At 40.0% G+C, this 141,366-nt stretch overlaps 15 protein-coding genes across 24 annotated transcripts in view; 7 read left to right on the top strand and 8 right to left on the bottom strand.

The window, feature by feature from the left end:
* The window catches only part of LOC106655995 (facilitated trehalose transporter Tret1-like), a 2,353-nt gene extending 1,261 nt beyond the window's left edge, over positions 1 to 1,092 (bottom strand). Inside the window, exons 1-2 of the mRNA XM_014376605.2 lie at positions 230 to 1,092; positions 1 to 155 (exon numbers count right to left, since the gene is read on the bottom strand). The exon at positions 1 to 155 is cut by the window's left edge and continues 1,261 nt beyond it. Of these exons, the coding sequence (XP_014232091.2) occupies positions 1 to 155; positions 230 to 308 (234 nt within the window). The 5' untranslated portion in view covers positions 309 to 1,092. The remainder of the gene's footprint in view (positions 156 to 229) is intronic.
* A 54-nt stretch (positions 1,093 to 1,146) lies between these two features.
* LOC106656086 (facilitated trehalose transporter Tret1-like) lies at positions 1,147 to 4,539 on the bottom strand. Of its 2 annotated transcripts, none has more exons than XM_014376749.2 (3): positions 3,920 to 4,539; positions 2,776 to 2,942; positions 1,147 to 2,700 (listed from the first exon to the last, which is right to left on the bottom strand). In XM_014376749.2, exons 2-3 carry the CDS (start codon positions 2,870 to 2,872, stop codon positions 1,364 to 1,366), a joined length of 1,434 nt encoding a protein of 477 aa, XP_014232235.1. In that variant the 5' UTR covers positions 2,873 to 2,942; positions 3,920 to 4,539; the 3' UTR covers positions 1,147 to 1,363. The 2 variants fall into 2 exon arrangements, with proteins under 2 accessions (XP_014232235.1, XP_014232236.1); XM_014376750.2 differs by having other exon boundaries at positions 2,776 to 2,876.
* A 2,941-nt stretch (positions 4,540 to 7,480) lies between these two features.
* LOC106655994 lies at positions 7,481 to 10,759 on the top strand. The gene is made up of 11 exons (XM_023461599.1): positions 7,481 to 8,174; positions 8,237 to 8,460; positions 8,545 to 8,736; positions 8,806 to 8,886; positions 8,943 to 9,011; positions 9,097 to 9,171; positions 9,653 to 9,775; positions 9,838 to 9,900; positions 9,976 to 10,038; positions 10,116 to 10,481; positions 10,577 to 10,759. The coding sequence occupies exons 1-11, from the start codon at positions 7,481 to 7,483 to the stop codon at positions 10,757 to 10,759; spliced, it is 2,133 nt and encodes a 710-aa protein (XP_023317367.1).
* A 9,869-nt stretch (positions 10,760 to 20,628) lies between these two features.
* On the bottom strand, positions 20,629 to 23,434 carry LOC106656078 (brahma-associated protein of 60 kDa). Of its 3 annotated transcripts, none has more exons than XM_014376728.2 (7): positions 23,249 to 23,434; positions 22,963 to 23,155; positions 22,679 to 22,851; positions 22,168 to 22,513; positions 21,901 to 22,098; positions 21,555 to 21,813; positions 21,067 to 21,473 (listed from the first exon to the last, which is right to left on the bottom strand). In XM_014376728.2, the coding sequence occupies exons 2-7, from the start codon at positions 23,074 to 23,076 to the stop codon at positions 21,067 to 21,069; spliced, it is 1,497 nt and encodes a 498-aa protein (XP_014232214.1). In that variant the 5' UTR covers positions 23,077 to 23,155; positions 23,249 to 23,434. The 3 variants fall into 3 exon arrangements, with proteins under 3 accessions (XP_014232213.1, XP_014232214.1, XP_014232212.1); XM_014376726.2 differs by having other exon boundaries at positions 22,963 to 23,129; XM_014376727.1 differs by lacking the exon at positions 23,249 to 23,434 and having other exon boundaries at positions 20,629 to 21,473; positions 22,963 to 23,242.
* Positions 23,435 to 24,431: 997 nt separating this feature from the next.
* LOC106656313 (polycomb protein Scm) lies at positions 24,432 to 28,811 on the bottom strand. Its single transcript, XM_014377221.2, has one exon. It carries the CDS (start codon positions 27,917 to 27,919, stop codon positions 25,649 to 25,651), a length of 2,271 nt encoding a protein of 756 aa, XP_014232707.1. The 5' UTR covers positions 27,920 to 28,811; the 3' UTR covers positions 24,432 to 25,648.
* Positions 28,812 to 30,192: 1,381 nt separating this feature from the next.
* On the top strand, positions 30,193 to 33,567 carry LOC106656312 (pre-rRNA processing protein FTSJ3). Of its 2 annotated transcripts, none has more exons than XM_014377220.1 (5): positions 30,193 to 30,394; positions 30,557 to 31,020; positions 31,127 to 32,546; positions 32,630 to 33,014; positions 33,089 to 33,567. In XM_014377220.1, the coding sequence occupies exons 1-5, from the start codon at positions 30,328 to 30,330 to the stop codon at positions 33,441 to 33,443; spliced, it is 2,691 nt and encodes an 896-aa protein (XP_014232706.1). In that variant the 5' UTR covers positions 30,193 to 30,327; the 3' UTR covers positions 33,444 to 33,567. The 2 variants fall into 2 exon arrangements, with proteins under 2 accessions (XP_014232706.1, XP_014232705.1); XM_014377219.2 differs by having other exon boundaries at positions 30,194 to 30,394; positions 32,627 to 33,014.
* Positions 33,568 to 34,235: 668 nt separating this feature from the next.
* On the top strand, positions 34,236 to 36,331 carry LOC106656114 (splicing factor 3B subunit 4). The gene is made up of 3 exons (XM_014376792.2): positions 34,236 to 34,340; positions 34,639 to 34,997; positions 35,396 to 36,331. Exons 1-3 carry the CDS (start codon positions 34,307 to 34,309, stop codon positions 36,140 to 36,142), a joined length of 1,140 nt encoding a protein of 379 aa, XP_014232278.1. The 5' UTR covers positions 34,236 to 34,306; the 3' UTR covers positions 36,143 to 36,331.
* Positions 36,332 to 36,636: 305 nt separating this feature from the next.
* On the top strand, positions 36,637 to 39,368 carry LOC106656138. Of its 3 annotated transcripts, XR_002763583.1 has the most exons (4): positions 36,637 to 37,226; positions 37,461 to 37,725; positions 37,822 to 37,961; positions 38,031 to 39,368. XR_002763583.1 is itself a non-coding variant. In XM_014376828.2 (3 exons), exons 1-3 carry the CDS (start codon positions 36,924 to 36,926, stop codon positions 37,836 to 37,838), a joined length of 516 nt encoding a protein of 171 aa, XP_014232314.1. In that variant the 5' UTR covers positions 36,637 to 36,923; the 3' UTR covers positions 37,839 to 38,012. The 3 variants fall into 3 exon arrangements, 2 of the variants coding, with proteins under 2 accessions (XP_014232314.1, XP_023317363.1); XM_014376828.2 differs by lacking the exon at positions 38,031 to 39,368 and having other exon boundaries at positions 36,637 to 37,157; positions 37,822 to 38,012; XM_023461595.1 differs by lacking the exon at positions 38,031 to 39,368 and having other exon boundaries at positions 37,822 to 38,012.
* A 7,321-nt stretch (positions 39,369 to 46,689) lies between these two features.
* On the bottom strand, positions 46,690 to 48,953 carry LOC106656148 (zinc finger protein 112). The gene is made up of 3 exons (XM_014376841.2): positions 48,832 to 48,953; positions 48,643 to 48,754; positions 46,690 to 48,558 (listed from the first exon to the last, which is right to left on the bottom strand). Exons 1-3 carry the CDS (start codon positions 48,864 to 48,866, stop codon positions 47,284 to 47,286), a joined length of 1,422 nt encoding a protein of 473 aa, XP_014232327.1. The 5' UTR covers positions 48,867 to 48,953; the 3' UTR covers positions 46,690 to 47,283.
* Positions 48,954 to 62,956: 14,003 nt separating this feature from the next.
* On the top strand, positions 62,957 to 100,138 carry LOC106656092 (BMP and activin membrane-bound inhibitor homolog). The gene is made up of 3 exons (XM_014376758.1): positions 62,957 to 63,764; positions 97,419 to 97,790; positions 98,460 to 100,138. Exons 1-3 carry the CDS (start codon positions 63,593 to 63,595, stop codon positions 98,786 to 98,788), a joined length of 873 nt encoding a protein of 290 aa, XP_014232244.1. The 5' UTR covers positions 62,957 to 63,592; the 3' UTR covers positions 98,789 to 100,138.
* Positions 100,139 to 100,205: 67 nt separating this feature from the next.
* LOC106656056 (mRNA-decapping enzyme 1A) lies at positions 100,206 to 104,370 on the bottom strand. The gene is made up of 4 exons (XM_014376693.2): positions 103,250 to 104,370; positions 102,554 to 103,132; positions 102,158 to 102,479; positions 100,206 to 102,082 (listed from the first exon to the last, which is right to left on the bottom strand). The coding sequence occupies exons 1-4, from the start codon at positions 103,498 to 103,500 to the stop codon at positions 101,816 to 101,818; spliced, it is 1,419 nt and encodes a 472-aa protein (XP_014232179.1). The 5' UTR covers positions 103,501 to 104,370; the 3' UTR covers positions 100,206 to 101,815.
* A 2,213-nt stretch (positions 104,371 to 106,583) lies between these two features.
* On the top strand, positions 106,584 to 125,157 carry LOC106656226 (protein dopey-1 homolog). Of its 2 annotated transcripts, XM_014377035.2 has the most exons (25): positions 106,584 to 106,829; positions 107,762 to 107,973; positions 108,580 to 108,857; positions 109,446 to 109,801; positions 110,531 to 110,706; positions 110,821 to 111,084; positions 111,469 to 111,816; positions 112,190 to 112,561; positions 113,007 to 113,509; positions 113,580 to 114,243; positions 114,317 to 115,541; positions 115,797 to 116,249; positions 116,329 to 116,639; positions 116,906 to 117,122; positions 117,209 to 117,610; positions 117,698 to 117,834; positions 117,915 to 118,071; positions 118,147 to 118,823; positions 118,898 to 119,109; positions 119,188 to 119,340; positions 119,628 to 119,823; positions 120,270 to 120,281; positions 120,480 to 120,647; positions 120,744 to 120,852; positions 123,023 to 125,157. In XM_014377035.2, the coding sequence occupies exons 2-25, from the start codon at positions 107,891 to 107,893 to the stop codon at positions 123,230 to 123,232; spliced, it is 7,683 nt and encodes a 2,560-aa protein (XP_014232521.1). In that variant the 5' UTR covers positions 106,584 to 106,829; positions 107,762 to 107,890; the 3' UTR covers positions 123,233 to 125,157. The 2 variants fall into 2 exon arrangements, with proteins under 2 accessions (XP_014232521.1, XP_014232524.1); XM_014377038.2 differs by lacking the exon at positions 120,270 to 120,281.
* Positions 120,600 to 123,003, bottom strand: LOC106656228. 2 transcript variants are annotated; one of them, XM_014377041.2, is made up of 4 exons: positions 122,315 to 123,003; positions 121,507 to 121,772; positions 121,070 to 121,386; positions 120,600 to 120,679 (listed from the first exon to the last, which is right to left on the bottom strand). In XM_014377041.2, exons 1-4 carry the CDS (start codon positions 122,391 to 122,393, stop codon positions 120,664 to 120,666), a joined length of 678 nt encoding a protein of 225 aa, XP_014232527.1. In that variant the 5' UTR covers positions 122,394 to 123,003; the 3' UTR covers positions 120,600 to 120,663. The 2 variants fall into 2 exon arrangements, with proteins under 2 accessions (XP_014232527.1, XP_014232528.1); XM_014377042.2 differs by having other exon boundaries at positions 121,657 to 121,772; positions 122,315 to 123,002.
* A 593-nt stretch (positions 125,158 to 125,750) lies between the features above and the next one.
* Positions 125,751 to 128,775, bottom strand: LOC106656227 (zinc finger protein 28-like). Of its 2 annotated transcripts, none has more exons than XM_014377039.2 (4): positions 128,268 to 128,775; positions 127,342 to 127,772; positions 127,161 to 127,271; positions 125,751 to 127,092 (listed from the first exon to the last, which is right to left on the bottom strand). In XM_014377039.2, the coding sequence occupies exons 2-4, from the start codon at positions 127,762 to 127,764 to the stop codon at positions 126,265 to 126,267; spliced, it is 1,362 nt and encodes a 453-aa protein (XP_014232525.1). In that variant the 5' UTR covers positions 127,765 to 127,772; positions 128,268 to 128,775; the 3' UTR covers positions 125,751 to 126,264. The 2 variants fall into 2 exon arrangements, with proteins under 2 accessions (XP_014232525.1, XP_014232526.1); XM_014377040.2 differs by lacking the exon at positions 128,268 to 128,775 and adding an exon at positions 127,859 to 128,140.
* Positions 128,776 to 130,261: 1,486 nt separating this feature from the next.
* On the top strand, positions 130,262 to 140,163 carry LOC106656309. The gene is made up of 5 exons (XM_014377208.2): positions 130,262 to 130,855; positions 131,741 to 134,921; positions 135,039 to 136,566; positions 136,643 to 137,709; positions 137,884 to 140,163. The coding sequence occupies exons 2-5, from the start codon at positions 131,817 to 131,819 to the stop codon at positions 139,051 to 139,053; spliced, it is 6,870 nt and encodes a 2,289-aa protein (XP_014232694.1). The 5' UTR covers positions 130,262 to 130,855; positions 131,741 to 131,816; the 3' UTR covers positions 139,054 to 140,163.
* Positions 140,164 to 141,366: the final 1,203 nt, after the last annotated feature.

Here is a 141,366-nt window from a genome sequence, read left to right as displayed (position 1 = left end):
GAAGGCACCGACGACGCCTGCGAGACCGGTTACCGATACTATCCACGATAATTCATCGTCCGTGGCACTTAGCGTGTAGTTACCGGACTCCAGGCGAGGTATGTTGGGCGATGGCCAACCGATCGATATACCGATTTGAGCCAGTAACGAAAAAACTAGGAAGAATAATTTTTTCATAATTTTTGTTTCTCATTGAATCTATCATAAAATGAATGAATGAAAAGCAAACCTCCAAGCGCCAATGTCCATTCGATCCAATGCTTGGGTAGCGTCCGATGAGAAACCACTTCTTCTTTAGTCAGTGACATGTCGGAAGCTATATATTTCACGCGCTACGTTGAACTCGCTGCCAATAACTGAACAGCCGATCGGGTCGAAAACGCGAATGAAGAATTTTATTACCCGTCAAAATTAATCTACATCGAAAGCTTTTATCAAGGCGGTATTTTCATTAATATATTTCCGATTGGCTCGATTACCATCTGACAGATTGAAATCTATAGTTCGGATTACTCCCTTAACTTTAATATTTTCACTTTCAATCAAAAATTTTGCATAGAAAATGAGATTTTAGATTAGTATTAACGCAAAATTTAGAAATCAGATCCGTTCATTTCAACAGTGTTACTACTAATATTATTTTGTGCGGTCGCTCGCGCTCATTACTTCACTGGTTTTTGCGTTTCCCATTACAATTAAAGTTTATAATAATTTTGAAGTACCATTTGATTAGATAAGGACGTATAACTTTTCAAGTTCAAGCCGCTTATCATTTTAACACAAGTGAGAAACGCGCGAATAGATTGTCTTTCATTTTTTCCAAAAATAGTAAGTGTAATCAGTATTAAAATTAAATTTATTCAAAACTATTAAAAAGTTGTATAAATTACATTGCATACTTAAACTATATTTGGGAAGGTCTATTGCACGCATATTCACAATCATGAAAAACATTATAAAAAACTTTTTCAAAAAAACCCTTTTTACAAAAATAGTCGCTAACTTAAACTTAGAATCGAATTTCATTTTTAAGGCACATTCAAGGATATAAAAATATTTGGCAAATGAAAAATTCAATTTGTTAATCGAATCATTTAAAATTTTAGCGAGGCACTTGAGGACGGGTCAAATTAAAAAAGGGCAATCCTCAGTTTCGTTAAAAATTTTCGAAGATTTGAAAAAGTCACCAATCATGTCGTTTGAATAAAAAATATGTTACTCATGACAAAACGTCATTTTGACATGATGACATGATTTGAACAATTTCAATATCTCAAGAGCATACCATTACAGGCGTACATAAACATTAAAAATAACATGATTGACATTTTTATGACGTTCAGCATCAACAAAGAATAGAAAATTATTGATTCCTCCGGAGATCAGATTGAATCTGTAGAAACGATTTGCCGGTCGTGTCTGGCAGCAGAAACAGAGCAACAGGTGTCGCCAGAAACGAGAGGAATCCGTACCACCAGAACGCGTACATCATGCCGAACGTATTGATGATGTTCTGGTAGGTCTTGGACGTGACGAAAGCGAACAGCGACGTCGAGAGGCTCGCTATGCACGAGGCGACGCTCTTGACGTTGCTGGGGAACAGCTCGCTCAGTACCGCGGCTGGCACCGGGGTGTAGCCGACGTTGTAGCTCATCACGTAGAGCGGGATACATATGATCGGTAGCCACTGCAGATAGGCGGCGTTGACTTTTTGATCGACCAGGTAGAACTGCACGCCGAGACCGATCATGGCTACGGTTGTGCCGATGCTCGAGGCCACGTACAGGGCCCTGCGACCGAATCGATCGATCAGTCGGACGATCAGAGCCGAGAACACGATCGCCAGGACGTTTACGACGATCACCGAGTCGCTGGGATCGAGCAGGGTCGACTTTGAGTCCTCGAAGATGGTTGCCATATAGTAGGAAACTACGAGGGCTCCGCTGGCGTGTGGTATGCCGTACAGCAGCACGATCAGCAGCATCGATTTTCTCTCGGTCGGCTTCCACAGATCCGCAAGCTTTTCCCTGAATACCTTGCTTGTGCTAGCCTGGACGTATTCCTGCACCTCGGCCAGCTTTTCCTCGACCTGCAGTTGCGGCAGGTACGCGGCGATCGACGCCCGGGCACGATCGATCTTGCCGACCTTGACGTCGTGATAGGGAGTACTTCGCAGCCAGATGAACAGGCCCACGGTCAGGGCGCAGGGCACCAGATAGATCGGCGTGGTGATCTGCGTGGACATATAGGTCTCGAGGGTGATGCCGAAAAATATGCCGAACGAGAAGCCCGCAGCCGCTATGGACACGAGGGTGCCGCGGATTTTCGGCATCGACACCTCGCCGAGGTACAGCGAGTGACAACAGAAGGCCATGGAGTTGGTGACGCCGCCCAATATGCGAAACAGATAGATCGACTCGACGGACGAGGCGAACACCCACGTGAACCATTTGACGCACATGAGGCTGAGCGTGACGAGGATCGTGTTCTTGCTGCCGAGGTAGGCGACGCAGGTGGCGCCGATCGGCGCACCGGCCATGCCACCGAGCCCGGTGAGCGACGCCACCCACGATATCTGCTCGAGTGTTATGGGGAACGTGTAATGCAGAGGCGTGGTGGTCTCATTGTTGTGTCGCATGCGTTGAATGTTGGGCGATCCCCAGCCGATCTGTATGCCGACCTGGATCATCAACGATAGCGCTGCAATCGTTAAAATTATTTTAGCTTTGCTCGGAGTTTATTCGGCGGAGAGTCAATTTTTTTTCGAATACGTACTTCCTATCGTTGCGATCCATTGGATGTAATTTTTCGAGTTGTCACGCCTTTGATTTTCGGGAATCGGAGCGCTATCAATTTCTTCGCTGTGATCCATGGCACTTCAAAAACAAGCGAAAAAGTGCTGATTAAGCTTGTAATTTGTTCACGTGAGCGTTTCGAAAGAGCTATAAAGATTAGATGGATTTGAAAAATAAGAAAAATTCATCGTGAGTTTTATAAAAAAAATCTTATGCTTCGTAATATTATTAGTAATCGCAATAATAAAGATGTGTATCAGCGACTAATTCGTTTAGTTATCGAACGTGTTATAATGCGAGCTTATGTGACAAATTTATCATTAAAATTCAATGAGTTACAACTTTATAATAGAAAGACATTAATGCGATAACTTCGCTTGGCAAGCCTCTATTTTGGTACTTAGATCGGTAAGCTTCCTTCGATACCAACGTAGCGTTACATCATTATTATCGCGACAGCAAAAAATTTTTCACTGCTTATCGAATTCTAACTAAACTTTTATTTTTGTTGACTCGAGTCATTCGAGCTCCTTGCGCACACATCGACCAGATAAACTGCAAAAGTAGCGCGAGTAATAATGTAATGTATTAGCGTGTATCGTATTGCAGTTTAGTGGAAGAATTTCATTCGCGAAAAATAATTTTTTTTTCAATTATTATTCATGAATTTTAGACAAAAACAATTTTATCAGATACGAGGACTTTGACCGTTGTTTGCATTAAGAAATTTTCAAAGAATTATTCAAGATTGCTTCATAACGCGTAAATCCTATCGGCCGCCGGCCATATATCACGACAGTCCACGAAAATTATCATTTGAAATCAAAATTTAATCATAATATTGATATAAAATTTGAACGCCCAATCAATTTCCGAGAATTTTGAAATATAAAAAATAATTTCTAAATCAAATTTCTTCTGTTCGTGTAAATAATTTTTTTTTTCATAGTTAGAATATTGTTTATCAAAAATTAACATGTTTACATGAATGAAGCGATTCAATTTCATGAGATCATTCGACTTTACAATCAAAAAAATACTCAAATTTAAAATTAAAAAAAAAAGATAAAATTTTTTACAATTATAAATAACAATAAAAATAAAAAATGTTAAATGATAATTACCTTCAAATCTTTCGCAAAAAAAAACGTGATAAAATTTCTCTTCGGTCACTTATTCATACTTTACATATCGATTTTGAAGGTTATATTACTTAATAAAAGCGACGAATCTCGACAATGTTAAAACACATCGGTCGACCTCATCGCGCTCGGCTCTATGTCAATGTAGTTCAAATTCCAAAAACACACGGTCAAAAATCGCGTGGATCCACTTGACTAGACACCAACGTCGAATCACGCGAGTCTATGTGGGTACACATAATCTTTTAGTGTTAAAACACACGCTAAACAGTCACGCACACGGAAAGCGCGCAGACGATATAGTTATAGTGTCTGCGCAGTGTTACAATTTCTACAATTGCTATGACTCGGGCACGAGACAAGATAAGCCATGCAAGAGGCGCGTAAATTCGAATTTTGATGGGACTCGAGCCGCGTGTTGATGAGCTACGCGTCAAAACATTCGAGGGCGGCGGAAATAGCAAAGTTGAACAGTGATGATAAAAATAGAATGTTTCACGACACTAGCAATTGTTTCGATAAACTCGTGAAACAAAAGAACAACAAACTAAAAACGATTGCAATACGGTTCAACAAGTCTTTACGAACTATACGTTAATGAATTCAAGTTCACTCTGCCGAGACTCCGACAAAAGAGTCTTTTAAGCCGAAAAAAATCATTAATCAATTATATTTCCAAAAAATATTAAAAATATTAAGATTATCTTTAAAAAATTGAAGAAACTGCAATGATAAACACGTACAGTGTATCGTCATTGATAACATTTTTTTTCTCGACCTCATGACTTGTGTGACGTTACACGCAGATATTCATAGATTACATGCACACGCGCTGCAGCGATCGCACATCATACATTTATTGTGTGTATGTGTATGTGCGAGCCGTCTGTGTATACACATTGGAGCGCGCAAGGAGATGTTATATAGATCCCTCTGCTCGGAGTCGGAGCAGCGGCTGGCGCTCACGCACATGCATGCACAGACACGCACACACACCAGTGCACAATAGCTTTTGGTGTCACGACCTACTTATTCACCAAGAGACGCGCCCTATAGCCGCGATCAAGTACACTTACCGACCGTGACACGTATGTGTGACTGTAGCATTGTAGTGTGTATATAAGCGCGAGATATGTATACACATGTGCGTTTTCATATAACAGACAGCATGAGCGTCGGTTACTCGTTGCAAGAGTAGATATATAATATCGCGAGGATTGTGCGTAGTATATAGATTGTATGAATGCGTTTATGGACTACTATGATGATGAGCCATGGCTATTTTTGCGCTAATAATGGAAGAGGAGGCATCATGTTGTGATAATTATTCTTCTACGAGCAATTGAAAATGAAGTACGAACGAACGATATGGGACACAGTAATTGAATGGTATAAGCGTGCAAACCTTGGAGCAATTATGATATTCTTTCTGTAATGAATGGAAAGGCCAATACCGACTTTTTACGTTTCAATAAATTGAATCATTTGTCGTGTGATGCTTTACATCTTGTAATATAAATAATAAATGTAATGTCATGTGTAATATGTCTAATAAAAATATAAATAGCTCCTGTGTACGATTGAAAAGTATACAGCGAGACACGTTGGAATTTCAAAGTTTACATGGAGAAACCTTACACTTATAACAGTTTGAAGATCGAGTTATGGATTCCTGGACTGCGTGGCGACCGTGAAAAAGAAAGGGCACGCAACCTTGCAAACTTGCAAAATTCAAGTTAAATTTTGCGCACATGTATCGGTAGTATTGGCGCTTCTATACGCGAACTCGTTGTCATTGAAATAATTAATTTAAAACACAGGCTCGCACAAAACTACCTGTGACTAATATCAAGGATACTTTTTGAAAAAAAAAAAAAATGAAAAGTCAAACCCGATTTCAAAATCAACGGATTGAAGAGAATGAATTTTCAATGCTTCCAATTAATCTACGTAATGGTTGTACATAAGCAATCGAGTATTGAAAAATTGTCAAAGGACACTACATTGACTCTTCAATTACAAATGAATTAATGATTGTAAAGTGAACAGCCTTCCGAGCGTCATAAATTGATCTTCTACAATTAACAGATTATAAGAATAGCCGTGTTTTTTGCCACAATTGTTATGCACTTGCGATTTTTAACTTTTAATTTGGCCTGAAAAGATCTCGGGAAAAGTAAGAGATTGATTTGAAACGATTGTTATGAAAAAAATTATTCTCAAAGTTTTGTGGATTTAATTTGAAGTAAACTAATTTTGTCTTATCTCGTCAAGTTGAAAAAGTTGAAAACTCGTAAGGAAAATAGTTGAAAGAAAATTGCTGCCCTCGAACTCACCCTTGACTCAATTTTCTCGTTTGTTTTCGTTTTAATGCACGGGTTGATCATTTGCGGCGTTTTAAGCTGCATAAAGGAATCCGTGTTTCAATTATATTAAATTACACATTTTTCACTGATTCGCATATGAATGAAATTCAAGATAACATTTAGTATCATCGAGTATTTTATAGATTATTAACAAAGCCAAATAAACTGATTCGTGCAGTAAAATGAATTGGAAAAATTCGAAATAATCTTTTCAGCGAATTACAGTATAATCGCAGAGGTGCCGTAATCAAGATATAAAGGAAAGCCATCGCGACCGATTTAACGATTAACGTCATAAGCGCTGGCATATGTACATGAAATTTCGCGAATATCATTTTCCAAAGATTTCGTTTGTCGTGCGTACATGCTGGATTTCCACTTATGAAAACGAGGAAGTTAATAATCGTCCTCGGCGGGGTAGGCAACCGTGTATGATGGATCGATCGATCGGTTACGCAAAGATGAGAAACGATCGTGCGTGGGCGTATGTTGCTTGGTGGGCTACCCATCGTAGAATCGTTTATGCATTAGAGTGCCTTTCTATTGTGCAGTTGAAAAGAAAAAGATAGCGCATAATGCAACGTACACATACGTATGGCATTTCCGAGGATACCCATAGGCGTATAATAAATGCATACGCTTCCGTGATTTTGCCTTCATTCGTTCGCTGTCGTTTGAAAAATAAAAGTGAACGCGAGTATGTGGTGAATTTAAAAATTAGTTCGTCAGCATAATACGTCAAAAGATAAATGCAAAAAGTGAATTTGTGCTGAATATGGTTTAAGATTCGTGGGAGATTTCGAAGCTATTAAAAATGCCAATCAATATTAGTGAATGGATACGAAAGAAAATGATGGACTTTGTTTGGAATATGATAAAAAAAGTCTTACATCTAGAATCACGATAAAAGTGCAAGTGCGTAGTTCGATCATCGGCGGCTGCAGCTACATCTGAGAAGGTAAAAATTAATTACGTCATTATAAGTGTAATTAAAACGAGTGCGGTTATGCAAATTGTGATTGCACTGAATACTGTACAAAAAATGGTACGGAATTAAACATTACTTCCATTCTATATTATTAAAGTGCACGTCGTTGCTGACATTTTTGTATTTTGCGTAACATACATTGTTACATCAATACTTAATTGTTATTACATTGTTTCCAGTACACAAACAATGAAGATACCATTGATGTGCTTCGTACTGATAGGAGTTGTTTTTTCCGTACCGGTGAAGAAACAGCTATCGACGGAAGAAAAAATTGCTGGTCTCTTAGAACTTCCTTCGCTTTTAAACTTTAAAATCAGTAAAGTAGAATTAATTACGTTTATTTCTATCATGATTAAATTATTAGTTTACGAAATGAATTTAACCATTAAAAATGCCAACCACGATAATACTAATTCTCAAGATATAGAGAAACTACAGAATGCGATTGATATTCTCAATCACGCTATGAAAGAACTAAAAAGAGAAAAGAATCGATTTAAAAATACAATTATGCATAAAAAAAGGGACACGTCCACGCAAAATTTTCAAAAAAATATCTTAACGACGCCAAGTTATAGACATTCACCTTATAACAAAAACAAACTAGAACCTATAGCGATTTTGAATGAAAGCGGTGAATTGGATCACAATCTCGACCAATTGTATACAGATGTGGTAAATTGGTTGAAAAATGATCCAAAACTTTACGCAGTAGCAAGTGCGAAAAATCAAAATCATTCCGGTGAAGTTACCATTCCAATAGAAGCTACAGTTGTATTTAAGCAAGAGGATACTTTATCGCGCCAGAAAAGATCGAAAAATCAACAGCAAAAATACCAGCAACGCGAAGGATCAAATATTATTAGAAAAAGAAAGGAAGGTAACGGTTCATCTTAATATTGTTATTGTCTAGTTGATTTATCATACCATTTTGACTCGTAGATTTCGACTTGGCAACTATGAGCGATGAAGAGGTAACAACGCGGCGACCGGCAAAAATGAAAGTTTCCAAGACGAAGAATAAGAAAAGTGAAAAGTCTCCACCTTCGCTCATAAATACTCTTGTTAAAACGTTTCTTTTACCCGATAAAAATAACGTGATGCCAGATATTGCAAATATAATTACACAAGTTGGTAAAAAGTATTTGAAATCGAATTTTACACAGGTGATTCAAAACTTTAATTTATTTAGACTTAGAAAATATAATTAAAAATTATCCATTTAAAAATTGTAATTTGGCCAAATTTAGTTAACTGTTGATGAGAATGTAGGTAAAGATATATCAGAGCCCGTTTTAAATGAAGAAGAGAATGAAGAAGACGAAGACATTTCTAATAAGCCTAAGCCCAATAAAAAAAGAAAGAAAAACGAAAAACCTCAAAAGCAGTCAGACTTTGATGACATTTTCGACGACGATGGTTTTGGCTTTGATCAAGATTATGTAATATAATTTAATAAAAACATGTCTAAAAAGCAACGTAATATTGATTAAAGTCGATTTTTATTATAGGATGACAGAAACCAGGGTTCATTAGGTTCATTAGCAGATTTGATACCATTGCTTATTCCAATTCTTGAGGATATCAGTGATGTGAGTACTCGTAAAATTTGATTAAACATATATTTTTAACTTTTTTTCAATTTCAGCCCGAGTCAGACACCGATTTGGGGGAAATTTTATCAGCAGCTGTTCCTTTAATTCAAGGACTTTTGGAAGTAATCTTATACATTAAATCTAATACTCTAGAAAATAACATATGGTCTAATTTGAATATAGGAAAAATTTTAATGTATTTTGTAGCCAGACCCAGAGAGTGGAGTTGCGGGACCAGATATCGTTGGAATAGCGTTACCTCTTTTACAAACTTTATTACTAGTATGTATTTATTTTATACTCTTGGTTGAATTGCTTAACGTTAATAATGGCCTCATGATTAAAAAATCACCATTTAAAATATTCTTAACATACATTAATATTAATTGGCTTTTTGCGATTTATTGGTACAGTTAAGTTAAAAATATTGATGTAATTTAAAATAATTTAAAAATAACAATGCGACTGTTTAAAAAAATTTAGACCAATTTTCAACTACTTCAGATACGGAAATAATACTTTAAGCTTCTAGCACTAAATGGCGAGACTCTTTACTTCAGTAAACCTGCAAGTGGTAAAGTTAAAATAATTGTATATAAGTCAAATCGTGGTTTAGAGAAATGAAATAAGATTTAATTGTTGAGGCCTTTTCTTTTCATTGGTCGAAACTAGCGATAAAATGTTGAACAATTCTACCAAAGACGAAATATGAATTTATTTTTACACAGAAACACGTCAAAATCATATAAAAATTCAAATTTAGGGTAAAGACGGAATGGGCAGTGATAGTGGGGCTTTTTTAGGACCTTTAGTTCAGATTATAGGACCTATAATTGGACCTGTTCTGGGGCCTCTTGTTGGACCTTTATCGTCGGCTTACAGTGGAGTATGTAAAACAATTCATTGAAAAATTTACAAATGAAATATTTAAAAAAATGTATTCACTAGGATGGACCAAGGGCTTTTCCACTGGGGAAAATTCTCGCCTCTTTTTTAGGATATTTTAGCGAGGTAATAACGGGCTAAATCCTGGAGCGCACGTTAATTTCGTTACTCAAAAATTCATTCTTAAAATATTTTTCACAGGAAAGAGATGGAATGTCGATTATAGCATCGCTAACATCGTCCACCGTTGCGATACTCAGTAAAGTACGTATTATACATTTATCGATTCGCGTCTGTCCTTAAACTACTCATGCTTTCTATCTTTCGAAAACCGATTCAAGGAGCTCAGTGGACCGGACTCGGAAATAGACGTCGGCAAATTGGTGAGTCAGGTGATCACTGGCGCCTCGAGTGGATTCAGCGCTGGGGCCAGTGGCGAATCTAGCGCCGGCTTGAGCAACGGCCCCGGAGGTGGATATCCCCCGGCTGCTTACGGGCCACCGTCGACTGCCCAAATCGCCCTGATCGAGCCGCCGAAAAAGAATCAACCCGCACCCGCGACGTTCAACAATTCCAATAAAAAACGCACGAGTAAAAGAAAGTCGATCAATGCGTTCCGACCGCAATCACCGAGGCCGAAGCCGACTCCACGGCCGAGCCTCGACGACTATGATTCGGCCGAGGCGCAAAACTACGGAGCTTACGGAGTAATTATATTGCAGACACTATTGCATTATTTATAATTATGTATGCGCATCTATGCCGAATGAAATTTACTTTTTTTTAAATTTTTGTAATGAAGCCTCCAGCGGGTGGAGGATCGGGCGAGGGATTTACCAAGGCATTTCAAAAGATCATAGCCAGCGGAGTGAATTTGCTCTCGGCCTTCTTGGGTCTTTCGTCGACGTCGTCCGGTACATCGGCCGATACAACGGGCTCGTACGGTCAGGCCATGTACGGTCCACCGGCACCTTACCAAGGATAAATTGAATATATTTCACGAATTTTAGATAAATAAGATATTTCATAAATAATTTCATTTCGCATGTACATCCATTTGAAAATTCTTTATCGTACTTATAGTATTTAATGCATTTTTATACTTTGAATGCTTGATGTAAAGATTCACGTTATAATAAAAAAAAAAACACAGTCTATACACGTCCACACAGCGACAAATTGGAATTCCAGAATAAAAGAATCTTTCTTCAAATTTCCGTGTATCGGAAATATCGAAGATTTTATCCTTGAAGTTATTCGCGTAATTGATTACATAAAAAAAAATTAATTCACAGCAGCAGCATCGATACTCATCTCATGAATTACATTATAATGAAGCAGCAAATCAAAGGACATCGCTTCCAGTTATATCAAAGTCGCACGCGCAGGAATATTAACGCGATGAATATTGGCTTATTAAAGGGGAGAAGCGATCAGTCTCCGGTCGACCTCGGGGGCGCTACTACTACTACCACTACCGCAGAAATTAGGCAGATGTTTCGGTGGCGGATCAGGATCGTTGGTGCGAGGCTACCGTGGTGCTCGGTCCTTACGAAATATACATAGTCTCTGACGCGTTAAAACATCAACGCATTCATTCATTGTTAGTCATTGGCCACATCAATATAACATAAATACATTCGGGCCTTCTAGACAAAGAGAATAGCCGAAAAAATGTTTTCTCTCTCTCGCTCTTCATTTTGCGTGCCGCGCGACCTTCGAAGTTCTCGGCATCGGGAATGAGTCAAATTTTGTGTTTTCAATGAATGCTTTTATTGGCTGTATTAGCATACGCCGAGAACGAATTAGACGCTCAAGCGTGTGTGTGCAATTTTTTTTTCGTCAGCGACATTTAGGTCAAAGTTTGGTTTTTAAGCAACGACGTTTTTTTCGTCGTCGTCGTCGTCTCAGTCGTCTTGGTCGTTTCGAGCCAAGGCCTTATGCTGATTGCTTAGAACCTCTGCAGCAGCAGCAGCAGCTGCTGCTCGTTATTGTTTATACAATATTACGCTTACGTATGTGAATAATGACGCGCTGAAGTTCATCCAATACATCCAAGACACAGCTCGTAAATTACGAGATGTTCAACCTTGTCGAAATTATCGAGTTTCTTATCGTCGCAGCAGCCATAACAACAACAACGACGATGAAAACGACTATGACGATAACGACAACAGTAACAACACAAGTGCTTCGATCGAATTGCGACCGATATCCAAAGAGAAAACCCCGATCGTTGTCGCGTTCGTTTGTATATGATACGTGTGGAGAGCCTTGTACCCGCGGGGCCTCTCACTCTCCTATCTTTATTAGCGAACGTATGCATATAATGTGCAAGTACACGAGCATATCTGCCAAGAATCAGCCGAGCGTCGAGGTGGCCTCGAACAAAAGTGAAAGCTCGCGACGACGAGGATCGAAGCTCTTCCCGCGGCTGGCCGGTCGTATGCATCGGCTGTATATATATCAACTCTTTCACCGCACCGTCGTCGTCGACACCGCCACCACTCGCCAATATATAGAAAGCGAAAGCGACCCGGTAATCCGATTTTCGCCTACGCTGCGCGAGCGCGAAAGTAAGTTGGGTATGTAGCATGTCTGCGCAGCGCACCGCGAAGAGGAGCAGCGCCGGAGCTCTGCCAGCGAGGAGAAATAGTGAAAGCTGCTGCGGTGCAGCTGCCTGTTTCCGGGATACTGCAGCAGCAGCACCGATCGAATGCGCGTATACATGTGTACACACAAATGCAACAGTGAAATCTCTTGCATGTATGCGGGTAATTATACGTCTGGATTTCTATACCAAATATTGCCGATGATCGTTGATTTGGTAAAAAGTGACGAAACTAGCTGTATATAGTACAGAATCAACGGATAAACGTGATTCGGGTGGCAGGTGAGCGCGGTCCCCGATACGTCGCGTATATTATTAATTATTGCAATCGGTATCAGGATACGTGCGGGGCTCGTCGAGCAAACACACACATTCACACGAACAAGCAAACGTGCAAATTATTCCGGCTCGTGTTGATCTTTTTTTACCATAAGTTCTTACTTTTTTTTCTCACTAACCATGGGTGACAATTTACAAAAATAACTCGAGCGCAACTGCATTCTTCACAAAATTGAAAGGTTCAGTTGTAATTCAATGATAACCTTTTGTAGTTTTTTTTATTTATGACGGCGAATTCGGCTGAAATTAAAAGTACGCGATACCTCATCGTGGATGTAAAACTACAAAATAAGGTGTAAATATAGAAGAGATAATCCACTAGTTTGAGTATAATTACAAATCCTCGAGTATCTGAATTTAAAAAAAACGCCAACAACCGCGCATCCTTTGCTATGTATCCTCTCGACGCAGCAACTTTAGCATACACTGCCGAGAGCGGCCAGAGCAACAGCAGTGCAACGAGTGCGTTATATGTATACATCAATACATATATCGCACAATGAAGCGCTCCTCGAAGCGAAAGGAAGGCTTGAGAGTGCTATATAACAAAGTAGAACGGGGCCAACGTCCCGTTGACCCGCTGACCCAATTGTCTCGCGTCTCGCGCGCGCTCCGACACATATAGCCACGCGCGAGCGGAGCAGCCCGAACGAAAGTGAAAAGAGAGGTCTATAATATCGACCGCTCTCGAGTACCGCCTCATGCTGCTGCTGCTGCAGCAACGCGTTAAAGTCTATATATCGTGTATATGATATATAAAGTGAAGCATCGAGCCTTGGCCTGCCCTTGTCTCTTTGTCGCTCTCTTTCTTTATCCTTGCTCTTCTCAGCCGCGATGATTGTGTTTTTTTTCGTCCGCGAGGGTGAATGGGTTCAATGGAGGTTACGGATATACATTCTTTACAGCTAATAAGTAGCGCGAGCCCTGCTGTATACGCGGATTCTTCTTTGTTTACATCGGTACGAGCTTTTGATTTTCGTAATTAACGAGCTACTTATAGAGATTACTCGCGCAGACAAGTTGAAAATTGATTAAGAAGGCCAAGCTATATGATTTATCTCCGAAATCTACATGTGCCGCGTGTAAATCCTCTCGTATGATGCCGTCAAAACATAAATAAATAAATGTGTCAAGTTCGTGACGTTTATGGGTGTCGCTCGTGTATTACTTCATTTTTCGACCGACCCTTCAAACACGTCTGGGTGGCTTTAAAATCGAATGTATTGACGAAAAATTGCGACCTTACCGACGCGAAGAGTTCGATCATCGTTAAACCTCACAATATTTTTTTCCTCCTGATCATTCATTGATGGCATTGAAAGGTGACAGAAAAACGTGTCTCATCCTTGTTGTTGCTCGATATTTTAAGAACAATTTCGAGGTCTGCTTGCCATATATCGATTACCGTAATCGACATCAATGATACCGTTGACGCCCTCTTTAATGGTGTATACCGCGAGATTGACCTCCAAACTAGATAAATGGGTCAACTTATTGTACAAACGAAGTAAATATGTTTGTATACGCATATACGGACATACGTCTAAAATCAGTGGATACAAGATTTTAAAGTGGTGTACAGCGGAAACTACACGAACTGATACTACTCTTTTGATGCTTTTCTGATTGACATGTTTTTTAGGTAAAATATTTCAAGATCAGTCTAGACGCTACTAAATTAGATTTTATTGGTTGACACATCTCAACAAAAGCTTACAAAACAATGTGTACATGAAAAACCTCAAACGAACGTAATGTATGTGAGACGTAATCGACTAATGAAAAATGAAAAAAAAATGAAAAAAAAAACACGAATTGATCTGAAAAATTGTATCAATGTTACGCACATATAATCCCTTTGCGAAAATTTTTTAAACGCCCCATCGAGCCTTGACTCGATTGTTTTTCATTCCGTCGTTCGACCTTTAAATATGCGAGCAAAAACTCGCGCACATGTTAAATGCATAAAAATATGATGCGCTGGGAGGACGCCACGCTTGATAATATGGCTCTTTGCACGAGCGCGCATGGCTCGCGGTTCGCTTGTTTTCAAGTGGATACAATATATGTCGTGGTCATTGAGATATAATTTTTGACTCGGGACTCCGAGGGCAGCGTAAATTTTTCAATGCTCCTTTTTTGGGATTAGTTTATAGCCTTTTTTGCGTCAAAGAATCTCCTCTAGTCTCATTGTCACAGTACAGCTGCATTTACATCTTGTAAATGAAGTATTGAAAATGTGAAGTAAACTTTTTGTTCTCATACGTTGTACACGTGTTGACGCGAAACATAACTCATAACGAATGTTAAAGACATATATCGTTTGTTCATTATTGAAAAACACATAATTTACATTATTGTTTATATGGACATATTTAAACTTACTCAAAGTCGCCTTGGTCCCAATAATCTCATGGTAATTTGAAATTTTACTATACCCACTTGCATTTGTTAACTGTAGAAAACGTTTTGTTTCAATAAATATTTTTAATCTGAAAATAATTATGATAATTATTTTTTTTTATTTATAACAGTTTTTGGGTCATTATTATTATTTTACAAAAAAAAAGATAACAAATTACTGATCATTTTAAAATATAGAGTTGGAGCGCTATGAATTCTGCATAGGGGGCAGCAGCGTGCAGCTTTTTTTACGTCGAAGATTTTAATAAGCTTTTGCCAGAACAATAAACATAAAATAATGCTGTAAGGTCGAAGACATATAAAAAAAAAGTTTTTCTGTCTCTCAAAATTGAAAGAAAATAAGGCAATAAATTAGATTTGCATTACATGTAAATAAATTGAAGTAATTCAAAAAACAAGATTTTGAATACAACTGATTAAACAAATACGAAGTTTTATTGATTGCGTTTTGCTTTTTTGTACGTAACAATGCAACGAAAATTATGTAACCATGAAGAGATAAAAAATTTTTTGACAAATGCATCAGGTTATTAAAATGAGTCTATTGCCGCATAGGTATGCTAATCGTGAACGATAAATCTTGTATCTTGATTATTTTTCAAATCGACAAAATTGATTAAAAATCGAAGCTAATTTGGCAGCGTCGATGAATTCCACAAAAATTAACCAATGCATTGTGTAAACTTGAAACTGTACGTATCTGCAAGTTTCGAAAGCTGTCCATTTTTCAATAATTAGAACACACGATCACTGTTCTACAAATTACCCTCTTGAGTCGCGGAAGTGGCTGATACATTAGAATGGCACTTATGCTACAGCGACTGACGACTTTTTGCCAAAAATCTAATTCCAATTACACTTATGTTCTAAATATCGTTCATATGGGTTTCTTTACCATATTTGTTAAGCTTGTCGCAGTAACAGAACGCAGCAAGCATGTCACCAGCGACGCTCAATATTATATACGTCTACGCATAAACCATTTATTTTTTTTCGTGCTTCTAACAAAGCCGCCGAGATGTGCTTTGAAAATCAAGGCCACGCACACGCGTTGCTTATTATATATTTATACGTACTTGTGCACATTCGTATCGTCTGGGAAAATGTATACAAGCGCATAATAATCGACTCGCGCAGCTCTCAAGGAGATCGTGTAGCTTCGCGCGATCGCGTTATATTAGTCGAAATAATAAAGCACGCATCCATCAATTGTAGTTTTTATTTGCTTTGTTACACATGTGTGCCGCGATGCCTATTATGTATTATCAGCGAGCGTTGAAGTTGTATCGAATTAAAAGTTTAATTTAATGTAAATCGTCGATCGGTATTAAGCTTCCGCAAACGTCAAATTGAGCGCGGGACTCGCGCATGACATATCGCGCGCCGATTAAGAATTCATCGCGTCGCCTCGCATTGCTATTATATTTAATCATCCATCTAGTTGCTGTCAATGCTGCGCCGAGTTGGAAGGTTTTGCTCAATTTTTATTGTTCTCACGGCACGAGACTCGCTCGCTCGCGCTTGCGATAGTCGAGAGCTACCGCGGCAGGTATTCGAACAAGCGGCGCCATCTAGCAAAAAACAGAAGATGGACAAGCTTGCAAGTGAGATGAGGCAAGTTTCGCTCAACCTCCACGATTAGTTTTGACTCTGCGCGGCGAATCTGCGATGATTTATAAGAGCTATTTGCATCATATTCGTCCAAATGGACCAAGTCCGAATAAACATTGTTGCTTCGTGGCACGAGAGCGAGAGACGAATAGAGATCAAATTTAGCAGCGAGTTAAACGAATCGTAAAGACATTGAAAATTTTGCTCTCGAGGCGCCGCGTCGTTCGTGAACGCAAAAAAGCTCCACCTTGCTCGAAACGCATTTTACTTTTCCGGTATACATATTAGTCTTCACATAGACGAAGACCTTGAAAGTAATTTGATAGAGTCAATTTATTGACGCATGAAGTACAAAATTGTCTTCCAAGTGCAAGTTGAGGTAAGAAAAGAAATAAAAATATCACGATCCTTTTTCCGGGATTTTTATTGGACAATTTTTCTAAAAAAAACTCCAGCTGTGTACTGCTACGGATCCGGAAATAAAAGCAGCTGCCGGGTGACAAATGAATGGAATCAATATCTGCGTATGCCCTCATACGTGACCCTCGCGCCCACGAATAAAGTCTTTCAGCGCAGATTTCAACTGATAAATAGTGTTACGATACACAACAATGAATATAATCTATATATAGAATCAGTACTTCTAACTTTGCTAATACAGAAGTAACGATCGAGTCGACAGATATAGATGCGAGTGCAAGGAAGTAAGCTTGCAAGCTCCCGGCGCGTCGATTACGTAGTAAAGTAGCTCCGGTAGTTCGCGCATATCGATCCGCGATGACGTCGTCGCACGTTTCATACATATACGACAATCGTATAGACACGGATAAATGTATATAATAAAGCATATAAACGTTCACCGGCTCTCGTATGTATATACCGCCTGCAGCCACCGCTGCCGCCTCTATGCAGTCTTGCCTACATAAAGCGAGGCGATATACGTACAATATGTTTTCAAAGTTCAAGGATACAACCCACGCCGCCGCTCGCGTATATCGTCGGCGTTGGCTGCTGCGCGTTTGACCCGCGCGCCTTCGATTCACCTTCTCTCGCTGATTACGCGAGTTTGCCCTTTGGCTGGAAATAGACTGCGACATTTAACGGACACGCGTGCACGAATCCATATATTGTACAGGACGTGCAATCGCACGCGCGCTTGCGGGGGCAGCCGGCCGGCGATAATGATAATATATACGCACATGAGTATTTTTAAAATGAATAATCGACACGCGAGACTGCGAAATTGTTTTCTTTCGAATTGTATGGAAAATTTTATGGATGCTTGATTGTGGAAAATACTGCAAGCTCGCGATATGCTGAAACGAAAACCCGATGAATTATACCGTATTTTCAACATAACTGCATTTACAGCATATTATTTATACAATTATTTTTACTTGGCTACTTACGGATTTACAGAAAAAGGGTACTCGTCATCTAGTGGTGGAGACTTAAAATAGTATTTCCGTATTTAAGTGGTTGAAAACTAGTCTAAATTTTATGGATTATTATTATGTACACTTGTCATTTCCACGTCATTTTTCAAATATACTAATTATTTGTAAAAGAAAAATCATCAAGAACCGGTTGATTAATAGTAAAATATATTTTAACAATTTTTGAATGGTCATTGTTTTGTCGTGAACGAAAAACACCGTAATTTTTCCTTAGAGTTTAACACGATTCACTAGAAAACGAACAAAAAAACAAGAAAAAGATTCATACGCCTCGCATAGGAATAAAACTCAAAAAAGTGCTCAATTAAAATTCACAGCTTCCAAATTTAAAAATTGCTTCGCAAAGGGGATGACGAGTATTTCCGAAAATGGAATAAAAATTCTTTCGAATTTAAGGTACATTTGAGTCCGTGCCTTCATATTACCAGGTATTTTAATGACAAATAGGAATTAGATTCATATATTGTTACAATTACTCATTTTATTTGAGCAATAACATTTTTTTACAAAAAATGAATAATGCGTCGACGCGAGTTCCATTTTTTCTACTTCTCTTTTTATTCATTAAAATCAACGTCAAAGAACAATTACACTAATCGATTTTCAAGATCGATTTAAGGCTAATGGATTCATGTCATTGGTCAGCGCGCAAATTACCGCTGCGCCGCGACTCGTGTCACTGTCAATGTCAATGTAACGCGATGAAAAATGTCGGTTCTAGCATTCTTGATCACTTTTTGCTACGCTTCGTTCGCGTCATGATGAATAAGAAAATGGAAAAATCTAACGTGACATCGAAGTTATACGAATTCGCCTCCAAGAGTTTTATCCTGCACCGTGCCACGCACATGTGATACAAAAAAATCGTTCAAGTTCACGTATGCAGCTCCTGTATAACGCGCGCGCCTTGCAAAGGTTGTATGACGTGACAGCCTCTCCCTCGCTCTCATCGTGGGTCAAGTTCAAGGCCGACTCGGGGGCACCTCGCCGGAGTATATAGTTTATATTTTTTTTCCTGCGAAAGGGAATGCGCATGGAAGAAAATGAACGTTATTGAATTTCAGAAAGCTTTTAGAGTAGCTAAAAGCCCATATGGAAATTGCGTTGCTCAGCTGCTGCTGCGTAGCGGAATTAAAATTAATGTATAAAAATGTAATAGCAATTGGCAAGCCACGTGCCTCTCTGTACCTTAAAGTACAATCAATTTTCACGTGAAAGCAAAAACAACAGCCACAGCGGAAAACAAGAGCGAAACTCGTGGCGAGCCTTGAGCACACACACGCCGTACTTATTATACGTTCCATCTCTCGCATCCGCGTGTATCTTTGTTTATCGGATGCTATACACGTATATATAAAAGTGGTAGATATATCGTACGAAACGCCAACGCGGAATCAACCTCGCTTCGCGGCGTGTGAAGTGCAGTGCACACTTGCACACACACGCTCGCACACAGACGCAGACAGAAAACACTGGATAAGTTGCCCGTGACCGTGTCGAGCCTTGGCCATGGCCCTGACGCTCTCTATTGGCGCGTCCGCGCCGAGGGACGCTCGAGACCGAGTCACGGGCACTTCGGCCAGTGGCAAGGATAAAATATCGTATAGATATATCACACACGCTCGGAGTGCGATATAGCATACGATCGGCACAGCAACAGCTCGTTATTCTGTATATAGCACGCCGCGTCTTTGACTTTATACACGAATACGATCGCGTGCGTAATTTCATTTGCTTCGCTCTTCTTCTCTTGAGCACGTCGAATGACCTGTAAAGCTCCTTCTTTCTTACTCGTAGAGCTTTTTCGAATGTGCTCTGTGTCTCTCATTGAATTGCGAGAAAAAAATATCTATTATTCAAACGATAAAAGCTTGAAATCGAAAAATTGCGTAACACGTGTTCGAATTTTCCCATAATAACGCTCCGAAATCCTTCTAAAAAGTTGTGCTTGATAATCTAATAATACGCGTGAATCAGGTCAAATGCAGTTTAGAAAGTACATATTAGTACCAACCGATCATCTTCTGAGTCAGCTAGTCTAAAAGTCGATTGCATTACCACCTACGTGCAGCGTTGAACTTGCCAACAAAATTAAATGACTTTCGGAAATTCTTATTGGCCGATTTGTTGGCGTCGACTGTATGCATAAAGACGGACACGCGACTCTTCCGTGCCGATACGGCACTTTTTGGCTTAATTATACGCGCTCGTAAACGCCACTTCCTTGTTTCATGAGACATGCGTTGCAACGAATAATTTTCAAAGTTTTTTAACTACTACTTATGAAGTGACATAGGTATGATCTTTATAGCTTGGTAATCACAGTAACGAATGATTTTCATTTTTTTTTTTTTTTAGATTCTTCTGTTTAAATGAAAAAGTATAGAAATAACTGTAATTATTGACAGCAAATTATTCGCAATTGGAGAAGTTTTATTTTACTTAATACAATACGTACATATAAAGAATAGAAAAATTAAAATCAAGCTGTTTTTACACTGCTCTTCTGTACAATTTTTTTGAATGCAACATCATGATCATATTTTTAAAGGCGTGAATGAAGCTTGACAATTTACTTATTTCTATAATAACTTTCCCACTATGAGCTTCTAGATTCAAAACTTTTCTTTCGTCATTTTTACGTCGGCTGTGAAATTAAAACCGAAAATTTAACAAAAAATGTATATTTGAAGTAATAGATTTTTAAAAATTTGTCAAAAAACAAATACAAGTTGACATTTCAAAAAAGAAATTCCAAAACTAGTACAAGTAGTGTTGAAGATTGATAGAAGCAAATATTTGCGTTCAACAATCAAAATTGACCAAAACTGATTACGACCACGGCAATTATTAAGAATTCCTAATTCCAAGGGCTTGCTCCAGTTCGGCTCGTTTCTGTTGCACTTTGGTGTAAAAGTAACGGCACACAGCCTCTTGTGCCCATGGTTGGTAATAAAACTCGGCTCTGCGTTCCTCTTCAGGATTACCAACAACGTCAGTCATTGTCTTCAGATCTCTAGTCTGAGATATGATCCATTTGTTAATAAACTGTTGAGGATCTTTAGCAAAGCTGAGGAAAAATTCCCGATTAGTTTTCAATTGATTGATCGTTTCTACGGTTTCATGAATTTTATTATCAAGAGTCTGGATTTCTTGTTGACTTGCTGTAGAAAGTAGGAAATTGTTCATTTGCGTTTTTAACGTATCGTCCACCTCCACATCAATATCATAACAAGCAGTTTGTTTTGTTTCAGTGCCTAAAATAATTTTTACAGATAATTTAAGTTTACTAAATTGAAATAATGATTAGTAAATTATTTTTTTCTTCTAAGAATTACCTTCAACACTTATAACGTGATTAATGACTATCGGATCTGGAGGGTGTAAGAGCGGATTTAATCGTTGAGGGATTTCAGCAAACTTCATTCTTTGAGTACCAAAGATTTGTTCCAAGTACTTGTCACAGTTAATAAATTCACGTTCGTGACCATCTTGAAGCTTGTGAGTTTTAATGTACTGCCATAGGGCTGATATAATAACTGGCCTGGTTTGAGTATGAACACCTAGCAATCGCGCTAATCTTGGATCAAGTTTGAACTGCAAAAATTGTTTTTATAAATATTTTAACACTCAATGCTCACTTTTTAAATGTATATTTTATTTTATTGCTAATATTTAAATTACCTGCAGTGGCTGATAATCCAGAAGTAAAAGTATTGTGCAACGAACATTTTTATCTCCCGGTCTTTTTACTTGAAAGCCATCTGTTTCTTGAGTAGTAAGAGTACGATGCCATTCTACTAAATGATTGTCTGGTCCGTACAAGTCTTTATCCAACTCAATGACTAAACTCTTAAAAAATGATGAAAACTTCCTCTTAACCTGTATGATTGCAAAATTTTAGAAATTGATCAAGTTGTTGTTATCAGTAGTAAATTTTTTTATATTTACTTTGTTAGGATCATTTTTGTTGTCGTCCAAAAGTCTACCCTCAACTCTCAATTCCCAAGAAGCTACAGAGCCCTCTTCAGTTTCCGTAGCTTCTTTAGCAGGATAAAAAGTATTTGAAATAAATATTCTAAGTTTGCGCTTTTGCTTCATAGGACGCTTTAGAGCCTCTTGAATATCAAGGCGCTTGCGCATAATTGTTGCATCTAGTTTTCGCTCAAAAGAAAGTAAGTCCATATAAGCTTGAGATTCTGGCACCAAATCACGTACTTTCTGAGGTAGAATTTTATCAGCCAGTTTCTTCTTTTTCTTGGATGAAGAGTGAGAAAAATCTCTGTTCACAAAAGGCCTAGATGAAATTTTTGACAACAACAATGTTAAATAAAAAAGAAAAAATAATAAAAATTTGAGTTTTTATGGTGTGGATGAATATGAGTCATTGTGAAAATAAGAAAATAATGAAAAAATGTTTACAAATGATAGTTGTGTATATATGCAAAAGCAAAGTACGTACGGTTTTTGTTGAGACATAGGCATTCTGTTATCTGCAGCTCGTTTGCCAGGAGGAGCATTTGTCATTGGTCCTGTTCGCATACTAGGATAAGGTTGATTAGGTCTCATCATGTTAGTTGGTGGACCACCTGGGGTCATCTGTGGAGGTGGTGTAAATCCTGTTCGCTGTTGCATCTACAAGTGATTACATTATAAATGAGAAGAATGAAAATAATAAATTGCATATTGCAATACATAAGAAAAATTTTATAAGTATTTTGCAATACAATTATTTATTATACTTACCGGAAAATTAGGACTATAGTTTTGTCTCATATTTGGTGGTACCGATGGAGTGGTATATCTTTGTGGCGGTGGACCATTGCTGGCTGCATTAGGCACAGGAAATCTTTGTGCCATCTTTAGAGAGTTTTCCAAAATTATTAGAGTATTCACTTAAACATTTAATATCACTGTAAGAAATCAGCAGTTGATCAATCTAACAAACACAGCAATACGTTTAAGTACGCCAATACGTATGCCTTGCGACACCTGAAGGTTATGCTCCGAAAAATAAAACTCATCAATTTACCTCGGACAACTAGACAGACGGTTTGCGAGTAATTGGAAAAGATGCAAGTACCCACGTACTCACAGCGAGCCAAGACGCCGCTTGACTTAACGCTACAATGATGGAACAATTGTTTACTTCTGGCGTCTAAGTAAAATAATGTCGTAGAGAGATTGTCACTGTGTACCGCTTGCTATTTGCGGCGTCGTCCTCAACGGCAACAATGGCGCTACGGTCAATTCTCTTTGGACTTTATTGACTTGATTATGACAGAGTTTGGAGTCTAAAAGACAAGCGCGACTAAATGCTCCATAAAATCAATATGTAATTGCTCTAGATATTTTAAAAGCTCGTATTTTTGTCCGTGTATTTGTCAAATTAAACTGCAGTATTCTTTTAATGGATCATAATGTTCAGAATAGGGAATAATAAAATGTAAAAGAACCTTAAAAGAAACTGAACAAGAGGATAAGTTTATAAATAATTCAACCACTTTTTTCAAAACATTAAGAAGGCTGTCTACGGTTAAATTATCATAAAATTATGATAAAATAAATATTTTGTTAAGGGAAAAGTAGGAATTCGTAAATGCATATCAAATGAATGCCTAGAGTAAATAGGACGTGTCGAAAGCAGGATAACGGAGTTTCGCTCATAATTTTACTTTCTCGTAATTTATCCCCGATGCACTACCTGTAATGAGTTCTTGAATTTTACATAGGCCGGCTGCAGTTATGCCAACCGAATGCACTCCGAAAGTATACGACCAACAAATGATGCACGGTGTGCAATGCACACCGCGGCACAAGGCATACAACAATGTGATGTCCTCTCGTCGAATGCAGCATTTTAAATTGCGCGTATAAAGAAGTGTGCACGTCCACACAAACTTATACACAATGCGTACGGGGAAATAAAAGTATACGGATGTGTGCACATCTTATAAAATGCCTTTTATTCATGGAATGCAATCTTGTGGGCACTGGGCAGGAGCCAGCGAAATGGCCGCGAGGCCCGCGAAGACGCCGCGCGGCTTTTTACCCTTCCACTTCTTGCGAGGAGTGCCAATTGAAAATTTTTTCATTGAGTAGAGGACGAAATTTTAAAAACAATTGATGTTTGAGAAAATTGTAGAAAAATAATTAATTTGCTTCATTTCATTTTACTTTTTTTATTGTATTTTTTTCTAACATTGTTGAATAATTTTTACAAACAAGTAAATTACATAAATGTATACATTAGATTTATACAGATTTGATTAATTTTTCTTTTCATATCATCAGGCATGACAATGATCTTCATCTATTTCTCCTATTTCTTTGTGAAAGGCCCATAGAGAAAGCAGATTAAGATAATTATTTAATGATGAGATTTATTCTTATATATTGTAAACTAATTGCTTACATACTAAACAAAAAAAATAGTGTTTGTTTTTTTCAATTTTTATGTTATTTTCACAAATCTAATCAATTCATGATTTATTTCATATTCACTCATACACTTAAGCTATTTAACTTTACAATAATTACAGCGTTACATTTTATTTACGTTTTCATCAGTCACTACTCAAAGTTTCCTTAAATTTAAAAAATCACAGTCCATGATTTTACACTTGAAAAAAAAATCTGTATAGTTTTTTGTAAGTGTTGAAACTGTATTGTACTACTTAAAGTATTCAAAATCAGGAAAAGACTTCTTTGGAACTTTAACTACAAGATCAGAATTAATTCTCTTTTTAGTTCAAAATGTATAAATTCATTCAAGAATTTATCTTTTGCAAATCTGTAAATAACTTGCATGATAAATGAATCAAATTCATTTTTTTTAAGTAAATTAAACAATACAAATTTGAGAATAATTATGATACATTACTTGTAAAGTATAAAGTTAATTCATAAAAGCACAATTATAAGAAATGCATATAAGTGTTGTCAATTCATAAAATATCAAATTTCATACTAAGTTCATCCATTCTATTCATTAATATCTATATCTATGAATTTAAGAAAAAGAAAGAAAAAAAAGTGTGACTAGTTAACATTCACATTTCAAAAGTGTGAATATTCACAATTTTTGAATAATAAAATAAATTATAGAAAATTTTTTCACTTTTCAGTTGAAAACTTTTGATAGTAACATGTGTAAAATCTACATGTAAATGTATCCAATTATTCACAAAACAATGAATTAATTGATATGCAACCGCTTGATACCAATATAATTAAGTTTATATTTAGTTCTTAATTTTTTCAAACTAACTATTTGTTTTAATAAAGTTTCAACAAGCAGATAGTTTAAAAAAATATTTGTGTTTAAAGATCATTTTAAACTGGACTTGAAACAGTTTTAAACAAAATCATATATAACAATTGAATAACACAGGCTTTAAATGATTTACAAGTTAATGTGCATGCAAGTTAATCACAGTAAAATATGTCTTCTGCCCTTAATTCGATTAACTAAATTACAAATCTTCAAAGCTGGTCCAAGTTTTAATCCCATATATTTCATCATCATATCTGAATTCAAAAGAAGCAAGGCTTTGCCATCAATTTCATGCTTTCTGAACAAATCTGCATGATGTTCTAAAGCTGGATCAGTTATAGCTATAAATTGAATAACATCTTCAATGGTCCATTCACCTGGTTCAATTGTTTGAATTCTTTGAAGTGGATTTTCATTTTGAGTAGTAGAAGTAGCTGCTTCCAATTCAGGAACAGATTTTTTAACTTGTTTTGGTGGTGATGGTGCTTGATTTGTTGTTACATGATTAGATGTTGGTATAGGATTTGGTGTTACAAGATTAACTGATGTCTCTGAATCCCTCTTTTGCACATGAGATGGCTGAGGCATTGCAAGATTTTCTTTTGAATCTGACCATTTTCTTTTCATTGTACCATTAGTCAATTCTTCTTTCTTGGCAGAATCTTGTAGTTTATTCTGACACTTGATGCAGCCTTCATTTCTTTTAGTAAACATATTTTCACAAACACGCATATCTTCTAATTGTTGTTTCATATACACATATACATCATCTTCTTCCATAAACACAGGTAATACAACAGTAGTTGATTTATTATCAATTGTCAAAGTAATACTTTCGCCTTCTCCACGTCTGAATAAGCTTAATATTTGACGAGGACTAATCGCTGCTGTCAAAAATCCTTGAAGTATATTTTTAATGACTGATGTGGCTTGATCAGTGAATTGATCTAAAAAAGCCTTCATTTTATGTGGAAAAAAGTAGGGCCCAAAAGAACAGCTATGATTAGAATAAAATGTAACTTTTTCAGTAGATATCGTTTTAGTACTAGTTGTGCTTGTATCGGGCTCAGTGGCTATTTGAGATGGTACATTAGAACTTGCAGAGCTTACTAATGCTGACACTGGTTCTTGTCCAGTTCCAGTAGCAGATGTACCTGGAGGCGTCGATTGAATATTACTTGTTCGATTTTTAAATCTATTTGGTCCAGGTGGTTTTTGTCTTGGAGGCTGTAATGGGTGTCCACTTTTTTGACACCAGCCAGGTGGAAATATATCTCTGGAATCATATCTGCACCAGTAATCAAATGCTCCTCTCCATCCATCGAAAGATACATGAATTGATTGGTCTTTAACTGCTCCAACAGTTGCTGTACAAATTAATTGAGGATTCTTTTTATCAATTGCCTCTAACTTTTGACCAACTTTAAACATATTTTTTCTTGGAGTTGGTGGTTCTGGTTTAAACACATTAGCTGGAGCCATTTCTGCTCCATTCAAAGTTTTTAGAAGAAACATAGGCCAACTAGAAGCATTCATTCTAAAACCAAGTGGAGGTTGTAACATTCCACCGCCTTTTTCACAAGTACCAATTGGATGAATTTCATTGCTATCAACTAAACGCCAAAAATCATTTTTGTTGTCAGAACCATCCAATCTCAACTTGAGTCTAGGTCCATGCGTTCCTACTACAGTGGCAATACAAGTTGAAGTAACATTACGAGGATCTAATGCCTCCACTTTCATATTTATTTGAAATTCATTAGTCGGTGGATCTGCATGCTGTTTGAAGCATTCAGGAGGGGCTGCTTCACTGTTTGTTTCTTTCAAATAGGATTCCCAGTCGAATGGTATAGGTTGTTGAATAGCACCAGTGGTACTTGGCGATGATAATTGATTAGGAGAATTGGCAGATGGACTAACCAAATGATTGTTGGATAACGCTGGAACTGTCGTTGGAGTTGAGGTATTGTTTGATACTGTTGTTGTGCTGTTGTTGCTCTTCTGATTGGGCATCGATGATGAGGAAGCCAATTGTACTTGTTCATCTGAGTTTTTCTTACTATCACCAGCAGGAGTTGCCACAGCAGCTGCAGCAGCCGCAGCCGAGGCTGCTGCTTTGGCCAAAGCTTTCTTTTGATGTTTGTTAAGACACATTGTCGAACAAAATAGTTTGGCTGGTTCGTTTTTCAGCTCCAATTTAACAGGAGTACCACGAATAACATTGTCACATTGCACGCAAGCCCCGTGCACGTAAGCCTTGCGAAACTCAGCTAGACAAGTTGGACAGCAGAACTCTTTTTTGCCATGCTGAGTAGGTAGGACGTACTTGAGAATGAGCTTGTTCTCGCCGCACCAGGTACAAACCGTGCGCAGCTTTGGAGGTCTCCCTCGACCTCTTGGCTCACCTTGAGGCCCTGGATTCGGCATATTTGTCGGCTCTGGGCTTTTTAACAGCTATTAAACTTTTCACTATGCACCTATATTAGGCGTGCTCGAGATATTTCATAGTAGCGAATATCGCGCGCGCATCCACGTTTTTTTTATTCACGAGTAATCGCACACTCCACAGTCACCAGCACTCGATAAGTGAGTTATGCACTGCTCATGGCTACACGAATTGATTATACGCTTTTGAGCGTGTAATGTATAATTGAAACACTCGTTGCAATGGCAGGGGTTTAGTCTTTGCACTTGCTCAGCTGCTCACACGCAGTACATTAAAGTCACATATATAATACAAGTCTGTATTGTAACAGCCAGGCATGCATTAGCGCATCAGCACGATGAATATGGGTAGTTCGGAGTTTCTGACTGTCTATATATCACGAGTGTCGCGACGCAGCCTACATGTATTTACCGAAGTGAGTGAGAGAGAGACAGATAGAGAGAGACCGATGCGCATCGAGTCTCTTTTTTATTAAACTTTGATCACTGAAAAACTGTCTCAGTGCTTAGTTCGACTCTATTTCGTCGCACTGGCTCCTACCATCGTTCGCTCATTGAGCGATGATTTATTGCAGGCTTAATAGTTCAGCGTGTTTCACACATCGGCGAATTATTAACCCACGCACACGCACGTCGCAGACGTATATGAACGTGTATGTGTAGCTTCGCGCACTGAAGAACCGGAGTCGCAGCGCAGACGTCGACGCACGCACGCACGCAGCGTTCTAAATATATCTATATGTATACTTTGAGGCCTAATATACAACGTTGCATGCAGTATAACACGCTTTTACTGTGTAGCCTATCGCCAATATGGTTATATTATCGTGAGAGTGTGAGTATGCGAGCGACACGGTTTTATATATAATATATCGGGCGCTGCTGCTGCTGCTGCTGCTGCTGCTGCTGCTGAAGCGCTCCGGAGAAGCAACGCGGCGGCGGGCAGTTTTGAAGGGGGACTCCAATCACGCCATTTTAAATTTTTCCTGCTGTTGCTGCTGCTCGCGCGTTGTTATTATATAGGTACCCTTATAATGTCGCGCAGTTGCGAGTTTTTGCAGTGGAATATATATAAGACAGTCGGTGGCCTGCAACTGGCAAACTGAATTCAGAACTCTTTTTGCCTTCGGCCTTATAATAATAATTTCTGCATGCTGCACAGTGTGCGCGACGCGCGCGCAGCATAAATGTCTCGTGTATATAATACGAGTGCAGGAGCACATCCCCAAGCTGCTCTAAATATGTAGGACAAGCTGTGGCGATGTTATCTCTAATATAGCTTCGCGTTCACGGCTGTTAACATTATTCATATTTGAATTTCGCGACTCTGATATGCCTAGGCACGCGCGGGACGATTTTGGGCGAGGTTGTTTACCTCTCTATTACAAGGCTCGACTCCTTTTTTCCCAATGTTTACATTATGATGATACAGCATATCGTAAAAGATGAGTCGCGGATTCTCTTTTCGAATGCGACCCGTGAGATTTTATTGATTTTCAAGAATTTACAATGCGATGCCTGCCACTAAGTGAAAAGATGGCGCCATTAAGATAAGACAATGCGCACGTATGCTATTTTTATGTCCAAATCACATCACACATGTATTATATACTCACACAAATGGGCTTGTCTACTACTCGCCGACACCGTTGCGTGTATTACCACGAAATGCAAAAAAAAAGTATGGCAGTTGGCGGTACGGACGATTATTGGTTTTGAATAAAAAAAAACCAGTGAATTCGAATGTTCTCCCCTCTCGAATGAATAATTCATTTCCAATGTAAATTTGAATACAACGGTCTTGAAGCGACTTGAATTTAAAAATAAAAGTAATTCTAATTCGATGATTCGACCGATGCATCATTAAATGGTTAAAAATGCTATTGTTAAAAAATGTTGTAAAAGGGTTTTAAATGAAGATTAGAAAATTAAAAAAAAACAAGACAAAATTTACATTGAAACAAAGGGCATGATATTTTTGACCAAGTATTTAAAAAAAATGTTTTCTACTGGAGCGATTAAAAAAGTTCCGGTCATTGAAATCTCTGGACGAACTACTTTATTTTAGTCTCGAATGGCGTAAAATGGTCGATTAGCAAAATCAACTCGTGCGTGCTGCAGTAGTCACAGTTCACACAAATGAAAATGTAATTGTGAAACGCTTCGTAAAAGCAATATGTTATATGACACGTAATATGTTATATGACGATCTTTTTAAAACCTTCTGCTAGTTGCACTTTGCGCCATCAGGCCCGGAAAATTTCAACTAACCTCGCAAGTCGCACATGTGCGTTGTGCTCCCTGTTATACTCGTGGATCCAGCACGTTCGTGTGCTTGGGATAGAAGGAGTTACAATTTTATACAGTTTTAAATAAAATAATTTATAACAATGGGTAAAAAGGCTAAAATTGGAAAGCAGCGTCGTGATAAATATTATCACTTAGCTAAAGAGACAGGTAAGTTTCTTTATATTTTGATATACCGGTCTGAGAGATTATCTTAATTTTCATCACATGGACTGAACCTTTATAAATGATGTCAACAAAATGACAACAAAATTGTTCAGTCAAGAAGTCTTCAATATTTGATAATAACTTTAATTTCTTTTTCAATCTCAGGTTACAGATCTCGTGCTGCATTCAAGTTGATTCAGCTGGAAAGAAAATTTGAGTTCTTGAAAAGAGCTAAAGTATGCATAGATTTGTGCGCTGCCCCAGGAGGATGGATGCAAGTAGCTCATGAACATATGCCAATGTCAAGTATTGTTGTTGGAGTAGATTTATTCCCAATCAAACCTGTACCAGGATGTATCTCAATAGTAGGGGATATCACTGTTGATAAAACCAGAGTAGAAATATCTAGAGAACTTAAAACCTGGAAGGCTGATGTTGTGCTTAACGATGGTGCACCAAATGTTGGTCAAAATTGGTTGCATGATGCTTATCAACAATCTACTTTAACCCTTTCTGCTTTGAAATTGGCCACTAGTTTTTTGAGAAAGGGAGGATGGTTTGTCACAAAGGTTTTCAGGTCTAAAGATTACTTAGCTCTTGTGCACAATTTCAAGCAACTCTTTCAAAAGGTAAATTACACTAGTATAATAAATAAATTAATAACTTTTTAGCTAAAAATATTTTCACTATATATGAATGGGTCCATAATAATTTATTTTATAATTTAATGTTTAGGTTCATGCCACAAAGCCCTCAGCATCACGTAATGAATCTGCTGAAATTTTTGTTGTTTGCCAAGGTTATATTGGTACACCCAAAGTTGATCCCAAATTGCTGGATCCAAAATATGTATTTGCAGAAGCTGAAGAAGACCTTAGGCATAAATATAACATTTATGCACCAGAAAAGCAAAAGAAAGCCAAAGCAATTGGTTATGAAGATGGAGATTATACTCAGTTTCACAAAGTTTCTGTTAAAGATTATATTGCTGGGTCAAGTGCAGTCGAAACACTTCAGTATGCTTCACAAATTGCCATTGACGATGAAAGAATCTTGAACCATCCAAAAACAACAACAGAAATCAAAGAATGTTGTAAAGACATTAAAGTTTTGGGTAAAAAAGATATGAAAAATCTTATGGCTTGGTGGAAAGCAATGAAAGCTGAGTTTGGAGAAAAAAAAGTTATAGCTGAACCAGATACAGTTGAAGAAATAGAGCCCAAAACTCAAGAAGAATTGGAAGATGAGGAAGATGAACAAATTACACAAGAAATAGAAAAAATCAAAAAAGAAAAAGCCAAGGAACTGAAAAAAAAGAAAAAGAAAGAGCGCGAAGAAAGAGTCAAGCTCAATAAAGCTATGAATTTAGAAATGGTTCACAAAGGAGATCCAGGAATTGTAATGGAAGCTGATGATATGTTTTCACTGGAACAAATTAAATCTGCTACCCAGTTGGCTCAAGTGACTGATCAAGCTCCTGATATGTTAGCAGTAAGTGATGAAGAGAGTGAGGACGATGAAAAAGTTTTACCAAAATATGTTAAGTATGAAAAAGATTCAGGACACTTGGATAGCAAAGGATTATTTTATAAAGATGATGAAAGTGATTTGGAATTTGATGAAAATGATGATGACAGTGATAAAGAAGACGATGATGATGGTTTTGGTACTGATACTGAAAATGATGTAAAAGAAGAAGAAGACGAAGAAGAAGAAGAGGAAGATATTGAAATGGAAGTGGATGATGATGAAGAAGAAGAAGAAGATAATAAAGAGGAAGAACACCCTCTAATTACAGATTTGGATTACAGAGATCTGAGCACTAAAAAATTAGCAAAAATTAACATGTTTTTTGAAAGAGATAATTTTAAAGATTCTAGTGACGAAGAATTAGTGGAAGATATGGACATTGATAGAATGGTCGATGTATACAAAAAAAAAGGAGGAAAAATTATTGGTGATGACAAAGATTCCTCCCAAAAAAATAAAAAATCTGGAAAGTCGAAATATCAGAGTGATGATGAAGTATCTGATAATGATTCTGATTATAATGTCGATGAAGAAGTAGGTAGAGATATCAAATCTTCCAAAAACAAAGCAAAGAACAAGAAAGTTGGTGGCAAAGATGGATTTGAGATAGTGTCCAAAGAATCAGGTAAGCTTAAAATAATTCATCATGAAATATTATATCACAAAAAAAGATTATAAAAATACTTATAAATATTTTTGTCACAGCAGCAAAATCACAAGTTAAAAAACGAAAACTGACGCCAGAGGACTTGGCACTAGGAACTATGATTGCTCAGGGCAAGAAAGCTCGCAGAGACATCACTGATGCTGCTTGGAATAGATATGCTTTCAATGATGATCACTTACCAGATTGGTTTGTGGAAGATGAGCAAAAGCATATGAAAAAGGAAATAGAGATCCCAGAAGAAATACTTGAGGATTGCAAGTCGCGAACGAAAGGTATCAATGTGAGGACCTCTAAAAAAGTCATGGAAGCAAAGGCTCGTAAGAAGAAGCGAGCATTGATGAAAATGAATAGCGCAAAGAAGAGGGTTGAAAATGTTATGGAGAATGTAGAATTAAGCGAACGCGAAAAAGCTAGACAAGTGAAAAAGTAAGTTTTTCTAGTGTTGAAAATTGAAAACATGGGTCTGTATTATTTACTAATCCAATTTTTTTTTCTTTCAGTATCTACAAAAAAGCTACGCAAGAACCGAAGAAGAAAGTCACTTACGTCGTCTCTAAAAAGCACAGTGCACAAAAACGCGTTTCTCGACCTCGCGGTGTTAAAGGACCTTACAAAGTCGTTGATCCTAGGATGAAAAAGGATCTGCGTGCTGCAAAAAATAAAGAAAAGACAAAAGGTCGCGGGAAGAGAGCGCCGCCACCAGGTCGTGGCAGAAAAAATGCGTCCGGAGGTCGGGACAAAAACAGCCGAAATGAAAGGAGATCACAGGCAGAAACTGGTGGTAGCCATTCAAAGGGTACCAGAGTCAGAGGTGGCAAGGGTAAAGGTGGTGGCAAAGCCCCAAAAAGGCGCTAAACTTAGACCACAATTAATTATGTTAAAAATGCTTAGCTAATAAAATTATTTTTACTATTTGTTTATACTACATTGGTATTATTACCAATCATCTGTAAATAAAATTTAAAAAGTTAAAACTTGACGGATTTTAATATAAATGAATGGTGTTTTTATTTCCTATCTATAATATCACAAATGAACAGTAAAATTAGTTTTATGGTTTTATATCTTTGAGCCTCAACTCTGAATTGCAGCTGTGGTCGTTTTAAGCATATCGCACCCACTCCAATTTATAGCTCAAAATACTATTAGAGCGCTTGGGCGTGAAATTCAGAATCTGCCACGTGAGCCTGTGTACTACATGCTCAAAGCAAAAAAGTAAAGTGTTTTTTAAAAATTTAAATGAAAATCTAAACATAAATAAAATTTATATGGGCATTATGAAACTTCTATGGACGTTTAATACTATATTTTTTGATATTATTAATCATCAATTATTTAAATCCGTGTTTACGTAAAAACTTATTGCGCAAACTTTTTAAACTCGCCGGATGCCTGAATTCGACTAAATGAGTGTTGATAGACAGTGTCATGATGCTTGATTTTTCAAGTTTGTCGTCACAATATTAGAATAACAATGATATTTTTATTCTAACAAAAAAAGCGAAAAAGAATTACAATTGACATTCACTTTTATACGAATTTAAATTTCGCGCTTACTCTGAGTGCTGCTTTTTGGAGCGCTGCCAAGTGCGGCGCTGTTGTAGTCTTCGAGTTTCTGACGCTAGCTGTCGCATTCGCGTCTTCGAGTCAAATCAGAAGCGAGCTTGCATTGCAGATGCACGCCGGCCGCTTACAAATCACTCGAATCGTTACAAATCATGGCTGCTGGACCGATAGCCGAGCGGAATCAAGGTAAATTATTAATTAAAATTACTATTTTGTAACTAACTAATTGAAAAAGATTCTACTGGATTAATTTCTCTGGAGATTTCAAATGTTTTCATCGATTCCCATGGCTAACTTTTTCAACGCTACAATTTTATATATTTTTAACCTCTAAAATATCTATTAATAACAGTATTCGTCAACATTAATGTGACGTTTGTATGTGCTTTATGCGCATTGCCTAAAATCCAATAATTATTCATCAATTTGAGTGTTGATTTGTCTATATGAGCATGATTTTTAATTATCCTAATGTTTATTATAGATGCCACAATATATGTGGGTGGTCTTGACGACAAAGTATCGGAAACTTTGTTGTGGGAGCTATTTGTCCAATCAGGACCAGTCGTAAATGTACATATGCCCAAGGATAGAGTTACCCAAATGCATCAAGGTTATGGATTTGTAGAATTCATGGGTGAAGAAGATGCTGATTATGCAATAAAAATCATGAACATGATCAAGTTATATGGAAAGCCTATTCGTGTAAACAAAGCTAGCGCCCACCAAAAGAATCTTGACGTTGGAGCAAATATTTTCATTGGAAATCTTGATCCAGAAGTGGATGAAAAATTATTGTATGATACATTCAGTGCTTTCGGAGTTATATTACAGACGCCAAAGGTATTTATTGACAAACATCTTATTTTTCTATCTAGAAATGATCATTTAAGGGTTCCTTACACCCACTCAGTCAATAACTGATACATGGTTATTTTGTACACATTTTTGAAATGATGCTAATTAAAATTATAAAAGTATGCCTGTTTTTTTAGTTTTCAATTATAAAAGAGAGTTAATTGAAAATCAAGTTTTTTCAAAATTTCGATCATGTAACAGAAAACCAATGACATGGGCACAAGTTTGATAATTTCTTTTACAAAATTTCAAGTTTAATGGTTGTCTGTAGAATAAAAAAAAATGTGTACAAAATAATCGTTATGAACTACAAAGAAATCTAATTCAAATAGTACAAATTAAAATTATATCCAATTGTTAATCATTAAATTTTCAATTTACAGATAATGAGAGATCCGGATACAGGAAACTCCAAAGGATTTGCTTTTATCAACTTTGCTTCTTTCGATGCTAGTGATGCTAGCATAGAAGCCATGAATGGACAGTATCTTTGCAACAGGCCAATTTCAGTATCATATGCTTTCAAACGTGACTCCAAAGGCGAGCGTCATGGTAGTGCTGCTGAGCGTCTTTTAGCTGCACAGAATCCATTGAGCCAGGCTGATCGGCCGCATCAACTGTTCGCCGATGCTCCTCCAATCATGCCTATGCCAGCCATGCCAATGGGTATGCCACCACCGCATCCGGGAATGATGCATCCAGGCATGGTGATGGCCCCTCCTCCTCCACCATCAGCGGTGCCTCCGATGGGTCATCCACCTCCTCCACCGGTGCCACCACCACCAGCGGGTTTCCCTGGCAGTATACCGCCACCACCGATGCCGCCGATGCCGAACATGCCGGCGCATCCTCCACTACCGCCAGGCATGCCACCACCGCTACCCCCGATGCCCTCTCAAAATCGACCCATGATGCAGTGGCCGGCTGTGCCTCCGCCACCGCCACCGACTGGCGCTGCTCCGCCACCACCTCCACCGACAAATCCACCTCCGCCTCCACCTCAGTTTGGACAGTTCCAACCGCCACTGCCGAGAACCCCTGGACCGTTGCCTGGTGCAACGTGGAGGGCTCCCCATCCACCACCGCCATTCCCGCCTAGGGGTCCACCGCCACCTCCGCCACCACAATAAAAAGCATATATCTTTTGTATGCGGATTGTACAGTATCTAGATAATGTAAAATACTCCATAGAATTTCATAGAAATTTTGGACTTTACTCCATAAGGAATGTAAATAGTAAACGTTTATATTTTTAAGTACAAAAACTGATTCGCCTGTCGTGAATATATGTTTTTTAAAATAAATAATCGAAAAAGAAATGAAAAAAAATTTCTTGTTTTCTTCCTATACTTATTGATGTACATCACGGAAATACGTTCGACCTCGCGCCTTCTTATAACGATATCAATGTAATTTCTTGAATTTTCTCACACAAGCATGAAGTGAAGTAAAAAAGAAAATAGGTGAACTCGCTGCGTAATCGCGACGAAGCATCGACAACACACGCGGCAGCAGGACAGAGCGCGTATAGTCGTATATTTATAGTCAACGTATCGATCGACGACCGAATGTGTCCCGCTTGCTAACGAATCGATCGTCCCGAAGTTGTACCCAGCAGCAAGTGGTGAATATATATAATGCATAATATACAGCTAGCCACGTCCAGTAGAGACTCGACCTCTGCGTAGTCAGTGCACATATAGAATCGAAAACTTCGTTACCTTCTATACGCAATCCAGCGAGCTTTTTTCATTTGAAGATACCTGTGAAGCTGCGCGTAAAATCGGTATAAACGTGGTTCCGTTGAACTACTCATAAATGCATTCGACCATAAGACATCATCCTCGCTACGCGATACCGGATTGCAAATCGGATAGATAGTACGACGCGAAAGTATAAACGGAACATAATATGTCAACGCGCATATCGTGGGAGTGCGACAACGCGACCAAGTCCACGGCGGAGGAGTCACTCCAGGGCGGCCCGGCCAAGCCATTCCCGTGCGCGCCCGACAAGTTTTGCTTCTACTGCTGCTGCAATCCCCAGTGCTGCTTCGTCATTCAGCGCAAGCCGCCCAAGCACTTCTGGGAGGCCTGGTACGTCTGGCTCAGCATCGCTCTGCTCCTCGTCATCGTCCTCTCGGCGGTAAATGAAATTCATTTATATACACGTTATATCGGAAGGATCGAACCTCGCACGAAATTATTATATAGCGTAAGTATACGGATTTATCGATTTTCGCGGCGCGCGCGCTTATATATATCATGGCTCGTGTGCAGCAATGACGATGAATATTTAACGAGGGAAAAATTCGTTTTATCGCGCGTCGATCGCGTTTTCGCGCGCGCAAACTGTATACTGTTATTATTGTATCATCGACGAAATCGGTTGCGATCGAGCTCGCACACGTGATAATAGTTTTTTTCTTGTCACCTTTTCTGCACGCAGATAGGCACCTACATCGTAACCAACTGCAAGCAGAATCTCGCGTCCATCGGTTTCTACGGCAGAGGCATCGGCGCGGCCGCGGCGGCGACGACAACGAGTCTCGTTGGCAGTGCGGCGTCGAGAAACCGGGCGCTGCAGCAGCAGCAAGCCATCGTCGACAACAGGAACGAGATTTCCATAAATGTTATACCCACGTCGGCCGCGACGCTCTCGAGTCATCGGAAAATCATGCTCATTCCGCCTCAGCCGGCTTGTACTCATCTGAGTGAGTACATTAATGAAATCATAATATGATTGTTTTGCGCATGGAAGTGATTTCTTATATCCCCTTTCAATACTTTTTTTCTCTATCTATTTCCAGCCCCAATAGTTGCTTGAATGGATACAATACTGCGAGCATTGGACGTAAATGTGTCACGAATTTTGCATTTTGCTTCATTAAGAAACAAGTTCAAACAAGAAGTTGAAAAAGTATGAGAACGTGTCGATTTAATCTTCAATGTATGAGATATTTATACGATAATTGTAATAAATATCTTGGACGATCGTAAATGTCGATTTTTTGTACAGTTGCGGAATCCGAGTTATGACGTAATTTTGAATATAGCGAAAAAGGCGCTTTTAAGAACGCATATTCAAAGTACCATCATCGAAGGCCTCCTTCTGAGTAAAGCTAGATCGTTAATTTTCGATATTGCTCGTTACGTCGATTAATTATATTATTTCGTTAATTGATATTTATCCATTAAAATAATACCAATATTTTATGGCTTAATAATTGAAAATATTCTACGAGCTAAGTGGACAATTTATTCCAAAGCACTTTATTTTATCGTCTATAAAAAATTTTGACTGAACGATCTACGACTTTTTTCAACTTGTATTATACCTCCCGAGCTAAGCGTTTCATTGAAAGTCGCAGTAGGTCTGTCAACGCGATCGCAACAAGTGCATAATTTTATTCAAAATCGTACAGAATGAAAAAAACAGTAAGCGAATGCCTGGTGCAGAGTTTGAAGCCACTGAGCTCGTCGAAGTTCCTCAAGATCGTTTATATTGCGACGATTAAAGGAATGTCAAGAGCCGAGCTTGCATTGTAAACCACCCAGTGGCTTCTGCGGTGCAGTGAATGCAAGGCAGAAAAAAAAGAAAAATGGAACTATCATTTACGAAGAAAGCCGTGTGCGCGCCGGTGTGTGGAGGATATTACAGCATCGCGCAGGGCCAGTATTACCGCGAGAGAGAGAGAGAGAGAGCGAGTGCACGGTGCAGTACGCGCGTGGAGCAAGGAGGAGCGCCGCTTTGGATGTATATGAGCGCATATATAGGTACGGCGAGAGGCAAAAAGTGCTGCTGCTGCTGCTGCCCTTGAACAATGAAGGTACATAACGCAGCTAAGAAGCGGCGCATTATAAGCTGTAGGATTTATGGCATGGCGCAGCGGACCCGCGCGGATCGTGAGTTACATTACGGACATTTTTTCGCGGTCTATTGACCTCTCGGGGCTTTCATGTAATGAAAGAAGAAAAAAAAATTAAATAAAAAAAAGCTGCGCCGAGTACTACGTTGGTATATGATTATACCACTGCACTGTTGCGCTATTATTGTATTATGAATATACTTTTGAAGCTTGTCTTTGGTTACTTTTTCGATTCATTTTCTATATTAGCTGTGTATTTTTGAAAAAGATCTCTTTTGAATAAATTGACGATTTTTCTGTGGAAACATCAAACATTAATAAACACTTTGATAAATAAAAATGATTTTTCCTTTCATTTTAAAATTAGTCGTAGATGAAATAAAACTTAGCTACTTTAAAGCTAGATTTGTTCTAGATGCTAGTCTAGTTTGGAAAAAAGATTTGTATATTCACATAATTTAATTATATTAAAAACATTCTCATTCTCCTAACAATTTGGTCTACCGAGCTTTTCTTTTTTTCCTTTTTTTTTTTCAATTGGTCATTGTTAAAAACATTATACAGTCATTGGACAGATAAAAATGGATTCATTTCTTAGCAACAAGTAAGCGATTCATGCAGTATCACGATACAGTTTTAATTGCTGCCCCCATTACACTGCTTGTTCGCTGATTAAATGCTTCTCGTTTTTTTCGTGTTTTTTTTTTGTTGCGTACAGATGTTGACTGTATAAATTTTGAGAAGGCCTCCCTGCTGGAGATTCACAGAATTAATCATCCCTGGATCTTAATTGAATGAGTCGATTCTTAATGTTACATCGAGTCAATACGTTTCCCCGGCTCTTATCGAGGCTTAATGAACGGGCGACACATGATCGATTATCTCGGTAAATTTTATAATCAAATACTCTCGGATGTTCTTATAAAGATACTCGATGAATCTAAGGTAGCCCCATTTGAGATATATCGAGCAGATGAAGATACAAAAAGACTATTTTTACGAAAAATGTATGCAAAAAAGTAACACGAAATTCAAAGCAAAAATATAGCCTAGCTGTAATTTAGCAAATATGCTAAAAATTTTCGTTTGTCAATTTTTGAATGATGATTACACAGCACTCAAGTTGCAACTAGTAGGGATTCAGCTCCAAAAAAGAATTTCAGTGGTCAGCACCGGAAAAATCCTGGTCCCAATATCACATTCATAATACCTTTAGGCACTACATAAACATGGGTTGAGAGAAATAATTCTTTGTTGTTTGGATGTTTCTCCATGTACATCGTACATAAGAAGTGTAATCTATTTGAGCGCCGAAATGTAACAAATTTCCATAACAATATCGACGTAATTTTAATGATGTACAAGTGCCTCTACTGTATCGCAGTATCGATCAGTCGCATGTATAGTGGGGAAATAAAAAGTATGGTCAAGGAGCTACCACAATCATACGGACGCCTCGCTAATATACGAATTGTGCGTTTAAAAGAGTCTGATGATAGTTGGGCGAATGCAGGCGACGATAACATCTTCGATCCGGTGGATTCTTGTAAAATCGAAAACCTTGAAACACTCACGTTTTATAAATCACCAGTGAGTTACATGACTAGAATTATGTTCTAATTTTTCACTATCAAAAGGTTTTACATAATTTTAATTTGAAGCAAATCGAATGAATGAGATTATGGCATTACAGGAAAAGTTAGAAGAAAAAATATTCATCGATTTTGAGTGCAAAAATGTTAAATCTGAACTGCCATCTCTATCGCCAATTGTCTGCAAAACTGAGTACCAAAGTTATCCACCTCTTGTGAAAATAAAAAACAAAGTTCGGACCAGTTATTTGATCGAAAGAGAACTAACAATTTTGATAAAAAAAGAATTTGATTATGAGAAAAAGTGTTATTTTCAAGTAAATTCCCGAAGGCAGTTTGGAGAAAACAAGGATGTGAAATCTTACATAAATTCAGTGCATGATCTTCTCAAAACCTTCGAATGTGAAATTTGTCACAAATCATTTTCATTCAAGAGCCATCTCAATACACACGTCAATACAGTACATTATCGTAGCAGAACCTTCGAGTGTGAAATTTGCCACAAATCATTTGGACAAAAATTTCATCTCGATCGACACATCAATGCAGTACACGATCGAAACAAACCCTTCGAATGTGATATTTGTCAGAAATCATTTGGAAAAAATAGTACTCTCAAATCGCACATAAATTCAGTACATATTCGTAGCAAACCCTTTTAGTCTGAGATTTGTCAAAAATGATTTGTCAAAAAAGGATAAACTCAACAGGTACGTAATAACAGTACATAATCAGAGCAAACTCTTCGAATGTGAGATTTGTCACAAATCATTTAGATACAAGTGTGATCTCAAGAAACACATTAATTCAGTACATGATCAAAGCAAACTCTTCGAATGAAAGATCTGATTTCCTTACAACACCAATCATCCAATGCGCTCCAATTAATGATGTCCAAAAAAATTTAAATATCTACTCATATTTTTTGGATGAACTTGAATTCGTTTTATTCTATTATATTTTTCGAGTAATTTCTACACTCTCAAACCCGACAGTATAGCTATATTTTCAGAGAAGGCGCGACTTTCAAATCTCTGTAATGCAAAAATGGCTATGATTAAAATAAAAATAAAATTTTTTATTGTTGTCTCCCATTTTTTCTTGATTCTTAAACCTCAATTCTGAAGATTTTTTAGAGAATAAATCAAATACGCTCATGGTCCGGAGCCGTTCACGGACTTGATCGAAACGAGGCCTCGCGAGCACGATGTTTATTTACGAAAAGAAATCGTCAAAAACATTGAGTATTCCGATATGAAAGTGCGAGACAAAAAAATTTTAAAAGCTACCCAGGACGTGCGAAACTCTTCTGCGAGACTCTCGCAACATGTCAACTTACAAGCCTCGATGCGCATTTCATCGCATCGAAATTGGCCGAAATCCATTTATATTATACGCGCTTGATAATACATAAAAATACAAAATCGTGTGGTTGTAACATACTGCAACTCTGCGCGCGGTTAGCAGATTTTATCGAATGTTGTTTTTCATTTTTTAATGCAAAAGTTATAACCGATGGCATCGGTCGTTCGAACGACGCGCTTGTTTGCTTGTACACATACGTGTGAGTGTGTGGTGGACTTTGAACCCGCGCCCAGAAAAATAAGAGGGACATGAAACGCCGCAGAGAGGCAATTTGCAAAAGGTGATCCGCGCGTGAAGATGATAATCGCTCGAGACGTTAAACGTTTCGATTGGGTTTTGGTGATGGGGTATATAAAACGCGCATCTCACTCATATATATTCATTATTATGAATAAAAGTGAATATGTGAGCAAGGCTCAAAGTGGGAGAGAACTTAAAATTAGCGAGAATAAGCGACGACGAAAGAGCTGCACGTACTCGGCACTCGGAGCTCGCTGTCATTTCTGAGAAGTCCTCCCTGCGGATAATATATACACGCGCGAAATCGCGAGATTTTTCTTTCTCGATACACCTAACGCTCGCACGAATCATCAGCACAAAGTCATACGACTAGACGTCATGACGAGTTTAACAAGAAGCAGTGGTTTCGTGGCCGGGCTGATGATTTTTGCCGTTTTAACAATCGTTGCACGCGACGTTTCGGGTAAGTGTCCTCAACAAGCGTTAAAGGGAATAATAAAACGTGCGATAGGCGATAAAAATTAATGCTGAAAATTGTGTTTGCCCCCTGCACGCAGCACGCAAGTGTGTGTGCACGAGCAAGGCCTGTCGAGAAAGTGGCGCCAAAATCTGCAGAACTCGCTACTCGTGCTACACCGAGCACATTTATTACAACAATGGGGATGTGAACGAGGAGGAGCGAGGAGTAGGAGGGCCAACCGTCAAAACGACGCGTGGTTGCACCGAGTACGTATCAAAAATCTTTTTTCCTCTCGTTCTTATTATGTGTTTCGCTTTATTTTTATCGTTAAAAAATAAAAGAAAATGAAATCGTGAGCAATCAAAGAGACAATTAGTCAACGTTTATAAATACGAAATTTAAGAAAATTGGTAAACATTATTCCGGCACCCGACGACGATATGGCATCAGCGTCATCATCATCGACCCACCGAGCGCCGGGCAGAGAGCGATAAATTACTTACCGGCGTGGCAGTCGATTCATTAGCGCATCCCAGCTTCATCGATGATTTTTATATAATAGAAGTCGCGTGTGCGTTCGCGCCGCTCGCTGATGGATTGTCGTCGATCGCTTTTAGTTATAACGGTTTTCTCGATATTCAACTCTTTATCGAGTTCGACACACACGCGTGCCGAGATAAAAAAAGACGAGAATTCGCGAGAGCGCTATATTAGCGCGTATTTTCGGCCACTGATTGTTTACATTCGGTTGGGGACATTATACAAAATTTAATTCGTTCGTAAAGAAAGAATGGGGAAAAAAACAAAAACCGCTTTCGGAGCTCGTTACGAGGCAAATTTGTTCGGCTCCCGATTATAAAGTTGTCGCAAGATTGATGTTGTTTTCTTTTAACGAAAGCGCGAAAACGTATAAATCATTCGAAATTTTCGAAGAGAACGATAAAAAAACCGTTCGAGCTTGGAATGCACACCGCCGTTCTCGAGCGACGTTAAAAAAAGTTTTTGTACTACAAGTAATATTTTGGCGATTTATGCATACAATTATTTAATCTTTTATCAATTATCAACTGCATGCGTGCGCGTTGAGGAGCCTTACTGTAAAATGTACGTTCGAAAGTTCACTCGAGACTCGCGTTGAAGAAATTAATTTTAGTTATATTTTCTCATTCTGTCTTTATTTTCTCAAAAATCTCTCAAACGTCTTACCTTGAGTAGTTATCTTTCAAGTTGGTAAAATATAAATGATAATTCACGTCGAATTTGCAACGGCTGAAGCCTGAACGTTAAGGACGTATAAGTTTGAATTAACCCTATTCCGACTAACGGCTAACGTGGCAAACGGTTACCACATTCTAAATGCACCTTATCTGTATCGTTCGAGGTATTCGAATAATTGATGATTCTTGCCGTAAAGGGATGAGGCTCATCGTATCATATCATATGAAATATCTCATGATTTATTCGAAATAGCTTCAATGCGACATAATTTCATTTTTATTTATAATCGCTATTCGTTAAATACGAAACGACAAAAAAACTCTTACTTTGCGTAGAGGAGCGAGTCCGTTGCTGTGCGAGGCGAGATCCTGGAACTCGGCCTCCAGTTTCAACGGTCATCCACGCACTACTGACGATTCGGAATCATCCTCGCTGCTCTCGGCCAAGGACAACCGCCGCCGGGCGCTCGCGGCCAGTTGGCCAAAATTGATTTGCTGCGACACTCGCGACTACTGTAACAACGACACCGACAACGAAGCCAGACACGGTCATAATTACGACACTCGGCGCGATTCACTAAATCTGCAGGAGGATGATGACGATGATAAGCGCGCGGATCCGACTGCAACTCATGGCCAAATGCAGCCGGCAAGTGGCGCCGCTCGACTTCCGAACGTCGCGAGCTCGTCCAACGCATTTAAACTCGACGATGTTCGACAACGGCTTTTCGTGGCTGCACTGATTCTGTCGATTGCTGCTCTCTTCTCCGTTTGCGCGGCTTACTACGTTGTAACGAGGTGAGAACTGTTGTAATACCTATTATATGACGATATGCTTTTGAAGTCTTGATATTGCGTAACCTCAAAATAACATAATGTTCGTGAACTATACTGCCCATGCCGGGAACTTTTGCATTTGTAAGATACTTTTTACAAAAATAGAGGTTGATTGCGTGCGAAGATTGAATCAACACACGACTTATTCTGTTGATTCGAATTTTAGTATAGTCAGTGTATTATATGTGTTCACAATGAATTTCTTGCTTCGAAGTTTCACACGAAGTGTATACGAGTGACCTCTTAGCTTCGATTTCGTGATGAAGAAACGATGTTTTATATTTTACCAAATTACTCGTATTGGAATCTCCCTTATAGATTCGCGTTCTCTCTCTCTCTCTCTCACTTTTTCTCTGCCTTGAAAAAACGTTATCCCGAGACGAGCAAGTATTCGAATTGCGTTTTTTTTTTCAAATTCTGAATTTATGAAAACTAAACAAAAGTAAAATATTAATTGTGTCAAGGTATACTTCGTGCTGCATTTTAACAGCATCAGTGCGGCTTTTGAATATTTCCGTTATAATATATACAAACACGCTTACACACACATACCCACAATTCTGAAACCGGTTTCGAAAATTATAAATTTATTCCAACGAATTATCAAACGAATTCCTCCACCTCCATATCTTTCTCAAATTAACTTTTCTTTTTTCCCCATTTATTTACACTTTTTTGCGAGAAATAATCAAACATCAACTTTCTCGATACCACCGAGTTTTTAAATGTGTCTACGCACGAAGGATACCGGACGATAAATTTTGATTACGATTGTCTTTTTCATTTTAAAAAACAACGACGTCGACGAAGACGACGACGCATGTCAAAAAGCAGCGCAACGCGCGGCGGTTAATTAACGCTCGTTTTTGCGCACATTGCGTAAAGTGCGTTATGATTGCACGCACACACGGACACATGTTAATACCATTTGCACGAGCTGTAAGAAGCGCCGGGGCGCACATGCGGAATCTTCCCTCTCCCCCTCGTGGCAACTTCTTTTTTTTTTCGTCGTTGTCTCTAATTAGCGCCGTAGCCCGACGACTCGCGCGCGCGTCTCTCATCTTTTTACGTCCGTGCCGAAACTCAATGAAGTCCTACTTTAATTACACTTGAATGAGGCCCCTGGCCGCGTACAGTCAGGAAGGGGTTGTTGGAATTTCGCAGAGGCCCTTCTCCCTCTCCGTGGCTCGTCGAGACTATACATAACGTCGTTTAGCGCGCGGGTTAACAATTTGCTTTTTGTACTCGCGGTGCACTGGCACAGCTCCGATCGTCGCGAGTGGCATAATAAATATCCGAGATGAATTCGTTCGTATGGATGCCGCGCGCCATACGGATGCAACAACGTGCGCACTTCGTGCCGCGCGTGCTATTACGCATACTTATATATACAACTTTTGTCAATGGGCCGACAGATGCATGCGCCGAGAATCCGAGAGCCGAGATCCGTATAATACCTACACCACGAGTACTCAACTGCGAGGCAAGCACGTGTATATCGCGTCATAGGATTTATGGCAAGCAAATGCTCCTCTTCTTCTTCTTACTGTATACCTTCTGTTTCTTGTTCATAAAATAATCTGAATTTTTGACGTTGAATCACGTTGCGAAAGTAAGACCTTTCACAGAGTCATAGCTGAGGATTTTTCCCGACTGTATGGCAATTATTAGGCTTGGATTGAATAAAATATACGTTATACATTTTTTTACATTTTTCGATTTTTTAAATTATTTATTTTCTTTACTTTTTCTGAAAAAGGAGGACAACGGGACTCGCGGTCGGCTAACGGTTAACAATGTCGTTACGAAAAGTTCCTGATAAAATATTCTGATGTAAACCAACTTTTGCATTCAAATTTGGAGCCATTGGTGTTTATGAACATGAAAAAATGCTGGGGTTTATTACAAGTTGAGAATCTTCGTGAATATACAACATGTCGTGGAGCGTACGAGCGAAAAAGAAGGAGAGATACAAATTTCTGGCTTGTGAATTTGCGTCAAAACACACTTCTGTTGATGATCAAAAAATTCGTGCAAAAATTATTTTCTCTTATAGAAGAACTTTATTTTATTAGTTACAGTTTATTGATATTGGCGATGAGTATACATATTGTTGCATGAAATTTTAAATAACATTATGCGGGGTGAGATAATGTTATTTAAAATGAGATGGCATTTTTCTAATAACACTTTTATTTTTTTTAAATGGATTCACTTAATAGAATAAATAGTTTTGAAGCAATGAAATAGCGATACAGAAAGTTGCAAAATTACATACAATTAGATCCAAGAACTTACAGAAAACGCTCTGAAACGTGATTAGCATTATAAAATTGCCATCAACTTGAGAGGTTCAATATTTTATATACAGTTCAGAAGATGCTTAATTTTCCTCCAAAATTTTGTTAAATTTTTTGAAACTTGAGGATTGTATTCATTTAATAAAATACGATTGCAAAAACTCGTAATATTATTGGACATGAGCATTTTTAAATTAGTCTTCCGAACTTGTGTACTTGAAATTTTATATAATCATCAAGTTGTAATGTGTGATTGATGCACCGTACTGATGTGGATATTTCAAATTATATTTTCTTGAAAATGATTTTTCGTATTTATCTCAAGTATGTTTGGTACCATTATGCACCGAATTAATGTGCCTTGCGAGATTATATTTTTGAGTGAATGACTTTCAGCAAATATCGCATGCATATTTGATATCCTTGTGCACCGCATCAATGTGTTTTTTGAGATTAATTTTTCTTCCAAACTTTTTTCCGCATATATCACATTCGCATGTAACACCATTGTGCACCTCATCAATGTGGATTTTAAGATAACCCTTGCTTGAGAACTTTTTTCCGCATATATCACATTCGCGTGTAACGCCATTATGTACCGTATCAATGTGGATTTTGAGATAACCTTTGTTTGAGAACTTTTTTCCGCATATATCACATACGCGTGTAACACAATTATGTACCGTATCAATGTGGATTTTGAGATGACCTTTCATTGAGTATTTCTTACCGCAAATATCACATGCATGTGTGATACCATTATGCACCGAATCGACGTGTTTTTTGAGATTAATTTTTCTTCCAAACTTTTTTCCGCATATATCACATTCGCGTGCAACACCATTGTGCACCTCATCAATGTGGATTTTAAGATAACCCTTGCTTGAGAACTTTTTTCCGCATATATCACAATCGCGTGTAACACCATTATGTACCGAATCAACGTGGGATCTGAGATTACATTTCAATGAAAATGTCTTGGCGCATACATCACATGAGTGAGTGACGCCATTATGTACCGTATTAATGTGAATTTTGAGATAACCTTTCATAGAGTATTCCTTACCGCAAATATCACATGCATGTGTGATACCATTATGCACCGAATCAACGTGGGCTTTGAGATTTCTCTTGCTTGTCAATTTCTTTCCGCAATTGTCACATGCATGTGTGATACCATTATGCACCGAATCCATGTGAAATTTGAGATAACTTTTTAATGAAAACGTCTTGCCACAAATATCACATGAGTGAGTAATAAAATGATGCGGTGTTTTAACATGCCTATTTAGATTACACTTTTTTGAATATTTCTTTCCACATATTTCACATACGTGGGTTGTATCGATGTTGTTTTTCAGGTTGTGTTCGTTGTTACACTTTTTTTGAATTTCTCTTGTTTTATTGTTTTCGACGAGTGCACAGTCGAAATTGAAGTTCAATTGCTCTACAACGTCGTCAACAATTTCTCGTTTTACTTCCCCCGTGGCTTCTATGTTAATTTCGTTTTTAAATTCATGCTCGTTGCTATACTTCATCTCTTGTAAGTGATTTGCAGAATAATCATCAATTTTTTTAACTTCTAATAAATTCATATTGGACTTAACGTCTTCACATTCAAAAACTATTTCCATATCGTCATTGAGTTTATTTTCATGATTTTGGAACTGTTGAAAATTGAAAACTAAATGAGAATTTAAATGAAAAACAACCGAAGTATATATCAGTTATTATAAATTATCAGCACTTACTGAATTTTCTCGCTGAAATGGTAAGAGTTGGATGTTTTTGAAATCGGGTTTCTTGTCAATCGTTTCACAATCCTTTCCAATAAACGAAATATCAGTAGGTTCCTGTTTTACTCTGAAATAACCTCAATCAGATCAAGTATATTGTTGCAATATTTTTATAATTTTATTCTCATAAAATGAAGAAAATACCTGATGACACCATTTAGTACATTACTGGATTCCATCTTTCTTTTTTGGAATTTCACTAACAATTATAACCTCTCTTGGATGATCAAACTATCTACACGGGCTGACTGACAAAGAACATAGAGAGCTGTGCTTGTTCTGTTGTTTACGTCGTGCGTAGCATGCATGACCTCCGCGTCTCTCTCGGCACAGTGTTTTGCCATGATACGCTACACTGAGAGCTGTGCGAAACTGGTCGCGCACAAACTTAGGCTTTTTGCGTAGACACCAATTTCAAAATATAGCGATCAAATCCCATCGTTCTTCGTCAGCCTTTCCGTGTACTGTAGTTTAAAATTAATTTAAATATTTTAAAATCGTTTGGTAAAATTTCGAAATTATCAATCAAGTTATCAAGTTTTAAAAATTTATATTTTGTTTAATAATCCCACCGAAAAAGAGCTAGTACTTTTATATTCTCTATAATTACGAATAACTTTTTTTTCTTACATTTCACCGTTTTTTTTTTTTTTTTTTTTTTTTTTTAATTAATAATCTTCATGATAAAATTGAGAATCATTTAATTGGAAAATATTCAATTAAAATGCATTGTTTTTTATGTATACCAAAAAAATGAAAGACCACCTTTGGCGCACGCGACTCATCCGGAAAATAAAAGTACATGTGCGTTTCGCGCGACGCGTATCAACGGGGCGGCCAGTCGTCTGGGCACCGCAACAGTCTCGACTTTGTCGCGACTGCAACGAAAACAGTTTACATATAATATATATGTTCGTGCTTTATGTAGTCGCAAGCGCCGATATCTCAATCTCCCTTGTATTTTCTGAAAAATAATTTATTTAATCTCACCAAATGAAGTTAAGGAATAACTTAACTACTATAATAATTTTGCTTGATCAATCCATGCTTATTTTTACTGTTGTTGATTTTCGAGCTTGCTTTCCATTTCTATAATTTTATGATTCTTGTTTAGTTCTTGATCGTTCTTGATTTTTCGATCGTAGCAATTCACTTCATATAATTCTCATCAAAAATAAATAATCAAGTTTTTATAATTATGTGCTGTCATCAATTTAAAACGATGTGAACCTATATTCAAACAGGAACTACTCACTAATTCCTGTAGAATAGCGTCCAAAGCTAGCCCAGCTACTCGAAGGAAAAATCTAATTTCTAATTATAATCCGTTCATGAAAAGATTTAAAAGTAAAGAAGCAAAATAAACAATGACTTAGAGGAACTCTAATTTCGGTGCCCATCTGGAATATCTTTGTTTTTATAATGATCGTTCCGACTGCAAAATGCGTGAGAGACAAGGCTTCTATTTGTCCGAGTAATCATTTTCCATTTGTCGATTTAGCCTCGGCATTAGCAAATACAACCAATTTTAACGATCTAATTAGATAATTGTACCTTAGTGTTATTCGTAATTATGTTTAATTTACCACTGAAAAGACAATTTTTATCCTTCGGAAAAAAAATTTAAAAAATGATTTTTTTCCATCCTTCCGGCAAAAGTATTTACTTTCGCCGTACGCGTAGCCTAGAAAAAGAAGTACTTTTGCCCACTTCTGCGTGTCCGACAGATGCAGTGGTTGCTGTGGCCAGCTCAGCCTAGCAACGTAATATTTATAATTTTATCGCCCGTATTACTTAGCCTACAACTTGTCGAAGACACATCAATACGTACAGGCGTTATACTAATTACGTGGTAAAAATTATGCAAAGTCCTGAAATATCATTCGCGCATGATGGTATGTCTACGGACGAGAAAGAATGTTGTGTGTAACTTGTTGCACACAAATCAAAATGAAAAAATGTTTTTTATATTAATGTTATTGATGCTCGCCCCCCCCGACCAGCATCACTCGCTTCGCTCGTGATGCTAATGTCGGGGCGAGCATCAAAATTCGAAGCTTAATTACAGAGTCATATGTTAAAGTTTAGTATGACTTGTTAGGCTCACAATGCTAAAAGTAAAGGAAAAAAATTCGCAGCACATATAACTGATTTCATGTAAAAGTCAATAATAACCATAACCGCTTTGTTTTTTGCACAATCAGACGGCAAATCAAGACCTCGATGCGAAAGAAAAAACAAATGCAAGTCTTTATATGCATTGAGATCTTGAATTCAATTTATATTTTGAATTTATTAGGATAATTTTATGAAAACTTTTGCGCGGGGATGGAAAAAAATACTATTTCTTACACGGGTGAAAAATGAAACACCCTCATACACGTGATATGACGCCTCGGCTTCGCCTCGGCGCCATATCACGTGCATGCGGAAGTTTCATTTCTCCCCCTTGTAAGAAAATCTACTAGTTCAATAATGTTGCACGAAGAAAAAGCTGTCGCGACGTTATCACTCGCGGCGCGAAAAATAAGAGAATCGCAGAGAGCCGAAGAGCTTCTCTAATCTTTCCGGGAATGTCGGAGCATGTTCAATGCGTGCCGTATTTAAATATGTACCGCGTCGCCAAAGCCATCGCGCTGATACAGGTATATACACCCTTTCTACGTGTGCACTGCGAAGGTGCGAGAGAGGTCCAGTAAATTAGGGCCCTGAAATAAAGGAGAAAGAGCCCGAGATTTGCTTTAAGTGCGTCTCGATCCGCGCGTAGCGCACTCGAGATAAGACCCCGTATCCTTCCTTTCATTTTTGTCTCGATTTTCATGGCCTTTTTGTATTATGCCTCGATGTCGTCCGTGCACACTCGAGATGACTGTGCATCGCGCTGCTGTGGTCCTTCGCGCGCACAATTACAACAGACATAATCGCATTTTTAATTGCAAAACCACTCCAGGTTATACTGATCTGAAGTGATTGCAGTTTGGTTTTATAAATATTTTCAAATTAATGTTATTTTTGAAATATTGATATAATTTGTGAGATCTATAAAACACGAATGAGAGAAATGATGGTATTTTATACAGTTTTATACGTCAAATGAAACGAGTTATTCGTTATATCGTAATTATCGTTGTTTCGTGTTTTTTCCTATCACACATAACGATGTGTTACAGATTCTTGAGAGCCAGAGGCGACCGTAGCAGCGAAGCCGGCAAATGTCTGTGCAGGATACTCGGGCCTCAAGGCGACAACCGGATGGACTTTTGAGCCGCCCGATGGATAGAGCGAAATTTTCTCTCTCTACCGCTTCCCTCTTTCTACACATCGTTTGCACCAGGTAAGTGAAACGATGTTATTGCCGCATTTTTCTCAGACACTTGGACACGCGTATAATTAAACGCGGATAAACGAGCAGCATCTGTGTATTGTATGTTGCATAGAGTTTTTGCTGGTGTTTATCTTGTGTACATTTTTTCCACCGTATAATATTATGCAGACAAGCAAGAGATTTTACTTGATCGCGCGACGAGCGAGATGATTTCTCAATGAATCATTTTAGATGAAGTTGTTTGACAAAAGTTGAGTGGATAGCGGCGGCCTTTACGCGTTGATTAATGACAAGCAATTGGAAAATGAGAATCAGACTCTGAGAGAAGTCATTGCGTGATGGATATAGTAAGGAACTTGGGTTACTTTTTTATCGTTGATCTACTGTCTAATTTTTAAGCTCGCTTTTTCTTCAATCAAGACAATAGCGCATTGTTTTGCCATCCGAATGAAATCACAAATCCCCGTACGAAATTAATCACAGGTCAACAGCCAATATAATTTTTAAACTATATAATACAATTTATAATCGTGACATTGTCAAGACGATCGAGACAACATTAGAAATCTGCGTGACGCGATCGTTTGCGCTTGCATTGTATAAGCGTAAAAGCTCGCACGAGCTTACATATACACGCCGTAGTTTGCGGATGTTTGGCGCTCGTTGGGTATATATCGTGTCCATCGGTCCGAGAGAGCGCCAAACGGTCGCGACGTTCTTTCGTCGCCGGTGGCATCGCCGTCGTCGTCGTCGTCGTCGACGGCCTGACGGTCGCCGCCGCAGCGACTGTGTTTGCCTATACACGCGCGCAACGTTATATCCCCCATGCCCCGTGACGCGCGCGCCACGATGACGACGCGCCACTGGCTGGTGGTGTTTCCTCCTCTACGCGGTGGCGTCGTAGTCGTAGTCGTCGCCGCGTCGCAGTCGCCACGCCGTCGTCGGGGTATAGCTTGCTTTTCTCGACGCGCCACCCAAAGACGCCCTCGAGTCTATATAACCCCCCTGCGCGAGTGTGTATCTGTATGTATGCGCACCCCCGCTCGCGTGTGTATAAGGCTACCGAAACATTGCTAAAAACTCCGCGACTCGACGCCGCGACTACGACGACGACGACGACTGCCGAGATGATAAATACTTATAAAGAAGCCATGGGAAAGAGTCTCGACGCGTGCCAATTTTCTATTTGGGACCGGTATTGCGACATCGCTTTAGTGCGCCCGCGTGCAGCGCGACGCAACACTGCAGCCACGACGTCGACAGCGACGACGACGGCGACGACTAGTTGGCTCCTGGCCTCTTTCTCCTTCTTTTTTCCTTCCGATTAGGATATATCGATCAGCCAAGCGTACTTTACTACTGCTACGCGTAACGAACGTTCGAAATCGAAACGTATGTTCCACTGCGTACGATGCAAATTAATATTATCACTGATTAAATCAAGCTGCAACTCGTTTTCATAACAGGCACTGCTATATAGCTGCAGCAGCGGTGGCTTGTCAAGCGACCAATTAACTTCTTTCAGCAGGACGACGCTCATGAGTATAACACATCGCAAACGTGTATGTATAGGAATTTGTTTTGCATTTTGCAGTACTCGCTGGATACTATTTTTCGCGATGGCTCGCGTTTAATAATAATCGATCGACTATACCATCGAACGCGTCGAGGCAAATCGAGCGCGCGAACGAAACGAGACAAAAAAGAGAAAAGACGCGACCAAAAATAAAATAATAAAACAATGAGCAATGGGGAATCACAGACTCGCGAGCGCAGCTTATCTCTAGAATTTATTCGTATGTGTATCCGTATGGAAATGAGTAACCCAGACAAGTTGTTCAATAGATACATATATCGTCGTTGCAAATATTGCATTAGATCGCGGCCCGTATATAGGCAGACACGCATTGGTCGCGCGCGCGAGTGGCGCCAAGTGCAATAATATATAGATTTCTCGAACTGGGTGAAATAAAAAAAAATGATCATAATAATAACAATAATAACGCACACGATTGATTGGTATTGGCAATCTATATTTGTAAGACCATTTAATCGAGATCAGCGCGACTAGTTCGTTATAACTTTTTTTTTCTGTCTTTTTGTGTTCGCCTCGCTGTCATTCTTTTACCAGGAATATTAACATACATACATACAGCAGCGACGCGCGCAAGAAAAATGATTTTGTATATTATAAGTGTTCGCGGCGTTAACGGCAAGGTGTAGGTGGTCTCTTTCTCTCTCCTTGTGTACACCTCGCGCGTTAAGGCATCGTATTCGGAAACGAGTTCTGGGCTTGTATAACACACATACGGACACACTATTGCCTCAAGTGATTTGCATTTTTTTTTCCTCCTGTACACCACCGCAAGCTGACATTCGTACATATTAAATATAAATACACACACATACAAACTTCCGCTCACGATTTCATTTCGATTGGTGTTTTATATTATTATTAAAGGTCGCATTCGGTCGGTCGCGCGTACGAGGCGATGTGTTTTTTTTTCACCTTCTTTTCTATGAACCTGAAGCGTCGAGTACACTCGACTTACGATTTCATTTTCTGCCCGCGAGACGTCTTCGGTTTCGAGTGTACACCTTTTTCTTTTATCCATCGTGTGCTGCTGTAGCTCAATTAGTCATCGCGAGAATAATACTCGAATTGTGTTTATAAGAGCGTAGACCGAATGAAAAATTATCTTCAATGGTCAATAGAAAACATGGAAGTTTCTCGTGTAATGTTTGCCAACGCGGATATAATTAAGAAATTTAATTACGTCCATTGACAGCTGCGGTACTCGATATTTTATTATTCCATTTCAAAAAGACTCCGGCGGCAATAATGAAGTCGTTGGATATACAATCCAGTCCAGAGATCAGCTCTTATTATATACGAAAAACACACACAATGCCCGCGAGCTAATGAGCTTAACGAAAAAAAAAATCCTCCTTTCAAAGTCGTATAACCTATATGCCATTCGAGCCCATTAATCGGCCGCTGCAACTCGAAAGCTCTCAGCTCTCGCGCATTTTAACGCGCACGGAATTTTCAGCTCGTTGATTGCATATTACTCGCTAATAAAACAATCGGCAAATAACAATCGTATATCTTCGCGCTGTGCCCGCTGCGCGTATTTACGCACGCGTCCGTAGCACAAAAAGGCCACACGATGGTAAATCATCGTCGCGTTCTCGGTAATGCAGTTATACTGCGCTCCTATACCCACATACGCGATATTAGAGGTTGGTATACGTGTACGAGAGAAGCGGGCCAAGCCGAAAAGTAAAACATCGAGGAGATAAAAGTCATAAGTAGGCGTGTGTAAGAAGCGCATATAATACTCTGTGCGAGTGTGTGTGCGAGTGTGTGATGTTTGTATGTGAGCGCAGTCGAGCCAGCCCGAGAGCAGCTCATCTCTTCTTCTTTTCTTCCTTATACGTGTGTCTTATATATTACGAGAGAGTAGCCGAAAATAAATTACGAAACAAGTCGGACTCGCGTCTGTGCAGCACTGCAAAATGTAGCGTTAAAGTATTATACGCACACACACACACACAAACAAACACACGCAGATACAAGCTGCAGGTATCATCATCAGCTTGGAGGCTCGTTTTCGTTCTTTAATGCCGATTTTATGCCTGCTGCAATCGTACACCGCGTAGAAGGCCCCCGACTCGTTGCTGCTGCTGCACGTGCGCCTAATAATTACAGGTGTATATCATCCTGCTGCACAGGTCCCGCTCGCTCGAGCTTTTGATAATTTCAATTTTTACGATTTTGGAACGGATGCGTTCAGCGATTGTTGGATGGAGAACGAAATTAATTGTGTAACGAAACGGTATAATTTTAATTTTTCTTTTGAATATTTTTTAGTGAATAAACCTCTAATGATCGCCATATGAAAATTCACTACCGATCGCGCAGCGAATCAAGCTCACATTTTGTCTCGTTATCGCGAGCCAAAGTGAGATTTCATTTTCGTCGAAATTCACGACTCTCAATCTAAATCATAACGCAGACAAATCCATAAATTTTTATTCATATATATACACATCGCACACATGCATACATGGGTGTGTGTGTAAAATGCACAGCCGATGACACGATTGTAAATTTAACTTAAACACACAGCGGAGGATATGCGCGCGGCATTATTATGTATTATATACACCGCGCGTCAAGAAGCTCACCCGTAGACTTGCTGTATTTATTATTTATATTATGTCGGGCTATTCGTCGAAATACTCGTTTCTTGGCGTTTTATAGCCTTTCGATTCACAAAAATCTCTCTCTATGCATATAATAATATCTACTATAAACGTACGCGTGTGTGTCTGCAAGCTTGGCAGGTCGTGGCGATCGCCTATTAAAGAATTTTTACATATATTTACGCTGCGCGATTTTCAAGGCCTCGGCACATTCGGGCCCGATTATTTATCTCCTCAACGAGGGCCTTTAGGCGAGCGCGACGTTTTATGTTTAAACAGTATTCCTACGGAATATAGACGCACGTATTCCGTAAGGCAATCGAGAAATTTATTACAATATACACTTGGTGCAATCGGCGTAAAGGAAACCTTTTTTTATTTTTATTAATTTCTCGGAAAATATATAATGACAAATTCAGAGGATATGCATGGCAGCGGCTGCAGCTCGACGATTCGACCGCCCGCAAATTTATTCTTTTATTACCGTAGCGCCTTGCAAATACTCAAGTATATAATATACGAATTTACTATATGACGCTGTATCGAGTTCGATAAGACCCCGCGCGGATTTGCGGCATCTCCGCGACCGTGAGAATTATATATATAGGGAGATGTGTGTGTGTGCGAGTACATCACATCGCGAGTATCTTCTTTTCTCGGCGTCGAGTGCAGAGTATATAAATAAAAAAAAACATTCTACGATGATAAGCCACGCGGTGCTGCGTAAAATCAACCGAGAAATGAAAAAAAGGAGAGAGAGACCGGCAAACAAAGTCAAATTTACTTATACCGGCGCCTGTTGCTATCAGTGCATATAAAACGAGCGTGCAAAGCAGAGTTCTCGCAATCCGGTTTGTCCGAGCTTGCGCGTTACATATATAGCGAGGCAATTTTTTAATGATTCGACTTTTTTGCTTACAAAAGAGAAAATGCAAACCGAAGAGTCATTTGTGTGCTAGCGGTACGATATGCAATTAAAGCGTATTATCATGAAAAAAAAAAATCATATATATGAATGTTCGGGTAAAAAATTTTCAAAACTATTACTTTCGTCGGCGAGTCTGGACTTTTGCACTCGATGAAATAACGTATTACATTCTTATCAGGTGCAATAAATCGCCAATTGCCCAAGTGGCGCAAAAAATCTCGCATCCGTATGTATTTATGTCCCTCGCTATATTATATACGCCGTGCTCTGCAGCTTATAACGCATGCGAGTGTAATAATGTCATCCTTTTTTCCTCTTCGCGAGATTATGTAAACGAGTTTTTTCTTCTCGGGTATCAAAGAGGACACGGGTCTGCGCGCGGCTATTCGCGTCAGTTATCGTTTTTATACGAGTGCCCCCTACTTCAAATAGTGCGCTGCACGTCGAGAGTCGAGTTTAATTATATACGATCGCCGGTATATTTATCATTGATTCGTCGATTCGTATCGTGTAACCGCGATCGATTATTAAAACTAAACGACTATCGATGTTATACGTTTCTATTTTCGGCGTGTATATGCGTGTGTACGAGAAAACATCACGTACTCCTTTCTTGAAAAATTGCGCGCTTTATGTAGCGCGCGGGAGAGCTTTGAGAAAGGCGCGCGTATATTATCGACTGTTATTAAAAAGGGAGATAATAAATAACGTACGATCAATCAGCGTGTACACAGCAATATAACCGATTTCGTTTCGACTCGCTTTCGCCGACTTCTAAAATCTTCAAACGTATAATATCCCATATCTCTTACGTAGAAAAGTCTGCGCAGTGCTAAACGAAGCTCTCTTTCTGTCTCGCTCTCAAAACTGCACCGGCAGGTCGACCTTTCTCTCTCTCTCTCTTCTCTCTTTCTCATTCTTACTGCAGCGAGAGAGAGAGAGAGAGAGAGAGAGAGAGAGAGAGAGACGAGCGCGGATAATCTAAAGTGCCAAATTAGCAGCTCGGCGGAACAGCGTTCTTCACTTAAGACTTTTGGATAACGCGCGCCAACAGGCCATGCATCCGTCCGCCCGTATATATACCATATACACTCGGCAGTCCAGTGCGCGCTGCAGTAAGCGCTATGCAGCTCCAACTGCTCGCGATCTCGCTCGACGTTCCAACCTTGACAAATTTTTTTCCCTTCTTTTGGAATTTCACTTATACACTTTGATAAGCACGGGAGCCCGGACGTTGCAAAGATATAATCGGTATGCGCGTGTACGTGTATTTTCGACGCTAGAGTAGCAGGCGGCGGAAGAGTATTGTTAGCCACTAGCGTAGACAGCGCACGTGTCAATTGAAGCCACCGATAGGTTGAGCCATTGGCCGTATAGTTTTGGAAATTATATATTTGCTTTGTGCGGGGTATCTGAAAAGCGGAGCCAAAGAGATGATATTGAAGCCGCGTTAATCGCTCTACGACCTGATCCAGTTACGACCCGAAGAGTCGGAGCTGAATAACGAAGATTTATATAAAATTTGTTTAGCGGCTACAGGCCGTGATGGGCATAATCGTATCTGCAGTATTTTTTGTTCAATGCGAATGAATGTTTTACACTATTAATATTATATTGGTCAAATAAATAAATGTAAAAAATGAGCTTCAAGTTTTATACTGATAAAGATACCAATTGTTTGAAGTAAAAGATCCCAAATCGAAACGGTTCAAATACTCGAAACTCAAAAAAACTGAGCACCCATCAATAAACTCAAGTACCCCCAAATGTTTCCGGATACTCGCACATCCCTATTAGATACATCGTCGTCAAAATTGCCCTTGTAAGTTAGCTACATCATCGAATCATGCACAGAAAACGTATATCGCGTAACATAGCCTCCTATACATGTCTTTTACGCGGAAAACTGCGGCTTTTGTGAACTCGTGTTCATCCCGCGCGATCGTTGCGCGCGTGTATTCAGTATTTAAAATGTAAAATAAAGGATCCTCGTATTATATACAACCTGCAGTGTATGTCTATGTGTGTAGCTGGATCGAGTCGAAGAGAGAAAGAGAGAGAGAGAGAGAGAGAGAACAGCTCGAGGAGGCCAAGAGAAACAAGGAGATAAAAAGAAAAGATCCGAATTCTCGAGATAAGGATCGAACTCGAACGCCCGCGCAGGTAAACCTATATAGTGCGGCAATGTACTGTGCGCGGTGATCGTCAGGTACCTACACCATATACCTATATCGTATAGAGCGCGCGATTCGTTTTCTCTTTTCTTATTATGCATAGAGGGATTTGCGCTTTGCTCCTTTTTTTCCTCTTTCTTGCTTTCAGCTCTTCTTCTTCTTCTTCTCCTTCTTCGGTGCTTGCCGCACAAGAAGATACTGTCTTTCTCTCTTTTTCTATACGCGTTCATGGCTTGTTTAGTCTCTCCTCGCTCTCCGTGTACTGTCTGCACTCGCGTGGATTAATATTGTCTTTATACTTTTCTCATTCCTTCTCTCTCTTTGAACTTTGTCGTCGAACTAAAGGTACTCTCATAAGCCAACAATTTTGCCTTTTTCCAGCTTCTCGTTGATCATTTGAAGAAAAAAAAAATTGATTGAATTTGAAGCAATTGCATTACGTATCGCAAGCTCGATTGAATCAACGCGTCTCTCAAGTCCTCTCATCGGCATTAATCGACATAATAGTATACAGATGCCCGAACGAGAAGCAAACATCGACAAAAAAATAATTCAATCGCAAAATCCGCGAATCACGATCGATTTTTACTTTCGACGCATAATACACATATAATAATAATATATAATACCGAGTTAGCTGCAGCCGCGGACGTCCTCGCAATGTACACCTTGTTTTCTCTCTCTCTCTCTCTCTCTCTTTCTCATTCCCCTCATCTGTCTCGCGAATTATTTCCATTCCACAAGTCATTCGTCCCGCGCGCGCATACACACTTTTTCTCATCATCCTTATATACACACTTATTACTTACCAGCTATGCCATGTCCGAAACTTTTGGCTCGGGGATGTTTCCTTTTTTTACGCCTACCCGCGTAGCAGCAGTAACAGCAGCAGCAGCAAATATATAAGACGGCCATGACGTTGCTGTTATGCGCCGTATACCTTTTTTTTTTTATCTCAACTCTCCGCCTTGAAATTTTCGTAGAATAAATATCGAAGACGCTGCCGCTCTGTTGCTGCGCTCGGGAAATGCAATTAGTGCGTGTGGACAAAAAAACTAAAAAAAGACAAGAAATGAATTGAAGTACTGATTCAATTATCTTTTAACGAACGGATATATTAATATTCCGAAATTTTTCAAAGCAATCGCGAGAACAATTTTATCCTATGTATAATGTAACATCGTATCAAATTCGAGAAAATAGTGTGAATGGCGAATTTCCGTTTTCCAGAAATTTAGCTCGTCGACGAGATCAGTCGTACTGGCCTACAAAAATATTACGTTTAATCGCGCCCGTACAAAAGGATAAACGCTCGTGACGATGATTGCCAAGAATGTCGAATGCTGCGCTCATGTGCGCTGTTGTATATATTGTGTACTTTAAACGCGTGTCCCATTGTGTAAAAGCAACGTACATAAGTCGCGAACAAAAGATTATAATATTGGCTAGCTGTACAAACAAAACGACGAAAGAAGCGAGCTGCAGGTAACTCGAGATGTAATGCGTCAAATTCAGCCTGCTCATTTGATCGTAAAATTATTAATAACGAGCTTAAAAAGAAAGTGAGAGGTATTATAGGGTCAGCTGCTATTATTCGGAGGAAATGCGTAAATACCGATCTTTGGGATTCTGAACTATTTGGAGGTATATGTTTTGCCGATACATAAAGTATTGCGTCACGTACCAACGATATTATATTGTTCGATAGTCATCGCGATGTATAATGAATATGTATTCTAAGTTGTGTGCGACTCTTTTGCGACAATATATGTATATTACTTGTGTAGGTATACCATACATTGCCTCTAGCGTATACGGCACAACGAGGAACTTTATGTCGAGCCGCAAAAAAAAGTCGTCGAGCGAGGGGGTCCATATGCTGCTGCGCTACGAGAGAGATAGAGAAAGAAAGAGTGAGAGAATCGAAACATATAAAAATGATCGAAGAGACGACGCGGCAAACGAGATATATTCACGACTCCCCTTTTTTCGAGTATATGGACACAAAGTTGCGGACCTTCGGCATAAATTAATGCAAAGATCAATTCGAGATCGTAAGATGTCTATAATGCAAATACACACGCTATATGCTAAAAAACTATAGGCAAATTCTTCATAAAAGAAAAGAGAGGAAGATCGGTGGACTTTGGTTGACCAGCTAAAATATATAGAATGCACGATTTATTTGCCACGGGCACGCTGCGGCGACGCAACGTTTTTATCGTTTTTTTATTACGTTTCCGTAGCCTATTCTCTTGGACCGAACGACTAAAAAATTTGTCAAAATTTCGTAAATATTTTTTCTCTCTCTTTCGTTATTGGGGACGCAATATGTCGATATATAAGATAACATAAAATACGAACAATTAGTTGATGAACGAAAATGCGAGACATAAAAGCTCGTGTATATAAGGTACAATATAATTTCAGCTATTTTTGGGATCCTATTTCCCTGAATTAATAAAGTCTGACAATCGTAACTTTTCTGTGTTTATAATTATTTTCACGAAGAAAAAGCGAAGAAAGGCTATATAGCTTTTATACACACACGCATATGTGCACAAATACACATGCATATCACCCACGCTCAGTCGCGCCGGCGTCGTCCTCTCTCTCTCTCTCTCTCGCGAGCTGCAAAATCCAAAAACAAACGCGTATGCGTATTATACGCATTGACGTTTATTTGCACGACGTCTGCGCGTATATATATGCGTTTATATAAGATATATATGTGTATAAGCTCGCTCGCGATCGTGAAAAAGGTAAAAATAGATTTTGCGCAAGGCTAAAACAGTCGAAAAGAAAGAAAATAAAATTTAAGCGAGCGAGACGTGCGAAGTGAAATGGAGCGCGAGCGCACATCGTTGCAATCGTACATTCAGACATGCAAGATCGATTTTAATCAAAGAAGGGATCTTTAAGCGACCTTGAAAAAAAAATTATTTCGAGCTTATTTCATGGGGTATGTCGTCCCGAAGCGCACCGAGCTTTTTTGCTTACACGCAGCTTTCCGATTGTGCTTGCCCTGGCTACCCGAATCAAATGACCCGAATGGTCATTGCAAAACGTAATTCGGGTTGACGCGGAGGGACCCTTTAAGCCAACAATGAATCGCCTCGTGGATAAATAAATAAATATCGGCGTATAGGCGCCGGGGGGCGCGTGCTTATAATATACAGTAAAGTTTTCTGGCACACGTGCAGCAACAGCAGCAGCATAGGCTAGCTAGCAACAGCAGCGTGAGCAGCTATATTACAAGTGGCTGGCGGCGCTATATAGGCGCCACTACTGGCGCGCCCCTCTTCTTTCTTGCGCTCAGACCGCAAAGTAAACTGACTCACGGTTGGCGACGAGAGCTCCGGCGCCCTGCCTGCCTGCCTGCACTCGCCGCATATACACTAATACACAAACACATCTATATATATATGCGCGCAGCAGCAGCACAACACATGGCGTGCTATACGCTACACTGAGTTTCATACACGCACACACACACACACACTAACACAGGTACACAAATCGGCGCTTTGCGAAACGAGCGAAGAGAGAGAGAGAGAGCGAGAGAAACGAAAGAAACTAGCCAGGCAGCATCGCCGCCGCCAGTTACCAGACAGTCGCTTCGGAGCGCTTGACTCGTGAGCGTCGCGCGTACACACACGTTGTCGATACAAATAAAATATCGTGTATATGATCGTTGAGTGTGTGACGGAGAGAGAAAGAGATAATGATACCAACCGATCGCCGGTGAATTTGGTGAAACGATTTTTCAGCTTTTCTTTCCTCCCGTCGTATACGTCTCGTGTGCAGAGTTAGGCGATTTGACAAGTGCATAAACGTCTCTCGGTTATACCAAGATTGGTGCTACATGAAATTTCTTATACATGAACCGGTGTCTTACATAGTGCCTATAATTTTTATAATATACATCATTCACAGTGCATCGTGATCGTCGATATATATTACTTCTAAGCAGGCAGAAGCGATCGTGAGTGCTTAAAGGGGGAAGAAAAAAACAACCGGCAAACGAGCACACATAAGAAAAGGGAGAGACAAAGAGTCGACGCAAAGAACGAAAAGGAGAGAATCAAAGGCGAAGAGAGAGAGAATCGCAGAAAAAAAGGGCTAGTGTGTCTGTTTTGGTGCGCGCGTGTGTTTCTCCTGTTTATGCTATAATTCCACACGAACGAATATATAATATATATACACGCGCTTATATATATATACTTCGGCGTCAAAAGAAGAAAAAAAAAGAGGAGCAAAAAGAGCGAGATGGTGCCACGAGAGTTAATCTGTTTGTTGGCGACGTTGAGCGTCGCGACGGCTGCTGTTACTGCTGCCGCTGCCGCTGCTGCTGCTGCTGCAGCCGAGCTGCCGTCGTCGTCGATCGACTTCGATCTCGCCGCGGATTACGACTCGATCGCCGATAACGACGATTTGACAGGTAGGCCACTACAGATGATTGATATAAATGCCTGTTACATGATAAAATGACATTACTGCTATATGTATACAAAACAAATTGCCATCGGCGCGCGCGCGCGCCGCTTCTTCATACCAATTGACTACGAATTATTTATTTTATTACCGATCGGAGAATATTAGCTGCATTGCAGCCTATGGTTCTTTTGCAAAAGATGTAAACATCGTGTCATGCTCATTAGATACGCGTATAATAATACAGTTGCAGTACCATGACATATACGGATGACTTTTGTGCACTCGACTCGTTTTCCGAGATGATTTACGCGCCGCGCTTATATATGCCTCGAGAGTCGAACCTCCTCCCGCGCACGTTTGCACCGATCGTGCGAATAGTTATACACTCGCCTCGCTGAAGTACATCACAAGTGTGCCAAAGTAGCACAAATAGTAATATGCACACAGACGTTCTCCAACACGGGCGCCCGAGAGATGAGAGAGACAGATACTTTGTTGCGCGCTCCATTATGGCTTTAATAACGCGTGTTGGCAGTGGCGCTCGCGCTAATTGTTGTTGCCTGTGCACATGCACCGACGTTATTATTATGCATATAATATGCGCGCTACATCAGGCACGACTCCCACAGTGTTAGTTCTACTACTCTACATTAAATATAATACGCGACGATCTTTACTTTGACTTTTGGCTCGTCCGAGCTCGCCGATTTATCTTTTCCTTCTCTCGAGACTCGTTTTCGTTCCCTGCGCTCGTGTGCGCGCACGTTACGCTTGCATGCGATACTTTACGCTCGACAAAGGAAAAAGATAATTATTGTCGTCGTCGTCGTCGTCGTCGTCGTCTTCGACGTCAAGCTACCGACAAAACACGAAACTTTGTCCGTTCGCTCTGGCATTAGCCTTCATTTCCATCGCGCAAGGCTTCGATTATAGACTTATGTATACGTTTGAATAAAACTTTTTTTTTCCGGAATCGGTGCCGGTTTTTTTCATCTTTATATATATTTAGAATAAATTCGAGGGTCTCCCGACGCCGAATACGCCCTCCTGTAAAGACGATCGGGCGCACATGTAGCTCGAGATACACTTGGGGTACCCGAATAGTCGTATCGTTTATATAGGTGTATAAAAAAATACTTGAAATTTAATGCAGATTTCATGTAAAATCGTATATTACAATTGAAGTAATCAATACTGCATTTCACTTATTACATTAAGTTTTGGTTGAAAATTAATTTTCAGTACAGATTTTTTTACATAAATGTCACATAGAAGGCAAGAAAATGCAATCATTTACGTTATTTTCAATGAAAAAAAATGAACAAAAAAGAATCAATTCTATAATCAAATTTAAAAATTTCAATTAACATCGATAAAAAAAAATTATAACAATTCAATGATAATATAGAGCCCGTCTTCACTACTAGATGGCGAGTACCTTAATCTGTAAACCTACAAGTGGCCAAGTAAAGTGAAAATAAGTACATAAGTCAAACTACGGTCTTGGAAAAGTTGCCGCCGTGTTGGTGATCTACGACATTGATGGGACAGAGCCTGAACAGATATTTTCGTTGAAATGTATGAACAAAATTTCTCTCTCTAAAGTGAGAATGGATATAAGACACATCGTGCATACGGCGATACAGTGTCGGCTTCTCCATAGTCAAAAACGAAATTCTTATAATAGCACGCGTACTCATGATGTGTTATACATACCTCACATATAAATATGAATGGAGATAAGAAAATCGTTGGGGGAAAAAATAAGGGACTGAGTAAGGAAAGTAGGGAAAAATTACGATAGATTCATACGTGCGACGAGTCGAGACAAAAATAAAAAAGAAAAGGGGGAGAAGTTGGTGACTATTTAGCTCGCGACAGCTGCGTAAGAATTATCTTGATTGTCCGTGGAATGCGTGCGGATGCATCGCTCGTCTATAATATTATGCGAGAGTAAAGACCGATTTATTTGCCTATCGCAAACAGTATATAAATGCACGAGTGTACGCGCAGACTCGATCGATAAATATTATACATTTTTATGATCGAATTGCGGCGGAGCGATATTTTTCGTTATTATGAATATCGATAATAAAATCTTAGCGCGCGAGGGCATCTTATGTATCCATAACCATCTTTTTTGATAGACAATAATGATGATATGCAATATCTATCCATGCACAACTTGGTCGCGTCTCGACTCGAAAGTACTCGTACTATACAAGTCTCAACGAGATGAAACTAGAATAGAATACATGGCGTTGCGTGTAATATTCGTATTGTATGCATCGGTATTGTATATCTCGCACGTTCAGTCGTTTTGGAGTCATATTATATGCGTGCGTCTGAGTGTATACGTATTCACGCGAGAAATAACAAATCAATCGGTGTTGGCGCGATTTGCCCATTGTTTATTATCTCGTCGCTCTCTTTCGCGCGCGTAATGTGTGCAGCTTGCAGCTCGTTTCACAAATAGAGCGTGTATAATTTCCATTATATCTTCTCTCTTTCGCTTGATTTTTCAAACTTTTCGATCGAGTAGCGACGAATACACACTCGCATCGCGGCGTTTTGCGCACATATTGTATTACGCGTTAACAGCTGCGTGTATATTTGCGCTTTTGTTCGTTATATCTCGTTGCGTTGCGAGCTGTGCGTATGTAGCTGCTGCAGATCGACCATTTAATCGATGTAAGAGATCGCGACTTACCTTGGCGTTGTCCATATTATTACGCGCATCATAACTCTATAATGTGATTTTACTATCATGATAGAGACGCAACGCCTCTTTCATAATAATATTTTGAAAAGAAAATGGTAATAATTACCAAAGCATATCTCTGGTAGAAATGCTCAACATTTTACGGACTAGTTTTGGGCCAATTAAAATTTTTTTTTGATTTTGAAACTATTAGAACTTGACATGTGCTAACAAAAAATTTAACATTTTTCGCAAAAATACATGTTATGGAACAAATGTACAGGGGCTCAACTGAAATCTCATCGAGCATATTGGCTCGCTGTGAGGTGGCAAAAGGCCGCATACAGAGAAGTTCGAGCTCGGAGGCAGAAATACACCAAGTTAATTTAAAAAAATATATATTTTACAAATTTACTCGTCGATACGCCGATGTTTAACATTATATTACTTACTTGTACATAGGCGCCACAATTGCATAAGTCTTACGTGTGGTATATTACACGTATATAGTTCGTGCATGTGTGCGCAGCGGTCACGCATTAATGCGCGCACCCATTGCGGCTGCAGCAAGAGAGCCAAAGAGAGAGAAAAAGAGAGAGAGACGCCTTATCGTACTTATATAGGCATTTTTATCATAGCACCTGCACCGACTCGCGGTATAATAATCGATCGTTGAGTCTCTCTGCGCGCGAGTATTACACACCTCGTGCGTATACCTATCGCGTAAAGAAAATCCGAAGAAAAAGTACCGGGCGTAATGTGCCGGAGGCCGCAGCAGTGCACTACGATGAAAATTAAAGCGCTGCACTGGCAACTCGTTTATTGCACTCGGGCGCGTGTGCTGCAACAACGTCCATACAGCGCACCGATCGCAGATTACAAATATATATACATATACAAGGGCCTCGTAATAGAGCTTATATACGCGTGTGCGCTCAACGCATCTGATAATATACAACGTATAGGTCGGCGCAGCGGCGACGTGAAACAAGCTCGACAGTCGATACATCTCTCGCTGCTGGCGCCTATATAAAATTACTCGCTGCACTCGCGTGCACGCGTCATTTTATCCTACACATGATGCATTCACCGTAGATATAGGTGCAGCACACGTGTACGTGTGTGCGTGTGTGTATGAGTTAAGTGCACTCGATGTACTATGTATACGTAATATTAAAGGTGACGCAGTATAAGAGGCCAACTATTAGCTGTAAAAAGGCGCCTCCTCGTATTATGCTTGCGAGCTCGCGCCTTTTTCTATTTCATTTAGTTTTTTTTATTTTTTGCTCTCTCTCTCTCTTGCTTCTCGCCGCCGCGTCGTAGTCAATAGAGTCGGCGCCTTCGAAAACAACCGCGTATAAACTATTATATCGTATTATACATATGTTGTAGCATATGGGCACGATTACAACGCTTAATATACAGCGTATATTTCTATTAGTTATTTATGTGATAAATAATTATGTGTTTCGTGCTCGCGTGTATGCCGTTTCTCGCTTGCGGGTCCCCGGCAAAAAAACAAATTTTTACTTTTTTTTTTTACTCGAATGTATATAGTTGTGCGGTCAATGCGTCTCTTACCGCACGCGCACACACACACGTACACATGTCTCTGTATATGCATATCTTATCAAGTTGGACGCTCATCCCTCGGAGTTGCTCGCGCGCCGCTATATACGAGGCACGCACATACACAGAGCGCGCGGATACACATCATTAAGCCACTCTCGCGCCTTATCAGTCCGCTTTGCCGCGTGCTCGCAAAAATGCAGCAGATCGCTACATACACCACCACAGAAACTCGCTCTTCGGATCTCTCGAGAGTCTCTTTTCTTTTTTTCATCGTTCCCCTTCCTTCTTTTTCCATACGCTTATACCTCCTCCTTAACGAATTCGTAGCGCAGCTCATTTGAATATTGAAACCGCGATGCTTAATTGAAACGGAGTCGAAGAAGAAGAAGTAGGAGAGAAATCGGTTGCAGCATAACGCAGCGTGCCATATGGATAACAGTATATAGTAAAAGTTTACTTATGCGTGTAGCATCAGCTCGGTGGTGGTTGTATATAGAGAATTGATGAGCTTTTTTTGGGATTTTTCAACTCGGGCAATCTTATCACTTCTGCCAGAGAAAGAGAGAGAGAGCAATCATTATATATGTATCTCACTATATCCCAACGACGATTCGAGCTGTGTATTGTGTGGTCTTCGTTGTTAATGTATCTTTTTCAATGAGCACCAATGTTTATCTCTTGCTCTTCCCCCTTTTATACTCTGATCGGGATATGTACGCGCGATGCGACGAAAGCTCCTACACCGCACACGTATCATCGCGAACTTTTTTATTCGATAAGCTTAACGTTCGAGCGGCGTATGTAGCCAAGTTGAGCTACTCGAGCTGAATCGGCACTTTTCTTTTCGTCGCGTACCGAAATAACGGCGCGCATTATACATATACAGCGTCGCACACACACATACGCAAACGCACGATTATCGGAAAAAAATAAGGCAAATTCCAAAGTCTAAGCTAGTTAAGTCGGCGATGCGGGGCCAGCTCTCTGCTACATAATCTATTTACATATTATATACGCTCGCGTTAAGAGAGAAGCTTGTTAAAGCCGCACGTGGGCGCGCACCACCGATCTTTTACACAGCTTCCAGCCTCTCGATATTTCACGAGCGCGTGTGCCACGCGATATAGCATAGTAGGCTTAGCTCGAGAAAATCTGGGTTCGAGTTATTTGCAGCGTTTGCGTGCGTGCGCGCGCGTGTGTATGTGCGCGCAGGTGAAGCCGACCGCGACTCGATGATGAACATTTTCGTGGGGCGCCTGGCCTATAATCTTTGCTAAACTTATGTATATCATCGGAGCTTTTTATCGTGGCATTCCTCGGAAGAGATATCCCTTCTTCTCTGTCTTCGTGTCTGCATTAATCAAATCGTACCTCGCTTGCTTTATGTACGATACATGGTGTACGCGGCATTGTACGCGCGCAGCCAGTCAGACAGGCAACTGAGAATTAGCGCCAGACATACACACACGGACGTTGTGGCATTGTTATGCCTTGCGGGCCCGGTGCATTTATATATTATATGCGCCCCGACACTTTTATTTTATATAGGCGCGCCGGAAGTTCGACTGCGGCTGTGGTGTAGTACGTACCGTATAGTATACACGCTGGTGCAGGCAGTGGCGACGACGGCGGCGCTAAATTTGCCCGACGATGGAAACAACGCGCACACACACTCACACACACACAAGCGCACTGCAGCAGACGCATTACAGTATGGGCTGTGCACCGTACCACCTAGGCCGGAAATTCTATCGTGTGTACATGTTCTTTTTTAAACCTTTTTTTTTCTTCATTAAAATTGCCACTTGCATGAAGGTAGAAATGTAAAAAAAAAGCTAAAAACAACATTTCCTCCCAGCACCTGTCATATGCGCGCACGTAAAATGCAAGTTTTAAAGTGCGTGACACGGACGATTTGAGAGAGAGAAAAAAACTACAAACTACATTGTAAGCTCGTAGTTATGTTCACAAACCTTTATAAACATTCGAGGCGCCGATTTTTTTCTCTCTCTCTCTCTCTCTTTCTTAGCAAACGTCGAGCTTCATAGTTTCGAAAATTGGCAGGCGCATAGTCGAAAATCTGCGCCTGAAATAAATACATCCACGAATCCGCATAGAAACGACGGCCTATGTCTTCCGAGTATATTACACCGTGTATTGCTCATGTTAAGTTTCAATAATAGGATTACGTTTTGCGGCTCTTTCTCTCTTTTTTTTCTTCTTCCACGCAACGATCGGCTCGAGCAACACTGCAAAACTGGAAATTGCTCTCCTCACTCGATGGGAGCTACGTATAAGTGCGTATAATATACATGCGCGCGAGTCTCGTACATTATATCAACCTGTAGCATCAAACGGTTGCCCATGCAGTACACATATGAGTGGTGTTGTTTCGCTGTGTGTAGTACATCTATCGGACGTACCTATATAATACAAAGACGAGCGCGGAGAAAACGGAAGCGAGGCAAAGGGCGCCGCGCCGCGAATCGTCGTAGTCGGCTATTTCCTTTGTCTATAATTTATACGGCATACCATCGTTTTAAGGCTTATATGAATGCTATATGAGAGGGGCGCTTTACTCTTCGAGCCGCGCGCATAGTGTATTATACCGGCATTACAGCTCGGCATGTGGAATGAATTGCGCGCGAGCTCAACACCGGCGCCAACAGCAGCTCATCGCGTCCGCGCGCGCAGCTGTTATACCTATCGAAGTCTATTATAATGTATACGTACGCGCGCAAGAGGACGATTTTCACCATATACTCATTACCGTCATTACATTCACAAGCTCCATTATCTCACGTGTGTTAATATGTAAAATCGTATAAGTGTAATTTCGAGGTGTATAAGAGCCGTCAATTTGTGTAATTAAGTACCGATCAGTTGTCCGCGCGGCCGGCGAACGGACACCCGATATATCGTGTTCCTGAAAAGTACGCCTACCTACATGCAACGGAGCTCCGCTCGTTTTATTTTATTTAAATTATGATAAATTATGATTCGACCCAAAATCGAACGATCGTATTCCGCTATACGTGACGTGTCACCGTATACTGAGACGCTTAACGAGACTGGAAAATTATTGTCCTGTCAGCTCTCTCTCTCTCTCTCTTTCCCTCTCTGATCGCGTGTGCATGCGACAGTATAAGTGCGACATCGGCGACGTACTTTGCCGTATAGCACTGACAAGATTGAGTTCTTTAAAAGTACATTATTAAGCCGATAGCTTTCGCGATTTTTTCTTTTCTTCTGTTATTTTTTTTTTGGCGTGATCGTCGTCGTCCCCTCGCGCATCTATACAGAACGCGCGTTGTGAGCTTATTCTCTATGCGCACGCTGGTTTTTCCACATGCATATTCACGAAACGCTTCGTTGCAGCTCGCGCGCGCAAAGAGAGCGGAGAATGTAAGGGAGAAAGATAAGATGGACGTACGCTTTAAAAAAGACAATATAATAATCGTTCGTCGACGACTCAACTTTTGCATGCTGAGGTAACCAAGAATGGTCGGATTATACAAATATATTATATACTAATCGAACATTTTCTTGCCACTTGCAAGTTTAAAATGCGCCATCTGTCGATGTAATCAAAAAGCTTTTAAACACACTTCGAGTACGAAAGTAGAAAAAGTTAATATAAGTTTTAAAACAAACCGATGCAAACAATTGTAAGGGTAGTTTCCCAATTCAAATGTTGATTAAATGATTCAAAAAATATCAATAACGTTTCTATACAATCGTAAATATCGTTACCATATAAGGAATCACTTGAAAAATATACTCTGGGGTTAGCCATAGCGCGATCTTATAACGATAAACCACCGTAGCAAAATCGCGTGCATGGCATTGTCTGCGTTATAACACATGTAAATATGACGACACGTCGCGTGATTAACGCTCGATGTAACATATTGGCCAAGAGTAAGCTTTGATCGTATTTGCATGATACAGTATAGACCGGATCGGTGGGGTTCTATATAGAACGACCGCAGGATTATGTCGTCGTAAAAGCGAGCTTAACTGAAAGCTAAGATCTCAGACGTGAAACAGGTTGCACACGTGCATCTACGTATAATTGGAACTTATAAGCTGGATGCAGATGGATCGAGGCTCTGTCTCTCGAAACCAAGACGCAGCTCTGATAATTGAAATTAGCTCGATGGGTTCTATAAAAACTGCGACTAATGCCTTGATGCTTTTATTTTGTCGCGGCAGCAAATGCGCTTGTTAAAATGATGCTGCAACTTCGTGCACAATATTTTTATATCTATAATGTGTTTTTTTTCTCAAGCGAGAAAGCTGCACTTTACGAATATCGGTTACAATCTGTTCCGGCGATATAATGTATTCGTGCATTAAAATTTTTATTTTCTAAAACCAGAATATCGTGGGTTCGTATGGATACATAACGTACTCGGCTTATCGCTTTTACCAACTTCTCTCGCGCACTCGACTCTCGCGAACTTTGGGCTCGGGCAGTTCGTTAATTGGTACGCCTCGCGCCTGTTTTATTCAAGAATGGCGCTCTATAAATATCGTACGCACCACTCGAGCTAGGAAAGCGCGACCGACACATTCGGCTCGTATACATAGTACACATGCATATGGTACATAGCAGATACGGCACTTTCAGGTGAAATATCTTTGACGTTTTTACACGCTCTCGAGAGCTGCGCATATATACATACACGAATTTATCTCATTGAATATTTTTCCTCCGGTCTCCGTGCGTGTAGATACTTTATAAAGATCGGACCCGGAGCCATGTGGCGTCGGGTTTTGTGATTAATTGAATTTTCGCGCGAACTCGCTTGCTTGTATGTTATAGCGGTGTAGTTGCAAAATTTGTCGAAGCGCGAGGACAGACGATCGGTACAATAGATAAGGATGATTCGAAGAGAAAGAGAGAAAAAAAGTTACGGAACAGAAGTCGCGTACATAATGCGTCACGCACGTATCCTAATATACATAAGTGTCGATGGAATCTTACTTTTTCACAATTATCGTTATTGAACGGGTCTTTCTTCGTCACATTTTTTCAGTCAAGACGAGTTTCTACGCATACACGATGCTTGAACGGCGACACGTCGGATGTAATTTATATATTAGACGAATCATATTTTTTACCGTCTTGTTGCTTGGTTGACAAATAGCCGTAGTTCTTTTTTTAATTTGCCTCGTTTCTCTCGCAGAGAGAAAAAAAACAACGAAAAATTCATATGCCAACTCGAATGTGACGCTCATTTTGTATCGGCCTCGCTGGGACGTCATAACATATCGGAGTAATAGACATAGACGGTTTCAACGACTAGCAACATCACTCGGACAGACGCCATGTGACGACGGATAATATCGTGTATTATATACTGCTCTAAACTTATCGATTTATATCACCAGCTCGATTATATATTTATTAAAATTTTCGAGAAGTGCTGTTTATCTAAATGCGTGTATTATAAATCACGTAACGAGGATGACTCCTCGATGAGTTGACGCGAAGAAGCAAAAAAAAAAAAAAAAGAAGAACATTTGACAAACTGCCTGCGAATCAACGAGCATAATATAATATTTTATAAACGTATACACATCGTCATACTCGTACATTGCCCTCTCTTAGCAAGGCACAAATATCATAGTTAATTTCTATTATAGGCATATACACATAGCAGCTGCACTGAGTCGTATCGTAGTCGTCGTCGGGTAATACGCGCACGCATACATAGACGCGAGTGCGCCCTACGCTCGTTTTTCAGCATTGCACGACTTATATTATACAAACTCCGCAGTGCTCGTACACAGTGCACACATAGACGAGCTAGCTATATATGGGCACACGCATACGGGGTTTTGCTCTCGACGCATGGGGAATTTTGCGAGCACAACGAACTCGCGTTACGGATACTATATCGTTGTGAAAATAGAGAAAATATTTTTTTTTCATTCATCGCGATCGATGACAGCTCTTAACGAAAATTGGAACATCGTCGATTTCTGGCGACCGCAATTATCGGGCACACGATCGGTAATTGCGATTGTAATTGATCGCGATTCCGAATTCCATCCGCACGAAGAGACACAAATCGACGCATTATGGAATCGACGCACCATTGAGCTTATAACGCAATAAATCAGTCAACCGCTACTGATAATTTTCCACGCAACAATAATTAACTCGAGCTCGTATTTAATCAATGGCTTTTGCACGGCAGTTTGTATGCGCGTACGCAGTAGTCGCACGCGCGTACGTAACGCATGAAAAAAATTTTGACAAATGAGCCTCTAATCAATCGCGCGCGTGCGCGACTCCGTGTACAAACTTTCTCCACGTCGATCGCGAGCGACATTGTTTGCCGATCGCGTAGTTGATAAATAAGGACGTGTGTCGCGGCCGCGTAACGAGGCTGCTGCTCGCGGTAGTGTATATAAAACGTTTACACGACGATAACAAAAAAAAAGCTCGGCGTAATCGCGCATCGAATAAAAACAATTTATGCTCCGTACAGCACCATTAACGATTACTGTTCAGACTGTCGTATGTACAAAGTCTCGATTGCAGTTGTATCGATCGTTAAGTTTCTCATTAACGATGTTTTATGCTCGTCTATGTCTCCCGGCACGAATCGGCGCGCCAAATCATGAGTCCGAAACTCGAGAGGAGCATTAATATTACATTATGATCCAAGTTCAAAACACGATTAGCGAGTTATAAATATATAGTTACGTTGCCTCGATATTTTTGTGTATCACTTATCGCAGTGCAAAGCATCGCCGACGGAGAAATATCATTGAATAGGTCGATTATATACATTAATGTTTGTACGCGTGTGTGTGAGTATGTGTCTGTGTATGTGTTTGCACGTACGATAACGAAAATATCGAATGATTTTCCTTCTCGTCGTCTACATTAAAGCATGCGTTGCTTTGTCCATCCACACACATACATCCATGATATTATTATTATTCACGACAACGAGCAGCAGCGCAGCGCGAGTTGCTCCCGATTGTGCGGCGGCGGCGGTGACACAACGAGCTGAAATCGTGCATCATGCATGTATGCATATGTCGGAGCGCTCGCGGCCGTATTATTAATAATAATCGGCTTCATCGATGCTCCTCGTGTATAAAACTAATATAATACCGATTTGTCAAGCTCGCGCGCGCGCGACTATTTGACACACATACGTGTGTCGTCGCGTCGTTCTTGCCTTGTGCTAGCTGCTCGTCCGCGATCGGTAAGTACCGGTTAAATCGTTGTTAACCCCCGCGCGCCGCGAGACAAACAGCTGCAGCAGCAGCAGTGAGCAGAAAAAACTAGTCCGAGCGATACACGATTAACGTTGAAAATGAAAAATTTCGCACTCGATATTCGCCACGCCGTGCGTTGGGGGCATGCAACAAGCCCCGCGCGGTGCACGCGAGAGAGATCGGCCGATTTATTTTTAGTACTTCAATATTGCTCGCGCGCGCGCGCGTCTTATGTCACTCGAGCGCGAGCGAGTGTAAAACGAGTGAGCGAGCGAGAAACACGCCATGTGGTGCATATATGCAGCGTGAAACTTGCGACAAAAAATAAAATAAAATAAAATCAACGAGTGCACCAACTGTGGCGCGCGCTATATACGCGCTTTCTAAATAGATTCGTATTATAAATCTCTTGGCTCTATATGCGCGTGCGTGCTGTGCAATTTAAATGCCTCGGGCGCGTTATAAGCTCGTCGCTCGATGCGTACTTGTATCATATACCGGTTGCGCGCGAAGATCATTTTGGATCTTTTCAGCTTTTTGTAGTCGTCGTCTTCGTCGTTGACAAGTACGCGTCGATAATGACGTCCGTCTTTCTTGCCTCCAGGGCGCTTATTAACGCCGCGTCCCGTGAAAGGGGGAAAATAAAAAAGCTCGAGGAAAATGTCCTTTTTCCCTTGATTGGATAATAATAAAGAAGATTTTTTTACAAAATTAAGCGCCAATACAAAAACACGCGTCAAGTTTATAATACTCTCGAAACTCCTCATAGCTGCAGCAGCAGCATCGGCATACGAAGAGACTTTAATTATATCGGATGGAATGTGTATGCGATATTTGCAATCAGCATTGCGCACGATTAGCGCCTTAACGAGGCTTGCGCAATCAGCAGCGCAGAGAATAAAAGAGATAGAGAGAAAGAGAGAGAGAGAGCTAAGGGCCTCAAGGTGATAGCCGCTGGAATCAGCATCATCATCAAACTAGTTATGTATGGGAAAACGTTATTTTGCATCGCCAAGTAGTTTCGCGAGGCTGCAAATATTATATGTATACCATACCACGCGCTCTCTTTATGAGAATTATGATTTATTTTAATGGATCGGAATGCGGGACATTTCGTTTTACGATTATAAAAGCTGCTGCGTTGCAATACGTATCGCATATATGCATTTGTGTCATATGCACACAGCTATATCGAATCGAGTATACAGCCGCGCGATTGTCCGCTTGCGCGCTCGGGGATAGATATACTTGGAAAAGCGGCCGAGATCGAGCCGAGCGTGACATGTAGCATTGCACCGAGCTCTGACAAGAGGTACAAAAAATAATCGAAAATAGGAAGGAAACGTCGCCGAGGACTCGTTTCGTTATCCAAGCGCGAGAATTAAAAGTCCAATTTTTTTCTTATCTTTTGCGCTCGGCCACTCTCGTCTCATTGTATCCACCCGTTCGAGGATACATATATTTATCACAAGCCGCACCGGTGTGAATAGCGTTAAAACGAGCTACAGCTGCTGCTGAAACGTTGAAAAGCTGTTTTTGGGCCCGATACTCGCAAGCATAAAGCCTTCCATTATTGTAAGCGATACAATTGAAATCAGTTGCTGAGCTGTGACGTGTGTGCTATACGCGTCTATTATACTCCCCAGTCACACGCGTATACATACAAATAAACGTAACATATATTTGGTTCAGGAACGATAAAGCTTATCTGCATTGCTTGTAGTGCAGCACTCCTTATTATTTTTGCACTTGTGGCGGTGCGCCGACGAGCGACTATATTTTCTGTCGGTCTCGCGCGAGACGCGGCGCTTTCTCCTTCTAACGATCGTACACACTGGTACAAATAGTAGATACAATAAGAAAGCAGCTTTTCGATTTGAAACATTATGTATAAAATAAAAACAACCGCAATGATAATAAATAAATGAATATGACTTGGAGAGTGTCGCGAGCAGTGGAATATCTCGTTGGGCGAGTTTGTGCCATTTTAATATGGCTGACACGCGTTTACATATGTGTGCATGTGTTCGTATTCTCGTTTTCGCAATGACGCCTGCTTTGAGTACGCGAAAAAATTGCGAATATTAATATAAGCGACATTCCAAAATGTAGAATTTTGCTGGCTGGATCGCTGTTGCCGATCGACGCATTTTCCCTGATCGTTGTATTTTTCACTTCACAATAATACCTATACCAACACACAGAATTTAATAGTCCAAGTAGTCGTTAAAAGTGCAAAGACGCGCGCTGCACTTGCAACTATTTTTAAACGCTCTTGCACATGCGTGCTGCTACGTCTCAATACCGGCGATTCGGTTTTTCGATCGCGAATCAATTTATATACCGCGATATATGTGCGCCGCCTGTAAAACTTTTCGTAGAAAATGTAGTGCGCCGTAGATGTGATCGATTGTTGGTGCGGCGACTACGCTTGACGCAATTCATTCGCTGAATTTCACGACGAGAGTCGTGAAGAGAATTGAAAGATGAAGTTGTGCGATCGCCGAGTACATGTATAAGCATACTGACAGCTACGAAGCACGCGTGTCTCCTCCGATTACATCTTCATATTATGTACGTGCATCGATCGAGCGAAGAAAATACGAGGCGAATTTCGACCTCGTACTGTAAGCACTGCGCCTATATATTACGATGCAGTTCCTCGGCGATCAATCGGGCGAGTGTGCAGAGCTTGACGCTCGTCAACAACCTGTTGATATAAGGTTGCTCGATGCTCGCATGCAGCTCCGCGTCTAACTCGTTCGCATGCTCGGACTTTGCTGCATCGTAAAATCGGCTGCTGCTGCTGCTGTTAAGCTGACTTGGTACAACGGAAATTGCACGCTGCAGTATACACATGATGATGTGCTCGTGCACACACACATACTCGCGCGCGTAAGATGCCTCCTTTGTTTGTTCAGCGCGCAGAACCGAGAGACTATATTATAACAAACAACGACGACGACGACGACGACTACGAACGCACTTGATTGCAAGGTAGTATATCCAGAGAAATTTTTCGGCTACTTTGGCCTCGGACGTATCGTGGATGCGGGGCTTCTCCTCTCGATGATGATTATAGGGCCGTCTCTTTTTCGCTCGCTCTCTCTCTCTCTCTTTCTTTCTTTCTCTCGGCTGTGGGCCGCGCTCCGCTCGGCGTACAGATACCCCGACTATGCGAGCAAACAGGTTTCTCTTTTCTCAAAAGAGGCGCCGATTTTTCGATTTTTCGAAGCGCGCGACCCGACACACACACACACACTCACGTTCACTCTCCGTATGTATGTGTACAAAACGAAATTCGATGAGGGCCCTGGCGCTTTTATCGAGACATATATAGACGACGAGAGGTTAGCGGCTATTTTGGAAGGAAAGGCTAAATTAGTTGACGGGGTTATTTGCTGAACGCATAATATAATAGCCCTCCCCGACACACAGCACGAATACGGGAGGGAAAAGAACGAGCTGTATTATATTATGTGGACAAGAGATGCTTATCGACAACAGACTTTATAATACAACACACGATGATGGCTGCGCTTTGATATACACGCATTATAGAGAGATTAAACGTCGATTGCTTACGATGCTGTTGATTTTTTGCTTGTCGTCTTTTTTTTTCAATGTCGCAACGGGACAAAATTGCACACGCGCTGACGTGAATTTTCGCACACACACACACACGTAAGCGTTTCCCGCGCTGTATACTTTATACTTATACTCACAATATATTATAATGCCGCGTGCAATGCCCCACAGCTGCCGGCAGGATTAATTAAGCCGCGGCGGTGCAGCGCCGGTGAATGATCGATTTAAAACCGATCTCCGGCACTGATGAGAGCTGCTAACCGTCTGTGTGCATGTATGTATGCATTGACTCTGGCTCTCTCTCTTTCTCTCCCTTTTTTTCCGCTGTCAGCTCTTAGCCCAGGCGCTGAGGTAGGTCTCTTTCTTTTAGCTCGTCTCTCCCTCTCCCAGACTCGCGACGACGACGACGACGACGATCCGCGTGCGTGAGTTGATTTAAAGCCTAGGAGAATTGATCGATTGGCCGGTTCAGGGTTCTCTCTGCGTCTCTGTTTCGTTTCTTGCTGCGTTCGACTCTCTTTGCGCTATTGTTATTTATGAGACGTGTCGATATATCTCTTCTTCTTGGGCTGTCGTCGTAGTCGTCGACTTCGGAAAGAAAATATTCCGAATTTTCTGAAATCCCTGCACGCGTCCATACGTATCCTCTCTCTCTTTCTCTGCATCTATTATGCATTATGCATGCGAATCCACTCCTCGTGGCTATTTCGCGACTGTTCTCCACGCGACGCGAAGGTAAAATCGCGATAAAAATAGCTTAGCCCGCGATCTACGACGAACGCATAGGCAGGCGCGCATGCATTAAGTGTGGGTACAGCTATGCTATATATCTATTATGAGTGCCTGCAGCTAACGCGCAGCGAGTGCGCCTATATATGTTGTACATTATAACGAGTGCCGCCACCGCCGCTAGAGATAATGTAACGAGCGTCGAGATCGGCTGCCGCCGCCGCGCACAGACGCACTGCATACGATCGGCGGTCTCGACACGCACGCTAATCATTTCGCAACGTTACATTACAAGCTCATTGAATATTAAATATGACGTTGGGCCTCTCGTGCTCTCGAGTGGCTTTTTTTTTCTTTGTAGTCTCTCTCTCTCCGCGCGTGTGTCGTTATTATTTATTACATGTGGCAGTGGCAGCAGCAGCAGAATTATTGAATATGCCAAGAGCTCGAGATATATAGGTGCGCTCGTGCATTTACGATCTTGACAATTTTGCCTTGGGAATCGCGCAGCGTTGCTCCGATTTTTTTCTCTCTTCTTTCCTTTTTTTTCCAACTGCGCGACGGGGGCTATTGTTATGCATAATATAAAAAAAAAAAATTTGTATCGAGGTTGCTACTACTCGTTCGTACTCGTGCCTACACGCACGTCGATCGTTATTATACACGCAGTAGTGTACAACGTAGAAAAGAATATTTTTTAACTTATTTTCGTGCGGGCATGTGAACAGGAAGTATACCTGTCGAAACTCGCGTTCATAGCATACAGCACGCGAGAAGAAGAAGAATCATCGTATATTATAATATACACATTCGGACGGATAGGTATTATATTCGCAAGTACATCTAGTTTTCGGAATAAATAGGGAGGTAAAAAAGAAGAAGAAAGGTATACTACACAAAAGTCGTGCAGCAATCTGCGGCCACAGACAACACACAGGGCATGTTTCGCATGGGCCGCGGCGCACATGCCCTTCGGCCACCGTGCCGCATAACGCGCCAGCAGCGCAGCAGCAACAGCAACAACCAGTCATCCTTTACTCCTTCTTATATTCTTCTTGCCTCTATATGCTCGTTGTGCACTGCGTCTTTTCTTCGACTTCTGCTTCATTTTTTCTTCCAATTCGTTTACCGATTGGTTACCACGGTATTATATGTATAACTAATGTATGTATCTGCGCCGTGCAGCCTGTGTTCATTCTAAGCTTCGTCGATCGCGGACTGCACCTTACTTCGCGAAGTTATAGTATGTTAAGTAATTCGAAAAAATTTTGAATGCTCAAAGGAATGAATACGTAAACTCCTTTTTTCATATTTTTCCTGTTAACTTTGGTCGCGCATCATACATATATGTGTATATTGCACCGCACCAAAAACTTCAAAACGTTTATATACATCGGTGTTTACGCGAATTGCAGATAATATACGTAAATTTTTTACCGCGCTCAGAGTTCACAGACACTCCTACTTCTCGGAATACGAGAGAGAGAAAAAGAGAGATGGAAGAGCGCAGCAACGCTAAAAATATCTGTATATACCGAAGCTCGTCTCTCTCTTGCTCGCTCTCTCTCTCTCTCATCTATTGTGTTCGGAGCTAATTGCTATATATGCAACGAGTCTGACAAAAAAGTATAGATATATGCGAGGCTGCTGCGTCGGCGGCGGTCGAAGCTCCCTATAGTTATGCACGCATTCGGAGTCGAGCCGAGAACCCCGCAAAATTCGGGATCGCCTGATGGCTTTGGGCCTCTGGGCACAAAAAAGAAATGAAAAAATACCTGTGCTTCGCGTGTTCGCTACGTACGTCTGTCTGTGTTTGTGAGTATTATATGTATAGCCACGAGCTCGTCTGCTGGAATATTATTAGTCGATTATTATTTCCTAGCAATTATTATAGAGATGGTTTAGAAAAACGTTTTATTATTTCTCTCTCTCTCTCTTTCTGCCTATTCAATGGACCGCAGATAAGTCAAATTGGCGTGAGAGACAGATTTGAGTGTGTGTGTGTGTGTGTGTGTGTGTGGGTTATTTAGGTAGCATGTAGATAAACGCACACGTATAACGTAAAGTAGAATTTAATTTGAATACTTTGCTAAGTGGGCCCAGAGCGGCAGCAGCTCCTCGAGTGGATTCTTATGAAATTGCATAATGACCGCGTTGGATACACGTCTGGTCGCGCGAGCGACTGTCTAGGTACTTGAAACGCGTCTACTCTACCTCTTGACTCTGTATGTGTAATAAAAAGTCATTGATTATGGGGGCCAAGTGGATATCTAAAGATCTCTCAACAGTTTGTCTTCATTCACTAAAACGTGTATGGCTCGTCGTATGATTTTCCATCCTTTGGCTGTGTGTGGGTATGCGCGCTAAAGTAAGAGTTGTCCGAGCGAGTAACTTTTTTACCTTCCTTACGATGCGTTCTCGTGTGACGAATACCACGACGACGAACCACGCGGTCCAGTGGCTTTGTTGGCTTTTTGTCTCTCTCTCTCTCTCTCTCTCTCGCTCAGCTCTTTCTCTCCTTCGCTCGATGCTTTTGCGTATAGGCCGAGATGAATCATGCATTATTTATACATCGAAAAACTATAATAAATATCGCACGCGTATACGTATAGATTCTCGTTCTGTCAAGCGTATATAACACAGGCAGAGGCAAGAACATGAGATAGGAGTCGCGTCGTATAATACATAAAACGTTGCGTAGTTCGCCATAGAGGTCTAATTGAGAGATGATTGATTTTTTCGGAAAGATTTCCAAGAACGGAGCAAAATATATTCACGATGCGGATCTAAAAAGTAGTATCCCGCTTTTTCTCTCTCTTTCTCTGCCCGTCTTTCCATCCTTTGCGAGACTGACTGCGCGATCGAGCTCTACTACTATACACGGTATTATAACATAGTGGTATTTATTAGCTTGCGCCGTGCCGGAGATCGCCGTTCGCGTCGTAACCCGGACACGCCGCGACGAAAGAAATCTCGTGCTTTTCCAAATTGGCGCGTTTCGTCGTCTCTCCAAATTTCAAAGCGATATCAAGAGCTCGCTCGTGCGTCGTATATTTTGCAGCACACCGCGAGCATATGTTATAAAATACGATCCTCGGATCTCGGAGTTGGAGTTTATAATGTGTTTCGTGCGACGTATTTGCAGATGCGTGCGCTCGCGCTAGGGGGCCGAAATCCTTTCCTCCCGCGAACTGAATCGTCCTCCGCTCTTCTCCCTTGAATTCGTCGCGTCCGCTGTGATTTTTTTTCGCATCCTCTTTTCGAAAACTCAAGCCTATGGAATACGTACCTTGAGATACACGCTCGGTTTCTCGCTCGAAAAAAAAAGTTGCTAAACGTCTCCGCACCGTATGCGTTTTACTATATAGCTCATGCGGGGTGTACACACAGCGATCATTCGCGGTGGCGGCAACGGCGGTGCACGAGCAAAAAGAAAAGAAGAAGGAACGAGAGAAAGCGGAGAGGACGAAGAGGGTAATTTTCGTGAAATTTAAGATCGGCCGAGCGCATAATTGCCCGCGACGATGGGCTCTGATCTTCACGGTGCAATCCGCCGCAGCAACGGCAGCGGCGCATATAATATAATACGTCGCGAGCGCGCGCAGGGATCGAGCGAGAGAGCCCCGTCACATAATAATCAAAAAATCATGTTACAACGCAAGATATGCGCAGCGCCGCCTTATATACAATGTACAATGTATAATCTGAAACTTTATATATTATACAGATAATAATTAAATCGAGATTCTTTCAATCTTTTTTTTTTCGTGGTCGATCGACGAGCTCGATCACTCCTCGACTTGTCATCGCGAGGATATGCCGTGCTCCCAGCGTGTGTGCTGTAATAATCGCTCGTCTCATCTCCGTTTGCGATTAGCTCGAATTAACTGCTAGCGCCGATCGGCTCGACGCGTCTATACCTTATATTATAAATACGACGAATCGACGAAATTAACATATGCAACACAGACACACACGCAGGGCAATGGAGCGCGTGTTTTACGAATCAATTAAATTAGCGCGACGACGATACATCGCGTACATACATACACATCCGCCTACGACGACGACGCGTATGAAAAACATTTTTGCAATCTGCCATCGACGCGTGTAAATATTCTGTCGAACAATGTATGGTAGACGGAGCGCGCCGCAAAGGCATCAACGCCGAACACAGACCGATCGAATTACTCGTGATATATTTTGTTTCTTCATTTTTTTCCAATTTTTTTCTTCTTACGCGTCAACTTTTTTCTTCTCTTTTGATACTCGATCCGCGATTTTGAATCGGTAAAATTATAACGGTAGCGATTGCTTATTAAAATAATTAAGCGCCGACATAAATCAATCCTTCAAGGAATCAGGTTCTTCTAAGGGTGCGCGGCGCACGCGATCGATCGTCCGTCGACGTATCTCTTTTTACGGAATTACCGCGATCGAGGTAATTAATTGTCATTTATAAATACACTCGCGCGCGCGCACTCGCGAATAGAAGCGGGGCAAAAAACTCTATACGTACGACGTGGATACCGGCCGATCGCATTTATAGCGCGAGAGAAAATCCATTTGACCGCGCTCGCGATCGCCCGCGGGAGAAAATCTGCAGCAGGTAGCTAGGTGCTGCTGGACGTCGTGTGCGCAGCGCAGCGCAAAGAAATAAGTTGAGAGCGTGCCGAGCGATCGTCAATCTTGGCGACGCTTTATCGAATCGGTTGCGATATATATATTTACCTTTTTTTTTTGCTTTCGATCGATTTCACTCTTTCTCTCTCTCTCTAGCTTGAATGACTGCAATGTATCGCGTATAAATATAAATTGCCATTGCGCGCGCGCGAAAGAGGCAATACACGCGGCCGGGATCGGTGGTAATGGTAGCTATTGTCTCGACGCGAAACAATAAGCGAGAGGTTGCGCGGTGTCGTTTATTTACCTTTTTTTTATTGATTTTTTATTTTGACTTTTGCCGCGCGCGAAGAGAAGAATCGGGCATGCGCGGGAGAAGGTCGCGGAACAATAAAAATAACTTCTTTATGGAAACAATTAGCGAAAATTAAAAGCTTGAAAATTGTGTCTTCCTATCTGGATATGAAGCCTCTCTCTTTCTCTCGGTATTCTCTCTCATCGCGTCATAACTTGGCCTCGCTACTCGCTAGAGAAAGAGAGGAAGAAAAAGGCATATAAATTACGCCGCGGTGGGTAAAGGGCACTCACGACTGCTTATACTCTCGAGAGAGTGTTTGTGCGCAGCCAAAAGAGTCTCGCGTATAATAAGTCTAAGAAAAAAAGAGAAACGTCGCTCGTCGAATGACTTCCGTCCTCGCGATTATACTCGATGCCGCTGCTGCTGTAGCTGCTGCGTCGTCGTCTTCGTCTTGTATGCGACTATTTCTCGGGATTGACGACGTTGTTGCCTCGCTCAAGCCCTCGTCTTCCCCTACTCGAGAGTCTATTTATCGTAGATCCGACGACTGCGAGTATTATATCCGTATATAACTGCGCTATATGGCAGAGGCGTGTGTCGTCAAGCTCTCTCGCGAACTAAACACAGCGACGAGAGAGAGAGAGAGAGAGCGAGAGAGACAAAATTTATGGTCTCGCTAATTGAATAAATCCACTGCAAGCGCGTAAAGTCGATTTTCTGTGTACACGCGCACGTTGCGACGATCGAGCTCATGCTGCCTCTGATGCTGTTGCTGTACCGGTTAAGTAAGAAGGATTATCCATTCGACTAATAAGATTAATATTCCTCCCTTCAAGTGTCGAAGGTATTACGTATTATATATTACGCGTACATTTGCCTGCATAAACACAAAATACACAAATCTCGTGTTTCCGTCGTCGTCATCGCAGGCACGGATACGACTGCAGCTTAATATCCCGAGCTGAAGAGCGGGAATATATAGTACGTACACTTGCACGCACCGCAGCGCATAGTTTTCTTAATGCGTTTTTCTGCGTTGCGCCTACTGCACTGCACTGCACTGCGGTGCAAGTAAGTTTATATCTCGTGATGCAGCAGCGCGACAGCCCAGGAGCCAAGAGACACAATCTCTCTTTCTTTTTCTCTCGCCTCCACCTCCGTTATGATAACTTTTTGCTTTCATCTTTTATATTCGTCATCGTGATTTTTCGCTCTTTCTCTCTGACGCCATCAGCCGCCACCCCATATAGCCGCCAAAACCGAGAATCTTGAACGCTGAAACGTAATTATATCGTCGTCGCGTTGTGCACACCACAGCCATTGCATATATAGCCACGGCTCGGCAGTGTCGCATAATTACCGATATTTTAACTTATTTGATTTTGCGGTTCGCGTTGAGTTCGTGTGTGCAAGCTTTTTCCCGTAAACTTCAATTACCATTCACTTGTATTTTACATTATTACGGTGTGCACAAGACTTTTTGTGCTTAGTACAAAGAGCTAAGCGACCAAAGTGCATTTTTCATCGCGAGTCGAGTGTATTATATTACACTATCATATTAAAATAAATTTTGTTGGAAACGAAATCATAAAGCGAATACGAATTGACAACAAATTTGTAAAACATATTTAAAAGATATACAATTTATTTTTTTTTAAATATTACATAAAAAAATATATGTCTCAATATGACACTATTGAATAATAATACTGTACAGTTTAATTGACTACTTCAAGGTAAATGTGAGAGTGACCTTAGATTTTATGTTTTTTTACCGTTTTCTACACTTCAGGTAAAGCTTGCCTTAGACTCGCGAGCGTTTGATCTGCGGCAGTGTTGTCTAGACTATTTTCGTCTGTCTCCTTCAACAAATGGATTAGATCCTTGTCGCTCATGTACTCGACAATTCTTCGACAAACGGTATACGGCAGATTCAATTTGCAATGATCGTGCATGAAGAGATTGGCCGCGAACAATTCAAAGTATAGCCTTATCAAAACGTTCGCTATGTGTCTTTTTACAACGATCATCAACGGCCCGGACATCGAGAAAGGCATTTGTGGCGCAGACCAATTTTTCTTTTTTCTAAAAATCGAATGAGCCGCATCGTGTTTCATTTGGCACAGGTCATAGAGCGAGACGTCGTCGTTTACCATAATACTTTTGAATTTTTTCATTTGAAGATCCCATGAACTGTCTCGCTGGTAACAGAATAGAAAACAGTCCACAGATTTGCTCACTATTGATTGCAATTTCAGATATTTCTGTCTCAAATACAACCGAGAATCTGGTGTCCGCGGAATTTTATATATCTTATAGATGCATGAGATTTTCATAAGCATGATTAGGGACCTTAACAGTTCTTCACCATCTAAGAGAGAAAACAAAATATAATTAATAACAATTACATATTATTACTCTTGGAAAATCAAAAGGCGTGTACTTACCAGGGTAATCGGCCAGCCAATGGTCAGCGTCCTTGCCTCGAACTTTCATCCACAATTTCAGCATCCTGAGTCGAGCTCGTAAGCTCATGTCGTAACCGGCCGACTTCAATAATTGCACCACCTCGATGATGTTCAAAGTCACGGGGTAATTCTTCAATTCGCACGGTTCAAACTCCCCGCTGAACATTCTGTCCTCGTTCAAATTGTTCGTGCTCGCGCCGCGTCCAAGGAGCGACCTGGTGAGCTCGACGTCGAAACGCGACACGGCCAGCTGTAACGGGGTATCTCCGTGATTGTTCTGCGCCTCGATGTCTGCCCCTCCCTCGATGAGCGCCTCGACGATGCCGTCGACCGGTTTTCGCCGGGAGCAGAAGTTGTCTCTTCGGACGCATCTGCACAGGCGCACCCAGGTCAGGGCGTGCAGAGCCGTCGACCCCTCGTGGTCCCGCACATTCGGATTGGCCCCGCTCTTCAGCAGAGCTCTCACGATGTCCTCGTTTCGGTACTGGGCGGCGATGTGCAGGGGCGAGTGTTTGTACACATTGAGATCGACGTTCGCGCCTCTGATCGCGAACCAGCGCACCGTTGTGACGTCCCCCACCATGCAAGCTGCGTGCAGGTACGTGTAGCCCAAGACGTCGCAATGAATTTTATAAGCGTTGGACAGAAAAAATTTCATCATCTTTAGAGTGACTTCGTTATTGACTTTGTACCTATCACCTGGCTCGTCCACCTTGGCCAAGTAATGAACCGCTGACTTTCCATTGTCCAAATTAGCATCGTGTATATCGAAGCCGTTCAAGTACAGTAATCTGATGATTTTCGTATTTTTATCGTCCAACGCACGTTTGAAAAAATAATTCATATCGTCGTCGTCGAATAGAGTTCTGTCGTTGAGCAATCGCAATAAGATCGTGTCAGTCCTTGGACCCATGAAATCCCTTTGATGCGTTGCATCGGAACGCAATATCCATTTATAAAATTGTTCGCGCCTAGAGGACCGACTCGGTGTCCTCGTGAAAATAAGGGCCCTCAGAGATCGATATTCTTCTTCTTCTGTCAACATGTTGTATGAAAATTACATCGAGTTTAAACTTTGTGATGATAAACTCGGTTTGCTACACTAAACACGTGATAAAACAAAACAAACAGCACTGCACAGTAGACACGCAAGCAGGAGACGATTCTAACGCCCGCACGTAAAAATATAGACTAATGGCCACGTCGTGGGATTTGAGCTAAGAACACATAATTAGAAAGTTCGTTAGACGCGGAGCAACAGTCACCAACGCCGCGCCGCCGCGCGGATCTCGGGTGCGCGCGCACCTGTAAACACACTGGAGCCATTGAATATATCAACTGAGATGCAAGATCATTTCATTTTTCTTTATTAAATGGTTTTAAGTTAAAAACATTTGAAGATGAATCGTTAAGATGAATTTACAGAGCCCAGTTAAACAAATGGATTTTATACGAGAAAAATTAATTTAGTTTTCGAGTCAGATAAATATTGCGCATGCGTAATTGAATAGTCAAAAATCAAAAAATGCTTTCACTATTATCTCCCTCTCTTTGAAACGAGCAAGTAAGTTGCCAGCCGCTTCTCGTTCAGGCCTCGGAAGGCCGTGGCTTCCTCGAAATACTTTGCATCGACATGTACCCTTATTAAGGGGCCGCGCGCGCGCTTTCAACACACATTTTATACACGAGTCTACTCTATAAATATTTAACTTTTGAATTCGAACAAATGCAATACGTGTGTGTATGCGCCTGTGTGGCAATTTTTTTTCCAACGATCCGTTGCTTCTCTCTCTCTTTCTCTCTCAGTCTTATTCCATTTGTGTAATTAATGCATCGCTCACGGCGCACGGGACCATTATAATTTACTACTCGCCGATACGAATACGTCAACTCACGTGCAGCAGCTCGAGCCCTCCTTCTCCTCCCCAATGCCGAGAAGAGTTGTTTTCTGCGCGCAGCGCACGGGTGTTTCGATAATTGATTCAGCTAAGATGCGAGGCCAAAAGATTCTCGATACTCGGCTGATTGTTTTTCTTTCTTCTTCTTTGATTTTTATTTTTGACTCTCGTCTCGCGGGGAGAGAGAAGCCTCGAGATCGAGCGACAACGAACGACGACACGGCTCAGCTATGCCGGATACAAATTCTCAAGCACGCGTACCTGTAATTTACTAAACTTCAAATCGTCAGTAATTGATTCGATACATTTTCGATATTATACTCATCTCTCTGTATCTTCTTCCACTTGCCGATTTCTGTTTTCTCTCCGCTGCGTGTAACATGTATGTGTGTTAAGTATGTGTGTATACATGTAAAAAGTAACGTCTAAAGAGAGAGGAGGAGAGAGAGCGCGAGGACCCCCCGAGGCGCTGCACGATCCTTATCGCTCGTTTGCGTGATCAAGATTTGTGACTTTTTTTTCGCTCGGACGTATATAGCCCGCGCACTATATTTACGTATACGTATCTGGGAGTGGTTATTAATTACGAAGCTGAAGCTTACACGCTGGCGTATAAATATCCTGTGGACATTGTGTGACCGAACTGATCGTAATACGCATAAGTTATATATTTTCTTCGGCAGCCCGTGTGACTTGGACTACAGCGAGCGTCGAGAATATTGCGGAGGCAAATTGTTTAGAATATTCGAAGATATATTATGATCGTATATTCGAGCGCGAGATAAAAATCGTAATTAAATCGAGTCGTGTCTTTTTCGAAGTAATTGATCGATCACATTCGCGGTTACTCAGGGTTCGAATCTCAGCCTCGTACATTATGAACAATGTGGGAACGTGGGTTGTGTAGCTTTACGTCGATTCAGTTAATAGATTATAAAAACGAGATCTCGTACTTCAAAAATTGGAAGAAAAAAAAATAATGAAAATAAATGGAACGACATCTCCGATTTTGCGCTATATACATATTACGTACTCTCTCACGCACGGGTCGAGTTGTGTTTCGCTCGCAGCGGGCCCACTTTGCAGTTGTAAATATCATCTCGATTTATGTGTAAGCTGTATAATACAAAAAGCGAAGAAGAATAAAAATAAAAATCCACACGCGCAGCTCATGAAGCCGCTATAAATCCGCGCATTATAGCTGTAATATAGACAGCTCGTGTGGGGCAATGTATAGCAATATCAGCAGCAGTATATAGAAGCAGTTAAGAACGACGCATGGATGTATAAAAGGAATTAATACGACCAGAGCTAACATGAGCTGTTGGCACACTGCCTTTAACCAAAATCTCTGTACGTAGTCACGATTAAATCGCGAGTGATTTTACGCTCTGACGCTCATTCACGAATCTTTACCGACTTTGACGAATATCGATTATTATACGAATTTAAAAAAAAAAGGCTCAGGATATAATGAGTGCGCGCCAAAAATTGTGCAATTTTACGCGAGTACCGTGCACACATGAAATCTCGAAGCTCGCTGCATTATACCTGTATATTGTATGCTTAAACCGCAGGTCGAATGCCGCAGCAGTATAACAGCAGCGACGACGACGAAGCCGCGTTCTCATGAGTATAGAGCGATCCCGAAGCGAGAGGGAGGAGAGCCGGTCTGCTTCGGTTACTCCTTGTCGGTCACTCGCTCGGTTTATACTCCTTTTTTTCTTTTAGCATTTTTGCTTCACCGCCGCCGCTGCTGCTCCTGCTCCTGCTGTTTGCTCATGCTTGCACAGAAACACACACACACACACGGAGCATACTTATGCGTTCCAGGCGCTTCTACCAGACTCTCGGGCACTCGCTATTATTATGTTCAACCCGACTTTTCGTACGGGTATAGTTTATGTACACTCGCGGGTAATAGATTTTGGCGGAGGAGATTCGTGACTTGTGTATTTATCTTGTTTATGTATAGGAGTGAATTCTCGATGCGCTTTGATCCTCGTTACATGAAAAAAAGGCTACATCGACTATAATTACCCGAGCGATTCTCTCGCGTATCGCCATGCTACACATTTACAACGAAGCTCAAGGCGGCAGTTTGTCATCGTCTAGCGAACTTATGTGTAAACTGTACAAGTACAAAAGTACATCCCCGAAAAAGTGCACAGCCGTGAGCCAACTATACCACCGCCGGGGCTTCTTTATAATATCATATACACGACGCGGATATGTATTATACGCGCATTACACGCGCCGCTAATGACTCTATTCTCAGCATTTTCGACATTTTTACTCCAGGGTTGAATGTCGTGTTCGGCTCGATTATCTGCTTCAAGTATCTCTCGCTCTTCTTCTCTCTCTCTCTAGATCTTTTCTTCTTTTATTGTACATCGAACACACGAAACACAAAAACAAAAAATGCCGTGGACAAGAGTAAAAGGGCGCAGCAGCTCGGGCAGAATCAGAAGCTATGCGTATAATAATCTCTAACCCACTTATGTGTGTGTGCATCGTCCGAGATGCGAATCTTGCTTTCTCTCTCTCTCTCTCTCTCTCTCTCTCTCTCTCTCTCGAGATTTCATGTTTGATGCGAAAATTAGTTTGCCTTCAACAAATCATGTCTCAAACAATGATTTTTTTTTACTTCTCCCTCCTTATTCCTTCCGCGGTAAACGTATACTTTATAATTCTATCGAAATCCATTATAACGTCGTGTAATATGCTGTTCGCCAAGAATCACAGAGTTAACAGCAGCAGCACGACGATGGAGCTGTCTCTCCTCTCCTTTTACTCCTTCTTCGCGTTCTCTCTCGTCCGCCTTTTTATCTCTCTTTTTTCGTGGAAATGACAAAATGTATATAAACGCATGTAAATTGCCGAGCAAAAAGCCGCGCGCACGTATCTTAGATTTTAAAACGCCACTCGAGGGACTAAAAGTGCAGCGCCAGCTGCAGTTTTGACGCATTACGCATGCGTATACTATGCGCATGCTGTATTATCGTACGTGACTGTGATATTTTGTGCGCGTTGGTAACGAGACACATGCGCTCAGCTGCACCGCTTGGACGAAGAAATCTATCTGGAATATCAACGGAAAAAAAATTCCGGCGCATACAGTCATATACTCGCACACGTGCTCGACCTGACCGGCTTACAATATAGGGTATATTGCGATGATTACGCAAGCCTCCGTATAATATAAAGCTGCACACTTGCTTTGTGTCGTATTAAGCATTTACCGATTTCTTTTATTTATACCTGCGAGTCTGAATTTGCACCTTTCTCTCTCTCTCTCTCTCTCATTCACTTTGACTTCTTGGGCTCTGCGGAACGATCGTATACATGTAGCCTACAATTTTTCTCGATGAATGTATACGTACGTATCGAAACTCGCATGCGGGTAATAAATCTCGCGGTGGCGCAGACCGCGCGGCCGAACACATACATACAAATATCGGCCGTATATATTTATGCAGCCGCGCGATCGGAGCACATAATTTGCGCAACGATCCTCGATTCTTCTTATAGCGAGCTGTAAAACTATATACGTATGCGAAATTTCGTAATGTTACAATATAGTATACAGTGCTAACGCGCGATGTAAATATACCGATTTCTTTTGAAGCTTAACGCATACGAGCTGCACGCGAGCAATTAAATTAGCCCGCGTTGTGTTTACGCGACGAGCGTCAGAAAAAAAATGTGGGACTGAAAAATCTCACCGCAGGTTCATATGCCATAAACGATATCGTTATTAGGTATAGACAATGAGCAGTATACGCATTACAATGGCTTTACTTGCCAATGGGACGTCGAGTTTCGCAACGAAAGATCAACCGATATAGTGTCGGTAAGAGTATCTGTACCCGCAGAATAACGCGTGTGTGCACCTAACGTGTCTCGCGACGCACACGCGAGTGCGTGTCATGAACATGAATGCGCCGCTCGTGCCGAGTAAATATTGAGCAATTTATTTATAAGCTGCCATCATCAGACTAGCTCCCATCGGACGATCTCGAGAGCGCGTTTTATATACGAGTCGAAGAATCTCGCCCTATACTGCACACAGAGCTATACGCGCAAAAAAATGCAATATCCCGGAGACGCGTGTACATAAATCTAGGCACGCAGCGCATTGGTCACGCGCGCGCACGACGCAAAAAAGGGCCAATTACAAACGTATATTATAAATGCGTTGATCGCGGGTTGTGTGCACATGCTATACGTACGAGACTTAAGGCATTCGAGGCGCGAGGGGGAGGACGATATGAAAAAAAATCGAGGCAAGAGATTTTACACACATGTGTTGCTGAGCTGCTGCTGCTGTGCCTCGAGGGATATACTCTCTCTCAACGATGAGCGATATCTGCTTCATAAACACTAACGCATATTATACCTTACCGATCATCGCGGCATCTGGTCCTGTGGACTCTCTTTCTCTCTCTCTTCAGCCCCATTGTGTGTGCGTATGTGTGTGCTCTTCTTCTCTTATTATTTTCTCATCGTCGAAGAGAGAGAGAGAGAGAAAGAGAGAGAGAGAGAGAGAGAGAGAGAGAGAGAGAGAGTGAAAGAGGAAAAAAAAGCTCGTACAACATCCGAAGGGAGAATCAAGTTCATATCGAGCGAGTCGGGCTTCGAGCTTATATGCCCGTAAAATAATTAATATGCCGCATGATGGCACGACGGACCAAGAGAGAGAGAGTATGTGTACTCTGCACGCATACCATAAAGGTATACAGCAGGTATATAGCGTAGTATATATCGTACGTACGCCGGTGTTTGTTTTCGGCTGCGCGGAACCGCGTGCAGCGCACGACCTCCTGCTGCTGCTGCTCCGTGCTCGTATTCGCCCAATTCTTCTTCTTCTTTCTTTTTTGCTGCTGCTGCTTCTTCTTCTCTTGCTCGACTCTCTTCTCTTTTGCTCGTGCGCATTCTTCGTGTACATATAATATTCTTGATGGCCGATCAGGTCGAGCACGTATATACAATATATATAGATGGTGTATTAAACGTCGGCCTGTTTATGTGTGTATAGCGGGGCCCATCTCGCGCGCGTGTGTCTTTCTTAATTTGTTCGTTGTCCTTTCTGTTTTTTTTTGTTGCTTTCACATGAAAATATGCATGTTCTCTCGAGGCAGAGGTATGCAGCAGCAGCTCGCGCGCGCTGCAGGAATGACCGGTCACATGTCTGACTACGCATACTGTACAAGTGCATGGCATGTAATACTTGGTGCGCACACAGGCGTAATCACGGCCGAAAATTAAATACTCGGAACTCTTGTATGGTATTACATGTTTAAAGTTTCATGCGCAGCATCATCGTACGTGCAGGACGATATGCGATTTCACTTGCGCGTAGAGTAGAGTCTCGGCCCCGGCCCTTCGGATGCGAGCATGCCGGAAAATGTGCCGGTGTGCGCTGCACTGCAGTCTGTGCACAAGCCAAGCCACACACGCGCGCGCGAACAGAGCCATATATTCTCCTCCATTTAGAGTCTTTGTTTTTTATTCAGCGAATTGCCTTGTGCCCTGCGAGCATGTAAAAATATGTGTGTGTGTGTGTGTGTTTGAGTATATGTGTGTGCAGACGAAGCTTATTAGCTCAAACAGTACCTATATAGCCACGAGTCAAGAAAGGGAGAAGTAGAGAGAGCAAAGCCCAAGAAGGCAAAAGTAGCAGCAGCAACAGAAGAAGAAGAAGAAGCGAAGGTAAAAGACAAAGGATCTCTCTCTCTCTCTCCTGTAGGGCTTGCTCCATCGGGAATTTGGTTTTTTTTGCTCAGTTGCACACACACATACACACACGTATAAGAAGCTCGCGAGTCCTTATTCCCGCTTTTACTCTCGGGGCGCGCGCGAGCCAGAGCTGCTGCTGCTGCTGCGCTTGCGGAGAGTATACATATCGATGCTTTATGGCCCAGTTTGATCGTAAACTCTCAGGGACGAGTTATTCCTCTCTTTCGCTCTCCTCGTCGTCGGATTCGCGCGTGTGTCTTATATATATATATGTGTGTGTGTGTGTGTGTGTGTGTGTGTGTGTGTGTGTTTGTATATTTTGTGCTGCAAACTCGCTCGCTTTCTTTTTTATTATTTTATTTTTATTCCGTTTCGCAGCAGAAACAGCAGGAGCAATCGTATATACCTACTGTGTGGACCTGCATAAGTATGTGCGTGTACGTGTGTGTGCACATGCTCGCGGTGCGCTTTAGCGTTTTTACGTCGTTAATGAATCGTGAGATTATAGTCCCTCTTCGTCCACGGTACTGCTGCTCCTTTCTTATTTTTCTCTCTTTTTTTTCCTTCTTTTTTTCACTTTGTTCCCGCGATTATTTTGCCGTACAGATATATGCCGCGTGGAGCAAAGAGTTCGGACAGTCCGAGAGTGTATATCGCGTGCGTGCACGGCGATATTATATTATTATTGTATAAAAAGATGGGATTATTTATCGACTCGCAATTGAACCATTATTCACGCATGCGAAAGCCATCATCGATCCCGCAAGTTGTACACGATGTGAAGAGAGAGCTTGCGCATCACGAGTGTACCTTATGAGAATACAAATGCCAAAAGGTGTGTATGGCTCGAAATAGTGTCGTGGCTGACTGCAGCTGTGCAGAAATTCCTGCGCGCGAATAGACCACGTGCGCGTTAGGTTGAGCTCTGCAACGTACGTAAATTTTGTATGCGTTATATACAGCGATAAGGGATTCTAGCTAAAAGTGCGTCAGCTCGTCGTTGATCTCGGAGTTTTATACACGGAGGAAGACATAATAAATTCGTAACTGCTGCAGCTTTTATATTATTATTATTATTATTTTTTCAATATTGAATCTAAATATTGAATGATTGAATTCCACATTCGAATTTGAACATTTTGAGTGAAATTGCCAATAAAAATGTTAAAAATTCGCACTAGATGACGAGTCATTTCATCTATAAATCTGTAAGTGGTAAAGTCAAAATAATTGTATAAATGAAAGTAAAGGTCTTGTGATTGTCACTCTGACGATGCGAACAATTGATTTTTCTTCTGCCTTATTTACCTTTTCGTTTCGAAATTTGCTCGCAAGCACCGCACTGTTAACTATCCAGATATGTGCATCATCATTGCCGTTAATATACGACAAATTCAATTTATACGTGCGGCGTGCGTTGTACGTGCTGTGTGCGTGTGTATGCACACAAGCAGCGGCGGCTATTATAATGATGATTAAACGCAGTGCACGCGCGCGTGCATTCACGAGCAGCTCGCGCGCGCGCGGAGAGGCTTTGAAAAAAAGCCGCGCTCTTTGTATATTGTAGCTGCACCAACGCGCTTGTGTCTTATGTACTGCGTTCCGTGTTCGACGCAATGACTCTTCACAATTTTCACCGCGTGATTCAGCTTTTTTTCTATATATCGTATTTGCGTACGGTAACGCACACACAAAAAAAGACGAGTCCCCGAAATGCAGCAACTGCACACACTGTATACACGAGAGCTATGAGTCGAGTTTTATCATTTTCATGCTGTGAGAGAGAAAAGAGACTATAGCTCTAACACTCGCGTACAAGTGCACGTGTGCACGGCTCCAATAGCGTTGTTGTTGACACATAGAGGAATATGCGGTGATATGCCATCTCCCTTTTTTTACTCTCTCCTTTTGCATCTCCTTTTTGTAGTGTAGTCAAAGTTTGCATACAAGCCCATACGTGTGTACGGATGGAAATAGACGTCGGTGATTTAAAATTATGGTTTTCAGACGCCGCGCATCGTCCATAATTGCTTTCAAATGTGTCGACGTTGCGCGTCTTGAAGCTAATGAATATATTATTTTGCCTTTGGGCCGCCCGAACTGTATACACTCGTCTCGTACAACATAATATGTGACGAAGAGACGAAGAGAAAGAGAGAAGGAAAGAAAGAGATATTAATTTCTTTATGCACGAGCTTCAGATGTTTTCGCTTTTTTTTGACAAAATCACGCCGCGCGAAAAGTCGATACTTAGGTAGTACGTAACGAAGAATGAATAATTGCCGAGCGCATTCGGGCAACGAACACTCGTCGCGGCTTTTGACAAAATTATACATTGCGTTGCAGAGAGAAGAGCTCGTGTTTCTTTTTTCCTTTTTCTCTGTTTTGTTGTTTTGATTTTGGGATACGCTGCCTTTGGCGAGTTAGCAAGGATATGCAGTGCGCGTAAGAGGACCCTCCCGCCGCCGCCGTCTGTATATATAATATGAGCGACATGTGCTGCGCATCGTTTGGAGCTCCTCGTCTATAACTTGGAGCTTTTTACGAGGCAGTGCTGAAGGGACTGTTCTTTTATTGCCTTTGTTTCTGTCTATCTCAAGGTTAAGATGTATCGGAGTCTCAGACTTGTTTATGCAAACGATCCCGAATTGAGGATTCAATCTAGACATAATATAAATTTTTTCATTTTCCAAATAAAAAATCGGGACGATGATGGACCATAGGATATCTATAAATACCGTACTCGTAAAGTAATTGAGAAAAATTTTAACAAAATTATTCCATTCTCCTGTTTCAGACAACAACTCGGCCTCGTCACAGGACTCGTCTTCGTCGCCCAGGAAATCCACCCAGCAGCAGCACGAGGTGCGCTGCTATTGCAATCAGCCGCACTGCGTGTCGCAGGGCTACATGTGTCGCGGCCGGGGCTGCTTTACGGAGCTGCCGCCTCTGGCCCTGGTCTCGTCGAGCCTCAAATCGCTGCATCTGCTGCACGGCAGGCCGGAGACTGCGGGCTTCAGCGGCTGCTTCGACGACAAACTCAACAGCGGCGGCAACAATGTCAACGGAAAAATATCCTGCCCGCCGGGAAAACTGTGCTGCGAGCAGGACCTCTGCAATCACGTCGACAGTCCCGCTCTGAGGGCCAGGCTCAACAAGACCCTGCAAGGTGAGACAGAGAGAATTTTTCTCGTTGTTGCCGTTGAGAGAAGATTAACAAAAAAGGCGCACCTCGATGTTGCTCTCGATTCTTATCTCGCGCTCAGTGGATACTCGTTGCGCGCGTACTACATATCCCTCGAGCTCGCTCGCTAATTAAACGTATATAAACGCGAAGTGCACGGGCACATATGCGGGGCAAGGCAAGGAGTAAAACACAACGCGCGAGCTCGTACACGTGCACAGTACTGCATAGCAGCGCGGATACATTTCTTTTGTGCGCAGCTACCGAGATTATGGAAGGGTACATATATACGACGATACAAGTTCGAGCACGTTCGCGATGTTTTGCCTGAAATCGCCGCAGTTCGGATTTCTTTTTTTTCTCGCGATGCGATTACTGTATACATATCTATCTCGCTTGACTGTGCGATTTTCCGCTGACGGTACTTTTTTCTTATTATTGTGCGTCGATTGTCATCGCGAGCGACACACGATATCGTACGAGCGTGTATAATTACTTTCACTCCGGCCCTTTGATTTCGCGCTACACGCGCTATTATATTCTTTTATTATTGTTAAATTTAGTTCGAGTGTCACATTTTCTCCGTATACGGACACGTGGCGCAATTACTCATCGCATGTATAATAATTATTTTTCCTTTTCTTCGGGTTTCAGTGCTGATCGGCGAGCATCATCAGCAGAACCACTTGGGCGGCGGTGGCACGTCCATATCGAGCACGACGAGCCAGGCCACGGGTAGCCAGCAGCAGTCCGAAGGTTGGTTCCGGACCGTCACGATCGCCGTGCCGATCTGCGGCTTCGTCTTGCTCCTCATACTGGCCAGCCTCGCCATCAGGATGCTGCAGCCGCTGCCGACGCAGAGCGACAAGTTGCAGGGACTGCAGCCGCCGCTGCTGCCTCCGACAGCGACCGTGACCACGACCCATCACTGCCATCGACACTTTCGTCAACATCTCGCGCCCAACAAGATGCCACTCGTTTGAAAAGAATGTTGAAAGGAAAAAACAAATAACCAATCGACTCGAAGAGAGTGAAAAGCGAAGACTTTATATTGAACGTTGATCTATTTTCTTTTTTTTTTTTCTTTAATGTTTTTTATATTCGAGAGATGGAGGAGTGCGCGCGAGATACGTGGGCCAAAGACTTTTTGATAGAATTTTCTCATCTTCGGAGTGTTCGAAAAATGAGCGAGGGCATGGGCGGCACACATAAAATTCACAATAACGTTATACTTGTCTTCATGGGGGGAAGAGGTGCAACTGCGCGCTCGACGGAGCCGATTTTTCTGTTTTCTGACGGCGAAATTTTACCTCTTTTTTTGATCAGTTTAAAAAAATACTGACAAAATGTGAGAGCGTATGCAGGTTCTTCAGTCTCTAGTCACCAAATTCAAGTAAAAGACAAAAAACAGGGGGGAAAAAACAATCGCGACGATGTCGATTATTGACGCCAGTGTACATCGCACATTTGACGCCTCACGGTCGCTGGTGTTTATGTAGATAGACGTGATCAATATATATGTGTATAATAATGCCTTAATTATGGATGATATGCGTGTAGGTGATAATTATAATCGTGCCGCCTTGATGATATTGACATTTTTTCGAACGCACACTTGTACAGAAACATATATGAAATATTGTTATTTTTATCGACTTATCGTTAGTTGTTGTTGACGAATGCATTGAGCGAATGATGACTGTCAAATTGCGTGTAAAAAAGGTTTTTTTTATACATATAGAACAATGGCATTTATGGAAATTAAACTGAGGTTCGTTAAAAAAAAAAGCAATTGTTGATCTTTCTATTTCTTGTGGTTTACGCATCAATCGAATCCATGGCAAAGGTTTTTCCGTCCGATAATTTCTCTTGTATTTTTTACCGTTTTATTGATAACAAGAACGACGTAAATGAAGATGTAACGAACCTCAAGTTTTCCATACGGCTGTGAATTTTCTTTTTTTCCTGTAAAAAATGATGACTGTAATAATGATACTTCAATTCAAATTTTTAATATTTGCTTCGGTTTATCAATTGTAAAATACGTGTAATTTTTTCTGTAATCATTTTTTACATCAGTATGAGTGAAAGTAAATGAGAATAAATGAGTGTAAATGAAAGTTGTTTGTATCACTGCTTACATTATAAAATATTAATAGTATGGATTATAATAATTTGGAGGAAAAATTATTAATTAGCTTAAGGTTTTTTTTAACTGTAAACAAATGTTATCCACTACTTTACTCGTTAAACTTGTGAATAAAGATGCAATTTTAGTAAAGATTTTGATTTTCAATCGATGATGATGAAATCGTTTGAATTAATTATGCTTGTATTATTTTTAACTAATACTATATTTTTATTCTTATATATGAAAATGAAATAACTAAACAACTTGTTTTGGTCTTTTTCTTATAAAATCTATTTGATCAAATGAATTTTGTACTTCCAACATTACAAATATTACAAGCTATTGAGAAAGAGTCCAAGAGCACTATATGAGTCGAGTGAATGAAAAAATGATTTTTGCTTCGATGTTGACTGCATAGTTTTTGATCGACGCTCATCGAATTGTCTTTTTTTTTGCCTTACAGGCTCGAGGAAAAACTTATACGATTTTGTTATCTCTCTCAAATTGAACCATTGAGAAACAAATGTAACTCTATATTTTTTGAAATAATGACAACTTGTCAATTGAATCACTTAAACATCGATAAATATCACACGAGAGTCTAGTGAAGAGTTGAGATCATCGCATGATGTATGTTACGATTGTCGAGCATGTACCATTTTTTAATCGTATTCCATTTAAAAAATTATGTAATATTGTGATAATACGATAATAATTTACTATAAAATAAAATTAATTTACGTATTAACTGAGTATCGCTATTCTACATAGATTGTATAACGCGAATAATGTAAAAAAATGTCCTACTTTACGTAAAATGTCGAGTAGTTCGGCTAATTAAAAGAGATGAAAAAACAAGATAAAAATGTCAAACAATATATACAAGTTTTATTCTTGACGAAATCTTGTGTTCTTTTATTTGTTATTCTTTCTCACAACTCAAGCGTTTGTAGGATCTTAATCGCTCGTATTCTTTAATCAGTATAATAATAATAATCTACTTGCTGTATGTTTCCATTTTAACATGGATTATTTTTATACAATTCATTAAATTTTTAATATTAATAACTCTTGGACATGCACAAAGAGCAGCAGCACAACGCACGTCATAACGATCACACTAATAACAATATAAGGATACGAAGGGTAGTTCTACCATGTAGGTCGTTACATCGTTAAAAAAAATTACAATTTCTGTTGTTCAGTACTTGATTTTCTGTAAGTACATTGCGTCAATCACTTTTTAAAGCACCAGTTTGAAAAAAACAAAGTCATTTTCGCTCATTCATAAAGATTCGCGAGATTACAATGATTGTTTTTAGATTTAAATCGCGTAACTATATATTTTTGCAAACCCTTCGATGATCTGACGTTTGCACTGCTTCTGCTAAATTTAATCATATTCTTTCGGACTTGCGCACTAACTTAGTGTTGCAAGTTTATATCATTGACGATTTAAGTGTATATCATTGACACTCGAGTCTTAAATGTCGATTTATTATCAAAGCTGCTTTAGATCACACCAGAATATAAAAATACTGCTTAAAGTACTCGATTTGTTTTTAAAATCTAAAATAATGTTGCAAGAACGTGCAAAAGTTCAAGTGCCAAAAGTCTGCCATTCACAAATATTAAAATTCTTCAAAGGGCAACACTAATAAAAATAAAATAAAAACACATTTGACAGTGATGAATACCTTTCTCGCTGTTCGTTATTGTTTTTAAAGCGCACTTCACCTTTCACATTTTCTAGCCACACTTTTCCTATTCAATAGATCATCCGCGTTCTAACAGGAATGCTGTACATGCAAATTTTACGCGCGATTTACTTTATACAGGTGTGGGTGAGTTTTTAAGATTCGTCTGAATACTTTCAAATCTATGAAAGTATTTCGCTGAAAGACTTCACATATGCTTCATGTAATTTGTTAACAAACTCCGGATCATTACGTAACAAGTAATTAAACCCTTGGAGTAATTGATTTCTTGTCAGTGGTTCAACTGGTCGCAGGAAAGACTCTGTTGTTGCTGGACTTGAAGATGCAGCAAACATACCCGGAGGTATGAGTGCTGGAGCTGTGCCACCTGAAGTCAAGGTTGAGGATTTAGGTGTAAGTGGGGCATTCACCAAATCATCATGAGGATACTGTAATGACAAAAGTAATAATTGAATTTAATATAATCCCTGAATGCTAAGGTTCTAAATTCAGTTAAAAGTTACCGTAGAATTGTGATGATAAGCTGGATCATAGAGTTGGCTCGGCAATGAAGTATTTTGTTTTAGATATACAGAGTCATATCCTTCGCCATAATTATTAAGACTAACATTATTTCTATTTTGCATAGCGTTTGAATTTATAGCATTTGGAGACTGTATCCTGAGAAAACTTGAGGTATGATTGTCATCAGTTCGTCCTGATTTATCGGCAACATTAGGTGTTTTAGCTGCAGCGTACTCTGTTAATGTTAATGGTTGAGTTGGTTTATTTGATGCAGCAATATTTGCTTTTTTTTGAAGCTTGGCTATAATTGATTCTTCACAACTGTGAATATAAAAGATATAATTAGTTCATGGCTAATAAATTAGTAACCTTGATTAACTCAATTAAATATTTACCTTGTACTGTTTAATGACATTGAAGACGCGCCTGCTGCCGGTTGAGGCGTATTAGATCTATGCTGTTTTTCTATATTTTCTACAGTATGAGCTGCAGGATGAGACATTAATTGGGCCACTGGAGGGTTTACTTTAGCTTTAGCAAAGAAGTCCATTACACTTTTTGATGTCACATCTGGAGCCACATTGGATGCCATAGCCATGGCATTCAATGCCCCAGACAATTCTCCAATTGCATTACTCATTGGTGATTTAGGATCTGCTTTTCTGCTAACTTTATCTGATGAGCCAGATTTGTTAGAATTATAATCTTCTTGAGCTTTGCTCAACATGCTAAATATGTCAACGTTATTTGTTTTCTTTTGAACTGGTTTTTTATTTTTTGGTATAACTTTGTTAGAAGAGTCTGATTCTTTTGCAAGTTTGTTCAACACAGACGATATTTTTACGCACTCATTTCTGTCATAAAACCAAATACCATATATATGTCCTTTGGAGTTCTTGTATAATAAAAATGGCTCTTGAAGTTGTAGATCTAAGCCTGGAGTAACTGGTTCCACTTGATTTTGAGTGTTTAGTCTGTAAAAAAAAATAAATTATTAAAACCATGTTCAAACAGCACAAAACTATTTGTTTTAAATAAGAAAATCATAAAGGTATAAAGTATAATTTTTTAAAGAAATAAAGGAAACTCACCTATTCATGATGATTATGCTATTGTAGGGTTCTCCTATACGCGAGTACACAAACATAGCTCCCTCAATTTCGGTTTTCTCCCACTCATTGCTCTCGCCGTTAAACGTGTAGAGGGCGACGTGTGTGGCCGTCTCGATGATGGTCTTGACATAGGGATCAACGCGTTTAAGGGCAGCAATGTTCATGCGGAAATCCGACTCAGAGGAGCCCGCGCTGGCTGGCGCACAGGCCGAGCTGTTGACAGAAGTCATGTTGTTTTTAAAAAAAACCGGGGTAGCGTAGGCTTGTCCCGACGAGGAATTGTTGATGTTGCTGTTGTTGTTGTTACTGTTACTATTACTGTTGCTGTTGTTGTTTTTGTTTCTATTCGTCAGATTGTTCAAGTTAGCAGCCGAAGCGGATGGGGTCCGTTGATTGGACGTCCGCGACAGGCCCGATGCCACTCGGGACGACGTGTTGTTGTTTTTGTTAGCCAGCTTATCAATTTATGAAGCGCGACGACAAGGTCTCGAAATTAATCGGATCTTGGTATCGCTTACACTTATATAGTTAAACCGTTTCAGTCTCTCGACTTTACAGAACGGCGATAATTCAACGCGATGCTGCTGCTGCTGCTGTTGCTGCGTAGCTTCGGGCTTTGTTTGCCTCAGTGTGCTGTATTATAGTGGCACACGAGGCACAGCGCGAACACACACACAGACTTATTATGTATAAGCTTATAATATTGGCTTGGCCAACATTAACAGAGGCTGCAGACGCGCTAAATAGATGCGCTGTACGAATCGTAATAGGCAATCTTTTCCGCCGTTGCGCACTCGAGACCCACAGACGCACCACCGCAACAAACACTCTCTACCACTTGTGTGTGCGAGAACTGCAGCGTCGAATATTTAACTCGGTCCTCTCGATGTATTTCTCGCGCATACGATACTTACGAGGGCGACTTTTGTATGTTACGCTTCTGTTGCAGCTGCTGTTACTTTTCGCGAGGCTGCGACGACGATCGCCATTACACCAGCAACGTATATGAATGTATATATCACACGCACACAACTGACAAAACAGCTCTCAAGCGTACACAAAGAGACAGAGGCGAACAGTCTACGATCTACAAAGAGATTCGCTTTTGCGCTCGGCGGCTCGGCGCACAACGATCATCTTCTGTCTCGTTTTGGCTTGTTGGGTTCGCGAGCTTCGATGAAATTCGCATCTGCGCGCGCATATTTGGAGCACAGATCAAGCTGTACATTGCAGATCAGGCTCGCTTTACAATGGCAAATGTCGGAGCATTAACGAAGATTCGTGAGTCGCGATTCGCGCGAACGAGAACCGCAGACAGAGTTGTGTAAATAAGGATAAACCATGAGATTGTAAGTGACAGTCACGGTACCCTTTAACATAAGCTGAATGTATTTATACTGCGGCAGGTGGCAGTGCAGTTTGGACTGATGAGCGAAAATCACTTGTTTCGTTTCGAGAATTTTTGCAATAGCGGCGATTCGAAAAGCGCGGGAAACTCCGAATCTTGACAATGGCTATAAATAACCGTCAAACAAGTGAAGCGAGATGGGAGAAACCCTAAAAAATCTTCACGGTGTATTGGAAATTCACGGCCTACATTATAAGTTTCGTTCGTATGAATCATCACTTTATATTCGTGCCTGCGATTTAAACGAGTAATTTACGTTCGATTAGACGCAATCAGGTAACTGCGATTGAAAACATCGGTGCCAGTGGGTGTATTACGCAAAAGTTCATACACGCGTGTGCAATTGTGTTGCATCGGAAAAGGGGTGCAACGAGGAACGAAAAAAAAACTCGCCTTATTCGAAATGAAAAAGAAACCAGTGGCACACAACGAGCTCTGTGCTTTTTATAGGTACGTTATACTCGCTCGTATCGACTCGATGATAAGCTGCTTGTGCGAACAGTGCGTGTGTTGATTTGCGAAGAAAGTGCAAAAAAGTCGTATTTTTTTATTTTCGTTTATTTAATCTGCGCGAGCTCGCGGCGCGCGCTTATCAATTTACCAAACAGTATGAGTATGTAAATACTCGCGCGCAATTGTGACATATCGCATGCATAAAAATAAAAAAAATAATAAGAGGGAAAAAATGTTAAACCAAAGCGCGCGCTGTTGTAACGAGCATCGCATTAACCGCAATTCGATGCGTCTTTCTGGTTAATCTTTTACATTAAGAGCCATTAAAATTCGCATGTCTCGAGAGCTCCGATTTAATTCAGAGAAACGTTATTAATTCAAATCGTTCGATGTTTAATTACAAAGCGAATGATTTTTCCTCTCGGTGGCTGCGTTTCGGTCCGCGAGCGTACGTGAATAAAAAAACCGTTCCTAACGTACCATTATTTATCATCAATAAAAAAACGAAAGAAAAAAAAACATCGGTTGTGATAACACACGTGATAATGCACGTGCTAATAAAATTTTTGTGTTCTCTCTCAACTATAAGAATTCGTCGAGCCAGACACGGCGTGCGGCTCTCTTTGGGGCATCGTAGATCTCTCGCAGCTCTCGTATACGCACGCTAAGCACGCATATTACTTATTAGTATACTTATCTTCCTTTCGCGTGATAAGATATTGAGTCTGTCCCGAGCGTCTTAAGGCGAGCCAACATAATAGAAGAGCCGAGTCACACTCGTGCGATACAAAGAAAAAAGTTAAAACTACTCGAGATGACTTATATTTTTTTTATGCACGTGGATTAATATAATAATTGGCATCGATTCAACTCTTTCTCACCGTGCGGTGGTTTATTCGCGCTCTGAAGGTAGTAAATGTACTGTACGCGTCAATGACATTAAGTATACAGCTGATGTCCGTGTGAACAGCTGATATCTGGTTCACAATCGCGCGCACCTTAAGTGTGCGTATAAATAATCGCGCGCGTCAATGCTCAACAATACTCTTATTAAAAGACACCCATTTAACATATTGCGAGGTGTACGTGCGCGTGGAAAAATAGCTCCGACTCTCTTCTTTCGAGCATCTGCTGTCCGATCTAAATCCCAGCAGCAGCATACGGTATGCTGCTGCTGTCTGATGCAGCACATATATATGCAATATGCATTCGCGGACTGCGTAGGTGTAGTACGCGCCGTCTATGCTCCGTATGACTGCTGCTGCTGCTGCTACTGCTGTTATATAGCATGTTTTATTCACCCAAACCCGCTTACGCTCGCGCGCGCGCGCGCACGATACGTATACACACGCAAAGATCGGAGCAGAGCTCAACAGCAGCAGACTGTTACAATCGCGAGTCGCGCGTGTGTGTGCGCGACTATATAGCATAAGGCTTTGTATATATATAACACACTTTGTCTGTAAGCAGGAGGCACGAGTCGCACAGCTCTCGTATTCCAGTTTTAGTCGTGCGCTGGATGCGAAAGCCGAACTATATATCAGCCAGCCGCAGCCGCAGTTATTTTTTAATACAGCAAAACAAATACTAGCACACAAAACGTACGTGCATTTGCACTTATAACCGCACTCCGGATAGTGTCAGCAGCGAATATATAGCCCGTCGTGGTTTTTATTGTTGCACTTATACATAATACAGGTACCTGTCATAGCGTATGTACTTCTACATCTGTGTGTACGTGTGTGTGTGCCACAATATAAAAGTATGAAGCAGTGGCAGAGCACTTGTGTGTTTATATATCGTGACAAGCTCTGCAGTTCGTTGCGCGTGAAAAATAGTCGAAGCTCTGCCATTCGACGCGAGGCGCAGAGACTAGAGCAGAAATAATAAGCCTCGTATGGTCGGTTGTTCTGTTTTTTTGTTATTGTTGTTGTTTCTGTTGCATTTGCATGCGTTGTGTTGTGCGTAAAGTGAACGCGTGTGGGACACGAGGATAGTTCGCGACCAGGTACGATGACACGAATCTCGCTACGTATACCTCGTTACACACACGCGTGCTCGATATGCACACATTGACTGTCACGATGAAGATGTCGAGTTGAAGCTTATAGCTCTATGATGCTTCGTATTGTATCGACGACGTTACACTACATTGAAATATAGCCCCTGGTGCGACGACGACTACGTCAACGTCGAGTCGATGGCTGCACGCCTATTATTATAACGTATATTACGTTAACGTGTGCGACTTTGACATTGACTGGTCAGAGGCTTAGAGCGCTATAGGCAATTTAGCAAGTGTTGTGTTATTGTGCTGTGCTTCCCAAGCTGCGATCGCCCGCAGTCAGCAGCAGCGCAAAGTTTACAAAAGTACAGTCTGTTGGCGATCGCGAGTTTTTGTACCTTTTTACGTTGCACATACTTGATACTATCTCGCAGTATATAAAACACGTTCTGTCGTCTGTCGCGCATTCTCTTTTACATTCTTGCGAGATACTCATTATTTTTGATTTGTGCATCTGTCAATTCTTTTCTCTTGACTTCTGCTACCCATGATTATAAACATGTGTAAACAATCTATGAAGCTGATTATTTATTTCTCAATGTGACTTGTGCATGCGTTGTTGCAGATCAATGAATTCGTTTTACATGGATGCTTAGATGATGCACTGCTGGAAAAGATGTTAGTGCTCCAAGATCTAGGCTCGCGTGAGTGAGTGTTGTCTTCGATTGCAACATCATTGGATAAACACTTTGCCATGAGTCTAGAAAGAAAACCTAGCAATATGGGTTCCATTGCGCTGGAAGAGTACGAGTTGATGAAGGACTCCAAATACAGAGTGTAAGTTGGATATATATAATTTTCATCACTTGATGTTAGGTCACAATGACATATCAAAGTATGGCTTGATAAAATATCTAATTAATTTGATTATTTTGATGATACAGCAATTTCTTTACAAGGTTTTTATGAATGTTGAAATTTTGATTCATATGTATAATTAAAACTAAGTACACAATTTTTTTTTATCATAATAGTGATCTATATTTAGCAAATACGATTACAAAATAAGTGTACCGTAATCATTTTGCTTTAAAAAATAGTATACCAGTAAATTTGGGTAAGAAATTAAATAAGTTTAAAAAAAATTATCTTTGATATTTTCTGCCTTCAGAATGAAAAAGTTGGTTTCTATGGAATATTAACAATTTTAAGACAAATAAAATCTTTTTTTGTTCTCTTAATTACAATGTAATGGTTGCATTAAATTCAATTAAAGTGTCTTCTGTGAACTAAGAACAATAGGAGCTATTTATGAGAAAAAAAAGATCAATACATATATGGAAAACATAAAGCAATAGTCTTGTAAAAAATTCCTTGCAAATTTAATTATGTCACTAGTAATTGTTGTAAGATATTATATCACAACTATATTTTCCTTTACAGCTATGTCTCTGCAGTGGACAAGGCTCTCAAGAGTTTTGAATATACTAGCGAGTGGGCTGATTTGATATCTGCTCTTGGGAAGCTCAATAAAGTGCTCAATAGTAATATGAAATTTCCAGTTATTCCAAGAAGGATCAAGATATCAAAACGTCTAGCACAATGCATGCATCCCGCATTACCACCTGGAGTACATCTGAAAGCCCTTGAAACCTACGATATTATATTCAAATGCATGGGAACCAATAGATTGAGTCATGAGCTATTCATTTACAGTGCAGGTAAATAGATAATCTCAATAGATATGAGAACTAACGCATGAGAACCCGATTGACGCAATTATTGCCTTCGGAATTACACTGGCTCTTTTGATTAATTTTATTTTTGACTTACAATTTCGTAAAGTAACGATAAATTTTTCCTTTTCCAACTTTCGCGTTTTTAATCGCGCAAACCAAATATAACGTGATAGCTTCTGAACCTTGCGCAAACACGAGACTTGTGTATAGTCGACGATTTAAAACAAAGAAGACGCGTGTTTGACCGCCCGAGCGTATATAATATTTCGAACGATTTCAGCCTTATAATATTTACGTCACAATGTCGCGCGCGTGCTAAAACTCAACGCGACGAACAAAAGTGAAAAGGCAGTAGTCTTTTATTTCTTTTTTTTCCGCTATGCAAGCACACAAGACGACGTCGACGACAACGACTTCCGACGACTTATATACTTGTAGGCGCGCGCGCGCTCGATCGTCAATCGATGAAAAGCACACCTACATAATGAACAAAGCACGCCTCGCCACGCGCACACTATAATCAAGACTTATTAATCATATATATGTTATTCGAACAAAAAAAAACCAAAGGTCTATTTCCGCTACTGGGCAATGCGGCGATGAACGTGCGGCCGCTGCTGCTCACCGTGTACGAGACGCACTTCGTGCCGCTGGGCGAGCGACTGAGGCCGGCCTTGAGCGGATTTTTGAGCGGTGTCCTGCCCGGCCTCGAGGAGGGCTCCGACTTCTTCGACCGGACGAATCTGCTGCTGGAGAAGGTGTGCGAGGGCGTCGGTCCCGAGCACTTTTACGCCTGCCTCTGGGACTGTCTGTCGTCGAACGCGGGCATCCGGTTGCCCGCCATATCCTTCGCGCTGTCGCACTTCAACAAGAAGCTCTCGATGGAGGATCAGCTCTACATCATGGGCACCAATGTCAACACTATGGTACGGCTCTCGCTCGAATATTAATTAATATAATAGCAACGACAAACGGTGCACTTGAGCCGTCCTTTTGTATCATAGATTTCGATCGTAAAATAATGCATATACTAATAAACGCTCGCCCATTTTCATCACGTTCGAATCGTAAAAGCCTGTTCGTTAACGACTATTCAACGGCTAATTTTAAGCAGCTGATATACTTAAATTTTTGCAATGCTTTCGAAGTTTGTACGTAGCAGGATATATAGTACGCACGCAGTGCGATAAAGCTGCGCGCGATACACCTTATGTATGTCGATGTCCGAGAGCAAAAAAAATTGAATAAGCTCGCGCGCGCACGCGTTCGTCGCCTAGATAAGACTTCACCTAAAGCTGATTCACGTCTGTATCTGCATGAAAGCGCAGGAAATAAATTTGCGATTCTGTTTCGCTTGTATTATTACATTTTAAGCGTGACGTAATGCCTAGTGTCGCTGTATTTATGCACGCGCCAAATCGATGATTTCGTTTCTGGAGGCAAGTGAGATAATAAGATTCTCAAGTTACAGATTTGAAAGTTTATAGTAAAAAAAACTCTAGGTTTTTTTTACTCGTGATCTCATCCCTGTTATTTTTAAAGTGCCCATAACATTTTCTGTTTACACGCGCGATAAGTCATTGTGTGCCGATGTACAAGCGGCCAACCTCGTATCAGCTGACTAAAAATCGATAAATTTTTTTTTTTTTGCGAAGGTCGCGGCCCTATGCGCCGGAGTGCGAGATTCAACGGTGCTGGTGCAGCGTAGCGCACTGGACCTCATGCTCGTTGGCTTTCCCATGCACAACAGTCAATTGTCGCGCAACGAGATGGTCGTCCTGCTCACGGCCGCGCTCGCTACGATATTGCGTCGCGACATGAGTTTGAACAGGTAAGGAGAGGAGGAAAAAAAAAGAAGTCATTCTCTCAAATTCATAGTTGTTTGCTTTGACGCGAGCCAAGGTACGATCGTGTTCGTGTAATTTTTTTTATTTTTATCATTTAGGCGACTGTTTGCATGGTTATTGGGAACAGAAGTCAGCACGTCGATATTGAAGAATAAGGCGGACCTCGTGGCGACCGAGACGGCCGCGGATTACTTCGAGGTGTACTCCAAGGATATGCTGATCGAGGCCATCAAGTCGACGCTGAGAAACGTTTGCCTAGATAATCCACAAGATCTCAAGCCCTACAGGATATTGATGTCGCTGTTGGATAAGCCCGACATTGGCCCTGTAATTCTCGATGACATACTTTACGAAGTTTACAGGTACGTACGCACTCGTAAAAAAAACGCGTCGCTTCGGTTGTAATTGCATTCACGAGTTTCGTAAACGCTAATCGACTCGCGTTCCAACGTGTTCGTTCCTGCCTCGATGGGATTCGTCTTTATCTGGTATCGGGCGCGCGCGAAAAACTCGAAGACGATGAGGTAAGAAGTAAATAATGCAAGGAGAAGAAGAAGCGATCGCCGAGAATCACCTGAATGACGTCAGTCTGCTTTGCTCGAGCGATGTACATATCAATCGCTGCACACAGAGGCGTGTCCGGCAGCCTTTGAAGTTCCGTCACGCAAATCGTTTTTTACCGCAATAGAAAACACGCCCACGCACCTACACAAATCAAAAAAATATTTTTCCATGTCTTTTCACAGAACGTTTTACAACGCCTGCACGACGCCGACGAAGCAAACGCCCGACGTCGTCAAGTCGGTCAATTTGCTGTTCTCCACCCTGGAGCCGCAATACGTATGGGTCCATTGCGATTATTTGTTCGAGAAGGCGTGCGATCGGGAGCCAGGACGTCGCTACAGACTCAGCAACGTGAGCCACCATAACAAGAAAGGCAAACATGGAAGCGTCGGCAGCTCGAGCAATTCGCTCGTCAAAGCCGTTGGCAGCGGCTTCCCTGAACTTTCCGAGGTTTGCGCTCTGACGGAATTCTTGCTCGAGAACGTATCGCTCGACTCTTCCGTACACACGTCATCCCATCATCTACCGAGGTGAGTCTTCTCGATCGACTTTACGATCTACGTATTTTAAGCGGCAAGTGAGTCTCTCACTCTCGTATCGAGCAAGATAAACTCGATTCGATGCGACAATAAAAATTAATCGAAGCTCAATTATTATTAAGCTATGTATATCGCAAATCAATGATAAATTGAGGTAAATTCTTGAAATTTTGAAAGGTCTAAATAAAAACTTCGTTTCGTTGATTTCTAGCATAGATTAATATTATCAATTGTAACAAAGGTTTTATTTTTAAAACAAAACCTTATCATCTGAAATCCATCGAGAAAATTGCACTAGCTTTTAAAAACTTTTTTTGATCAACTTTGCGCAATATTTACGATTGTGTCATCTAAACTTTTGCAGCCTTTTTCACGGCATAATCGATAAATTATCAGACCGCATTGAGCAGCTTAGCCCGACGGAGATAACGAGCAGTCTCAAGTTGTGCGGCAAAATCCTCTCGAGGGTCCAACCGGCGGCCGGGACGGGCCATAGCAACAACGAAAAAAGCTCGAACGCCGACGTCGCCGAGCTCGAGAGCGTCAACAACAGCAGCTACAGCAACAACAACAGAATTGATGCGTCGATCAACGGCCACGCTAGCGAGCGCGAGTCCTCGTCGATCGATAATGCCCTGGCCGCCGTGCCATTGGAAAAGAGCCAATCGGACAGCAGGCTTGATAAGCAAGTTGCCAACGAGTCGTTAAACAGCTCCTTCTTGGATCGTAGTCCCAGGTGAGCTATTGAACTTGACACATTTTCCTTCCACATGTTTGCGTTCGTGTGTAGGTATATACACGAGGTGCTATATGACAAACAAATGATGATTCATCGAGGAAGAGAAGCGTAGCCCACTGCAGCGGGGTATAATACAATATGACATTGATTTTCTGCGCACGCGAGATGATGAGCCTTGAACGTGAAATTAAAGCTCGCGTACCTACCTTGGGGCTGAAAAAATCAAATGACTTGCCGACTTTGATACACGTTTCATCCTCGTTTTTTTTCTGTGCGAATAAAACATAAATGTGATGTACAGCTCGTAACTCATCATAAATCAAATATTTATTGACGCGACGATCGATAACTTGCCGCGCCGTAAATTGAATTACAAAAGCGAGTTCGCCATGAGATCAATTTACTCTTTTTATTTTATCAAACAATGTTTTCGATTTTGCAGCCCTCGTCGTCGAGCGAATTCGAGCGGCGCTGGCAAGAAAATGGAAAAGAGAAACAAGAGGAAGTCGAGCAGAAGCGCGTCAAAATTGAACGAATCTTTCACGATCTCGTCCGATGGCAGCCGCATCAGCGTCGTTGTCAGCGACGAGGCAAGATCGACCCTCAGTCGTAACAAGAGCATGGACGATTTGAAAACCATCGAGAGCCTTGGCTCGGCTAACTCTCTACTGTCTCGAGCACCGCCGCCGGCCAACGCGCAACACTCGATACTGGAAAAGTGCTTGCGACTCTACGAGCTGTTCTACGTGAAACTAGTCGAAAAGAGAATACTCGATAAGGAAAGATCCATGTCGGATCTGTTCGAGAGTCTGCGTGTGACTTCGAACAGAGAAAGCTTCGAGGAAAGGACCAGGTACTTGGAAAGATTGTTGAGGTCCAAGTTAGATTTGGGTGATTCAGGTTTCATAAGTCAAGAATCGCAGTCGCCCGAAGAAAGACAACTCGGTTAGTATGCCTATATGATATATCTATAAGTTACAAAGTTCTTACCACTGCGTTTTTTACGTCTCAACAGATATCTTGCATTTGTACATTGAATCTGTGGATCAATCTGATTGGGAAGAAGTCTTGAAAGTCGCATCAGCTCTCTTCGTCGAACTCTCGACGTTTCCCACGTATTTTTTACCTGGCAATGGTTTACCGGTCGAAGATCCTTACGACGAGCAGCCTCGTGGAGGCAAAACTTCTCTACCGCAATGGCTGAAGGTGCTAGTGGTCTGTAGCTGTTGGCTTGGCAGACAGCCTTCCCTTCAACTCACGAGCATCGCTACTCTGCTCGATCTCGTCGCTCTGTCGAAGGCTCACAGCGATTCGGCAAGTCAAGCACACGGGGAAGGCGTAACTACCGTCGTCATTGTGCCTCTTGTGAAAAAATGGCATTTCTCGTACCTGAAGGATTACACGAACGTTTTTCAAATATTGGCACACTCGCTCTGGCATCATTTGGGCGAATTGCCCGCTCACAAATATCGAATTCGTTGTGTCGAGTTACTGCACGAACTGCATCATACGTTGCAAGATTCCTGCGACGCCGTTGAGGATGTCATCGGTTCGGCCTTCATGACAGAAAATTTGGAGAAAAGACTTGAAGCTCTGAATCGTTTTGCTACTCTCTGGCATTTAGGACGAGAAATAGAAGCGAATCCTAGATTAAGGGGAAACTTACGAGGTTTCGATAAGTAAGTACTGAAATATCTCTTGAAAATTGTTGTACTGGCTGTAATTTTCATTTGCCACTCGATTACTTTTCAGATCTCTGTTGAAGCTTTTGGATAATCTGCAACTCCCAGACAACCCACCGTTAAAGTTACAGTCGCAATCGTGGCTGCTACACTGCCTTGTGCGTAACGACATATCGCGAGTTCTAAATCCAGTGCTAACGATGCTTCTCGATCCATCAACCGGTCGTTTGAGCGTGCTCCATGTCAGCATTCAACATAGCAATATTGTGCTGAGCCGAAGTGATCCCAATGTCTCGCTGGATCGTACAGAACAGGTTCAGGAGGATACCGATGGTGCCGCCAATATCTACGCGATAAGTTCAGAGGACGGTAACGTGATTTATCATGTAAGTAATAGTCAGCAGGACAGGCCGGAAGAAAAGAGATGGCGAAGAGGGGGTCGAAAGAAGAAACCAATCATAAATCCCGTGAGGGTGAAGCGTATTTTCGCCGTTACGACTTTAATGAGTGATAACAAGGGAAATCAGTACGTGACCGAACGTAATCAAATGATGAGAGAATTAGAAGTACCTCCAGTGATTTCGGGAAATCGACAAATGTCTGTTTTCGTCAACCCACTCTCGTTCAACGGTGGAAATGATCATTCGGGCGAATCGGCCGAGGAAGAAATGACACCGGTGAAAAAAGCCTTTCAGAGCATGAACGCCGCAGCTGCGGAAGTGCTGCGTAGTGCCAAAAGGTTCAAAAAACCTCAGTTCAACAAAGGCTCGACGGGTAGTTTGGATGAAAGTTTGTTCGAGCCATCTGAATCCACTTCGGCAAATAGCAGTACTGTTAAGGCGAACACGACGAGCATGATCGAGAAAAAAGTCAATGGTGACGTTAGCTCGGCGTCTCTGGATTCCCTTACGAACAGTTTGGCCTCAAACAGTCCAGAAATTCTTGCGAATAACAAAACGAATCAGCAGCAGTCCAGAGGGAAAAAAGAGCAACAACTCACGATGGGCAATAGTTCGCGAGAAATAGCTGGTACGCTGATTAAAGGAAAATACCAAGTGATGAACAACGAATTCGCCCAAGGAAGCTATGACCCGAACGATTCAGTCAACAGTTTCGAGACGGTCAATGAAATACCTAGCTGGACCATGGGCGACGAAGAGATCGACCTTGAAACGAGCACCGCCGCCGAGGACTTTTTCAGCAACGCGGGCAGTGTCAGCATTGTCGAGGAAGTACTCAACGACGTAGTCGACAAGGTCGTCGAGATGTGCGAGCCGAGCGACGATCAAAAACAGGTAAATTTTTGCGTGTTTTTCTCGCTGGATGTGCACTAAATTGACGAGCGAACATATTTTTATATCTATATCGGCGCGTCGTTAATTAGCCGCTCATTAGTTAAATTAGACGGCAAGCGAGCACGGTCGCGCAGCAGGCGTGCCTTGTTTACGTAATCCTTGCGTGCAGCATAATTATATTCCGTGAGAAGGTTAAATGCTCCGAATTCACATCCGATTGCGATAATCAAAACTGTTTTTTCTCTATTCTTTCAGAGTAACGATGCCGTGGACTCCAGCAACAGCTCGAAACTCAACAATAACATTAATAGTAGCAGCAACGTCAGCGGCGTGGGCGTTCACAATCTTCACTCGCACATGCTTCTTTATTGCGGGGTCTACGATTCCAAGCGCACACTTTATGCTCTGCGAGTACTTCGTAACCAACTGGTAACTAATTCCAGAATTTTTCTATGCGCCGCTGCGACCACTGGTATCTCCAGCAATCCTCGCAGCTCCGACCTGATTACGCTTCTTGCCAGGCACCGAAAGAGCGTTTTTGGCAGAAACTTTCATGGAAATATGGCCAATTGCGAATTTATGAATTCCTACCGCAGCAGCATGTATCTCGAAGTGCTCATAAGCGTGTGTCTATATTATGCTCGTAGTTATTATCCGAATTTAGGTCAAATTAAACTTACCCAAGAGGAAATATCTGGCAACAGACAGGTACATTTCTAAATTTTGTCCTGCAAAAGTAAACTTTATAATATTTATTTTAATCGACATTGGTATCTTGCTATTTTAGGCTCAATTAGCAAGTACAGAATTATTGACACTCATAATTACCGAACTTATACCAATAGTCCGTGACTCCGGCAAGAGCTTTAGCTGTTACATTGTTGATTTACTGACTAAATGCAAGGTGCAAAAAGTCGCTCTTCACTGCCTCGTATCGAGTGTTTTAGCCATGAAAAATGCCCAAAAAGATAGCGACGAAGTTTTCACGTTTACTGAAGAAATCGTCCAGTTCAACGATCCCGTGGTTGAAAACGATACGGCCAAGTGTCGATATCGAGCTAGTGACCACACTGAAGCCTTCCAAATACAATTGTTAAGGTAAGTTCAATTTGATTTTGGTAAATAAATAAGTCAGGCTAATTGGGCAAAACATTTATTTATATTCATGAAAAAACATCCCAGTCACTTTCGACTTCAGAAGACATAGCTGTTTGATTAATAATTTTTTTTCTTGGATAAATACTTTTTAGCTATTGAAATTACTAACGAGATGGTTGAATTTTTACTAATGAAAAATATAAGAATTATTATGTAGCATAAAAAAATTTCGTTTTTTTAAACGTTGTACTGTTCTTATTTTGTAGATTGCTTTTGGCACTAATAATGCTGGAACATCAATGCAGTCTTCAGAAAGGCGAAGAGCCCGCGCCGATGGCCAGTACTGGTCAGCAACCTGTCAGTCCTTCTGTCACGTCGGCTTCGATGCCTAGTTTGACTGGTCAGAATTTAAAATATGTTCCTGGTGCACCGATACCCCAGCAACCCATGTTCATCACTAGTATACTTAGTGCCTTGAAACTCGTGAGTAACATCTCCAAATAAAGTTTGAAAATTGTTACAAAAAGTACCAAACCAATCTTTTTTTGTTTCACGCCTCACTCGCACAGGAGCACATGAGACACATACATCAGTACTGGATGACGCTAGTCACATCGAGTTTACCGTTTATGGCCGCATCTCTTACGACCATTGTCACCTCGACGATGCACCAGCTATGCTGCAACATTGAGCAGCTAGCCTCGTACTACGTCGATGCCGATAGCATACCAACCGGTCGCAAGAAAGAGGACATCGCCTCGGTTGAGTGTTGTCTATCCGCTGATTACGCAGTCACCCACCTCGAAGCGCTGACTTTCCTGCTACACTACTGCTTGCTTGACAGCTCGCAGCAGGTGGTACTGTCCTACAATCAGCCGAATAATGCGTTGCAGACGGGATTGCCTGTTGCAAATCCAGGCCAGATATTCAACAATCTCATACATGCCTTCATGCCGACGCCCTTCTCTGCTGTATGTTGCTATCTTAAATTGTTTATTTTTCTATTTCATGATATTTCATGATATTTCATTCAAAATTAACATTTTTTTGATAAATAGGAAATAACGGGTCTCAAGGACAAAAATATGTCGAATGAGCAACTTCTTAACGCGAGAAAAACTGCTCTTAGTCATTTGCCGAGAATTATTGCCTCCTTATCAGCTCTTTGGCAAGCAGTCGCCGTGACTAAGGATAAGTAAGTTAACGAAACTCTTTTCTCATCATGATGTGCATTTGAGATGACGATTGATTTTTGTTTGTTTTTGATTTACCTAGTGAGCAAGTGACATGCGTCATTGGTAGTCCTCGAGTAGTTAAGCACCAACTATTGGAACTTTTGTCGCCTATATCGTTTCATCATGGCGTGAATTTCCTAGCAGCAGTCGCTGTAGCTTGGCACGAAAGGCGGCAACCCTCCAACAACATCAAAAAGGTAAATATAACGCTCTTTGAAGTTGAAGACGAAAATTAATTTTATAATTTGATAACGTTGAATCAAAATTTGCAGGTACTGCCCGAAGCTTGTCCAAATCAGCAGGTGCTCGTTCAATTAGTCAGTGCTATCAGGGTAATGCCAATCGATACATTAGTTCAAACGGTGCATCAAGTTATAAAGCAACCCCCACCAGTGACAGGAGTAAAGCAAGATTTTTCCCTCGAAGTTTCGGTGCTAGAATTATTGTACTTTTATATGCAAAATAACACAGCTCAAACTCTTGTCGAGTCGTGGGCGTCGTTGCTTGGACTGCTGAAGGATGGACTCTCAGTCACGGCTCCTGCTCAGTTCCTGTTGCTCGCCATTCTCAATGAATACGTGCAAAAGTGTCCACCAATGCAAGAGAAAAAAGACATAAGAGATTTACAAGATATCACAGCCAAGTTGGTTGAGTCGTGCTCGCAAATTGCGGGAGCATGCTTGGAACAGACAACCTGGCTACGTCGCAATTTGGCTGTTCGTGAGGACGTGCTTGATGTTTCGGAAAGTTCAAGCGACGGAAGGGAAAGTAAACCAGTGATGCCGGGAACACCACCGAATTCAGCTTACAGCGTGCAGGCTCAAGGTATTCTTGCCGAAATTCTTGCCCCACTGCTCGACGTAAGCTACGGTTCTCAGGAAAAAGAACGCGTCGCTACTTTACTAACTAATCTTATGGGGAATGTCACTCCGTACCTGAGAAATCATACGTAAGTTCAATTTTGATGATCAGTGATAGATAGATGAAATCATGATAAAATCTGATGAAATGTTTTATTTACAGAACGAAAAATATCGCTTCGTTCACTGCCTGCTCTCAGTTGCTAAGCTCGCTCTCTAGTTATCCATATACTCGAAAAGCCTGGCGCAAAGATGTGCTTGACTTACTTCTTGATCCAGCCTTTTTCCAAATGACGCCAGCTTGTTTACCTTACTGGAGAACTATTATCGATAATTTAATGACACATGACACTACAACCTTCCGAGATTTATTGAGTACGTTAAAAATAAAATTAAATTTCAATTATAAAATTCAGATAAGAGGCGTAAACTAATAAATTGTTTATTTTGTAGCCAAAGTATCGGTGGCTCAAAGCAGCACCATCAGCATTTTCTCGTCCAAAGAGCAAGAGTACGAACAGAGAGCTCAACTATTGAAAAAATTGGCCTTTGTTATTCTTTGCAGTGATATGGACCAATACCATAAATATATGCCAGAGATTCAAGGTAATGGTTTTATTAGATAATGGGATGTAATAAATTTCTCTGTCTCTTTGACATTCTCTTTTCAAACATGCCTTGTGCAATTTAAAGTTCTGCTTGATGTGGTATATGATTATAATTGCTAATCAGGGTACAAACAGGCACCTCGTCCACCCAAACGAATGAGTCATATGAATGTTTTTCATTCATCTGGCAGACTCGTAAAGTTAATTGGACCCTAAAAATTTTAATAATTTAACGACTGCGTTAAAGGTAGAAATGTATGAATGATGTCATTTTTTTATCAACAGAACGATTAGCGGACAGCCTCCGATTACCTCAAGTCATCCCCTCGATACAAGCTCAAGTGTTCCTCTGCTTCCGGGTGCTACTGCTGCGCGTTTCACCGCAGCATGCAACTTCGCTTTGGCCCGTGATCGTTAGTGAATTGGTACAAGTGTTTTTACATATAGAGCAAGAATTGAGTACTGATACTGAAGAATTTGGGTAAGACAACGATTACTTTCATACTATAAATATATAGCTGTATAATATGTAACTCTTGCTTACTAAAAGCTTTGCTATTCACAAAAACTAAATATATCTAATTATTAATAATACATTTTATCGATTTTCTACTAAATTATTGATTGTGCACAAGAATAAATGTGCTTTTTTGTATGAAAAAGGTGAAACGTCTCTAACAGCCATGCTTTTTTTAAATTAAATTACTTGAATGGCACTTTTTCATTGTTAATTTGAAAAAAATTCGATATCATTAGAATATAGATATATATCCAAATCTTATTTCAACTAACAAAACTCTTCATAACATTGAATCCTTAATTATGTGATGTTATTTTTTCGCTCCCTGTTTGGCCGCTACGAATTATCGCTGGCGATTATTCATCACGCCGACATGATTTGTTTTGATTGGTGTTGGGTCATGGCAGCCGTCAAAGCAGGTAAACGTCATCTTCATCCAACTGCTTTATATTTTTTTTACTTTGGGGTTTTTTTTCATACTTTTGATATTGTAAAATTCATACGTCTTGTATAAGTTTCTTATTCGTTTAGATGCTACTTAGCTAGCAGAACTGTAAAACTTCATTCGATGAAAATACTAATTTCACTTTTCCTTGCATTACGATCAAATTCATCAGTTCTCACATAAAATTACTATCGGCGTTGGATTCGTCGTGGGCAGTAAACGCCAGCAACGGGTTGCAGGCTTCCGGTCATCCGCACTGGTTGCAACTTCAACTCGCAGCTGCCAAACTACTCGATCTTGCGTTGCTGCTGCCAGCGCATCGTTTGCCCCAATTCCAAATGTAAGTTTTCTCCGAATTATTGATCTGTAAATGTATATATGTTAAAAAAAAAAAATTAAAATTGAACGTAAATTGAATATTCCGTTGAACAAATAGGTATCGCTGGGCTTTTGTTGGTGATAATGGATCAGACAATGACGATAATGACGAAAGCACGGACTACGTGCCGCATATAACCAGGATAGCTCGACTCATGGATTATAAAGTGAGTATAAAGAAGTGATTGACTTTAACTTAAGCGCATCAGTTTATTATTCATTTTTTACTATCAATCAATGTTATAAAATGTGTTATATAAAAAAACATATCAAAAACTAAAGCCGATAATGAGATTTCCAAAACGCGAATGAAGTAGCCGCAATCGATCTTTAACGCATGCAAATCTGAAAACAGAAGACGATGTCTTCAAAATCGGCACTCATCGGTATATCAAGTAATCGTCGTCGGGCTGGCACTGTTCGGGCGTCACGCATCTCCTTGCCTTCTCGTCGTAGACGTAGTCCTCCTTGCACTCGCAGCCCGGGGCGCAGGGCGTGTAGCAGTCGACGACGCTCGGCTGGCTGCACGTGAACTGGCACAGACAGTGCGTCCAGACCGATCGATCGTCGCAGCGCTGGCGCTGATACTTGCGCGCGTACTCGCCATTGCTGTACTCACCGGCGAGTTCCTCATAATCGTAGCCCGGTATGCGGTGCTTGGTGTATCGATAAATACGATCCGCTGGCGGTTGTTTTTCAGCCTGAAACGTTTCATCGTCATTAAACCTTTTTTTACGGCGCTATCTCTCATTCGCTTCCATATATTATTCACTCGGTGATAAGCGAAAAATCGTTGCAGCAGATTCATTAAATTTGCTTACTGTTTCGACGAACTCGCTCAGAGTGATCGTCAAGGGCTGGCCGTCGCGCAATATTACAGGCACTCTACTATCGGCAGGATTAATAATTCTATCTCTATCATTGTTAGTCGCTACGTCATGCCTGTTGCGTTGATGTTGGTGTTTAGCTACCTCCTCGCTTTCGATGTAAAAGTCGCTCTCGCGAGGCGGTTGATCGGCTGCCATCTGATGCTCCGGCAGATCCTTGTAAAACTCGAAATCGCTGTAATCCGTGTCGTCGATGTAGCCTGCGTCGCGTGCCCATGAAAAGTCAACACGTGCGTTCAAATTAAACTCGTGCATTAGTGTCAGAAGTGTGAGTATGTGTAGCGTGTCGGATATATTTTATCCAACTCGTCGTGTATTTAGCTCGGTCTCTTCATGCCTATAGACTTATCGTTGCAACAAGTTACAGTTAGCTCGCGTGCTAGTGTATAAATTGTTTCGATTTTAACAAATGAATCACGCACCACCTGTTGCGCCGTTAGTCCGCTTAGCGCGTGAAAACTCGAACTTCTTTCAAATGTCATTTTTTATCGATTTGAAATCGTCAATTATTTAATAATCTACGTACGCTTGCATACTTCTAGTGTCAATGAAAAATTTTACAAGAAAAACAAACTCGAAAGTGATTCGCAATCATTTTTTATTATTTCTGCAGTTTGCAAGAAAAATTGCGAACGAATTTCGCGCCAGAACAAGCTGTCGCAAGCAGTATTCACGAACAGAATTAGTTATTTCTTTCGCATTAGATTTGACGCAAGCAAGAATTTTCGTCGCGAATACTTACGCACGGCCGACACGGAGCTCAATTGTAGAAGCAAGAAAATACAGCAGCAGCACACCACCTTGAACGTCGTGCCATCCATTATGCCGGTCAGCGGAATACTAATCGCGCGTCGCACTCACTCTCTCGCGCCTCTTCTGTGCTTACTGATGGATACTTGAAAGCTTCAGCCGTAATATATAATGTTGTATTATACACTTGCTTGGAAGCGCGCACACAGACACAGACACACGTAAGAATAAACACTCGGAGTTGCTGTGCACCAAGTTGATTCAATTGTCCTCTCGGGCTCATTAAAGACGGTTTAATGATTTGTTCGCTCGTTATTGCGCGTAGCATAAAAGCTCGCGTACCTATGTCCAACTTTGGCTGGATAACATCGTTCCTTCTTTTCCCCTTGACTTTGCTGATTTTTTAAAGCGTTTTAAACGTTACAGTACATTGTAATTCGGAATGATGTTAACTACTGACTACTCGCACACCTGAAGTTATAAATAAAGATCTCGTCCGCTCTCTCTGTTTCGCGCGCGAGCGTGCGTTTTGACTGGAGTTTGGCCAAGTCGCGACTACGTTTCTCCCGCCTACTCTGAAAACTACTCTGCGGTTGATTTTTCGAATGTATATCTGCATATAAGCAAACAAAATCTTGAGGAACGAACGTCAAAATAAGAATGATTTTACGTAAACTCATGCAAGTATTTTCATTTTTAGTTCAAAGAGACGGAATCGCCTTCGCAATTGGCGCCTGGTGAGCTGCTCCTCACCTCGTCGAACATACGATCGCTGCAGGATCTGCAGCACTTCTTCACAGCGCTGAGTCGTCGACCCGAGGAATCGCAAGCTCATCTTAACGTCGCTCATCTCGAGGCCGTGATCGAGCAGGACTTTTTAGAAAAATTACCCAGTGTGCCGGCCAGATAGTGGGAGCGTTCGAGCGTTACATCCTCGCTCATGGCCTTCGTTTGAACGGAACAGAAAAGAAAGCTAATTTGTAATGACTAATGTCTAATGACAAATGTTTAATGACAGATGTGCAAATGGACCTGAACTGCAAAAGATGCGACTGTAAATAAGTGTGTTATTGCCGTTAATGCGCAGTACCAGTTATATTGCGTAGAAACCCGACATAACGCTGTAGAATTATGTTGAAAATTAGAGAAATTATTTGTATATAGCTGTAAAGTAGATTACACTCTATCTCTCTTACCTGAATTCAAGTCAATGCGTGAGGATAAATGAAGTCAATGTACATAGATTAATGTGATAACAAAGATGTTTAGTATTTTAGACGACTTTGCAAGTGTTGATTGACAAATTGTGCTATTTTTCGACTGAGTATATGTTATCGAGTAAAGAATTACACGTTAGTGCTTAAAAGAGGTTTAATATTAGCTCTAGTTAAAGAAAGAAAATTTATCGACATTTCGAATTCGAAAGCATTTATCTTTACTATTACTCCTGACATTAACGGCAATAGAGCAAGAAGCATAAATATTACTGTAAGGTAAATTATTTGTAATACTACGAAGACAAACATACAATGGAATGAAAGTAAGGACAGTACATGCGGAGCTAAGTAATGAAAAAAAAGAAATATATTGCAAAATTAAACTTGTGAGTTAGAATTTTTGCTGAAAAAAATTTACTGTATTGTTTATAGTTATTTTAGTATATCATAAAAACATATTTTTCATTAATGTTATTTTATTAAATATAATATATTATATTTGTTTTTTTTAGCATCATGGAAATAACGTGATACTATAATAGTGTTACTAGAATTAAATATAAAATCACATAATATATCTGTTAAATTATCTTACATAAAAACCTAAAGCATGTAATAAATCCGTATTGTGATTTATTTAAAATTCGAAAAAAAATAATAGGATTTTCGTTATGTATTTTTCATTAAAAGTTTTTTATTAAAATCTCATCAGCTAGTCATCAGTTTTGAATTCAGCTTTGTTTATGTTATGAAAGTTGACTTGCTTGAAATATTTTAAATTAATTTTCAAACGAGAAAAAAATGAATACTATGCACAAAGTGAAAACACTTGCTTTTATATTAATTTTTGGCAGTACACAAAATATTTATATGTAGCCATTTCATAAAGGAACTATAATCTTTGCTCGATGTATGCATTTATGTATATATGTGAGTAAGTATATATGAAAAAATTATGAATTGGCTATCGGAGACTGACGAGTAAGTGAAAAATGTAATTCCATGCGTATTGTTCATATACATTACATAAATGAATAGAACATGCTGAATACTAATATTTTTTTTTCCATAATTGACTCAAAGTACAACTATAAAACTAAATTATGAACTTGATTTCCAATAACGTGTATTAATAAATTTTTTTATATTGTACTGATTTTTTACTTGTATGATACAAATTTATTTACATTGTGTTTTGACTGTACAGATACACTTACAAACACGTTTTGATTTTCAATATCTTATTTATTACGATGTCAATTAAACGAGAACTCTATTTGGTTTGATTGTATGGTTGTATTAAACGAGAACTCTATTTGGTTTGATTATTATTATGTATCATAATAGTTCTTCAGTTGTATTCGTTGATTTGATTTTTTAGAGTTTAAAGTGTGTTTTAGCGTACACTTATTAGTTTCTTCGTAGATACTTACATTTGGATAGAAATTTTCAAGTGTATTTGTTGATTAATGATAAATGATATGATAAATGATATGAGATGAAAGAGGTTTTCGTTTAATTGAGTTTAATCGAAAAATCAGAAGTGCCCAGAATTATACAATTGTAGAAATGTTTACCTAGATTTCATTTATTAGGAAATATATCGTTTTAAAATTTATTTAATTTTTATTAATTAAGATTGTATCAATCGTCTCCTCATTCGGTTGTGAATAAGTATGAAAGTGCAAAAACGCCTGCATAACTATTATTATATACCATCAGTCAAATAATGGTAAAAAAATCATCGATTCGTCACGTATAATACATGGCTCAATGCAAAAAAGATAAAATATAGACTTATTCATAATTTTCATAAATTTTGTCTTTAATTTTGGTAAGTTCGTATGGTAAAATTATTATTCAGCCTTAATGCAAAATACCACATTATAAGCTTGCCATTCAACAACTATCAGATTTTAAAGATTGAGATAAAATTATGAATGCAAATATACATTTAATCATGTACCTTTAAATTATATAAAAATAGTTTATTTCAATTCTGGTAAATCTTGCATCGTTTATATAAAAATCGTCAATATCTAATGGTATTTAATAATGCATTTTTTAAAATCAAAAACCATTGGGGCTTGCATTATCAACTATTTTTTTACTCACAATACAACACTAATAATAAAGTCCCTGGTTTGATCATCACTTTTATAATTTGTGACATATTATCTAATAAAAAATTAAATGCATTAACAAATAATACCGTATTTATAAAAAGGTCTTTTTATTATCATTTTCCATATATTTTAAAAACATAACGATCCGTTTGGTATCGTTATTATCAATCATTCATATTGGGGAAAAAAAACAAAATTTTTTTCACGTGATTATTAATGAAGATTTTTATGAATAAGTACAATTGCAATTTTAGAAATCATTCAGTAAATATTATTTTCCTTTATTTGCACTTTTAATTTCCAATGATTATTTTAATTAACAAAATGGACGTAACACGTTTTATTACAAAATAATTTATCAACTCAATTCTCTTTAATATCTTAGGAACATTTGTACCCAGCCTTTTATGCGCTAACAGATCATTATAATAAACCTAAAAATTGTAATAAAAAACAATTGTAATTTTTTGCTGGGACAATAAGAAAAATTAATGTACAGTAATAAGAAGATTTGTAAAAAAAGTCAACATCCACACACTAGCCTTTTCTTAGCCCAATATTTAATGTAAACTTATTAACTATTGCACTTTTAATTTTAATTATCGTGCAGCATTCTTAGTCTTTTTTTTTCGAAGATCAAGAGCTGCACCTTCATTTGGATGACTACCTAAAAATTTACTTCTAGGTTTATGACACGTATGCTGCTCCAATTTGCGTTTTGATATAAATGTATCATTACACACAAAACATATATGATTTTTTTGACGCTGATGATAGTTCATGTGGTTTTCATAACACCGTTGTTGTGAAAAATCTTTGCCGCACAATTTACACTCATAGTTTATTTTATGAAAACTATGCTTTTCGCGCACATGTTTTATTAATGATCCTTCATCTGCAAATGATATTGGACAATCCTTACATTTATATTTACACAACAATTTATTTGAAGCCCGTGTGCTAACTCTAGAAGACATTTTTAAAGTATGCCTCATGCTTTCGCTCACTACTTTCACCCTTGGTTTAGGTCCCCGACACCTCATGTTTTCTTTTTTCTTTGGTGGAACTTTGCATACAACACTATCATAGATTTCTGAACTTGGATCTTTTGTTGACCATCCATTACAGTCATCTAGTTTAACATCAGCAACAAGTTTTTGTTTGTTATCTTGCAGTACTTCTGTTGGTGCTGAAATTGATTGCTGAGGAGGAATAGGAACAGCAGGAGGAGGTGGTGGTTGCGGTGGAGGTAAAGGAGGTGGTGTGGGCAGAGGTAAGATTGGTGGCGGTCTAGGGGGATCACAGTTTACTGCATTGCATTCAATATTTAAATGGAAACGTATACTATTGAACTTTAAATTTTCTTGTTTAGTAAAATATTCGCAATCGTGACACATATAGATTTTTCCTGGTGGAGGAGGCTGACTCTATTGTAAAGAAAAAAAATATATATTAATCCTGATTTTCAGTTATTAATGTAAAATAATTAAATTACCTTTGATCGTACAACACCAGCACATGACTTTCTACAAATATCACAATAATAAATACTTTGCCAAGTGACTGCCATCATATGTAATTGAAATTTTTCTTCTAAATTTAAATCCTAAAAAATAAAATAAATACTTGAATATTTTATTGACTAGTTGTGATGTTTTTTAGGTATTCATATTTACTTTATCACAAATATTGCATCCCATTTTATAAACATCGATATGTTTCATGAGATGTTCTAGTAGTCTTTGCTCACTACAAAATGCAGTGTCACATTCGTAACAAGTAACTCTATCAATCTCAATCACTCTTTCTTCCATACAAGGCGCACTAAGAAACTGATCTCGAAACTCATCTTTGTCTAGAAAATAACTTTCTAGGAAAAATGGAGTTTGTACAATATCTTCAGTTTCAACATCGATCACTTCACCAGAAACAGTCACATAGCTGCACTTTTTACTGTTGTGTTCAAAGTTGGAGCCAGAAGATGATTCTTCTTCTGAATGCGATTCTTCTTTGGAACCAATAAGAAGTTCTGTTAATTCTGGTTTTATTTCTATTGTTTCAACTGCTCCTGTGACTACTGTAGAATCGTCGTCGTTCATCGTGGCTCCTGCAAAAAACAAAGAATTCAATGGTAAAAATTATTTTTCAAATGACTCACAAAAATAGATTAAGTTGACAGTTTGTTATATGTACATTTTGTATTAACGTGAAAAAGCTCACGAATAAAGCTTATACAATCTATTAGCCAAATAATTGAGCATTATAATTGATCATTGTTGATATGTAAAAACTTTTTTCCGCATAAAACTACCTAAAACTGTCAAAAATCACCGAGTTGACGTTTTCTCGTTTGTTGCATTTATTTCACGCAGCGCGATCGCTACAATTGTCAAGTGCTTTTGTTTATCTGCGTGTTCATATATAGTGCTATATAAGTACATGATACCACCGTAACGATAATAAAAAAAGCGCGACACACGACCGTCGACCGCTCACATAAACTCACATAAACTCTTGGTGTATATACAATGCGCAAGGTCATAACAGAAACTAGCGTAAGTACAATACCAAGCAAACGTTATAACAAAATAGCAATACTCACTTTATCTATTTGATTGTGCGTAAAAATTGATGGGACCCCACGACAGCATGCATTTAGGCTAGATTTCATATCTCACGTCGTAGAAATTGGACATTATTAGCAATTTGTCGACTCATTGCACATTTTGAGTCCAAAAGGATGCCTAGTATATGAAATTTGTGTACATAAATTGTAAGCACACACCGTGAGAGCTGGTGCTGTATACATATAGCACACATACACATATGAACCGTTCGCAAACACACTCGGCTGGCCTGTCGCTTCGGTGTCTGATATTTGGGACGAAATTCACCACCGAAACTTGGCGCGTTTACAGCTCGTCCGTCTCTTTCCTATCGAAAAGAGCAGAAGTCCAATGTGACAATGTTGAACCCTTATCTCGCGCAATTTGTCACTCCGTATTTTGATGCACACAAGGCAGAGTACGTGTGAAAAAAATTTGTTGTATTATCGAGTGTGAGCAACACTGCAGAGCTTATTCCTCGCGTCTCGTTTCTTTCTCTCTCTCTCTCGCACTCTCTTTCTCTTTCTCTCTTTCTTTCTTTCTCTCTTTCTCTCTCTTTCTATCTCTCTCTCACTCGCTCTCATTCTCTCTCTCTCTCTCACATTCGCTCTCGCGCGCTCACCTCTCTCTCTCTCTCTTTCCGCAACATTCAGCGCATGCACATTAGGAAGGGAGGGAATAGCACAGTTGCTTGCAGAAGAGAGTCGGTATATAACATACATTGAGAGAAAGAAGTTTATATATAGGCACACACAGAGAAAGAGCGAGAGAGATAGAAGAGGAAAAGCAGAAGAAATAAAACGAGAAAGAAGGAGAGGTAGATCGAAACAGTATAAAACGAGCGAAAGAGAGAGAGAGAATATTAGAAAAAGAGCTCGGAGAGAAGGAGAGAGATAGAGAGAGAAAGAGAGAGACAGAGATGGAAAGAAAAAGATAAAGCAGCAAGAGTGACGGACTTCTTTGTAATTTAAAGCTGAATTATAAAATTATAATGTTACATTGCTTAATTCTCATTAAATTTTAACGAATTCAGGAAATTATTAACGATTTTTTGACGATTTTTTATTCTTCGAATTTTAGTCTTGAAGAAAGAATTATTTTTCCTATCCGATACCGACGTATCAGATTTTTTCTCATGACTATAACGACTATGATCAAACGTTTTAATTCAGCATCGTAAAATGAGATCGGAAACGTAATACGATCCGTTACCGATTTTCGTATCGTCGATATTGTTTAAAAGAAACAAGTGCCGTTTGCCGAGCGCAAGAGAAATTTTTCGGAATCGCCACTCGGAGGCGCTGCGATTTTAGTCAAAACAAAAGTCGGCACAACATCAGCATCTCACATAAGCATGACATACACCCACACTTCTTTCTCCAACACAAGCATCGGCTGTTAACTCCGAAGCCGAACTCGTGCGTTTTACGAGCGCTCCGGCCTCCGAGCCGGCCCATGCGCAAATTTTTCTCTCATGCATCAGTGTCAGTTTGGCACATAACAGTCTTTGTTATGAGCTGCTGTAGTACCAGATTGATGTCGTGCTGCGTACTAAAAGTATTTTTTTTCTCGACTTATCTAGCGTGTATCGTTGGGTCTTTCTGGAAATTTGAGTCTTATCGTCCACTTCACTTTTTTTCGGCGAAGGTACATTAAAAATAAAAAAAATAGTAAAAATGACGACCTCATTTTCGGAGCTACTTTCCTTTTTAGCTGACCTTGTATAACTTGAGTGCCTATGTAGAGGTTAATTTTTTTTCGATGAAAAGTCATTTTTCTAAGGAGGGGATCTGCTGTACGCGTGCGTTTTCAGCAATCAGGCATTGTCTAAGACTAGAATGGGTACACATAACTAATCAATTAATTCAAGTTCAATAGACTGTATTACGCAGCTTGTATAATCTATTTTCTAGGTTAATTCAATTAGTTTCTCTATAGAAATGTAACCACTTGTGTTTAAATAAATCAAAAGTAAAGCTGTTTCGTCGATGAGGCAAGAGCACTATCGCATCTGTGTTACGAGCTACGCTTTGTTTACATCGGCGATCAAAACGCGTGTACTTTGAATGTGTAGAATCTGCGATAGTCGCCATCACGCATGTGTCATCGGCGATATTCGTGCTAGTAGGAATCAGTGCGCACTGCGCGTATACAAACAACACGGAGCTACACTACGTCCCATCGGCTTCGATGAACCTCGACTCTGAACAGCGGCCGTGTGGTGGTTTTGCAGAACATCGCGCCCACCCTCGATTCATCATAGCTCAAAAACACCACATTTAAGGGCTGAATGTTTCGGTAGTGGGCGTGCAGTTCAGAATCTCCCACGTGAGCGCTGTCAACCACATGCTATACAAGGGTTTAAAATGTACCGTTCTACAGCCAGTTAGCAGACGCTGCCCAGCGCGATAACACAGGCTCTACGAGTGTACGGTACCGAAATGTACTATAGTTCTTAGAATTCAGTGGGAAAATATCGCGTCAACGAATTTCATCGTGTGCCCAACCGATGGAAACCCGTCTTCGAGTCTTTTAATTTTTGCACCGTAATAATGATGCGATCCACGCACGGAGTCCCATCAAGGTAAGCATCTCTCATTGCTCTCGTGCAAATTGCAATAAAGCGTTGTACTCGTCTTACAATGCAGGTCGCAACGAGTTCACGAGTGTCAGTTTTGCAATAACTCGTTGCCGGGGTCATCCTTGCCCGGGTTTATACCTAACATCTCGCTGTTCTCTGATCGCTTGTATCGTCTTTGTTTCAAATTTTGTTTCAAAGTCTTCTCAACACGCAGAAACAGTGTACAAGCGAAATCTCGATTCTCACCAGTGGTTTTTATTATTATTTGTGCAGTGTGAACTGTGACACATATTCTTCGGGCATATTATTTATCGAGTTCCAGTGGGCAACGCTATTCCACTGTTTTATAATATGATGATTCTAACTAGTAATCAATTTTTACATAATTTTCTCATGAATTCTCCGTTCACTTATAATTCGCGCTATACTTTTCTCATTGCTCATTATTCGCATCGATATAGGTTAAGTGTTTGTGCTTGATAACTCCAAAATATTTTACTCTGAGATTCAATTGATTGTTACAATTGTTTTATTCTATTCAAGTATCAATACTACTTTTTCGCAATTTTACTCTCAGTAGTTTTTCTTTTGTATTTGTTGCACTGACATATTAATTCATGTTTAATTTTCAATTTTAAAAATTTATTAACTAGACACAAATTGATTAGATTTTTCTTATTCAATGAAAATTTGAGTCAGTAAAATTTTGAAGGATTCAATTTTTTTTACACTTCTGTTTGAAGTCTGTTGATGACCAGTATCTTCATTTTCATAACATCAATTTTGTCAATTTATTTTTATTCACTCATATGTATCTATATTTTAACTGATCAAATGATTCATTGATATTTTTGTTGACACTATGAAGTAAAATTATATTTGTTTCAGATAGCTGTGCAGAATCCTGTAGAAAAGTAGATATTTTTATGACAAATATTAAAGTTATATTAATGAAACAATAAAAATGGCTGATCACGAAGGTAAAGAATCTTTATCTTCTAAAGGCAAATCCAGTGGAACAAAGAATTTTGGAAGTACAGTTTTTGCACAAATAATGCAAAAACGAAAAGAACAAAGAGAAACTCAGAACTCACTAGTTCAAGATCCCCACCAAAATGATGATTCTGCTGTTATAACTGATAAAATTGTGGAAAATAATAAAAAAGTAAATTCTATAATTATTTCAAAAGTTCATAAAACTAAATCTCGAAAAAGAAAGTCTCAATGGAAATGTGGAAATGTGGTTAAACAGAAAAAGAAGAAGCCAAAAATGAATTCTGAAAGTCATGTTGAAAAATTGGATCAACCAGAAAAACAAACTAAACAAACAGAGGGAAATGCAACAACACTCGTAGATAGAAATTATTATGACGCTCCTGTAAATAACACAAATGGTGAAAAGAAGAGTCTTAGATTATCTAATATTTTACCCAAGTCTCCAGAATGTTTTAACGAAGAAGAATTTCACTGCAGTAGAACTTCCATATTTAAAGGAAAATTGATCTCAAAACATGCTAGAAAAGAATTTCTCGATAAATTTGTAGACTGTCAAAAAAAAAATTATGAAAATAAAGAGCACAAATCTTCAGGCGAAAGTGAAGTAGACAAAAATAAAGTAACAGGACAAAGAGTTCTTCCTTATGTTCCCAAAAAACGAGTATGTGGTAGTAGTACGTTATCTACATCTAATCTCGTTCAAGCAGAATCCATTTCTTTAGAAAATAGTGATATGAAAGAAGAAAATAAGGGTTGCCATGTAAATGTCAATTCAAACCAAAACAAAAATATTAGCATTCCACCAATTAAAAAAGGTTTTTTGGAAAATCTAGAACTTAAAGTGAAGACTGAACAAGAACAATCACCAGTGAAAATAAATGTCACTTCAAAATCAAGTCATTGTGTCTCTGGAAACAGCATGAATAATTGTAATTCTTATATAAGTTGTAAAAGTCAAGAAAATTCACAGAACTCTCTTCCATTGGTTTTAGTAGAAAAAGTGGATAAATCATCTGATCCTACTATTTTAAATTTAATGAAGAAGTATCTACACAGTGAGATCCATACTTCATTACTAAAAAAAGTTAACTGTGAGAATAAACCTCATTTTTCAACGCAGGATAACAAAAAAATTTTGAATAATTCTGATATGAAAAATGATGATCAAACAGAAGCAATTTTAGATCTAAGTGAGAGCAGCAATGATTCAATCAAATACCAAAGTAAAAGGAAAGGTATTAAAAGGATCTTATCTGAATCACCACCACCTAAAAATATAAGTCCTCTCAAATATCATTTCAGTTCTAATAGTGATGAAGATGATGAAGAGGTTGCAAGGATAACATCTAAGCGAAGAAAAAGCTGCATAGTTGGTTCAGAAAAAGTTGAACGTCCTAAAACAAGAAGTCAAGGTACTTTAAATGTATCATTTGATGACACTGTTTTAAGACGTACCAGAAGTGTTACACGTCATAGAATAAAGTATGATCAGAAACATCAAACATTAACTGGAAGACTAAAAAATAATGATAATTTAAAGGAATCTGAAGCAGTTGTATGTCAAAATTCCGTGCAAGATTCCTGTGACACAAATACTACTGCACTTGCAGAAAAAGATTTGATAAAAAATACTAAACTAGACTCTTTTAAAATACCAGATTTAAAAAAGTTGGTTCATAAATCTTCAAGAGCATCAATCAATAGTAATGAAGAAGCATCTGAAATAGAAAGTTTATCAATCCCTAATAAGCCAAAGAAAACCAATAGTCAATTTGTAAGATTCCACCTCTCTGAAAAAATAATAAATCAATTTAAACTCAAAGATTTGCATCCTCAGTTAATAAGAATTGAAACAATCTGTGGAAAAACACCTTATCAAGATTATTCAGCTACTGAAATAGAAATTCTCACAGCAAAATATACTCATTTAATTATGAATTCAAATTTTAGTACACCATCAACTAGTGAAAAACGTTCAAAATTGTGTACTTTTCGCCCAAGATCAACTTTGAATACTTCTGATAATAATTCAACTATTAAAGATTCTACTAGAACTGTTGATGAAGAATCAGTATTAGAGGATTCAGTAACGGTCCATAAAGTAAGTAATGATGCAACCATAGCTGAATCTAATACTGTCAATTCTATTAAACAACAGGAATTATCAACTAAAGTTAATAAAAGGAGAAGCATACCAATTTTGACTAACTCAGTTACAAAGAATTACCAAAATTCAATTGCAGAAATTAAAAATCAAAGCTCCAATGAAAAAGATTCTAATGCTTTGATCAATTTGCCCAAAAAAACAGTTGATATAATTAATTCAACTGAACCATCACCTAGTAAAGATTCAAGTACAATTACCAGTTTTGATCGACAAACAACAAGTTCTAGTGTTGAGGAACAAACAACAGCTGCTAGTGTTGATCAACATAGAGCAAGTTCTGGTGTCGATCAACATAGAGCAAGTTCTAGTGTCAATCAACGAAAAGCAAATTCTAGTATAGATCAACAAACAGCAAATGCTAGTGTCGATCAACAAACAGCAAATTCTAGTGTCAATCAGCAAACAGCACATTCTAGTGACGATCAACAAACTGCAAAATCTATTACTCTTGTTCGTAATTCAAAAATAGATGAATATTTAAAAGATTACTTTCAAGAAGTGTTGGTAAATGGAGTAAGAAAATATAAATGTGCAGGCCTCAAAAACAATGTTTCTTGCGAAAAATTATTTTTATCAATAGAAACTTGGAAAGGACATTGGGATAAAACGCATGGAGCCAAAAAGGATAAAAAGACAAAAAGGCCTCTACAACCAGCCTCGACCAGTCAGACATGCTCTATGTGTTTCAAATGGTTTGAAAATCCAGAGAAGTTGTTCGAACACATTTTGACGCATGATGGGTCGGAATTGCGAAGCGCATATGCCGCTGCAAAAGGAGACTCATTTGATGAAGAAAACAAAACAGGAGAAATTAATGAGCCAAGTAACAACGATAATGAAACACTCTGTAATAACAATATTAATAGCGTATCTTTGAGTCTGCCCAACGGCCAAATCGTACCCGAGGTGAGCCATTTCTGTTATTTCTTTTTTTTTCTTTTTTTTTCTTTTTTTTTTTTTAATTGTAAATTACCTACTTTGCTCGAATACATAAAAATCACTATATTAATTCATGATTTTCAGATTGCTCAAGTTACCGCTTCAATGAGTGACATGCCAAGCCGCATTTGTACGTGTCACGCGCACGAGATGGGAACAATACGAGATTTACAAGTTGAAATGGTATTGCTGTGCAAGACGTGCAACGTGATTTTTCGTCGCCTTGATTGCTTCGAATTACATTATCGCGAGAGTCCTGAGTGCCGACTTACCCGCAACCGTGCAGACAAGAAAGTTCCAAAGCTCTTATGCACCGCCTGTCCATCCGTACTAAATGATCACACTGACATGCGTTTGCATTTGGAAAATCACGCGGTCAAATGGTTACAGGCTAACATCACTTTCTGCTGCAACATATGCAAAATATGCTTCTTCGGGGTGGGCAGTATTTTTTACAATCACTGGTATCGGCACAACAAAGTGCCAGATTTCGTAGCGAGCAAGCTCTCGTTCCCAAGGCACTCGGTCATTGACTTTCCCGACTATTTGGACAACGGATCGAATGGGTTGCTGAGAAAGAAGAGCGAGGGCTTCTTCTACGTGTCCGAATACGTTTGCAGAAAGTGCAGAGCGCCGTTCTGTACCGAGAACGATTTTCAGAAGCACGACAGTGCGTGTGATGCGTCGGTTCAGACGTCGTCCCCGCCGCAGCAGCAGCAACGCCCGCAACAGAAAAAGCAGGAAAACGCCAACAGCCCCGTGGCTCCACTGAGCTACGAGATGTTGTCGTTGAAGCTGCTCTGCGATATCTGCAAGCAGTATTACGTGAAAAAAGAGGACTACGACAAACACTGCGACGAGCGCAATCATCTGAAAAGTACCCCGGCACAATTTCACTGCGAACATGTGCGAGGCACGGACCCCAAGTGTTTTATCTACAGATGCGCTGCTTGCAACTCGGCGCACCCCAATAAAAACGAAATGACAGAGCACTGGAAAAAGGCGCACAATACGGTCTTGGAGCTTTATACGTGCAAATCATGCAATTTAATGGCGTTGAACGGTCCTAAAATTTATTCATTCGAGAATTTCATAGAGCACTGCATGGCGGAGCACAAAAATGAAATTTTCTTTTCTCTAGTGTATTACGTGAAAACACGATACTCCTGCGAGTTATGTCATATAGGATTTCAGAATGAAAGTTTGATGAACGAGCACACAATGAACACACATACTATTAGTGGTTTAAATAAAGCTCCCACAGTTTCGACGCAGCAGAAAAAACCACGACAGCGTCAGCGGTCAAACCAATCACAGAGTTTGCCAGCAAACCAGGCATTAGCACAACAACAGCAAACTGAGCAAACAATCAATGGGCCTGTCAATCCAATAAGCACCATTCCCAAAACCTTGTTCATTAAGACTATTTCTGCGAATAAACAAACCATTTCTAGGACAAATCATTCAGTCCCGATTGTGTCAGCGCCAACTCTGCTATCAAACCAATGTAGTCCTGAAATGATTATTCTCGATTCAAGGTCTAACAGTCCTGATGTTGAAGGTGACAATCAATCCAGCCAAATAGAACCACTGGCAGAACAAATTCCTACAAGTAAATTCAAGCAATAATTGCATTATTATTCTTAATAAATATATACTTACATATTACATAATATTTTATCTTTTAGTGAGCATACAAAATCAGACTTCTGCGACGATGGGGGATCCTTTACTTTTACTTGAAACAATGTTTACTGACAAAGAAAATGATAATCAATTTCCAGTGATGAGCAATAACGAACAAAATGATGAAACTGCCAAAGAAGTTCAAACTGGTCAGGGACCAAATATTCCATCATTTGAAGTAGTTCTAGTCAACGATGCAATGGATCAAATGGGCCAAAAAAAAGAAGAAATTGAGCCTATGGAGCTCGTCGAAACCACGATGGCTTACGAAGAGAAAGCAGAAAATTTCACGCCTACTTCGTTACCAGAAACTAACGGAAACTCAGCGATAGTGACCAAACCATTGCTGCGAGTACGTTCGATTGCCGAGTTACAGGACACTAGCCGAAAGGTCTCCGAAAATGTTGCTAATGCGTCAAAACCGAGCGGAATTTTCAAACCATTGACACCAGTAGCCCCACAATTTTCCCCAACCCTTCGTGGAATAATCAGTAACACTAATCAGCATAAACTTTCGTCAAACGCTTTCGTCAAACAGATGAGACAAAAAATTTTCATGGCTGGTGGTCAACCGCAACGAGTACAAGTTCAGCCATCGATGTCGTCGGCGCCGCAGCCACCGCCACAGGTGCCACAGCAGAGTATAAGCAACGTGCAACAGCCTTACTGGTACGATCCTGCTACGTCCGTCACCAACGTTGTTGTCGCGCCGGTAAATCAACAGCGATACAACAACATCAACGGCATGCAGACAGATGCCCAAGCGATGCCGCTGATGCAGCCGAATTTGAGTCTGACCACGGTGCCGATTACGGTCAATTCTGCGGGTATTTCCCAAATGCTTGTCAAAAATCCTTTGATAATGTCGCAGAACATCGGTCAGAATTCATCGTCAATGGCACAACAAACTCATCAACGACCACCCCCGCCAGCCTATAATCACTTCGGGAACAATCAGTTGTCAAATCCGTCTGCCGCCTCGCGATCTGGCCCTATCAACTTGCCTGAGCGCAACGATATCGGTCAGAGACCTTCTGGAGCCGCTACTCGTATACCTCAAATGAACACCGTAAGTTATGTGAATTTTAAGGAATGGCTCAATCCGTCTAAAATTTTTTTCTTAATTTTTTTTATTTCAACAAATAAGCGATCCGTTGTTTTTTTATTGAATTAAATAATATTGAATGTGATTAATTTTTGAATGCGATAATAAAAAATTGATTTATTTTAAAATACTTTTCAGAATCACTCTAACATACCCGCCAGAAACACGAACACGTCGAATCAACAAATGGTTCAAATAAATTTACAACCTATTCAAAATAATAACGAGAATCAAATGAATCAGCTAATAGCGCAGGAAAAAACACCGACTATTTTTTCTTGTAAATTTAATTCGTGCTCGTTTCAAGCTGATAATATGAATGATGTAAGGGTTCATGAGAAAAATCATCAACGCCAACTTCATCAGGAACAAAAGAAACAGCAGATGTTACTTCAACAGCAGATATTACTGCAACAGCAGCAACAACAACTTCAGCAACATCAGCAGCAACAACTTCAGCAACAGCAGCAGCAGCAGCAACAACAACAACTACAGCATCAGCTACAAAAACAGCAACAGCAAAATTTACAGCAACAACAGTTACATCCTCAGCAACAGCGACAATTGATACTAACCCAAGAACAGTTGCAAAATATCAAACGATATACTCAAAAGCGGCAACAGCTACAACAACAACAACAACAGCAACAACAACAACAACAACAACAACAACAACAACAACAACAACAACAGCAACGGCAGCAACAACAACAGCAGTGGCACCAACAACAAATGGTTCAACTTCAACTTAATAAACAACAGCAAGTACAACAAAACCATCTGCAACAACTACAACAACAGCAACAACAGCAACAACAGCAACAACAGCAACAACAGCAACAGCAGCAACAACAGATACAACGACAAGCACAACAGCCTCTACAAAACCAACTGCAACAGCAGCATCGGCAAGGACAACAACAAGTTCATCGGACGCTTCCACAATCTCAACATGTTCCAAACAATCGCCTTCCTGTATCGCAAGTTCCACAAAGACAGCGTTACAGTGTGATTGTACGACCTAATAATTTGCAAACAAGTATTGCATGCGCTGTTTGTAATACATCTTTTGGTTCAAACATGGAACTTCAAACACATATGGAAACAGCACATAATCCACAACCATCATCGCAGGTTTATTGTTACGTTTGCGATTATTGTCCAACTCCTTTATTGTGTGCAAATGAAGAAGAGCTGAGGCAGCACATTGAATTAAAACATAATCATACATGCCCGAAATGTTGTTTAAGATTCCCTTCTATGGGAGATGTTCAGAAACATTTGCAATCTCATGAAAATATTGTATAATAGTCTCGACTAAGAGACACATTTTTACCTTGGCTATGTGCCAACAAATTTTAAATACGAACATATTTTCTTAAATTGATACTGTTCATGTAACACAAAGATTATCATATGTTTATGTGTAAAATGTGAAAAGCTTTACTTTTATATGAACAATTGTTAGATAACTCAAGTGTTTTCAGTGTTATTAAAAATACGCACGTGCTAAAGTTTGATACTTTCACAGGTTTATAATGTATTTTTATGGATTGAATGTATTTATCGAAAGACTGTTATTTGAAGATGCAATTCTATAAGTAACTCCGTCATTTTCCAATGAAATTAATGGAGGAAAATGATTTCTGCCATACCAGTAATAATTTTAAATAATTATATTTAATTGTACAGAACAAAAAAAGAATATCAAGTTAACAATAAAGCAAAAATAACTTGAAAAATAAGTTACTTATATAATTTTAATAGTTCTATCGATTGGATTTTTATTTTGCGCCAAATGTGTGTTTATACTTATGTAAATCTGGCATATCATGAAAAATTAAATGAAGTGGTCTTCATAATTTTTCTACGAAATATGATTTTCCACTTAATCTAAGAATTTAGTATAATTGATAAATATAACAAAAAAAAATATTCATCAAACCAATAGGACGTTTTCTCTTTTGTAAAGATTTTGCACAATTAGTGTGCAACCACGACAGTTAAATAACTTTTTAGTATTTTTTTATTTTGCGCACATTTTACGTAATGTTGGATTCATCTGCCGTATTTGTTCTTATGATCATTTCAGTCACTGTAGCTTTTCAACGCAAATCATATAATTCTTATGCAGTTGAAAATGTTGGAATATTCATGACAAATGGAATATGCTGATTATGTGTTGACTAAATGATGCTTAATGATTGTAAATGAGATGTTGAAACATAATATGGTTTAGCTATTTATTGATTGGTTATAAATGTTTTTTTTCAACTTATAAAGCAAATGTAAAAACAATTCCTGTAGTATAAGTTTTTACCTTGTATATTAAAAATTAATTCCTCCTTTTCCTAATGAATTTGAGGAAAATCATGTGTACATATGCGAAATAAAAGATTATTATTGTAATGAAACGAATGACAATATTGTTTATTTTTCGAAATTTTTTATATGAAAAATAAATATACCAACATGAGTGGTTTGGGCTAAAAAATTTTTATTACGTGATTTTATGTGACGTACATAGTAATAATACCAATCAAACACACCTCTGTCACGCAATTATACTTATCAAAATGAATCGTTCATCTTGTCTTTACCATAAGAAAATATACAGTCTACTTGTTTCTTAAGTAAGGTCAAAATGATCACACTACTTCTTAAATGCATTTCACATCATACAGTGTCACAAAATGCATTCCCGTTTCCATTCAGATTTTCTCGCTCATAATAATAATAATAATAATAATAATAATGACAATAACGATCTCGGCAACAGAGTCGTCATGAGTAGNTTATTATTATAATAATTATAATTATAATAATATTATAATAATACCCCGGATAGAATGCCATGACTTCAGACCATCTTCAAGTTGGCTTATTCGATTTTGATTTTTAAACGTAACGAGTTGTGTCAAGCATGGGAAATGCATAATTTTTGCATAAACATACCTACTAAAAGTAGCTGCGGGGGCTCGTATAGCATTGTTTATCATTAATTTTACGTAATGTTACATTACATTACGACTAAATTTTTTTTATTCCTAAGCTTATTTTTTGGCACGTAATTCACGTACGACGACGCAGGGGTCTGTCGTTTTTGGGAAAACGAACGGAAATCGAAATTAAGTACATTAATTTTTATGCGACTATACACAATGTTACTCTTACGACTAGGATATTGTTTAATTAATTGTTGAATACTCTTCGGAAATTGTATGGGGTTCATTAATTTTGTTTCAAGACTTGATCGCGTAATTTTGAATCGTTCTGTCGAGGCACTTTAAAATATGATCGGAATTTCGTTAACATGTGGTCTAATCAATAAAATACAGTTGAAAAAATTAATGCGAAATAATTGTTTATTCAGTGACATCTCTAGCGTTGAATATTTTTTACTCGCGAGGTTACTATTACTCATTATAGCAAATGATGTAAGGCAAGCCTTACTCGCATTCGGGACAAGATTTGGAATAAAAGTTAAATTTTGAGCTTACAATAATCTACGTTGATTATGTATTCGCGTTTACCCTATCAATTTTTAATTACATTTTTATAACATTAATCGCGTTTTGACGATTACTTTTCATTAAATTACATTCTACTTCGTAATACTGA

The sequence above is a fragment of the Trichogramma pretiosum genome, unplaced genomic scaffold (genome assembly GCF_000599845.2).
Source record: "Trichogramma pretiosum strain Unisexual culture from Peru unplaced genomic scaffold, Tpre_2.0 scaffold4, whole genome shotgun sequence".
NCBI classification, from domain to species: Eukaryota; Metazoa; Arthropoda; class Insecta; order Hymenoptera; family Trichogrammatidae; genus Trichogramma; species Trichogramma pretiosum.
This window is presented reverse-complemented; position numbering and strand designations above follow the sequence as displayed.

Coding starts and splice junctions, on each gene's coding strand:
- LOC106656309 (XM_014377208.2), top strand. CDS start 131,817: ATGGCTGATCACGAAGGTAAAGAATCTTTATCTTCTAAAGGCAAATCC. Junction 136,567..136,642: donor GGCAGAACAAATTCCTACAA/GTAAATTCAAGC, acceptor TTTATCTTTTAG/TGAGCATACAAAATCAGACT. Junction 137,710..137,883: donor GTATACCTCAAATGAACACC/GTAAGTTATGTG, acceptor AATACTTTTCAG/AATCACTCTAACATACCCGC.
- LOC106656056 (XM_014376693.2), bottom strand. CDS start 103,500: ATGACTTCTGTCAACAGCTCGGCCTGTGCGCCAGCCAGCGCGGGCTCC. Junction 102,480..102,553: donor ATGTCATTAAACAGTACAAG/GTAAATATTTAA, acceptor TTATATTCACAG/TTGTGAAGAATCAATTATAG. Junction 102,083..102,157: donor CTTATCATCACAATTCTACG/GTAACTTTTAAC, acceptor TTGTCATTACAG/TATCCTCATGATGATTTGGT.
- LOC106656226 (XM_014377035.2), top strand. CDS start 107,891: ATGAGTCTAGAAAGAAAACCTAGCAATATGGGTTCCATTGCGCTGGAA. Junction 119,341..119,627: donor ATATATGCCAGAGATTCAAG/GTAATGGTTTTA, acceptor TTTTATCAACAG/AACGATTAGCGGACAGCCTC. Junction 120,853..123,022: donor CTCGACTCATGGATTATAAA/GTGAGTATAAAG, acceptor TTTCATTTTTAG/TTCAAAGAGACGGAATCGCC.
- LOC106656092 (XM_014376758.1), top strand. CDS start 63,593: ATGGTGCCACGAGAGTTAATCTGTTTGTTGGCGACGTTGAGCGTCGCG. Junction 63,765..97,418: donor CGATAACGACGATTTGACAG/GTAGGCCACTAC, acceptor CTCCTGTTTCAG/ACAACAACTCGGCCTCGTCA. Junction 97,791..98,459: donor GCTCAACAAGACCCTGCAAG/GTGAGACAGAGA, acceptor TTCGGGTTTCAG/TGCTGATCGGCGAGCATCAT.
- LOC106656148 (XM_014376841.2), bottom strand. CDS start 48,866: ATGGAATCCAGTAATGTACTAAATGGTGTCATCAG. Junction 48,755..48,831: donor GTACTAAATGGTGTCATCAG/GTATTTTCTTCA, acceptor AGGTTATTTCAG/AGTAAAACAGGAACCTACTG. Junction 48,559..48,642: donor CATTTCAGCGAGAAAATTCA/GTAAGTGCTGAT, acceptor AATTTTCAACAG/TTCCAAAATCATGAAAATAA.
- LOC106656078 (XM_014376728.2), bottom strand. CDS start 23,076: ATGGCACAAAGATTTCCTGTGCCTAATGCAGCCAGCAATGGTCCACCG. Junction 22,852..22,962: donor ACTATAGTCCTAATTTTCCG/GTAAGTATAATA, acceptor AATCACTTGTAG/ATGCAACAGCGAACAGGATT. Junction 21,814..21,900: donor TGGATTATCAGCCACTGCAG/GTAATTTAAATA, acceptor CAATTTTTGCAG/TTCAAACTTGATCCAAGATT.
- LOC106656228 (XM_014377041.2), bottom strand. CDS start 122,393: ATGGATGGCACGACGTTCAAGGTGGTGTGCTGCTGCTGTATTTTCTTG. Junction 121,773..122,314: donor GAGCTCCGTGTCGGCCGTGC/GTAAGTATTCGC, acceptor CACGCGACGCAG/GCTACATCGACGACACGGAT. Junction 121,387..121,506: donor TGAGCGAGTTCGTCGAAACA/GTAAGCAAATTT, acceptor GAAACGTTTCAG/GCTGAAAAACAACCGCCAGC.
- LOC106656313 (XM_014377221.2), bottom strand. CDS start 27,919: ATGCCGAATCCAGGGCCTCAAGGTGAGCCAAGAGGTCGAGGGAGACCT.
- LOC106656086 (XM_014376749.2), bottom strand. CDS start 2,872: ATGGATCACAGCGAAGAAATTGATAGCGCTCCGATTCCCGAAAATCAA. Junction 2,701..2,775: donor ATGGATCGCAACGATAGGAA/GTACGTATTCGA, acceptor TAACGATTGCAG/CGCTATCGTTGATGATCCAG.
- LOC106656114 (XM_014376792.2), top strand. CDS start 34,307: ATGGCTGCTGGACCGATAGCCGAGCGGAATCAAG. Junction 34,341..34,638: donor GATAGCCGAGCGGAATCAAG/GTAAATTATTAA, acceptor TGTTTATTATAG/ATGCCACAATATATGTGGGT. Junction 34,998..35,395: donor TTATATTACAGACGCCAAAG/GTATTTATTGAC, acceptor TTCAATTTACAG/ATAATGAGAGATCCGGATAC.
- LOC106656312 (XM_014377219.2), top strand. CDS start 30,328: ATGGGTAAAAAGGCTAAAATTGGAAAGCAGCGTCGTGATAAATATTAT. Junction 31,021..31,126: donor TCAAGCAACTCTTTCAAAAG/GTAAATTACACT, acceptor TTTAATGTTTAG/GTTCATGCCACAAAGCCCTC. Junction 33,015..33,088: donor AAAGCTAGACAAGTGAAAAA/GTAAGTTTTTCT, acceptor TTTTTCTTTCAG/TATCTACAAAAAAGCTACGC.
- LOC106656138 (XM_023461595.1), top strand. CDS start 36,924: ATGTCAACGCGCATATCGTGGGAGTGCGACAACGCGACCAAGTCCACG. Junction 37,227..37,460: donor GCACGAAATTATTATATAGC/GTAAGTATACGG, acceptor TTCTGCACGCAG/ATAGGCACCTACATCGTAAC.
- LOC106656227 (XM_014377039.2), bottom strand. CDS start 127,764: ATGAACGACGACGATTCTACAGTAGTCACAGGAGCAGTTGAAACAATA. Junction 127,272..127,341: donor GATGCAATATTTGTGATAAA/GTAAATATGAAT, acceptor TTTATTTTTTAG/GATTTAAATTTAGAAGAAAA. Junction 127,093..127,160: donor CTGGTGTTGTACGATCAAAG/GTAATTTAATTA, acceptor TCTTTACAATAG/AGTCAGCCTCCTCCACCAGG.
- LOC106655994 (XM_023461599.1), top strand. CDS start 7,481: ATGAAGATACCATTGATGTGCTTCGTACTGATAGGAGTTGTTTTTTCC. Junction 8,737..8,805: donor TTGGCTTTGATCAAGATTAT/GTAATATAATTT, acceptor TTTTTATTATAG/GATGACAGAAACCAGGGTTC. Junction 10,039..10,115: donor CCGTTGCGATACTCAGTAAA/GTACGTATTATA, acceptor AACCGATTCAAG/GAGCTCAGTGGACCGGACTC.